The sequence below is a fragment of the Macaca fascicularis genome, chromosome 9 (assembly GCF_037993035.2).
Source record: "Macaca fascicularis isolate 582-1 chromosome 9, T2T-MFA8v1.1".
NCBI classification, from domain to species: Eukaryota; Metazoa; Chordata; class Mammalia; order Primates; family Cercopithecidae; genus Macaca; species Macaca fascicularis.
Window position 1 is genome coordinate 25,627,220 of NC_088383.1, and position 135,655 is coordinate 25,762,874.

The 135,655-nt window shown below is 41.8% G+C and overlaps 1 protein-coding gene and 1 long non-coding RNA gene across 7 annotated transcripts; one reads left to right on the forward strand and one right to left on the reverse strand.

The window, feature by feature from the left end:
- Positions 1–335: 335 nt before the first annotated feature.
- PRTFDC1 (phosphoribosyl transferase domain containing 1) lies at positions 336–109,271 on the reverse strand. 6 transcript variants are annotated; one of them, XM_005564804.4, is made up of 10 exons: positions 109,193–109,271; positions 108,259–108,315; positions 98,912–99,018; positions 94,059–94,242; positions 23,119–23,184; positions 10,126–10,143; positions 8,654–8,736; positions 7,087–7,133; positions 3,103–3,179; positions 336–1,612 (listed from the first exon to the last, which is right to left on the reverse strand). In XM_005564804.4, the coding sequence occupies exons 3-10, from the start codon at positions 99,013–99,015 to the stop codon at positions 1,565–1,567; spliced, it is 627 nt and encodes a 208-aa protein (XP_005564861.1). In that variant the 5' UTR covers positions 99,016–99,018; positions 108,259–108,315; positions 109,193–109,271; the 3' UTR covers positions 336–1,564. The 6 variants fall into 6 exon arrangements, 5 of the variants coding, with proteins under 5 accessions (XP_005564861.1, XP_005564862.1, XP_073857349.1 ...); XM_005564805.4 differs by lacking the exon at positions 108,259–108,315; XR_012417538.1 differs by lacking the exons at positions 7,087–7,133; positions 108,259–108,315.
- Positions 45,971–53,660, forward strand: LOC141407659 (uncharacterized). Its single transcript, XR_012417539.1, has 2 exons — positions 45,971–47,134; positions 51,581–53,660. It is a non-coding gene; the product is annotated as an uncharacterized lncRNA (long non-coding RNA).
- Positions 109,272–135,655: the final 26,384 nt, after the last annotated feature.

The window sequence follows — 135,655 nt, forward strand, 5'->3', positions numbered from 1 at the left end:
AGCTAGAAGAGATTCCTTTTGCTGACTTATCCCTTGGGATATTTGGGTGTGGCTTGTTTTCTTCTCTGAGCGAAACAAAGATATGCAGGAAAATCTTCTTTTACAACTAAAATTCCTTGTTCTTACAAACAAGCTTGAGGAAAAAAAAAGCAGATCTAGCCCAGCTTAATCATTTGCTTATACTAGTGCATATATTGGATTTAATCCAAGTTAACAAAAATAAAGCCGCAGGATAGGTACATGCAGTTGTATATTTAAGCTACTGACTCACATACATTTTAATGGCTGAAAGTATTTAAAAAATATGAAGGCAGAAGAAAAACAGTAAGCAGTGATAAAACATACAAGTTTTCTTATTCTTTATTAGTTTAAAGGAAGCTAGAACCTAATAACAATACGCCACATACGGTTCAGAACCAAACAAAAGCTGCTTAGTTATTTATTTTGCATTTGCATTTTCTAGGAAGTGAGAAAAAAACAGCTCTATTGAGACTCAAGTTTATTTTCAATTAAAATCCCCATAAATTAGGAAATGTCTCATAAAATGAAGAAATTGGAAAAAAATGTTATTCAGAAAAAAACTTTCTTAAGTGTGCTTGTTTCCTGTAGCACCTTGGATTTTGTGATCAGCCTTTTAAAGATATTTTTTAAAAAATTCAACCTCTGTCTTCACGTTTAGGACAGGGCATAACGGTGTCTTTTTCTTCCATGCAAATACGAGGAAAAATTTGTACTTGCTTAGTTTCGAGCATAGAAAGCACTCGCCCCTAATTCTGCCATTTGCTCATGTCCCACATGAATAAAAGGATACAGCTTAGAAACCAGGGCCTTGCTACTATTGTATTTTTTTCTAATTAAAATTCAGAGTATTAAACACAGTTGAGTACATCCATGCATACATGACATACCGTCATCACATACCGGAAGCTCCAATCAAGAGCCCCGAGCAAAGCTGGTTTCATAACATCATTAAGATTCATTGTACACTGTGTTTCAGAAAGGCTTTGTCAAAGCAGATAGTAATGGCCTGTCAGAAATGCACAAACAGAAATTTATATTAAATTGTCCCTTCCCTCCTTTTAAAATATGGGAATCTATTAATAGTTGCATTCCCGGTATAGGGGACGCAAGGCTTCAGTTACAAAAAGGTCCCCAGCTTCCTAATATTGTAAGCTTATTACCAAAATAAGGGTATAAAAAGTTAAGTGAAAAATATTTGAGTAACTAGGTGGGGGTATTCCTGGGAATAGTAATCAAATATAATGACTGTATCAAAACAAAAGAAGGCGGAGCTCAGGAGTGCGAAGGTAGATAGCATTGCTGAGTCACAAGGCGGAGTGTTTAATTTGGAACAAGTCAAATAAAAGCACTGCTTTCTTTCCCTTAAGAACCTTTGATACTCTTTATATTAACCTCAGAAAAGAAAGCTCTCTCATTTGAACATTTTTTTCTTTTATATCCTGCTGAGTGAAGATGCCTGGGGAGACAAACTTGACAGCTGGCTTCCCGAGAACAGGCGTAAGTATGATGTTATCTGGGACATTAGTGGTGAGAATTCTTGTCTTTAGACTCGATATTTTTCTTTACCGTGCTCATTGATGACGCATATGTGCTGAAACAATAAAGGATTTAAACGCATCAGTTTCTTACCAAAATCTGAGACACAGAAAGTGTGATGCAGTCATAACCGAATGCCATCCTGTAATTGGCTATTGATCATTTAAATATAAATGTGTGTATTTATATGTGTGGGTAAAATCCAAAGAGACCCATTGAAATGCTTGACAAAAGGTCCTTTGTGGTTTTAGTTTGGAGCCTTATACTGAATCTGGCTCCCCAGGTCCCTAAAACCCAGAAACGCTGAGGGAGCAGCATGTTTAGCCCTGCTAGAAACTGAAGTCTCCTACTGGTAAGATGACAACTGCTTGGGTGAATGGAGAAATAACAGTGGCAAGCACAACATGGGCTCTTATTCAACCCTTTTTGGGCAACAAGCAAAGGGTTAGGAATATTTTGATTGAAAGCAACAGAAATGGGGCCAGGCTAATGTAAGCAAAAAAGGAGGATTTGGCTGGGCTCAGTGGCCCCTGTCTGTAAACCTAGCACTTTGGGAGACTGAGGTGGGAGCATGATTTGAAGCCAGGAGTTCAAGAACAGCCTGGACAGCATAGCAAGACTCCATCTCTACAAAAAGTAAAAATATTAGGCAGGCATAGTGGTGTGTGCCTGTAGTCCCAGCTACTCAGGAGGCTGAGGCGGGAGGATCTCTTGAGCCTGGGAGTTCAAGGCTGCAGTGAGCTTTAATTGCGTCACTGCACTCTAGTCTAGGTGAGACCCTGGAGCGAGACCCTGTGTCTTTAAAAGGGGGGGAGGGGAAATTTATTGGTGGAATACTGGGGTAGCTCTCAGAATCCAAGGACGAACTGGGCAATGAAGCAACTAGAAGGCAGGAACAAGGGCAGCTCCAGAGGCTTTCACCCATAGTGCTATGGATACTGTCTGGGGCACTGCTGTCCTAGTAGCTGAAATCTGAACACACTCAGTCTCTGTGACTTTTGGTTTAAGTTTCTGATTCCCAGGAGAGAGAGACTGATTGGTCCACTTTGGGTAAGTTGTCTACCTCTAGATCGTGCAGTGTTGGTCAGGGTCACACAGCTGGGGTCCACACTGGGGGTCCACGTCTGTGTGGTGAGATCATTTCCCCCAAAGAGGGAAGAGTTATGAGCTGCATGCCCCTGTAATTGAAACCTGCTAGAGTTCAAGCACTGACACAAATCAGTGTATAGAATATTGGCTATTGTTATGGTTGGTTGAGCACAGTCAATGACTATGGAGAAGAATCAGTGTCAAACCATAGTTCTGCTTTTAGCTTCCTATTTCTTTAGTATGAAATAGAGATAATCATAATTTGCCTCCATCATCCTGATACCTACCCTGCAGAATAGTAGTGGGAGTTAATTGGGAGTATGGATGCAATGTGCTCACCATACTCCTGACATAGAAGATAATCAATAGAAGACATCACTAACACGTATTCAATACATTTCTAAATTGTTAAGTTCTTATAAAAAGGGGGGTTAGGAATTTGCATGCAAGACTTACATTCAGATCTCTGAAGTATTCATTGTAATCTAAGGCATATCCCACCACAAATAAGTTTGGAATCTCAAATCCAGCATCTTAGCAGAGAGAGAAAGAGGAAAAAAAAAAAGGAACAAAATTTAGATTATATAAATGCAAGTCGCCATATGCTGCTGTCGGCACTCAAACTCGAGGACCTTTCATTGAGGCAGGAGGGAGTGAGAAACGGTGAGCAATGCACAGGATAAGCCCAAGAGGGACCTGGACCAGAAGGACTACTCGGGAGGAAGGAGGCAAGGCAAACAAGCCAACCTACAATGAAGAATGACTGATCTAGCATGCAGAGTTGAGAAATGGCTCAGGAAGCCCGGTGCGTAACAAGAAATATGCATAATTGAGTCACGTGGCCCTGGTGTTCTAAAGCAAGCAATATGCAGTGATACGATGCCAAAGGAAACATTCTCAATAACACAAAGGAAAGTTCAAGCAGAAGGCGTTACGATGCTGCATTATGTGAACAGGTGTGTGGGCCACAGCAACTGGAAAGCAATTCTCCCGCTGTACTCAGTGTCTCGGCTGTTTAAAGGGCTGGAAAGCAAAAGCCAGGACACAAGATGAAAGGCAACAGGATTGTTCAACTTGAGGAAGAGAATGTGGAGGTTGCGTTAATGCTGGTCTTTGGGTTTGTGATGCAGAGGATATTAATGAGCTCTCTATTGAGGGCAGAATGAGAGGAAGTGGATTTAAGCACAGTGCAAGGTACTTATGATAAGCAAAAGAATAATTCATTGAAAAGATGATGATTTTTTATCAGAAAGGATTCTTTTTTTTTTTTTTGCCTGAGATCGAGTCTCGCTGTGTCACCTAGGCTGGAGTGCAGTGGTACGATCTTGGCTTACTGCAACCTCCACCTCCAGGGTTCACGCAATTCTCCTGGGTTCATTTTCCCGAGTAGCTGGGAAGACAGATGTGCGCCACTATGCCTGGCTAATTTTTGTAGTTTTAATAGAGATGGGGTTTCACCATGTTAGCCAGGCTGGTCTCGAACTCCTGACCTCAAGTGATCCATCCGCCTCAGTCTCCTAAAGTGCTGGGATTACAGGCATGGGCCATTGAACCTGGCTATTTTTTGAGAAAGGGTCTCACTTTGTCGTCCAGGAAGAGGTGCAGTGGTGTGATCACGGCTCACTGCAGCCTCTACCTCCACAGGCTCAGGTGATCCTCTCACCTCAGCCTCCTGAGTAGCTGGGACTACAGGCATGCACAACTACGCCTGGCTGATACTTATTGGAGAGAATTCTTAAGGAACAGACAATAGCTCTCCTTCTTCAGAGGTCTTGAAACAGAATAAAGGTGCACGGTCCAATGATTTTCAATTTTTTTTCAGTGTTTTGGAAACTTACAAGTTTGTTTATTACAGTAATATAGGTGAGAGATTTATTTGCTTACTTTTAATGAAACTGTACTTGGGTATAGCCAGTGGGCTTATGGCCCAGGCAAAGTTGTTTCCACAGTGACTGTGACCAACGATGCTTTCACAAAACTGGTTCCTGCTCACAGACAGGACTGGAGGTACTTATTTTCTAGGGGGTTACATTATGGAGTCCCTTGCTAGGAAAATAAGTACTGGAGGTGAGGGGCTTATTTACTAGGGGGGTGCATTATGCAGTCCCTTGCTAGGAAGCCTGCTTGATTCCTCCAAACTGCAGAGTTTCTTGAAAAAAAGAATCAGAGAGGAGAAGTGAGAGCAGAAGAGGTCAGCAGTTACACTGAGCATAAAAGAATCAATCAGGAGAAAGGAACACAAAGTACAAAGCCTCATAAATCCAGAGAGAAAGAAGGAACAGAGATTCTGAGCTAGCTAAAAGAATATGAAGGTGGGCGTGCGCCTGCAGTCCCAGCTATTCAGGAGGCTGAGGCAGGAAGATCACTTGAGGCCAGGAGTTCGAGACCAGCCTAGGCAACAAAGTGAGATCCCATCTCAAAAAGAAAAAAAAGGTGGGGTGCAGTGGCTCACGCCTGTAATCCCAGCACTTTGGGAGGCTTAGGTGGGTGGATCACCTGAGATCAGGAGTCCAAGACTGGCCTGGCCAACATGGTGAAACCCCGTCTCTACTAAAAATACAAAAATTAGCCAGGTGTGGTGGCATGTGCCTGTAGTCCCAGTTACTTGGGAGGCTGAGGCAGGAGAATCACTTGAACCTGGGAGGCAGAGGTTGCAGTGAGCCGAGATCGCGCCACTGCACTGGGTGACAGAGTCAGATTCTGTCTCAAAATAATAATAATAATAATAATAATAATAATAATAAGAGCAAATCCCAAGAAACCCTGTTTGTAACCAGTGCTGTAATAATGACTTGACAGGGAGCAATGCAATCCTTCCATCAGGCAGGGCAACTCACACTGAGAAAATGAGAGCCCAAAGCCTATTTAGAAGGCCAAACCTTGAGATGTCATAGAATAAAAGGATGATGGTTCAGCAGGACAGTCATGAATCAGAGTGACCTATCCTTAACTGGTAAATGAGGGCAGCTCCTACACTTACATTTGCCATAGCAGATGTTACTTGCAGATGTAGTGGAAGAGTCAGGGCACTGACTGAAACCAGATTGCCTGGGCTTAATACTGGTCTGACACTCACAGCTACATGACTTTGGCAAGCTATTTAAGCTTGCTGTGCTTGATTTCCTCATCTGTAAAATGGGTATAATAACAACTCCTACCTTTAGAGAGCTATTGTGAGGATGAAAGGAGCTAATCTCTGTATAGCTCTTAGAACAGTGCGTGGCACATCACAACCTCTTCCTAGTGTTAGCTGCTATTATTTTATTGCTGTTATTATAAGTGATATAAGAAATTTGTCATTAATCGGATATGTTTGAAGTGAATGTTTTTCAACTTCAGTTAAAATCTTATCTATACAGTGAGTATCCTGTACTATTTTGTTAGACAATTTCTGCTAAGTAACCTCAAGCAACCTTCACTACATCCAGATTATACCTTTGATACTAGTAATAGATGGGAACATGCAACTGGGTCTCTCTGCCCAGAACTGACATGGTCTAGAGTTAACACATCCAGCACAGGAATGAAACTTGTTTTTAGAATGTAGAGTCACTGGCTAAATGTCGCTGGCATGTCACCCATCCATACTGTGCTTGTCTTTCGCTAATGTTTGTTCAGCTTGCTGAAGAGAACTGTAGCCAAATTATCCCAGGGACTTTGGAGCAAATGTAAGTTATAAAAATCAAGCTGAAGGCTGCCTATGCAAGTGAAAAAAATTCGCCTCTAGTGTTAGAATAATAAATAATCAGGCTGCATGTTTATCCTTCCTGGAGTTAGAACTAGGCTTATTGTTAGGAGAAGCGAGGAGTGTACTCAACGAGGAAGCCCTACAGAACACACATCTGAGGTCACACGTGCAGATGGTATCTAGAGATACCTGCTCTGCTAATTCTCTGTGTTTCAGAGCTTTGGTTTGGAGGTGATGGGGAGCTGTCTTAGATTTCCCCGTCTGTGCATTACTATTCAGGCTTGCTAAAGGTCACCATTGTGCATTGTCTGGTAATAGTTCCGGATGATGGCATGAGACTCCCTTTAAACCTCCATAGCACCTCTCCTTGTCTGACTGGTGAGAACAGAGGCCAAGGCAGGGATCCTAAGTGTCTGAGTTAGTCCGGTGGGATCAGGTCTTCCTCTACTCCCTGAAACTTTTCAGCTGACTTCTCTGTAGTTAAGGTGCTGTGTGAAACATACAAATAAAAATACCCAATGCACGGAATAGAGTTCCTGTGAAAGACGCAAATTACAACATTGAAGACCCTCATTTTAAAGGGTTCTGTTTTCCCTATCAAGGTGGGGGAGACCATGAGGAATCTGTGGGACTATCAGCCCTACACAGTTTCAACTCCACTTGCAGTGCTGTCAAATAGGAAATCAAAGATTCTTAAACATAAAATGAAACACCACAAGCACAAAACAAACAAAAAACTAAAAATCACTTACAGTCAGGTCTAAAGCCGTCACTTCTGGGTGTTCTCTTCACCAACAAACTACCATTAAAAAAAGACATGCTTTAGTGAACCCAATCAAATCTCTATGAATTGTAAATAGAATCAAGCATCATTAAAAGATGTAGTTGAAATACATATTTTGCTACTATGGCACTATATAGACGGTTCTGGATAAAAAGAAGAGAGCAGGTCAGGCACAGTGCCTACATCTGTAATCCCAGTGCTTTGGGAGTACAAGGTGGGAGGATCACTTGAGCCCAGAGGTTCAAGACCAACCTGGGCAACATAGCGAGACCCCTGTCTCTACAAAAAAATAAAAAATTTAGCTGGGTGTGGTGGCACCTGCTTGTAGTCCCAGCTACTTGGGAGGCTGAGGTGGGAGGATTGTTTTAGCCCAGGAGTTGAAGGCTGCAGTGAGCCATGACTGCACTACTGCACTCCAGCCTAGGTGACAGAGTGAGACCCTGTCCCAAAAAATAGATAAAATATAAAAAACTTTTAAAAAAGGTAGCTGTCAGTCAGGCATGGTAGCTCATGCTTATAATTCCAGCACTTTAGGAGGCCAAGAAGGGCAGATCACTTGAGCTCATAAGTTTGAGACCAGCCTGGCCAACATGGTGAAACCGCATCTTTACTAAAAATACAAAAATTAGCTGGGCATGGTGGTATGCATCCGTAGTCTCAGCTTCATGGGAGTCTGAGGCAAGAGAATCACTTGAACCCAGGAGGTTGAGGTTGCAGTAAGCTGAGACTGCACCACTGCACTCCAGTCTGGGTGACAGAGCAAGACTCCATCTCAAACAAAAAAACAAACAAACAAAAAATAGGGGGTAGCTGTACCTAGCTACTCAGGAGGTTGAGGTGGGAGGATCACTTGAGCCCAGAAGTTTGAGGCTGCAGTGTGTTATGATCACACTACTGTGATCATAGAGCAAGACCCTGTCTCTTGCTCTAAAAAAGGTCTGGGTGCAGTGGCTCATGCCTGTAATCCTAGCACTTGGGGCGGCTGAGGCAGGCAGATCACTTGAGGTCAGGAGTTCAGACCATCCTGGCCAACATGGTGAAACCCTAGCTCATCTCTGCTAAAAATACAAAACATTAGCTAGGCACGGTGGCGGGCGCCTGTAGTCCCAGCTACTTGGGAAGCTGAGGCATGAGAATTGTTCGAACTCAGAGGGCAGAGGTTGCAGTGAGCTGAGATTGTGCCACTGCACTTCAGCCTGGGCGACAGAGAAAGGCTGTGTCTCAACACAAACAAACAAAAAAATGAAGGGAGAAGAGCAATTGCACGGGGGCTCATCCAGCTGCTCCTGGAAACAGCTAATGGAGGCTCAGTAAAGAGGAACTCAGAAACATGGCGAAGCACGTCTTCTTCCCTTTCTTCTCTCAGGCTAGCAGTCAAGGGCTGCTTTTCAGTGTGGTCAAACTGTAATACCCCAGGGGAAAAGGTCACTAGATTGGAATATATTATACTGTTTGGAAAGAGCATCCTGTGTTAGCATACCTTTTGGGCTTGCTTGGAAAACCAGAAATCACCATGCTATGAATGTCCAACTCACCTGGCTACCTTAACCATGTTGGGCTTGTATTTCTCTATATTGCTGAGTAGTGCTTTCATGGTCCTCCCAGTTCCGACGACATCCTTTGCAGAAAGGACAGATAAATTCAACAAAGTGCATCTGAGCAGCACAACAGACTTTTCATCCAGGGCGATACTCCTGATTAATAATGCATCGTAATTAAAAATGCCATCCAATTTGGAGCCAAAGGAGGAGGAGGAGTGGGTTATGTTTTATCTAGACAGGCACTTCCTTCTGGAAGCTGAGTTTTGGGGAATCTACCGGAGACTCTTTCCTCCTTGAATCCTTTAGCTGTGTTGAAGGGCCAAATTTAGCCTTTGGACAGCATGTGGGACTCCTCATTGAGTACATTTGGACTCGCGTATGCACATTCAAGGACTAAATTTGGCCCTGAGGTTATGTAACACAATACAAGGCACATGAATTTTCATGGATATGTACATCTGAATACACTGAATGGATAAATGCCTCCCCCTCATCCTCCCCCACTCAATAGGGCATTCTATGGCTGGGAAGTGAGAGGTGTCTGGACAGCAGCTGGTGACAGCCTGTGAATTCTGAGGGTCCACGGCTGCAGTGAGCTCGGGCTCATCTCCGCTGATGAGCTGCTGCACAATTAGAGGAGAATGGGCAGCCGCGATTTATTGTCCTAAGGACAGGAATCAGCTGTCACGAGCTGATTATCAAAACAACAGGTCTGAATGTAACCAGGCTTGGGCAATTCATTTGGTGAGAGGGTCTGCTCCATGGGTTATACTGAGCAAGAACTCCAGATACACATGGCGCACACAGGCAATTGTGTAGCAAAAGGTTGAAAATAGCTCCCCTGAATTTTTTGCTGTTTGATGAGACGAGCATGCTCCTGAAGGAAACGTGGCCATTTGCTGTATTAGTCCACTACTGCCATAGGGATCCCACGTTCTCTTTTTTAACAGAAAAACAAACGTAAAACAAAACAAAACAAAACCAAAAAAACCCAAAACCATAGCTTTCCCCATAGCTCACCATTTTTAATTGATTGTGTTTATGATTTTGATGCTGAAAGTATTTGAGAATTCTCAAAATCGTCAGAGGTCCTTAGCAAAAACACTGAATTCAGGGCAAACAGAGTTCTAACCTTGGTTTCATTGTGAAATGAATTTGGTTCGGTGAGCTAGTTTCCTCTTCTTTAAACTTGTCTGATTCACAAAGAACCATAAGAATCAACACAGAGATACGTGGAACTGGATACACAAAAAGGACAAAGTCGTCCACAAATATTGTTGCCAAGCTCTTATTCTACATTATTTGAAATCAGGGATGCTATTTGGCCCGTATTCATTAAATTTGGAGAGCATGCACCCAGTGGGAGCTCAAGAAATCCTTGGTCAATTTGATAACAAGGTGTGCAGTTTAAAACTCACCATTAGAGTCTTTCAACCTCCAAGTATGGAAAGGAAATGCCAGCTTACCTCAACAATGAGAACATTCTGAAATAAACAAAACCCGTATTTTAGAATGCGATGCCAATCTGACTCACAGGATACATACACATTTTTTTGCTTATAGTTAGAATTTCACAATTTGCTCAGACAGTCCTTCCCCATCCATCTAATTCAAAGGACTAGAGGTGATCTAGGTTTTCCAGATTCATTTTAACAGGTCCTCCGGCATTAGTTGGTGATGCAATGTTAGTATCTATATTTAGGTTAGAAACAAGCTTATGTTAGACCTGTCTGACGAGCTCTCCATAAAGTCATCCCTTCTCAGTAATTCTGCCAAGGGCCTCCCACCCCCACCTGGGAGGCAAAGCCTGTTAAGAGTTTCCCAGGAAAACAATGCAACATGAACCGCATCACTAACGGAGATTGTGCTTGGTAAATGCATCATGGGTTCAGCTGTGACAGCCTTCCTCTTGCACGACCACCAAAATCCCTGGGGACTCAGGATTTCCTCTTGGATTGCCAACCTAGATGAAGACAGTAGGCTAGAGAAAGGACTGGGAGGTGCCTGGTGTGTATTTTTAGTGAGATGGTTAGATTCCTTGCAACAAGGTCTCAAGGCATTCCTCTACCTCTTCCCTAAGCACACTGTGATATGGTTTGGATTTGTGTCCCTGCCCAAATATGCTGAAACGTAATCCTCAGCGCTAGAGGCGGGGCCTGGTGGGAGGTGACTGGATCAGGGGGGTGGGTCTCATGAATGGTTTAGCATCACGTCCCTTGGTGGTGGTGTCCTGATAGTGAGTTGCCCTGAAATCTGGTTGTTTAAAGGTGTAGGACACCTCCCCCTCTTTCTCTTGCTCCATGTCTGTCTCCAGACATGTGAAGTGCTGCTCTCCCTTTGCCTCTGCTATAATTTTTTTTTTTTTTTGAAACAGCATCCCACTCTGTCACCCAGGCTGCAGTGCAGTGGTGCGATCTCCGCTCACTGTAACCTCCGCTTCCCGGGTTCAAGCGATTCTCCCACCTCACCTTCCCACATGGCTGGGATTACAGGTGTGCACCACCACGCCTGGCTAATTTTTGTATTTTCAGTAGAGATGGAGTTTTACCATGTTGGCCAGGCTGGTCACAAACTTAGGAGCTCAAGTGATCTGCCCTTCTTGGCCTCCCAAAGTGCTGGGATTACAGGCACGAGCCGCCACACCCGGCTGCCTTCTGCCATAATTTTAAGTTTCCTGAAGCCTCCCCAGAAGCAGAACAGATGCCAGCGTCATGCTTCCTATACAGCCTGTGGAACTGAGAGCCACCTACACCTTTTCTCTTGATAAATTACCCAGTCTCAGGTATTTCTTTATATCAGTGTGAGGAAGGACTAATACACGATGATTGTACTACATTTTAATTTCTTGTTTGATATGTCTTCCCCACTATATTCTAATCGCCATGAGGTGGGGATCATGTTTGTCTCGATTCCTACCATATTGCCAGAAACTAGCATAATGCCTGCATATAAGTGCTCAATAATTATTTGTTGAATAAAGCAATAACAACTGATTAAACTTATTACTGAGTTAAAACTGACCGATTAATTGGATTAGGAGTGACATGTCAATGCTGCCCCACCAAATTAAAATATGACTGTGTTAATATGCCATCCCAATTTACTAAATGGTGAGACTATTCTTTCAATGTAATGGTGTTTTTCTTTCTTTAGATGACTTTACATTTATCTCTATGATTTATACAATACTTTAAGAATCATGACCCGGCACAGTGGCTCACGCCTGTAATCCCAGCACTTTGGGAGGCCGAGGTGGGTGGATCACCTGAGGTCAGGAGTTCGAGACCAGCCTGGCCAACTTGGTGAAACCCCGTCTCTACTAAAATATACAAAAATTAGCTGGGTGTGGTGGTAGGTGCCTGTAATCCTAGCTACTCAGGAGGCTGAGGCGGGAGAATCACTTGAACCTGGGAGGTGGAGGTTGCAGTGAACCAAGATTGCGCCACTGCACTCCAGCCTGGGTGACAGGTAAGACTCCATCTCAAAAGAAAAAAAAAATCAGATCAAATACTACACATTAGATAACTTACTTATGTTTAATGCAAGATTTAATTAATAAAAATGTTAACCACCCACCCACCAAACCAGCCAACCAACAACTCTGTTAACTTTGCACCATATGTCAAATGCATTCTTATGTGAAAATATCTTCTTGGAAGTGTTTTTCTGTCAGGTATGACATTTTTATTCATTAAATCCATTGAAAATCTTAATTTTATCATGGAAATACATAAGATTATTTTGTCTATTTTTGAAGCAAGGCACCATTCTTTCAATATATTTTAGTATATTGAAACCCCTTCTGTAACAAAAACTACAAGAGTCATGCTGCCAGGGGAGTCCCCTTGGTATTTTGAACACAAGTTGCTATAATCTTAATGGCCAATTTGCAGTAGTTGCTTGAGATGTGCATTTTTAGTTTGATTGAGGCTTACCAATCAGACCTATAAACCAACCAGAATACTTGGAGAATGTTGTGATTCATTTAATTTTCTGGCTCACAATCTCTTTTTGTTTCAACTTTATAAAGAAAAACCTTTCTAAAATGTGTTAGTCTGCATTCCTGCCTAATTAAGTAGAGTGCACGTATTGAATGTAATTAAACATTTTTTTGATAGTACAGAACCTTGCAATACAATAGAGTCATCTTTGAAAAGATTTGCTTCAATTCTAAGATATAGTGGTAGGTGGGAAGTAGGATTTGGATGAATAATGATATTGAGAGACACTGTCACAATTATTCAAATACATTTTCAAATCAATGTAATGCATACACATGTTTAAAATAGTTTGAGGCCAGGCGCTGTGGCTCACACCTGTAATCCCGGCACTCTGGGAGGCCAAGGCAGGCAAATCATCTGAGGTCAGGAGTTTGAGACCAGCCTGACCAGTATCTTGAAACCCCTTCTGTACCAAAAAATATAAAAATTAGCTGGGCATGGTGGCGCATGCCTGTAGTCCTAGCCACTTGGGAAGCTGAGGCAGGAGAATTGCCTGAACCTGGGAGGTAAAGGTTGCGGTGAGCTGAGATGGCACCACTGCACTCCAGCCTGGGCAACAGAGTAAGACTCCATCTCAAAAAAAAAAAAAAAAAAAAAATCAAGTAGATTGAAAGGTTTTTAAAAGAAAAACATCCCTCTATCATTTCACCTCTGTTCACTTCCAATTTTGTTTCCCAGAGACAGTCACTTTTAACTCTTTTAGCTGTTTTTCTGATTGTTACTTTTTTATTTCTAAAAAATAGATTTTGTCACGTTTCATATAGCTATTTCTGTACTTAAAAACATATTTAAATCATTTATTGACTTTCAGGTTGCTTGTTTCTTAAAAAGGGTTTAAGTATAAATGCATATTTTTAAATTTTCTTTTTCTTTTTTAGAGACAGGATCTCGATCACAGCTCCCTGTAACCTTGAACTCCCAGCCTCAAGTGATCCTCCCTTCTCAGCCTCCCAGAGTGCTAGGATTACAGGTGTGAGCCACTGTGTCCAGCCGTGTAGTCGTTCTTATCATAGAAAGTACATATATTTCCTTATGTATAAATATATACCTGTCAAAGAAAGTTTCTACTTTCTATAATATATAAATATAAAACATTATAGAATGCTTGAAAACCAGAAAAGTCTAAAGACTTCCTGAATTTTTGACACATGCTTAACTGTTTAAAGTATTTAAAAATATTTCTGTGCTTTAAAATAGATGAAAGCTATTATAGCATTCTTTATTATGTATAGCCAAAATATTATAACATCCAACAAAAATGATGGTAATTTGTTAACATCATATAAAGCCTACTATATATTCAAATTTCACCAGTTTTCCTAAAAATGGCCTTTGTAGCTGGTTTGTCCAACCTATACCATGGATTGGATCTTTCTCTTTTAATTTAGAACAGTCTCTTTTGCTGTATAGGCATACCTTGTTTTTTACACTTCTCTTTTTTTTTTTTGGTAATAAAGTCTTACTCTATTGCCCAGGCTGGAGTGCAATGGCACGATCTTGGCTCACTGCAACCTCTGCCTCCTGGGTTCAAGCGATTCTATTGCCTCAGCCTCCCGAGTAGCTGGGATTATAGGCATCCGCCTCCATGCCCTGGTATTTTTTTTGTGTTTTTAGTAGAGAAGGGGTTTCACCCTGTTGGCCAGGCTGGTCTTGAACTCCTGACCTCAGGTGATCCACCCGCTTGGCCTCCCAAAGTGCTGGGATTACAGGCGTGAGTCACCGTGCCCCACCTAGACTGACTCTTTTTAGGGACTAATGCAGTTGGTGACTTTAAGTTGAAGCCAATGCTCAATTACCATTCCAAAAATGCTAGGGTGCTTAAGAATAATGTGAAATTGACTTTGCCTGTGTTCTATAAATGGAGCAGCAAAGCCTGTTTATACAGGCACATCTGCTTACAGCATGGTTTATTGAAATGAATATTTTATGGCCACTCTTGAGACCTACTGTGCAGAAAACAAGATTCCTTTCAAAATACTATGCTCATTCACAATCTACCTGGTCACCCAAGAGCTCTGATGAAGATGTTTACAAGGAGATTATTTTCATGCCTGCTAACACAACATCCATTTTGCAGCCCATAGAGTCATTTAGACTTTCAAGTCTTATTATTTAAGAAATAGATTTTGTAAGGTGATAGCTGCCCATAGATAGTGATTCCTCTGATGGATCTGGGTAAAGTAAATTGAAAACCTGAAGATCCACCATTCTAGATGCTATTCAGAGCATTCATCAACCATGAGTGGAGATCAAAATATCAACATGAATAGGGGTTTGGAAGAAGTTGATTCCAACCCTCATGCCTGACTTTGAGGGGCTGAAGGTTTCAGTGGAGAGGCCGAGGGTGGTGGCTGCTGCAGGTAATCCTAGCACTTTGGGAGGCCGAGGTGGGCGGATTGCTTGAGCTTAGTAGTTTGAGACCAGCTTGGGCAACATGGCAAAACCCTGTCTCTACAAAAACTGAGGTGGGAGGATCACCTGAGCCCAGGGAGGTCGAGGCTGCGGTGAGCCATGTCTATGCCACTGCACACCAGCCTGGGCGGCAGAGCGACAACTTGTCTCAAAACAACAACAACAACAAAAAAGACTTTCATGGAGGAAGTACCTGCGGATGTGGTGGCAATAGCAAGAGAACCTAATTAGAAGTGGAGCCTGAAGATGTGACTGAATTGCTGTAATCTGATGATCAAACTTGAACAGATAAGGAGTTGCTTCTTATGGATGAGCAAAGAAAGTGGTTTCTTGAGATGGAATTTACTCCTGGCGAAGATGCCATGAACATTGTTGAAATGACAACAAAGGGCTTAAAATATTATATAGACTTAGTGATAAAGCAGTAGCACGGCTGGAGAGGATTAACTTCAATTTTGAAAGAAGTTCTACTGTGGGTAAAATGCTATCAAACAGCATCACCATCTGCAGAGAAATCTTTCATGAAAGGAAGAGTCAATCTAAGCAGCAAACTTCATTATTGTCTTGTTTTAAGAAATTGCAACAGCCACCCCAACCTTCTGAAGCACCCACCAGCCTGATGAGTCAGCAGCCATCAACATCGTGGCAAGATCTCTCCTCCAGCAAAAAGATGATGACTCACTGAAGGCTCGGATGATCATTAGCATTTTTTTTAGCAATGAAGTATTTTTTCATTAAGTTATGTGGCTTATTTTTTAGACATAATGTTATTGCACACTTAGTAGACTACCATGCAGTATAAACATAAGTTTTATACGCACTGAAAAAACAAAAAATTTGTGTGGCTCTCTTTGTAGTGGTGGTCTGAAACCAAATCCACAATAACTCTGAGATATGGCTGTGCCTAAGATTAGGTAAAAGAGCTAAGGAGCCAAAATTATTTATCTTTATATAATCAATATATAACATGGAGGCTGGGTGTGATGGCTCACATCTGTAATCCCAGCATTTTGGGAAGCCAAGGCGGGCAGATTGCTTGAGGCCAGGAGTTCGAGAACATCCTAGCCAAGATGGTGAAACTCTGTCTCTACTACAAATATAAAAGTTAGCCAGGCATGGTGGTGCATGCCTGTAGTCCCAGCTACTTGAGAGGCTGAGGCTCAAGAATTGCTTGAACCTGGGAGGTGGAGGTTGCAGTGAGCTGAGATTGTGCCACTGCACTCCAGCCTGGGTGTCAGAGTGAGACTCTGTCTCAACAAAACAAAACAGAACAACAAAAGAAATACTTGTGTAGTGAATCAACAATTTTGACTTCATTTCTTTCACTTTCTCTAGTTCATTGTATTTCTGATTCATCCCCTCCATTTTTCCTTAACAATCTGCAATTCCTCCTTAACCAAGCTGTCATCAATGTCTATTGCTTTTAATTTTGCACTAAGCAATTTCCTAAAACTCGCGTTTTTTGAGTGGGCAACTTCTTTTCTCAGTACACACTGTGCCTCCTACACACTTCCAATCTGATAACTCTGATCACTGCATCTGAGATGTTTGCCAGTTACTGTCTTAGTCATCTCATCACACCTAGCTCATTTCCTCCCAGAAAGCCAGTAAAATCTGCAGCCTAGGAGCTGCAGGCAAAAACTCTATGAGGAATCTCTGGAGTGTGCTTTCTTTGCTGTTGCATGATTCTGATCAAAACTAATCACAAGGGGTTTCCTAACAAAAAAGAAAAAGAAAGGAAGAAAGAAGAAAAGAAGGGAGGAAAGAATTGCACAAATCGACATGATGCTCTTAAGTAGGTTATTCCTACTTCTAGCATTTTAGAGCACACAGTGATTTGCACACCACACTGTCTCATCTGCAGCGGTGTAGTTTGGTGGCTGTGGTCACACTAATCAAGTGCAATGGCAGCAGTGACAATGAGCTGTAATGTGGATGTGGAGAATGAGCAGGAATGTGAATATAAACCCCATGGAAAAGGGAATGTAGTTTAGCATTTCGTTTTATGTGATAAATTCACAAAATTTCCAGAATCATCAGTCAGTGAGTCTTTCCATTATTGTTCTCAGCTTAGTCAGATGCAATAAAAAAAGAATGATTTAAACAGTTAAGGCAGCCAAGGGGGAACTTTTGGCAGGTTCTGATGCTTCATTCTGGCATTTAATTAGAATCTTAGGCTGGGTACAGTGGTTCACTCCTGTAATCCCAGCACTTTGGGAGGCTGAGGAGGGTGGATCACTTGAGGTCAGGAGTTCGAGACCAGCCTGACCAACATGGTGAAACCCCATCTCTTCTAAAACATACAAAAATTAGCTGGGTGTGGTGGTGCACTCCTGTAATCCCAGCCACTCAGGAGGCTGAGGCAGGAGAACTGCTTGAAACTGGGAGGTGGCGGTTGCAGTGAGCTGAGATCATACCACTGCACTCCAGCCTGGGAGACAGAGCAAGATTCTGCCTCAAAAAAAAAAAAAAGAAAAAAGAAAAACTTATTTGAGGGCAGATTTGAGGGGCATGTCTCCCAAAATCTTGGGCTTAACCTGCACATCTGTGTTTCCATGTTGCCAGATTTGTGTCTGTTTCCATGCATTTTGTTTTATTCCACCCTTTCAGAGGTTTCTCGTGAATATGAATAAAATCTTGCTTTAATAGATACACACATTTTATGAAGTGCCAGTATTAAATCAACTTTGGAAAAAAAAAATCAGTCAGAGAGTACATTGTGTAGACAGCTTAAACACACCAAATAAAATGCCTTTAACGTCATGAACTGAAGAGGCCATTTAACTTGATCATTGAGGGCTCACTTTATTCAACAGCAATGACCTATTTAGAACCATGACTCAGACAGCTTCCCGTGTGAGCTTCCTTTCCTTGGAAGAAAAGAAAGAGAGAGAGAGAGAGAAAGAGAGAAAGAAAAGGAGAGAAAGGAAGAGAGAGAAAGGAATTTAATAAAAAGCAAAAAAAAAAAAAAAAAAAAAAAGAAAAAAGGAAAAGAGAGAAAGAAAGATAGCAAAAAAAGAAAGAAAAAAAAGAAAGGTAGTTTCTTGGGGTTCAAAGCAAAACATTTTTTATTTAAAAAAAGGAAAGAAAGGGAGAAAGAAATGGAAGAAGGAAAGAAAAGAAAGCCAGAGATAGAGGGAGGGAGGGAGGGAGAGAGAGAGAGAGAGAGAGTGGGGTGGCTGTGTAGCGTCTCCTTTTCTTCTAAATATTTTAATCCCATGTCTTCAAGGGCTCCAGAAGTACTATACAGTTATGTTCATAATGCCTCTAACTCACATCATGACAAGATTATGTAGGTGAGCCATGTCCCCATGTTTTACAGAGTTCTTTCATACACAAATTTAATTTTAAAAAATCCTTTCTAGCCCTCCCTCCTTCATTTAACTCTGTCACGTCTCCTTTTGATGCCAGGATTCCTTCTCTTCCACCCTAACTTGGCTCCTGTAGTTCAAGTGCTCCTGCAGGCTCCGCCCACCCTGCCTCCAAACTGCTCTCTCCCCTCTTTCAGCCCTTCTTCCCTCTTGTCAGTTTCATTTTCCTGAAACACAGCTCCATGATGTCATCTCTGCTCAAATACTTTTGTGTCTCTTGTTTGCTTTGCTGAGCAAGTTCAACTCTTCATTGGGACTTTCAATGTATTCTACACACCAAACCCCGTGTTTTCGTTTTTTTTTTTTTTTTTTTTTTTTCTACTACTTTCCCGTTTTTGATTAATTTCCTTCAGTCATGCTGGTCCACTCCTGTCCAGTGATCTTACTCTTTTCCCACTTACCCCATTCCGTATTTTTATTTTTAGTAAGTATTATTCTTGTTGTAGGCTTTGTGGAATTTTCTTCGAAGCTGTCACCTATTTATGAAGGATTAGGGCTAATTATTAGTGGGGGATAGGTTGTGGTATTGTATTAAATTTTGGTGGGGTTTTTGTGGGTTTAATTTTTTTTTTTTTTTGAGACAGGGTCTTGCTCTGTTGCCCAGGCTAGAGTGTAGTGGCATAATCTTGGCTTACTGCAACCTGTGCCTCCCAGGTTAAAGTGAGTCTCCTGCCTCAGCTGGGATTAGAGGTGTGTGCCATCACATCTGGCTAATTTTTGTATTTTTAGTAGAGACCAGGGTCTTGCCATGTTGGCCAGGCTGATCTCAAACTCCTGACCTCAAGTGATCCACCCGCCTCAGTCTCCCAAACTGCTGGGATTATAGGCGTGAGCTACTGTGCCTGGCTGGCTTAATGGTTTTTGAAATTTATTTGGAGGGAATGATTGTTGGTTTTCGGTAGATGACAGTGATAGCTACGGAGGAGTACCCTGGGGCTTGGGGATCAAGTGTTGCCACGGGGGACCCTTCCCCTCTCTTTTGTGTTAGTCACAAACCCTTCTATTCCAGGCAAAAGCTCACCCTCCCCTCTCTAAGACTATCTGAATCCTAAGGAATCCTTCATTCTTTGGATTTCATTAAACCCAAGGAAAGAGTCTTGTGTGGAAAGATGTATGGGACTCTTCTTAGAGTGCCAAGCATTAAATAAGAGAAGGTGTATTCCTGGGAACAAACTCCTGGCAGAGTAATAACATGATGATAAACGTACTTTAAATGTAAGTTTACTGAATGACTGACAAATTCTATTACGACTACAGGAGAAAGGAGAAGTCACTGCAGCCTCAACCTCCTGAGCCCAAGTGATCCACTCGCCTTAGCCTCCTGAGTAGCTGGGCCTACAGGCATGCACGACCATGCCTGGCTAAATTTTAAATTTCTTTTGTAGAGACGCAGTCTCACTATGTTGCCCAGGCTGGTCTCAAACTCCTGGCCTCAACAATCCTTTCATCCAGTGGAGATATTTATTGCAGTTTCAGACTTTCTTCTACACCCATTAAAACAAGTACCCACTAATTGTTGGGTGCCTTTTCCTTTTACATTTTTTTCCAGCTAGTGTATATTCTGCATGATGGAAAGATTTTGGAGAGCCTCTAAAATATATTTATAAAATCTTGCCAATTCTTATTTTTTAAATTTTATTTTTTCTTTGATACACAATGTTTTATGTATTTATGGAGTTACATGCACAGAATATGTAATGAGCAGGTCAGGGTATTTGGGGGAGCCACTGCCTTGACCGTCTATCATTTCTATGTGTTGGGAACATTTCAAGTCTTCTAGCTACTTTGAAATATACAACACATTGCTGTTAACCATGGTCACTCTACATTGCCATTGAATAGCGTGTCTTATTTGTTCTATCTAACTTAATTGATAACCTTTCATGGAGAGGCTGAATGAAGAATGAATGAACAGGGTGGGTCATATGAAGGCCTTTATCTTTTTTTTTTTCGATCTTACTCACATATTGTATTTTATTTCTTATGAAAACGGCTACCCAAAGAAGTCATTGTAGCAGCCTACTATTCTAAGGCAGCAACTATAACTTAAATGCTAACAAACTCACTCCATAAGACCTAAAACCCTTCCCCAGGGCTGTAATGGGTATTTAAGTTTCCCAAGCCCAGTGACAACTAATGATTTTTATTACCTATCGAATAGGAACAAATGGATTTTAATAGTTCCCCTATAGCTGAAAAACTCCACAAACAATACGTTGCCTCTACCTACATGATCCATTGACTCATGCCAGAAATACTTTCTAAAATGCTTACGACTGTGATGTTCAAACTGGGCTCTGGCTACTTCTGGTGGTTATTTGGTGTTATGCCAAGGCATATTGGAAGGCCTTTATCTTTTTTAAGGAAAAGGAAATTTTAAAAGCTAAGTGAAATTTTTTTCACTGCTCCACCTCAGCTGTGTTGCATTCACTTCCTCAGTCCCCCTTGAGTCACCTGTGAGGAAGCCCTCCTGCCTCAACAAAGAGGGCGCTCTTCCCTCACTCAGCACCTTTCTCTCCACCTCTCAACTTAACCAGCTGGTGGGTGTGTCCTTGGGTGTGACCAGGTGGGTCCTCTGCCCTGTCCTCTCTTAATCGAAGACTTCTTTCTAATTTCCACATAAGAGGACCATCCACTTGTTCAGTCACCAAATATTTATTCCAATTTGTTATGGACCAGGTATGGTCTCTGCCCACTGCATGCTGACTTCCTGGTCGGGCAGACAGGCAAATAAAAAGCCGTAAGGTAAACATTGCAACTTGTGGAAAGGACTCTAGTGGAAACAAGGTATGGATATAGAGATTATTATTTTTTTTTTTTAAGGGACAGAGTCTTGTTCTGTTGCCCAGGCTGGAGTGCACTGGTGCGATCATAGCTCACTGCAGCCTTAACTCTTGGGCTTAAGTGATCCTCCTCCTCAGCCTCCCGAGTAGCTGGGATTACAGGTGTGCACCACCATACCTGGCTTATTTTCGTATTTTTAGGAGAGACAGGGTTTTGCTATTTCGGCCTGGCAGGTCTCGAACTCTTGACCTCAAATGAACTGCCCACCTCGGCCTCTGAAAGTGCTGGGATTACAGGCATGAGCCACCATGCCCCGCCGTCTACGTGCAAATTTCTTCTTGGCATTCATTTAGGAATCTTAGAGTTGTCACTTTGACAGACTCCACAGCAAAAGCACAAGGTAAACTATTTCTTTTGTGTAATAAACCTGTAAGGAAATGTCCTACAATAAAATCCTGAAATGACGTGCTAAAGACCACTCCAGGGTCGTTAAAACTTATGAATTTCTGGAAATTACTTTTAGTATTTTAGCTTTCTAGGATGTTGTTTCAGGTACCAATGTAACAGTAACATCAAATGGTGGCTTAGTGATGAATTAACATCAGCAGGTTAATTCCAATTTTTATGGAACACAATTTACTGCTGGATAGCCATTTAACACATGAATCTATTATGCTGTCTTCAGAGTAGAGAGAAGTATGCTGTTTTATAGTCAGAGTCCTTGTGGCTTCACTTTGGGTGGCCAAAGCAGGTGGATCACTTGAGGTCAGGAGTTTGAGACCAGCCTGTCCAATGTGGTGAAACCCCATCTCTACTAAAAATACAAAAATTACCCGGGCATGGTGGCAGGTGCCTGTAATCCCAGCTACTTGGGAGGCTGAGGCAGGGGAATCATTTGAAACCAGGAGGTGGAGGCTGCAGTGAGCTGAGATCATGCCACTGCACTCCAACCTAGGGACAGAGTGAGACTCTGTCTAAAAAAAAAAGTCCTTATGGCTCTATAGCGATCCTAAGATTATTACACATATTTTTATTAAATGTGGCTGCTATTTTTTTCCTACCCAGGCATTGCATAACAATAACAACCACAAGTATGAGAGATTAAGCTTGTGTAATAGACTAATCCATTTTACTTAGAAAGCCAAGCTGTTCAGGGATAAGGGATACAAGCTAGGTCAGTACTGCTGAACAAAAACAAATTCCGGATTGCTTTTATTCACAGCAAACTTGCATTTCAAGTAACATTCCACGAACATCATTTTCGTTAGGAAACAACCCTTCTTTCCAGTTTATGTATTTATGTCAGAATCTAAACAGTCTTTTCACTTCATTATTATTAAGCACTGGCAGATGTGGAACTCCAAGTTAAAACTGGAGGTGTTCTTCCTATTATTTAATAGCTTACATTCTTTTTAATAGAAAAAAAGGCAAAGTGCTGAAATGCGCTCTTAAGAGGTCCTTTTCTCTTCCCTCCCAAGATTTTGTACGTGTCATTGAACCTGTGTAAATGTCTTACTGAAGAGCCTAGGTGGGGAGGATGAATGAGAAAAAAAAGGCAGATGAATAAATAAAGGGAAAGCTTCCTTTTCAGAAGGTGCCTGGAAAGATGAGTAGAAAAGGATTAGAACAAGGTGGGCAAAGGGGTTTTGCTGTCTGAAATAAGATTGGAAGGAAGCTTGGAGAAGAAAGATTTGGTCTGCATGGTGTCTTGGAAGCATTCTAAAAAGAGTGTTTTAGAAAGGGGAGATCATTAAAAGGATTCACACAGCCATTTGTATGAATTGGAAAACCTGGGAGAGTGTCTGAAATGTCCTGTGAGTGCTGACCTGAAATGCAGGTCACCGATGCCCCCAGACATCAATGCAGTCTGAGCACAGCTACATTAACAAACCTTTCCAGCCAGTGTTGAAAGATCATCACCTCCGATTATCTGCATCTCACCCATGGACTGGTCATTCTGCAAAAAAGGAGAAAAAAAAGGGAGACAATTTTACCACGCAAGAAAACCTTTAAAGCACATTTTCCTGTTTACCCAGTTAGTGGCCGGAATGTGCCTTACAAATATAGCACAAATAGCTAATAGGGATTCATGGTTGCCTATGGTTACCAAGAGCCACGCTCCTGCTACTGCCCTTGAGACAAAGCTTTCTAATGGCTGGTGGGGAGAGGGTGGGTATGCAGGGGGAATGGGAGAGTGGAGAGAGGACAGACAAACCGAACATGAAGCAAAACACTCTGGAAGGTGCCTGAGCCTATCCTGGAGCAGAGGGAACTGGAGAAGACAGCCACACTCCTGTGCTTCGCCTACCTAGGGGTGGACCGAGTACGTGTCAGCTTTGCCACCAAGCCCTGATTAAAGATCTGCAGTGGAGAACAGTCAGGTTCTGGTTTCCTGAGAGACTGGAGGCCTCCTCTACTCCCCACCATCGGAGATCCGGCCCCTCATCTGACATCCAGAGCAATTCTAACAGGCCATGAATCAAGAAGTACTGTACTTAGACCTTCTGACATGAAGGATGAGGCCTCAGACAATTTCTGCAGGTCCTAAGAATGTGACACTCAGAACTACATGTGTGTGTGTATATGTATATACACAAAATATATATAATATACAAAATATATATACAAAATACATATATACAAAATATATATGCACGTGTGTGTATATATATGTGTGTGTGTATATGTATATGTGTGTGTGTATATATATACACATATACTTTTTTTTTTTTTTCTTTGAGACAGGGTCTCACTTTTGCCCAGGCTGGAGTGCAGTGGCATGATCACAGCTCATTGCAGCCTCAATCTCCCAGGCTCAAGCCATCCTCCCGTCTCGGCTTCCCAAGTAGCTGAGACTACAGGCAGGCACATACCACAGTGCCCTGGCTAATTTTTTTTCTTAATTTATTTTTATTTTTAGTAGAGAAAAGGTCTTGCTATGTTGTCCAGGCTGTTCTTGAACTCCTGAGCCCAAGTGATTCTCCTGTCTTGGCCTCCCAAAGTGCTGGGATTACAGAGAGGAGCCACCACGGCTGGCCTTAGAACCATATTTAGAAGACTTTTCATTGAAATCATGTTAGAGTTTATGATCATTTACTTTCATCATGTTTGTGTATGGTATATTATCCTGTCCTAATGAAACCTCACAAAACAAACAAACAAAAGGGATTGTTACATAGTGACCATCATAATAGAATGACACAGAGGCAAAACAAGAAACAGAACCAGCCACTTGTCTCCCAGCCTCATTACAGACCCACATTAAAGGAAGCAAAGCCAATATATTCAGGCAGTCTGTTTCATGACCAAGCAAGAATGCTGTGATGTTGCAATCCCTTGATTCTAACAATAACCTTGGGGAGAAAAAGACGATCTAGGCACCATATGTGCTACATGCTGAACCAGGAAACGTCTTTAGTTACTGCTGTGGACAGCTGTCACTTTTGCTAGCTCAGCATCTTCCTCCTTTATCCTAGCAAAGAGGCCCTCCCTCTTCCTGGGGGGAGTCCATTCTGCACGGTTCAGGTAGGGCCAGGCCTTCACAGTGCAGGCCAACCAACTGGGCCTGAAGCTATATCCAACCGCAGACTTTCCAGCTACTCAAGCCAATTCCTTTAGGAATTTTCTTGGGCTGGTTTGAAGACTCACTTGTAAGTGAGTCTCTATCTAGAGGTACAGTTACTTTGTTATGGAGTTGGTCATCTGGGAAGGGAAAAAGGAGCCAAACCACCAGTAGGACAGATTTGCCAATGAAACACATTTTGTCTTTTTACCTTGCTGCTCAAACGAAAAAAAAAAAGACCTTAAAATTTTTTACCTTTTTTTTTTTTTTTTTAAAGAGACAGGGTCTCACTCTGTCACTTAGGCTGGAGAGCAGTGTTGCAATCATAGTTCACTGCTGCCTGAAACTCCTGGGCTCAAGCGATCCTCCTGCCTTAGCCTCTCAAGTAGCTGGGACTACAGGTGTGCACCACCATGCCTGGCCAAATATCTTTTTACTTCTGCTTGGTAAAGCATTCACTCCTTACCATGGATGGTTGGAGGGAGCACAGGCAGACAAGGAGAGAGGCTTCACACACTAGCTCATCCTAAAAGTGGCCCACTAAGTTAGATAAACCCAGTTATTTTATTCTTACGGGAACTGATATATCAAAAGGAGAAATATCAAAGGATATTCAGAATTTACAGATGTTTCGTTGTTTTTGTACATTTATCATTAGATATTGACAAGTAGTCATGATAGTGGTCTTTTTGACTTGTCAAAAATGTCAAAGGAGAAAATTTTCTTGTCACTGCTAGAGGTGCTGAAATAGAGGAATTAACATAGGAAGAATTTCTGCACGTTAGACTTAAATATGTTAATAGCAGCAGGAAAAATAAAATGTCGGTACTTCCAGGGGACTGGGTTATACAGAATTGAATACAACTACTAAACCACAAAGTTTAATGTAACCAGTGAGATTTATAGTCTGTCAGATCAGAGTAAATTTCACAATAGTTCTACATTTTCATCTTCATTCTATTGATTAAAACCAAAAACCAAAAAAATCAGAGAACTAAATAATGTGCTAAAAGCCATAGAGTATGTTGCCAAGCAAGTGTTACTGAAGAAATTCTTCTTCCAAGTGTATAAACATGTTTTTTAAAAAAATTTTTAATTGACCAACAACTACTGTATATATTTGATATGATTAGGCTGTGTCCCCACCCAGATCTCATCTTGAACTATAGTTCTCATAATCCCCACGTGTCATAGGGAGGGACCCAGCGGGAGGTAAATGAATCATGGCGGCAGTTCCTTCATGCTGTTCTCATGACAATGAGTGAGTTCTCACGAGATCTGATGGTTTTATTAGGCGGCTTTTCCCCCCTGCTTCCTTCTGCACTTCTCCTTCCTGCCATCATGTGAAGAAGGGCATGTTTGCTTCTCCTTCCGCCATGATTGTAGGTTTTCTGAGGCTTTCCTAGCCCTGTGGAACTGTGAATCAATTAAGCCTCTTTCCTCTATAAATTAACCGGTCTCGGGTATGTGTTGTTATTAGCAGCATGAGAATGGACTAATACAATATTTATGAGGTACAATGTGATGTTACGATACATTTCTGCATTGTGGAATGATCAGATAAGGCTAATTACCATATCCATCACTTCAAATATTTATCATTTCTTGTGTTGAGAACATTTAAAATCCTCTTTTAGCTATTTTGAAATATATATTAATTATAGTCTCTGTGCTGTGCAACAGAACACCAGAACTTATTCCTCCTATCTACCTGTAACTTTGCATCCACTGACCAACCTCTCCCTTTTCCCTATTCTCCCCTGCTGCCCCCAGCCTCTGGTAAGCACCATTCTATTCTCTACTTCTGTGAGTTAAACTTTTTTATATTACATATAAATGCAATTATATGGTATTTATCACTCTGTGCCTGGCTTATTTCACTCAGCATAATGTTCTCAGTCCATTCATGTATATACATGTTTTTAATATTAGATTTGTCCTTAATTCATCTGGAATTTATATCTTCCAAGTGGGTATACTGTCAATTGTTCCAATATAATTTATTGAATTATTATTTTTCCCTACTGGTTTGAAACATTATTTTGATCATATCTATCATTCTCATATGTAAGGGTCAGTTTCTGTATTTTTCTAATCTAACACATCTACATAAACATTAATTAATCTAACATGTCCAATTAATTAATTAATCTAACTTATCTATTTCCAACACCCAAATCATATTGTTATAATTCTCGTGGTCGTTTCCTTTTTCTTTTCTTTTTTTTTTTTTTTCAGACACAGGGTCTTGTTCTGTCACCCAGGCTGGAGTGCACCCTCAAACCCCTGGCTGCCAGTGATCCTCCTGCCTTGGCCTCCCAAAGTGCTAGGATTATAGGTGTGAGCCACCACGCCTTGCCTTATCATAGCTTTTTAACATGTTTTAATATTTGGTAGGACTAGTCCACTTTTTAGTTCTTTTTAAAAATTGCCTTGAGGCGGAGGGTGGTGGCTCATGCCTGCAGAGGCAGGCACTTTTGGAGGCTGAGGCAGGAGGATTGCTTGAGCCCAGGAGTTTGAGACCAGCTTGGGCAACATAGTGAGATCAACATTTCTACCAAAACAAAACAAAAAACCCCACAAACCCAAAACTGTCTTGGTAACTTTTATACATTTTCTTTTTTCCTGTCTGGTGGGTTGTACAAAGATCAACTGAATTAATGTATATGGAACATTTAGAACAGAACCCGGCACATGGTTAGCATTCCGTAAATGCTAGACAGGATTAATTTCTTTTCTAAAAATTGTATGGCCAGGGGCTGTGGCTCACACCTATAATCCCAGCACTTTGGGAGGCTGAAGCAGGTGGATCACAAGGTCAGGAGTTCAAGATCAGCCTGACCAATATGGTGAAACCCCATCTCTACTAAAAATACAAAAATGAGCCAGGTATGGTGGTGCATACCTGTAGTCCCAGCTACTCGGGAGGCTGAGGCAGGAGAATCGCTTGAACCTGGAAGGTGGAGGTTGCAGTGAGCCAAGGTCACACCACTGCACTCTAGCTTGGGCGAAAGAACGAGACTCCGTCTCAAAAAAACATTGTATTATTATTAATTTAATTTAATTTAATTTTTTATAGAGATGAAGTCTCACTGTATTGCCCAGGCTGGTCTCGAACTCCTGGCCCCAAGCAATACTCCCACCTCAGTCTCCCAATTTTTTTCTTCCTTCCCCCAACCCCCGACCCTGACTCAGCCCCTGAGGAAATGGCTACTCCTCAGTCCTCCACTGGTACACTGGACTCTAGAGCTCCCCTGGTTTACACACTCCAGAAAAATAAGCCTTTTATTTCCCACTGGGATGGTGAAGGAAACTTAGAGGTTCAGCTTCTCCACTCAAAGGCTTTCAACAACCTTGTTCTTTTCATTCCATTCCTTCCTCACTCCACCTTCTAAAAACCTACTCCTGAGCCCTTCAGAAATTTGTGGCACGACCCCCCTACTTCTCACTGTTGGTGTCCTCCACAGGCATTTTGATGTTCATTTTCCCTATTTGGCCGAGTCAGTGCTCTTCCTTGATCAGGCACGTACCACCAAGCCGGGCTAATTTTTTTTTTTTTCAGTAGAGATTGGGTCTCACTATTTTGCTCAAGCTGGTCTCGAACGACTGGGCTACAGTGATCCTCCTGCCTCAGCCTCCCAATCACTGGGATTAGAGCCATGATATCCCCATCAGGCCTAACCATGATATTTTTCTAATGGCTCAAAATCATCCTATATCTCTTGGATTGATGTTTGTGTGTTTTTAATGAACGTCACTGGTTTGAAGAAAGATGAACAATCCCAAATAAAATATTACAAGTAAGACTAGTCTATTGTTTTATTTTCTTTCGCTACCTTTGTGTATTTTTAAAGCAAAGTAATGTGAGCTTCATATAATAAGTTGGTTTTTCTATGAGCTAGAAGATTCTGTATATAAATGGATTTAGCTGTTTTGCTAATGTTCAGTAGAGCTCAGAATAAGTTTTATTTTATTTTATTTTATTTTATTTTATTTTATGTTAGAGACAGAGTCTTGCTCTGTTGCACAGGCTGGAGTGCAGTGGTACAATCTCGGCTCACTGCAACCTCCACCTCCCCAGTTCAAGCAATTCTCCCACTTCGCCCTCCCGAGTAGCTGGGATTACAGGTGTGTGCCACCACGATGGGCTAATTTTTGTATTTTTAGTAGAGATGGGGTTTTGCCATGTTGGTCAGGCTGGTCTCGAACTCCTGGCCTCAAGCAATCTGCCTGCCTCAGCCTCCCAAAGTGCTGGGATTACACGTGTGAGCCACTGTGCCTGGCCAGAATAGATATTATTTAATCTCCAATTTGAAAATGAAGAAACAGAGATAATAAGAGTTTAAGAAACTTTCCCAAAGAGGGCTGGGCACAGTGGCTCACGCCTGTAATCCCAACACTTTGGGAGGCCGAGGCGGGTGGATCACTTGAGGTCAGGAGTTTAAGACCAGCCTGGCCAACATGGTGAAACCCCATCTCTACTAAAAATACAAAAAGTAGCCGGGTGTGGTAGCACGTGCCTGCAATTCCAGCTACTCAGGAGGCTGAGGTGGGAGAATCGCTTGAACCCGGGAGGTGGAGGTTGTAGTGAGCCAAGATTGCACCACTGCACTTCAGCCTGGGTGACAGAGCGAGACTCTGTCCAAAAAAAAAAAAAAAAAACTTTCCCAAAGAGGTGCTGCTAGTAAGTGAATGAGTCCAGTTCAATCCTAGATTCGCCTGACTCCACAACATTCTGGTGGAGCCCCTGGCTCTCCCCAGTATTCCTGGGGGAAAGAAGCACATCGTGGGTGCTCTCTGGAGAGAAACACCAAGGGGTACAGGGTCTGGCTGCATCAGTGAAGTCAGAGGCATAAGCTGAAATGGACAGGAGAAATCAACATCTCCGTAGGAATGCTGTTGGCAGAGGATGTGTGGATTTACTTAAATACAAAAGGAAACCTCTGACCTATAGTCACGCATCTTTGGAAAAACTATTTTGGAAATGTTAGGTGACCTGGTCTCTAGGTACTCCATACAGCATGTCAGATAGCACAGCAGGGGAGACGATTCCTCACCAAACAGACAATTTGGACTGCTTTGAGAACGTTCAGGAAAAAAACAAACTGAGGAAGAATAAATATCTTAAATATCCTGTCCTTCTGAGGAACCAGAAGAGGAAAAGTAAAGAAAATAAATAAACAAGAGAACCACTCTCTAAGCCATTCATTTCAAGAGTCAGAGCGCAACCTGCTTCAAAATCTCTACACAAAGGCTGTCTCAATATTCTCCGCCCCCACAGAGGCCTTAGCTTTGCTTTTCCCCTTCTTTCATCCTAATCCGTCCTCTCAGCTATTCTCCTGTGCTCAGGGAGGTCGCTGATACTCTATGAAATGGACAGAGATGCAAAACAGAGTCAGCAACATTTCATTGTAAGAAGATTTAATGATCAAGCTGGAGAGCTCCTAATTAAAATGTTGCAAATGGCTCGAATTGATTTTTTTCAAAACTCTGAGCATTTGATACCAGCTCAGATAATAAGGACAGGTGAATTGATTCTAGTATTCCTAGTTTTCCAGTCAGTGGTTGATGTGAGATGTGGCTTGCAATTGAGTCCCTCAGTCTTTTAAGCTACATGGAGCCAAAGTGGAAGCTGATGCAGAGCTAAGGTCAGTGAAGCTCTCACACCTGTCCCTTGCTTCCACCAGAGCTGTTCTGTCTCTGTTGTATTTACCGATTTTTTTTTTTTTTTTTTTTTTTTTCTTTTTGAGATGGGGTTTCGCTCTTGTTACCCGGGCTGCAGTGCAGTGTTGCAACTTTGGCTCACTGCAACCACCTCCCGGGATCAAGCGATTCTCCTGCCTCAGCCTCCCAAGTAACTGGGATTACAGGCACGTGCCACCATGCCCGACTGATTTTTGTATTTTTAGTAGAGACAGGGTTTCACTGATCTGGAACTCCTGACCTCAGAGGATCCGCCCGCCTCGGCCTCCCAAAGTGTTGGGATTACAGGAATGAGCCACCGTGCCCGGCTGTATTCACTGAATTCTAAAGAAGACACTGGGGAAGAAATGTTCTGCTATCAAAAAACCAAAAAAAACCCAGGATCGAGACCATCCTGGCTAACACGGTGAAACCCCGTCTCTACTAAAAAAAATACAAAAAACTAGCCGGACGAGGTGGTGGGCGCCTGTAGTCCCAGCTATTCGGGAGGCTGAGGCAGGAGAATGGCGTAAACCCGGGAGGCGGAGCTTGCAGTGAGCTGAGATCCGGCCACTGCACTCCAGCCCAGGCGACAGAGCGAGACTCCGTCTCAAAAAAAAAAAAAAAAAAAAAAACCCAAAAGTTTGAAAACTATTAGGTTGGTGCAAAAGTAACTGTAGTTTTTGCCTTTTTTCAAATGGCAAGGACTGCAATTACTTTTGCACCAACCTAATATCCTGTTAATGTTTTTATCTCTTGAAATCAACTTACCTTCTTTTCAGTTTCCTGTTCATTTAAATACCTATTTGGTGCTTAGATTGTTTTTGTGGAGAAATTCATGCTTTCAATCTCTGTGGGGTGAGTGGGGAGAAAGGAGAATGTGGAGACCAAGCGAACAGGCAGCTGGCGTCTCATGAATTCAGGCACCAGGCTGCCTGGGTTCCCGCCACAGCTCCACTTTTTGTGCACCAACCTTAAGGAAGTTATCTAACCTTTCAGCGCGTCAGTTTCCCTATGAATAAAGAGTATATTCAGAGTTCCCACTTCAGAGGAGCGTAGGGAGGATTAAATGAATCAGTACGCATTAAGCAGTTTGAAAAGTGCCTGGCATTTTATAATAAATAGTACATAAAGTATGCTCTGTCTTCTTGACATCTGCCTTTAGTATTTTTTTTCTTTTTTTTTTGAGACAGAGTCTTGCACTGTTGCCCAGGCTGGGGTGCAGTGGCATGAACTCAGCTCACTGCAACCTCCGCTTCCTGGGCTCAAGTGATTCTCCTGCCTCAGCCTCCCAAGTAGCTGGGATTACAGGCTACCAGGCCCGGCTAAATTTGTTGTTGTTGTATTTTTAGTAGAGATGGGGTTTCGCCATGTCTTTAGTCTTGCCTTTAATCTTAAGAAACATGCACATCTGTTTGAGTCTCCTGACATTGGTTTTGTGATTTATTCTTTGTTCATTCACACAGCAGATAATACATACATGTAAGCCATGTGCTCTGTGGTTAGGGTTTACTGAGGTGGACTGATGCCATGAGGCACATGGTTAAGAAGGACTGCTGTCCCTCTGGTGCCAATCTATTGATTGGCTACCACCTTGGAAACACACTCATCTGTGTGTTCCTTCGGGGTTTCTCAGTGAACTCCCAGCTCCCATGCTGCAGTGTCTGATGTTTACACTGAGCCATTGCATGGGCAAAATTTCCATCATTCCACTTTACTGCTTGCTTTTCTTTCTTTCTTTCTTATTTTTTTTTTTTTTTTTTTTTTTTTTGAGACGGAGTCTCGCTCTGTCGCCCAGGCTGGAGTGCAGTGGCGCGATCTCGGCTCACTGCAAGCTCCGCCTCCCGGGTTCACGCCATTCTCCTGCCTCAGCCTCCCGAGTAGCTGGGACTACAGGCGCCCACAACCGCGCCCGGCTAATTTTTTGTATTTTTAGTAGAGACGGGGTTTCACCGTGGTCTCGATCTCCTGACCTTGTGATCCGCCCGCCTCGGCCTCCCAAAGTGCTGGGATTACAGGCGTGAGCCACCGCGCCCGGCATCTTTCTTTCTTTCTTTTTCTTTCTTTCTTTCTTTCTTTCTTTCTTTCTTTCTTTCTTTCTTTCTTTCTTTCTTTCTTTCTTTCTTTCTTTCTTTCTTTCTTTCTTTCTTTCTCTCTCTTTCTTTCTTTCTTTTTCTTTCTTTCTTCTTTCTTTTTCTTTCTTTCCTTTCTTTCCTTTCTTCTTTTCTTTCTTTCCTTCCTCCCTCCCTCCTTCCTTCCTTCCCTCCTCCCTTCCTTCCTTCTTTCCTTCCTTCCTTCTTCCTTCCTTCTTTCTCTTCCTTCTTTCCTTCCTTCCTTCCTCCTTCCATCCTTTATCCCTCCCTCCCTCCTGCTTTCTTTCCTCTTTTTTCTTTCTTTCTTTCTTTTCCTTTCTTCCTTCCTCCCTCTCTCCCTCCCTCCTTCCTTCCTTCCTTCCTTCCTTCCTTCCCTGCCTTCCTTCTTCCTTCTTTCTCTTCCTTCTTTCCTTCCTTCCTTCCTTCCTCTTTCTGTCCTTCCTCCCTCCCTCCCTCCCGCTTTCTTTCCTCTTTTTTCTTTCTCTCTCTCTTTCTCTTTTCTTTCTTTCTTTCTCTTCCTTCCTTCTTCCTTCCTTCCTTTCTTCTTTCCCTTCCCTCCCTCCCTCCCCTCCCCTCTCCGCTCCTCTCCTCTCCTCTCCTCTCCTCTCCTCTCCTCTCCTCTCCTCTCCTCTCCTCTCCTCTCCTTTCCTTTGAGGCAGAGCCTCACTCTGTCATCCACGTCGGAAACGAGTGGTGCAATCATAGCTTACTGCAGCCTCGAACTCTTGGGCTCAAGCGATCTCCCACTTCAGCCCCGCAAGTAGCTGGGACTACAGATGTGCACCACCACACCCAGATACTTTTTTTATTTTTCTTTTTAGAGATGGGGTCTTACTATGTTGACCAGGCTGGTCTCAAATTCCTGGCCTCAAGTGATCCTCCTGCCTTGGCCTCCCAAAGCACCTGGCCTCACTTTGCTGTTTTCATCCTTTTTCTCGATGGACAGCGGCCACCTGGAGATCATGCTCTGATCCATGTTTGTACTTATTGGCTCTCCCTGGACCCATGTTGGTTTTTCTAGAGAGCTATTTACAGTCAGCAGGGCATGGAGTGATCCCGAAACTGCTTTGCAGGATGGAGGTAGAAGATCTGTGGTAGAACATGAGCATGGAGTTCCTGATATTTTTCCAGGTCTGGTTGCATTTTTATCTTGGGGATCAGGTCAACTCCTTTCTATAAATCCACAATTTTAGCTTGTGGGAATTTAAAAAAGAATTCACTACTTGTAAACAAAACAACCTCAACGATCACTCTAGTTTACAGGAAAAGTCAATATTCCACAAATTTCGATAAACATTGTTAATTACCAATTCCTTGTGACCTCTCTCATGATGGCCAATGAACACCGACCGCCGTTTTGCACTGAGGCCCCTGGAGTTCTGGGTACAGGACATGCAGTTTGGTTCTCGGTCTTGGCTGGGCATGGCTCACACCACACCTCTCCATCTCTCTTCAAGTGGGTAATTCTTATTCTTTCTTCAAGGCTCAGTTTGCGGGACACAGTGGCTCATGTCTGTAATCCCAGCACTTGGGGAGGCTGAGGCAGGCGGATCACCTGAGGTCAGGAGTTCAAGACCAGCCTGGCCAACACGGTAAAACCCTGTCTCTACTAAAAATACAAAAATTAGTCAGGTGTGGTGGCAGCTGCCTGTAATCCCAGCTATTAGGGAGGGTGAGGCAGGAGAATCGCTTGAACCCAGGAGGCAGAGGTTGCAGTGAGTCGAGATCTCACCATTGTACTCCAGCCTGGGTGACAGAGCGAGAATCTGCCTAAGGAAAAGAAAGGAAAAAGGAAAGGAAAGGAAAGGAAAGGACTCAGGCATCATCTCTTCTAGGAAGTTTTTTTTCCTGGACTCCCCCTGGCTTCCTCTGCATGGGTGCCCCAATAACACTATGCATATCTGGATGTCAACAAAGCACATTCGACTGAAATTTTCTGTGAATGTAGCAATTGCCGATGGAATGAAAACTTTTTCAGCATAGAAGCCGACTTTCATCCTAATTGTACCCCCAGTGGCTGGCATGTTGTAGCATTCAGCGTTCGTTGAGCCAGACTGAAATTTATAAGCACGCATGTTAGCTGTATTTTTAATACTTCTTCCCCGCCCACTTTAGCCACGAAATGTTGGCAAGCAACACTTCCTGTTATGTCTGAGTGATTCCCACCCAAACTACATTTCTTTATTCTCATTACTATTATTTTATTATCTCAGTTCCTGAAAAGCCTCCTTAATATATACTTTTTATTTTTATTTATTTACATTTTTTTAGAGATGGGGCTCTCACTATGTTGCCCAGGCTGGTCTCAGACTCCTGGGTTCAAGTGATCCTCCCACCTCAGCCTCCCAAGTAGCTGGGACTACAGGCGTGTGCCACCATGCCCCACAACCTCAAAATGTTAAAAAAATAAAATAAAATAAAAAACCCTAAATGCAAAAGGCCATGCGAATTCTGAACATTGAAAATACAAAAATACGAATTCTTGATATTTTAATACCAGTAGTTCATTGGATAATGAGTAAAGGATACATTTTTCAAGTGAAACTAGCAATTTTAGCCAGGAAAAAAATTATATCTATATATATGTAATTACATATATACAAATGTGTTTATATATAAACATATATACATAATTTATATATACAAATATTTATATATAAACATATAGAATATAAATATAATATCTATTATAATTATAAATAATAGAATATAAATATTGTATATCTATGTTCACCTGTACAATTTAGTTCATTTGAAAGTACATATCTATCTTGCATTTCCTGACTTTGGTGTGCCTGACTCTCCAAACGTGATGTGACTTTCTTCTAAGACAAAATGGCTTTCTGTTTAATGACAATGATTAATCACTGCATTGTGATTTGTATTCGACTCCACCCAGTTTCCAAGAGGGGTCCTGGTTAGCTAAGCGTAATCCCCACCACACAGAGAAAGGCGCTTTCCTTTATGAGAAAGAAAGGGAGGATGGGTCAGAAGGAGGGACACAACGATGGGAAGAATCCACAGGCTAATGGGAAGAAAGAAAGGCCACCACGCAAAAGGAAAAAGGGGAGGGGGGAAGGGAATGGATCTTTATTTCAATTTAGTTAGAGACGACCCCAGGAAAGAGGAAACTCAGTTTAAAAACAGAGTCAGCCGCATTGCTTTACATGAACTTTGTTTGAAACCTTGAAGCAGGATATCCTTCTGTTTTGAACCTTGGTATGGACTTCTTGTTTTGATTTAAATTATGTTTCTAAACCATGAGGCAGAAGGACAAACACACGGAGCCTCTTGACACATCTGAATGACCCCAAAGACTCCAGCAAAGTTTATGTTTTAAAATGTAGTTGATGATATCCTAGCGGTGATCATTTCTTAAGAGACCATTTTCTTTTTCGTTTTTCTTTCTTTTTCTTTTTTATTTGTTTAGACAGAATCTCGCTCTGTTGCCCAGGCTGGAGTGCAGTGGCGCAATCTTGGCTCACTGCAACCTCCGTCATCCGGGTTCAAGCGATCTCCTGCCTCAGCCTCCTGAGTAGCTGGGACTACAGGCACCTGCCACCATGTCTGGCCAACTTCTGTATATTTTTATATTTTAGTAGAGATGGGGTTTTGCCATATTGGCCAGGCTGGTTTAGAACTCCTGACCTCAAGTGATCCACCTGCCTCGGCCTCCCAAAGTGCTGGGATTACAGGTGTGAGCCATAGTGCCCAGCCAAGAGACCATTTCCTCCACACAATTATTATTATTTTTTTTTAAAAAGGGAAGATTTAGAATTATCACTTAAATAATTCAATGAAAATGATTGTTCAAAAGTAACAACATCTTAAACCAGCTCTCATGAAACTGTTTTAAGATTGCCAGGAGGATGACATGGTGTTGAGGAAGGGCCCAGGGAGAGAAGTGGCAGCAGATTCTGTGCCATGGAGCCATGGAAACTTCTAGAACACTCACCCACCTTCTGACATTTGACTGAATCTATCTTTATTTCCAAGCTACCGTATTTGGGCCCAAAAAGTTGAGCTCTGTGTGTCACTTCTCAGCTCAAAATATTTCTGAAGATTCCCATGCCTGCAAAAGTCTGGTTTTGTCATAACAATGGGCAGAGCCACCCGCAGAGCCAGGCAAGAGGAGCCCTGCATATCACAAATACCAAAACACAAAGACATTTATTGTTGCTGTTTTTCTTTTTGGTCTTATAAAGAAGATTTTTAGAAAGTTCTGTAACGGATTGAGCTAATGGAATTATTCAAGAGGACATGCAGGCTGAAGTAGGCCTCCTCTCCTCTTTGCAGGGTAGAGTTAGGGGCAGTGGTGGAGAAAAGAACAGCCTACCTGGGGAAATAGGCAAAGAGAAGGGGATATTGGCCACCCCAAATCACCCAGGGTAGGTGTCTCAGCAGGACGGCCTCCCCAGATGATGACGCTGCCTTCAACCCCTTGGCTCAGAAGGTGTAGTCTTGGAGGCATCTGAGTTGGAAAAGAGGGACATGGAGGAGAAGGACCTAGGTCCCCCAGTGCTCTGAAGAGCTTCCCGGGTCAGGTCCATCCAGGTTTCCGGAGGGTCCTGTCCCTACCTGGGGGCCCCGTCCTCAGCTCATGCCCAGCCTTGCCAGCAGATACCATGGTCTGCTCAGGCTTGCAGCCTGTAGGGATGAGCCTGGCTCCTTTAGTCAATCTCCAGGTCGAGTGAAAACCTGAGCTTGGCCATGAACAAAGCTATCAAGTTTCAAAACCTTAACTATCTGGGCAAAGGGTATGTGGATCGGCCTTTGTATTCTTGTCCTGGGACCCATAAATGTTAGGGGCAAGCCTGACTCTCAGAATCATTTACTGAGCATTTAAATTTACCAAGTGCCTGGCATATTAGTAAGCACATTACTTACATGAATCCTAACACGGTCCTATGAGGTACGATCGAGCAATCACACTCCTTAATATTTATCCAAATGAATTGAAAACTTGTCTGCAAAAAAATTACCAAATGTTTATAGCAGCTTTATTTATTTATTTATTTTGAGGCGGAGTCTCACTCTATTGCCCAGGCTGGAGTGCAGCGGCATGATCCTGGTTCACAGCAACATCGCCTCCCAGGTTCAAGTGATTCTCCTGCCTCAGCCTCCTGAGTAGGTGGGATTACAGGTGTGTGCCATCACACCAGGCTAATTTTTTAATTTTTAGTAGAGATGAGGTTTCACCACATTGGCCAGGCTGATCTAAACTCCTGACCTCAAGTGATCTGCCTGCCTTGGCTTCCCAAGTGCTGGGATTACAGGCATGAGCCACCGCACCTGGCCAGCAGCTTTATATGTAATTGCTAAACTATGGAGGCAACCCAGAGGTCCTTCAGTAGGTGAATGAATGAATGAATTGTGATGCATCCATGCAATGAATTATTATTCAGTGCAAATAAGAGTTATCAAGCCATAAAAAGACATGAAGAAAACTTAAATGCATATTACTAAGTGAAAGAAGTCAATCTGAAAGGCCACACACTGTAAGATTCCAACTAAATGACATTCTAGAAAAGGCAAAACTATGGAGACAGTAAAAAGATCATTGGTCGGCAGGGGTTAGGTGGGAGGCAGGGAGAAAGAGGCAAAACACAGGATTTTCAGGGCAGTAAAACTGTCTTGTATGATACTACTCCACTGGATTGATATCATCATACAGATCTAAACTCATAGAATGTACATCACCGAGAGTGAACCCTAATGCACACTAAGAACTTTGGGTGATAATGATGTGTTGATGTAGGTTTTCTTGTAACAAATGTTCAACTCTGGCAGGGGATGTTGATAAGCGGGGAGGCTATGGGGGGCTATATGAGAAATCCTGTACCTCCCAGACAGCTTTGCTGTAAAGCTAAAAGTACTCTGAAAAATAAAGTCGATTTTAAAAACAAATCTTATGAGGCAGGTAGTAGGTACTGTTCTCATCCCAATTTAAGTAACCTTGTTAAGTAATTTTGCCCAAGGTGCCACAGCTGGGAAGTCATGTTGCTGGAGCCAGGGTGGAGATTTAACACAAGACCCCATCTTGCTGCAAAGCCTCCACCTGACCAACAGGTTTGGCAGCTTCTCTATTGGCCTGATCACAATCTGCCTGTGAGTGTGACCTGCACTCCACTCCAGTGTGTTCCACTGTGCATGGATCACTTGTGCAGACTGTGATTCTGTATGTCTGGGGTGGGGCCTAGAATCTGTGTTTCCTTCTTTTTTTTCCCCCCTTACACTTGGGGTCTCATTATGTTGCCCAAGCTAGAGTGCAATGATGCCATCATAGCCCACTATAGCCTCGAACTCCTGGGCTCAAGAGATCCTCCTGCCTCAGTCTCCAGAGTAGCTGGGATTGCAGGTGTGTGCCACCATGCCCAGCTAATTTTTTACGCATTTCTAACCAGCTCCCAGGTGATGCGGGTGCTGCAGGTCCCCAGGCCACCCTTTGAGTAGCCCGGGTCTATGTTCCACCCACACCAACTTGTGGACTAAATCTAGTGCATACCCTGCATTTTACCATCTTTGTATTTTACATCTTTGTATCTTGTTAATACTCCCTCTGATAGGGTTTAGCTGTGTCCCCACCCAAATCTCATCTTAAACTGTAGTTTCCATAATCCCCACGTCATGAGAGGGACCTGGGGGAGAATCATGGTGATTCAATTATCGTGGAGAACAACCTCCATGTTGTTCTCATCACAGTGAGTTCTCACGAGATCTGAAGGTTTTATAAGGGGTTCCCCCTTCCCTTCGCTCTGCACTTCTCCGTGCTGCCACCATGTGAAGAAGGACGTATTTGCTTCCCCTTCTGCCATGACTGTAAGTTTCCTGAGGCCTTCCCAGCCCTGCAGAACTGTGAGTCAATTAAACCTCTTTGCTTTATAAATTACTCAGTCTCGGTATGTCCTTACAGCAGAATGAGAACGGACTAAAATACCCTCTATCCAGAATGTCTCTCTGCCACATCTCTGCCTGTCAAAATCATAATCATGCTTAGATATCCAAATTAAGTTCCACTTTCATTATAAAATATCACCCAAACCTCACCCCACCACAGCTGTTGGCCAGAAGTGATCTCTCCAGCCAACCCGCTTCCTTTGCGTGTAGCACCCATGCAGGCAGCACTGGTTACTTCCTTGTTATACTAGCTACCCCTTGCTCACTGCATATGCATCTGTTCACTTCTGCTGTTGTTTTTTAAATTTTAAATTTTTGTAGTTTTTGTAGAGATAGGGTCTCACTATATTGCCTAGACTGGTCTCAAACTCCTGGGCTCAAGCAATCCTCCTGCTTCAGCCTCCTGAGTTACTGGAACTGACTAATTTTTGTATCTCTGTGGAGACAGGGCCTTGCTGTGTCATCCAGGTTGGTCACAAACTCCTGGGCTCAAGTGGTCCTCATGCCTTGGCCTCCCAAAATGCTGGGAGTACAGGCGTGAGTCTCTGCACCAGACCCACTTCTGCTGTTTTGAAAGCAGCTTGAAGATGGGGACTTTACATCTATCTCCTTGAAGGTTCCTTAACACTGAACAGGGCCTTGGACATAGAAAGGAACATGGTGTGGGACTCGAAGAGTGGCCCAGATTCTGCCCTGCCCCTGTCTTAAGCTCCCTGATGCTTTCTCTTCTAGAAAATGAGTACAGTGACACCTACCTGTTTGGGTTGTTGTGAGGTTTAACTTTAATGTCATATGTAAAGTGCTTTACCCAATAGGCCCTTGATATATGTTTATTGGATTGAATTTGCTTCTTGTATTATCTGTAAAAGGGAAGGGAGTGGACATGGTAGTGAATTAAGGACAAAGCCAGACCTAGAACCGAGTGTCTTAGCTTTTATTCCAATACTTTTTCTACTCTCCCAAGCTCTGCTGCCTTTTAGTTCTATGAATAGCCCCCATGTAGCTAAAATTTGTTGGTGTTTACAGAAAAACACTAGAATATTATTTACTGGGTTCACATTTTCTATACAAATCACTGACCAAATTCAGATAGGGCTTAGAAAGAAAAGGCATAAATGTACCCTTAGGTCTTGGTATACCATAAAGTAACATAACATATAATATACATCAATAATGTGGTGCTATCTCTACTTAACTCAACACAACAAAACTTAAAAGCAGGCAATGGTTTCCAGATGCAATGTGGAAAAAGAAATTATTATGATCAGCTGGAATAATTGACTTAACCAGTTACTTTCTGGGGCGCTTTGGCAAACTCACTTGATTTCTCATTTAATTCATCTGGAAAATGGAGCTGCTGCTACCACTTGCCTGTTATGGTCTGAATGTTTGTGAACCCCCAACTCCCCAACCCTGCCCAATATTGAGATGTTGAAATTGAATCACCATGATACTAGGAGGTGGGGACTTTGAGGGGTGATTAAGTCATGAAAGCTGAGCCCTCGTGAATGGGATTAGTGTCTTTAGAAAAGAGATCCCAAAGAGCTTGCTTGCCCCTTTTGCCAAGTGAGGACACAGTGAGAAGGCACCATCTACGGACACAAAAGTGGGACCTCGTCTATGGCCATACCACCTAGAACGCACCCGATCTCGTCTGAAAGTGGGCCCTCACCACACACTGAATCTGCCAGCGCCTTGATCTGGGAATTCCAAGACTCCAGAACTGTGAGAAAGAAATATCCGTTGTTTATAAGCCACCCAATCTATGGCATTTTGTTACAGCAGCCTGTACAGACTAAGACACCACCTTACCTGCTTCTCGAAGTTACATAAGGTGCCAACAAATTACTGATATATGCAAATACTAGGAAAAATGTAACACACTGTATGCCAAAAATTATTAACAATATCATTAGGCATAATATAGAGCTAAGGGGAGAAGGCAATTGATGTGAAATAGAAAGTGGAAGACTTGAGGAAGAGCAAATACCAAGTGTTTCATGCATCGTTATTACTTTTTAGCTTACGGTCTTTGTTCAGACTTCTCCAGATCTCACATGAGACATGGACACTATGGAAGAAAGTCAGAGAGCAGAATGTTTCTAGAACCACTTTCCATTTTTCAGAATAAGAAAAGATGGTTTATTTGATGTAGGCATGTTGATTGGCAGTGCAGGCTTGCAAATTCCTTCAGTATTAAGTCATGTCTTCAAAACTGGGTGGGGCGCTGAGTTACCAAATTTTTTCTTTTCCTCTGGAGGCTAAGGGCTTGGAAAGCTGGAGGCTACATGTGAAATGAGTTGGGTGGTCTCGGACGAATTCTGTGTAAACAGTGTTGCTCATCTAAAAGTAGCCCAAAACACTGCACATCTGTCTGTCCATATTATCCAAGCAGAATCTGGACTCCATTAATGTGCCTGAGGAATAAATGTATCCTCTAATAAATGGTTTTATAACCACAGTGAAAAGGAAGTTCCGGGACCCCTAAGGAAATGAGACTTGGCTGTACCAATTTGTTGGCGGAAGCCTGGAAGAGGAGTGGGAGAAGGACGCCGACCACAGCTGTGTCTGACTTAGGTTGTGCCTCCTTTGAGCATGAGAAATGTGAGGTTCGATATCAGAAGCTACTATCTGAGTACCATAGTCTAGGCTGCCAATGAGCAACGCAAAACCACCTGGGTAAGGTGGCCTCTGCTCTTAGGTTTTTGCGGGAGAATCTAAGAACAGCTCCTCAATGAGACATTCCACGGAGGCTGCATACTGGGCAACCACTGAGCTCTGAATTTCAGGCACATCCACACTACGTGGCCTAGTAAGGGCCAGTGGCTAGGGAACAAGGTACATGGGTTGTCCAGTTTTTGCATTCAGATATTGCTAGCACATAAAACATTTACTCTTCTCTCCCTCTGTCCCCATCAAATATTTGTGGTCATTGGCTGATGAGCACAAGGGCTTTTGTTTTGTAAGGAAGGAAGGAGAAGAAGTTTGACTGAGTCAGGGTGGCAGGGAAGAGGGAACAAGAGGGTGATATGAACTCTGTTCCCTGTCTGACTCCTTTGGCCATAAACTGAACTGCTTTCCTCAGAGACTGTAAGATCTTGGGAGGAGTTAAAGGCCAGAAGCAGGTTATGTTCAGAACTGTTCAGGGTCCCCTGCCTCTGTGAGAAACCTAGCCCTGCCTGGCAGCTTTAGGCAGCCCTTAGCACTGATACGGGCACTCCTTCAACAGGCACCGTCAGCAAAGGCTTCACTACGGATCCTAGAAGAGGCTTCTCAGGGAGAACCAGGAAATGCAGCAGGGGCTGGCGGAGGAGGTGGCAGATGCTCTGTGGTAACTGCAGCTGACAGGCTGAATTGTGGACGCAAGGGAGGACTCATTTGGGAACGCTGAGAAATAACTAGAGATTAAATTCTCAGGAAGGTGGGAAGAGTTCAACCCATATCCAGTGTACTTCGGGTACAGTCATAAAAGGACCCAATTTTGTATTTACTGACCGGTTATGCCGAGGGTTAAAGCCACACAGAAAATGACATTGGAGGCTGTGGCGCGGTGGCTCACGACCGTAATGCCAGCACTTTGGGAGGCTGAGGCGGGCGGATCATGAGGTCAGGAGATCGAGACCATCCTGGCTAACAAGGTGAAACCCTGTCTCTACTAAACATACAAAAAATTAGCTGGGCACGGTGGCAGGTGTCTATAGTCCCAGCTACTCGGGCGGCTGAGGCAGGAGAATGGTGTGAACCCGGGAGGCGGAGCTTGCAGAGAGCCAAGATCAGCCACTGCACTCCAGCCTGGGCGACAGAGTGAGACTCCATCTCAAAAAAAAAAAAAAAAAAAAAAAAAAAAAAAAAAGAAAAAAAGAAAATGATGCTGGGTGTTAGAAATTTCAGTAATTTATTCAGAATCTATTTACTCTTCTTGTGATCATGTAAATTTCATTTGCTGTAAAACTCATGATATATCATGAAACTCCACTGAGTATGGGTATATATCCTTACATATACAGGATATATATACCCTTAACATAATGCAGTTTGCAAAAACTGTTTTCTAATGTAACAAAACTTTGTTTTTTAATTTTAAATGATTTGAAGGGAATGACTTTTATTGCTGTAGTTTAAAGATGTCATTATACTTTGGATAAGCCCCTGTGACTTCTGCTGCTTGCCTAGATGGAGTAACAAAGAGCAGATTTATCCTCTTTCCTTAAAAACAAAAAAGACAGGCTGGGTGCAGTGGCTCATGTCCGTAATCCCAACACTTTAGGGGGCTGAGGTGGGATGATGGCTTGAGCTCAGGACTTCAAGACATGAAACCCAGTTTCTTAAAATAGGTATATATTAGCTGTAGTCCCAGCTACTCGGGAGGCTGAGGTGTGAGGATTGCTTGAGCCCAGGAGGCTGCAGTGAGCTGTAATTGTGCCACTGCACTCCAGCATGGGCAACAGAGTGAGAACTTGTCTCATGAACAACAACAACAAAAAAGAAAAAAATACATGAAACAACAGTTTCAAGATACTAGACATCAAGCAATAAAGGACAGAAATCCTTGCAAGACAGAGAAATAAGATGGGCTCTACAATTGCCTCAGCTTACTGTCCTGCTAGAGTTCTCAGGCCACTTAACATAACCTCCTCCAGGTTTGTCTGTGTTGTCACAAATGACAAGATTTCATTCTTTTTAATGGCTGAGTGTATATCTACCACATCACCTTCATTCATCTGTTGACGCACACTTAGGTTGGCTATTATAGTGAGTCATGCTGCAGTAAACATGGGAGAGCAGGTATCCCTTTGACATACTGATTTTGTTTCCTTTGGATAAAGGCCCAGTAGTGGGATTGCTGGATCATATGGTAGGTAGTTCTATTTCTTTTGTTTTTTGTTTTTTTTTAAGAAACAGGATCTCATTATGTTGCCCAGCCTGGTCTTGAACTCCTGGGCTCAAGCAATCCACCCACTTTGGCCTCCCAAAGTGCTGGGATTACAGGCATGAGTCCTTGCAACTGACCTAGTAGTTCTATTTTTAATTTTTTGAGGAACCCCCATACTGTTTGCCATAGCAGCTATGCTACATTCCCAAAAACACTGTATAAGGGTTTCCCTTCTCTCCATCCTCATCAGCATTTGTGATTTTTTTTTTTTTGTCTTTTTCGTAATAGCCCTTCTAGTGGGTATGAAGTGGTATCCCATCTGGTTTTGACTTGCATTTCCCTGAAGACTGGTGACACTGGGCATTTTTTCATGTACCTATTGACCATTCGTATATGAGTGAAATTCTTCACAGAAACAAAAAATAATCTTTTCATTATTCTTTTTTTTTTTTTTTTTGAGATGGAGTCTTGCTCTGTGCCCCAGGCTGGAGTGCAGTGGCATGATCTCAGCTCACTGCAAGCTCCGCCTCCCGGGTTCACGCCATTCTCCTGCCTCAGCCTCCCCAGTAGCTGGGACTACAGGCGCCCGCCACCATGCCCAGCTAATTTTTTTTTTTTTTTGTATTTTTAGTAGAGATGGGGTTTCACCGTGTTAGCCAGGATGGTCTCGATCTCCTGACCTCATGATCCGCCTGCCTCGGTGTCCCAAAATGCTGGGATTACAGGCTTGAGCCACCGTGCCTGGCCCTTTTCATTATTCTTATGGAAAAATGACACTGAGGCCAAGTAGGTGACACAGTCCTGGTCTGTGGTCACATATTTCTCAAGCACTCCTAATTCAACAATTCAAATTTAGTAACAAATTGTGTGTATCATAAATCCACTGGTCCACAAGTAGAAAGAGACTGGGGTATTTCACAAGGCAAGTGGCAATGAAGTCAGTATTCTTCAGTAGAAAACTGGCATTTTAGATTCTTATTTCTGGGGCATTAAAGACCTAAAAGCCAATTTTGGTACCACTGGCAAGCATGGGTACATATTAAGGATGCATGAATGATTTTCAAACCTGCCACATAAAATGTTTGATTTTTATCACTCCAGTTTGTATTTGGCTGAGGAGTATGGGGAGGAGTTTCTAAGTTCTCTTAAAACCCTGGGATCTAGCTATCCATAGATAAGACAATCCACCCCAATTCTGATCATATAGTATCCGTCTTTGTAATAGCACACCTGACCGAAAGAAAAATAGAAGTAGCACATCCTATGTTACATAATGTTATATATTTGAGAATGAAAACTCACTCGAAATTCAAACACAATTTAAAAGGAAGGTATCCAAACTTAAAAAGTTTTCATGAGTCCATCTCTTAATAATTAGATAGGCATGTATAGTCATAAAGTTTTTGAAAACACTGATTCTTTTATCTTTTTCTTTTCTTCCTTTCTTTCCTTCCTTCCTTTCCTTCCTACCCTTCCTTTCCTTCCTTTTCTTTCCTTTCCTTTCTTTCCTTTTCTTTCCTTCTCTTCTTTCTCTTTCTTTGTTTCTCTTCTTTCTCTTTCCCTTCTTTCTTTCTTTCTCCTTTTCTCCCTCCCCCCCTCCCCTCCCCTCCCTCCCCTCCCCTCCCCTCCCCTTCCTTCAGGGTCTTGCTCTGTTGCCCGGGCAGGAGTGCGCCGATACAATCATAGCTCACTGCACCCTTCAGCTCCTGCTCTCAAGCAATCCTTCCATTTAGGCCTCCCAAGTAGCTGAGAGTACTGGCGAGTGCCACCACAACCAGTTAGTTTTTTTTTGTTTTTTTTTTTTTTTTTGTAGCGACAGTGTCTCAATAGGTTGCCCAGGCTGGTCTCAAACTCCTGGCCTCGAGTGATCCTCCTGCCTCAGCCTCCCAAAGTGCTAGAACTGCAGGCATGGGCCACTGTGTCCTGCTTCTTCATTTTCTTGTAACTAGAAGAATATGTTTCATTAGCTTATAAGAGTAATAATAATAGCTAGTCTAACCTTTATAGTGATGGATACTGTACAGGGTTGTACTTACTTGATCTCATTTTCTAGATGAGAAAATGGAATCTTAATTAGTTGATCCAAGCTCGCTCAGTAATTGGCAGAGCCTGAATGTGAACCTAGGCTTGCCCCATAGCAGAGCCCTCCTGTTTGACCATTATGTTGAACTTCAGGGAAATGACACAAATCGATACAAATGAACTTGGCAATGCTGGCGGTAGCAGTGCTTAACATGGGTGCCCACAGGTTGTCACCTTATCACTTCTATTGGAATGTGCTTGGGTCAAGGCAGAGGAGGTGCAGAAACTGCTTATCTCCTGATAACATTACTGTGGTCCTCAAAGGAAGTATGAAAATAGGACCGTGTTGGCCGGGCGCGGTGGCTCACGCTTGTAATCCCAGCACCTTGGGAAGCCGAGGTGGGGGGATCACCAGGTCAGCAGATGGAGACCAGCCTGGCCAACAAGGTGAAACCCTGTCTCTACTAAAAAACACAAAAATCAGCTGGGCGTGGTGGCGTGTGCCTGTAATCCCAGCTACTTGGGAGGCTGAGGCAGGAGAATCACTTGAACCTGGGAGCCGAAGGTTGCAGTGAGCCGAGATCGCGCCGCTGAACTCCAGACTGGCGACAGAGCTAGACTCCATCTCAAAAAAAAAAGAAAAAAGAAAAAAAAGAAGACCGTGCTGCTGGCGCTTTGGCCGTGGGAAGTGCTGCATGAGCTGTGAGTCATGCTTTTGGGCTTCGGCCTCTGTGGATGCTGACTGCTGACCATCACCAGGAGGCTCCGGACAGGCAAGGTGGGTTTTGTCTGTCACAGTCATGTGTAGTCAGGGGAGGAGAATGGTTTTTTTTTCCCACTTCATGCAGCTCAGAGTTCTGTGAAGGCACCTGGGAGCCAGTCTAGGTTTGTGGATGAGGCAAAGTGGCCCACAACCAGGATCCTGCCCTGCGATCCCCAGGGCAGCTCCATTTTTGAGGTTTTATGGAAGACATCACTTAAAATGTTTCAGTGCTGAGAAAAAGTTTGAAAACCACCCTCCTCCTGGGAGACAGCACAGGATAGTGGTTAAGATCGTGGCTTTGGAGTTTGACAATATGGGTTCAAATCCAGGCTCCGCTCCTGTGGATTGTGTATGCCTTGGGCAAATTAACCCTTTGGAGCCCCAATGCAGCCTGGCTCAGAGTGGGCATCAGGAAGTGGTGGTGACACACACCACTGTCTGGCCCCATCCGTGGGTGGTGAGATAGAGGGAAACCAGGTTAAGCTCAGAAACAGAGACAGAGATGCCTAGTGGTTCATGAAAGAAAGCCCTGGGCTTGGCTTCCCAGACAGGTTTGAAGCAGAGAGGGGTTTGCCTATGTCATACCAGTCAATGTCTCCTAAGATCACAAAACTGGATGCCACCTTAGAGAAAAGGCAATCCTTGTCTTGCTATAAACTGAAAACTGAGGTCTGGGGAAGTTGTGCTTTATACCAGGTTTAAATTAGAAAGCTATATCCTGCAAAACATCCTATTTCTATATCTGAGTAGGATTTTTCCTTCTTCTGGAAATCTCCACTTTCTTTTTTTTTTTTGCTTTGAGATGGAGTCGCTCTTGTTGCCCAGGCTGGAGTGCAATGGCATGATCTTGGCTCACCACAACCTCTGCCTCCTGGGTTCAAGAGATTCTCCTGCCTCAGCCTCCTAAGTAGTTGAGGTTACAGGCATGCACCACCATACCTGGATAATTTTGTATTTTTAGTAGAGACTGGGTTTCTCCATGTTGGTCAGGCTGGTCTCGAACTCGTGACCTCAGGTGATCCGCCCGCCCTGGCCTCCCAAAGTGCTGGGATTACAGGTGTGAGCCACCATGCCCAGCCTCCACTTTCTTATTAGTAATTTTTTACGCCTTAGTCAGAGAATGTGGGGGGTGGTGCATGAAGGGCCTGGTGTGAGCTTAGGGAAAAGGAACAGCGCTGGAATAGAAGTGAAAGAAAACCTAAAAAGCTAGGAGGGCAAGAGCTGGGGTGGATATATATATATACACACACACACACACACACACACACACACACACACACACACACACACCCCCCTCTGTAAATACATATACATGCATACACACATTCTCTATCCATATATATAGAGATGGAGACTGATTAAAAAATGGAAATCAGGGCTGGGCGTGTTGGCTCACGCCTGTAATCCCAGCACTTTGGGAGGCCGAGACGGGTGTATCACAGGGTCAGGAGATTGAGACCATCCTGACTAACACGATGAAACCCCATCTCTACTAAAAATACAAAAAATTAGCCGGGCGTGGTGGCGAGCACCTGTAGTCCCAGCTACTCGGGAGGCTGAGGTAGGAGAAGGGCGTGAGCCTGGGAGGCAGAGCTTTCAGTGAGTCGAGATGGCACCACTGCACTACAGCCTGGGTGACAGAGCAAGACTCCGTCTCAAAAAAAAAAAAAGATATCCCTTAATGCAACTTTTAAGCCATTACAACAATAATAAGGATATGAGTACAGACCTTTCTGTATAAAAATGTTTTCACATAATAATTTTCAGACACCTGGAAGTTATGTCAATGCATATTTAATCTAAAAATAAAACTAGTTCCTCCTCCTTCTTTCTTTCACTGCACTGACACAGTGAAACATCTCTGGCCTCAGCTAGCTCTGTAGCCACACGGTGCTCCCACCACACATGTACAGAGAGGGGCTTTTGGTCCTGGGAAACTGGGGCACAGAAGTCAACAGCAGGTGTTCTACAGCGGGGGTCCCCAAACCCCAGGCTGTGGATTGGTCCTGGTCTGTGGTTTTTGGGAACAGGGCCACACAGCAGGAGTTGAGTGGCAGGAGAGGGAGCATTACTGCCTGAGCTCCGCCTCCGGTCAGATCGGCGGCGGCATGAGAGTCTCATAGCATCACAAACCTATGACGAACTGCGCATGCGAGGGATCTAGGTTGCGCGCTCCTTATGCGAATCTAACTAATGCCCGATGATCTGAGGTGGAACAGTTTCATCTCGAAACCATCTCCCCGCTCTTCACCAGTCCATGCAAAACCTGTCTTACACAAAACTGGTCTCTGGTGACAAAATGGTTGGGGACTGCTCTTCTAGAGGATGCTTCCCCAAGTCTTTAATTAGGAAGAAAGGCCATTTCTTCACTGGGCCTCCTCATAAGAATCCCAGAGTTCACTAGCTCAACTGCTGACAGTGCGATGCTAGATTTAGTCTTTTCTTAATGGAAAGGGAGAAAAAGATGAACGCAAATGCATCTTATTTGGAGGCACTTCAGAGGAAAGACAGAAAGTATGTCATTCGGTCTGTTGTGAGGAGCACTGGGTGGTCAAGCACTAAACACTCTGGAAAAATCCTGAAATGTCCTCTGAAATTCAAGGTCTTTCCAATACCAAACAAAAGGGCATACTACTCAGCGCGTTCTTCTAAAACATTGAAAAGGCCGGAATGTACCTCACACCTGTAATCCTAGAACTTTGGGAGGCCAAGGAGGGAGGATCCCTTAAGGCCAGGAGTTTAAGACCAGCCTGGACAACATAGCAAGACCCTGTTTCTACAAACAATTTAAAAATTAAGTGTGGTGGTGCAAATCTGTGGTCCCAGCTACTCACAAGACTGAGGTGGGAGAATTGCTGAAGTCCAGGAGTTCAAGACTAGCCTGGGAAACATGGCAAAAAACCATCTCCACAAATAATACAAAAATTTGCTGGGCATGGTGGCATGTGCCTGTAGTCCCTGCCATTCAGGAGGCTGAGGTGGGAGGATCGCTTGAGCCCAGGAGTTTGAGGCTGCAGTGAGTAATGATGAAGCCACTACACTCCAGCCTGACAGAGCAAGACTCTGTTTCAAAAACAAACAAACAAATAAATAAATAAACAACCCCCAAATGGAGAGCATTCTGAACCAATAGAAGTCCCCTCCTTGGAGTCAGTTAAAAGGCATTCCTATCCCTTTTCTAGTTACCAAGTCTAAACTTAACAAACACCAAACAAACTAAAAAGGTACTCCTACTACCTGCTGTCCTCTTTTAGGGTGTTCACTGATGGCCTCTCTTCCCCTCCTCGCAGAATGAAGAAGGTTGTTGGTATTTAGGATAAAAAATGAGGCAATGTGATGTTTTGGCAAAACCCTTTGATGGCAGGAAGCCCTGTTAGCGTTTTGATAGAGTGAGTCAGCCATTGAGGCCTTCAGGGGGGTGATACAAGTGTCCTCAGGGTGACACTCCACAACTTGATGGAAATCCAGGGCTTCTTTGTAAGAATGACCATTTTTCCCAAGAAGCGCAAACTAAAAACACAATGAGGTAGCACTTTTGGCCTATAACATCGAGAAACATGTTAAAGAAATGTAGTGATAATATCTAATATGTGGTAACAACGTGAAGAAATAGAGACTTTCTTTCGTGAGTGACTGTGGGATATATACATTAAATGCAACTGTCTGGCAGGGAAATTTGGTTATAAGGTCTCAAAAGCTTTCAAAGTGCATGTGGTCTTAGGAGCAAGTCTAATGGAACAATCAGAGATGTGCACAATATTTTTTGAATAAGGATGTTTATCACAGCATTGATTATGGTGCAGGGAGTCTTTAAACAATCGAAGTGTCCTATAATAGAAGAATACTTGAAAAGTATGTAAAGATACGCGTATCACAGGATGCTTACCAGCCATTAACAGTGACCTTGTAAAGTACTTTTTTTTGATAAGTGTCCAATTCAGGATTTTCTCAACTACAAGTGACAGGAACTCCATTTGAACTAATTTAAACAGAAAGGTGATTGAAAAGAAGAGCCGAGGCTGTGCACAGTGGTTCACACCTGTAATCTCAGCACTCTGGGAGACTGAGGTAGGCAGTTCTCTTAAAACCAGAGTTTGAGACCAGCCTGGGCAACATGGGGAAATTCCGTCTCTACAAAAACAAAAATTAGCCGGGCCTGGTGGCATGCACCTGGAGTGTCAGCTACTTGGGACGCTGAGATGGGAGAATCAGCTGAGCCTGGGAGGTTGAGGCTGTAGAGAGCCATGATCATGCTACTGCACTCCAGCCTGGCTGACAGAACGAGACCCTGTCTCAAAAAAAAAAAGAAAGAAAAAAGAAAGGAATGAAGAGTTGGACCAGCAGGCTTAGGAAGGCAGTTCAAGTGACAGTGGCAATCTATAATAGTACCAGGAACCCAGATGACTTCGGGTCTCCCTCTCTTTTTCTCCTTCTTGTCTCTGCTTCTCCCTCCATCTTTAGGCTCACATTCTTGCCTCATCACCCAAGAGGAAAGGATTTTGCCCTCCAAACTCCAGTGTGAAAAATTCCAAGAAAGACTTGATTGGTCTGGCTTGGATGACACATCTACCCCTGGACCAGTCATTGTGGTCAAGTATACGTGAACCATAAGGATCAGCCTACCGTGTATGAGATATTGCTACGAACTGAATGTTTATGTCTCCCCCAAATTCACATGTTAAAATCCTAACCCCCAATGTGATGCTAGAAGGAGGGGGGCCTCGGGTAGGTAATTAAGTCATGGGATTAATTTCCTTATAAAAGAGTTCCCAGAATGTTCATCTTTCTGGATACAAGATGCCGGCCACATGCAAACTGGAACCCCTCACCAGAGCCCAGCCACGCCAGCACCTTAACCCTGGACTTCCAGCCTCCAGAACTGTGAGAAATAAATTTTTATTGTTTATAAGTCAACCAGTCTATGGCACTTTGTTACAGCAGCCCAAACGGACTAAAATACCTACCCTTCCATCAAGTGCTGTGACCAAGGGGCCGTGTGGATCCCCTGTAAGAGCAGTGGAGTGAATAGAATACTGCAGTTGGGGCGACTGAGGAAATTGCTGGAACCAGGGAGCCACCCCCCAGTTTGTGTCTCCCACAACTTCAGCTGATAATATTATTGGTCAATGCTTGCTTTCTACTACAGTTGGACCTCTTCTTCTTGTGAGGTTAAAGCACAACTTTGTCTTATTTTACTGCATGTGAAGGCATTCCTTTGTGATTGTGTGGTTGGGAAATGCTCTGAGATCAACTGGATTGAGGTTATATGCTTGGAGCTGTGTATGGCTATTCCCGGCTATACTGTTTGAGTGGGACCAAGCAGAACGACCTGCCACCACTGACCAACAACCGCATCCTCCACAAAACTTAGGGGGTAGGAATTGATTTGGGGAAACAACAATTCACCCATTATATGGAAATCAAGCAGAGCATTTCTAGAACGTACTGATTTTTAACCAGAAAATGGACTCTACCATGCTATCATCAGAGATGCCACATCTGACATCTGAACCATATACTTTAGAGACAAAGAAAAAATACAACATTGCTCTTTAAAAATCCAAGTTTTCAGGATAATTGAGACAGATGACGATGATGAATGATGGTCATTTTAAACATGTTCCCACAACAATGAAATGCTCTAATTCAGTTAGAGAACAGCCAACAATGTTGCGGGAAGTATTCCGAGTTGAACAATAATGCTGCTTTTGTGGATTTCTTTATTTCACAGACATGGGTATCTGTGGACTCCCATCTACTGGTATTGGGGGATTTAGGGTATGGGTGGAAAATGGATTGGAAAAGAACTCACAAATTTTATAGAACTCACAAATTTTATTTATGAAGAAAGTGGTAGATATGTGGAGACTGCTAGCTGGTGACAGTTTAAAAATCAATTTTAAAAAAAAGTATTGCATCAATGGGCAGAATTCCACAGTTCTCCTAATTTATTGATGTAACCTCTCCCTTTTGAAAAGTGGCCTACTTATTTATTTGATACTATTTCCCACACTGTTGGATTAGGAGAACTTAAGTAACTTCGCCCCTACAGAATTTCCTCCCGAATATAAATTCTTGAGAAAACCTAAGCCAATACTGAGCAGATGTGAGAAACAGAACATTGCCTTGGTCTTGATTCCCAGTGGCTTAGCTCTGGGTGTGTAGTTTACACACTGTTCCATGTCTAGGCTCAAAGAGGCAGAGAAACTAACAAGCCAGAAACTCGGAAGCTCTGTGGCTGATATTTTAGCCTTATGTAACTTAGAACTTTTGCATCTGAATTTTTCCCATCAACTTTTGCAGCTTCATAGAGTTATCCTCTTACTCTGACTTATTAACAGGAAGACAACACCTCAGATCCTTCTAGAATCTTGAGTGGAAACAGAGGGAGAAGAAATGTGTGGAATAATTTTGTGAAAGAATAACTTGCTAAAAAATGTGATCTTTTTGATACACAATTCTTCATTCTTTTAAATATTCTCATCAAAGTGATTCACTGAATGAAAAAATTCGTTGAATAAAAAACATTCTACAAACCAAATCAACAAATCTATATAATATTGTTTGCAAGCCAGTTAGTTTGGAAATTTTAGTTCCTAAATTTTATACATGTTTATATTTAGAATTTAAAAATAAATAACCTGGGTAAGTACTGTTTACAAAGACTCGGGCCGAACATTTTATATAAATAAAAATCTATGCATAAAGCTTGTACTTAAAAAGGAAGAGTTCTGTTTCCCAGGCATGTCCCTAAGAAAGGAGATTGTTTTGTGGTAACTTGTCACTAACAGGTGTTTGCAGTTAGATTTTGAAATTTGTGGTCTGAATATGGAACCTGAAACTATCAAAGTACAAAGTAAGTACAACCCAGAAGTCATATTCTAGCACTGGAAATGTGCCTAGTTTTCTCGAATTTTTCAGAATCATATGCTTCAGCCATCATTACAAATCTAACAGAAAATTGTGTCTTGGTTCCTGTATGTATGTGTAGCACAAGGTCACAATTATAATTCCTCTGTTTCTCACCTGGCCAGATCATGCTCTTATTTCTTGTTTTTTGAATGGCTGAGCAGGGTAACATCAAGTCAGTAAGAAAAAAGGAACCTGCAACTATGTAAGAAAGAAACTAAGTGGATGTTTCTTTGTTGGCAGAATGTCAGCAATTAAGGGTGAAGGAACCCAGCAGGCCTGAGAGAGTGTAATAAAAATAGAAGTTATAGATGGAAAGTCTCATTTAAAGAGAAATGACCACCACCGCCTCACTTACTAACACACCCTAAAATATTTTTTTATTTTAAAGGCTGAAACAGGACTCTAATCCCAGCACTTTGGGAGGCCAAGGTGAGAGAATTGCGAGTCCAGCAGTGTGAGACCAGCCTGGGCAACATAGCAAGACTCTGTCTCTACAGAAAGTTAAAAAAAAAAAAGAAAATTGGCCAGGCATAGCAGTACATGCCTGTAGTCCCAGCTACTCAGGAGGCTGAGGTGAGAGGATCTCTTGAGCTTGGGAGAAGGAGGCTGCAGTGAGCTGTGATTTCGTTACTGCACTCCATCCTGGGTGACAAAGAGAGACCCAGTCTCAAATAAGTAGGAAAGTAAGTAAGTAAATAAATAAATAGAGGCTGAAACAAGGCGACTTCATTTCTTATCTTTCACATGTTTTTATATTAGTCACACAGAGAATCTCTTATCATTGTATTGGCTCACTCTGCATTTGTGATGAATTTTTCTTCCAGAACACGCACGAACAGCCAACTCCAAAAACACAGATGTTCTAAAGGCACGGTGACTGACGCAGGTATCCACCCACAAGGGCCAAAGCCCCTTGCTGCAATTCCTGCACCCTTTATCTAAGGCATGGTTGGTTGTTAGGAGGTGGCGGGGAGCAGAGTGGAGGGGTGTGTCCTGGTGACAATCCCTGCACAGCTGTAGTGGTTACTGGCAGTGAAAACTGCTGCAGCAAAGGGAGGGAAAGAGGGAAGCTGATGGCTCATAGCAATCAATGGATTACTCATCAAAGCTGCCATCATAGCTGGATGGAGGAAGGACGTGATTGCCCAGGAATTCTTCTTTTCTCCTTCTTAATCTTTAAACTGTTCTTTTGCAAAGCAGCAATCCACATTCTAGTTAGGCATTAATCTCTGCCTGGTTAGTTTGACTGGCCAACTCATAGAGCTGTGGATGGATGCCAATGACTCACTATTACGGGGCCCTAGTTTATTTTTATCTGCTCCAGGGTCACAGACTGCACCCTTCAGTACAGCCGGTCATCTTGAAAAAGTGCATGTCATTGGAACCTTGAGCAGGAATGAATTCTAGGAAATATCTAGTTCACGCCTTTTACAAAGGAAAGACCCAGTCAACTTCCGTCCAACACCTGGTGGTTTGGTGGGTCACATCAGAACCAAGACTTGAATCTCCTCCTCATAAATTCCATTGCAATGCAAACTATCTTAGGAAAGGCGAATTTTCTAGGTACTCCAGAGAAAATTGACTTTTCTATTTTTCTTCAAACTTAGAGCAAAGAGAATGACAAATTCAGAGAACTGTCTTTTCTCGCCACCCAGTGACAAGGTAACAAGAAGGAAAGTAAACAAAATGGCGTCTAACAAGATTACAGTTAGATTTCCTTCTTCCTCATTGCCTTGGTACTCTGACATAATTATTGGTTTGGATATTTATTCATTTATTCTTTTGTCAAATATCTGCTGATTTTAAGAAGGTCGTGAAAGACTGAGTTAGATTATTTGGCTCACGTTTTCTCCCGTGAATTTACTAAGAAAATATAGGGGCCAGGTGCGGTGGCTCATGCCTGTAATCTCAGCACTTTGGGAGGCCAAGGCAGGTAGATCACCTGAGGTCAGGAGTTCGAGACTAGCCTGGCCAACATAGTGAAACACCATCTCTACTAAAGATACAAAAAAGTAGCTGGATGTGCTGCCAGGTACCTGTAATCCCAGCTACTCAAGAGGCTACTCAGGAGAATCGCTTGAACCTGGGAGGCGGAGGTTGCAGTGAGCTGAGATCGTGGCATTGCACTCTAGCCTGGGTGACAAGAGTGAAACTGCGTCTCAAAAAAAAAAAGTAAAGAAAAAAGAAAATATAGGGATTGTTGTGAGAAAACATGTTTGCACCTTTTACTAAGGTGCATTTACTAAGTAAATTATTTATTGGGCATCTCCTATAAAGTGAAGACAAATAAAGCCAACGATTGGTAATGTTCTATTTGCTGTTAACTGGTAATGATTATACACAAGGTGGTTCACCTGGTGGAAAATTCATTAAGCTGAACACTCATGATGTGGGCACTTTTCTGAATGTATGTTGCACTTCAATTCAAAGTTTTTAAAAGGTGCCAAGTATAGGAAGAAATGAGTAGGCACAGCCCTAGTTCCTAAGAAGCTTCTATTTTAATATAATCATCCTACACTATTTATGGAAAAAGAAGTCCTAGGAGAGTACTGAAGTCTAGAGAGGTCTCACAGCTGCCTTGGGCAGAGCCAGGAGTAGGAGCTGGTCTTCCTGGTTTGATATTCTCTTCATTCTGTGCTTCCACTCCTTCTCAGGATGAAGTTGTATTTTTTTTTTTTTTTGAGACAGGGTCTTGCTCTGTCATCTAGGCTGGAGTGCAGTGGTGCGATCTCAGCTCACTGCTGCCTTGACCTCCTGGGCTCCAGCGATCTTCTCTTCAGCCTCCCAAGTAGCTGGGACTACAAGCGAACACAACCACACACCTGGCTAATTTATTACTTTTATTATTATTATTGTTATTATTACTTATAGGGCTGGGTCTTGCTGACTCTCCCAGGCTGGTCTCAAACTCCTGGGCTCAAGTGATTCTCCTGCCTCAGCCTCGCAAAGGGCTGTGGTTACAGCTGTGAGCCACTGCATCTAGCTGGAGTTCTAAGAACTGTATTTGAAGAGGGTCACTGAGGAAACAAAGTATCACTTTATTCCTTCTTGGCCTTGTTCTATTCTTTCTATGTTTTAAACTGAAAATTTTAGTCTTTCTTTGGGCTAACTAAACTGTAAAGCACTAAAATTTAACAGAGGTAGCACGTGTGGATGAAGTTTATCTGATGGGAACAAAAGGAGTTGTTTCAGTACCTGCCCTCAGTGGGCTGCACATTTATACCACTAAGATTCTCTTTCACCTAAAATGTTATGCACGCACACACACACACACAGAATCTCAGACTTGCAAATATTATCATTATGAAGCTATCAAAAGCTAGCCTGTGGGAATGACCCACTTGTGAGGAACAGGTCACATTAACATATATCTTTATTGAGCTGTCCCCCCTCAAAGACATTCTGGGCAATCATGCATTTCCATCAGTAACAAAGGGCTCCTGCAAGTCTTCGAGGTAGGTGTGCTGGTCTTTGGGACAGCATGTCAGGGAGGCAGGCAAGTCAGCTACATGGAAGGCTGGGGACACTTCAGCCCTGTGAACTTGTCACCTTCTATGACACCTCTTGAATCCCCCTACTCCCTGACTTAAGGTTCCAGAGCCTTCTCTTCTAGAAACACCTTAAGAATACATCTGAACTTCTAGGGATCTCTAACAATCCTGGAGAAAAGACTAAGCCACGGTTTAGAAAGACCACTCTTACGTGTTCCTTTAACTATGCTACTGATCCTGTCCATGTGCCCCTCTTCATCAGCCTGCCACCTCCTGTGATTTCATCCCAAATCCTATCCTCCACCTTCAACCCCATTTCATATTCCCTAGTCAATCCCTTCCATAGTGTCAATTTCCACCTTACGCCAATGACTCCTTGTTTTACTTTTATCTCTTATCGAGACATCTGTACAGTACCAAGGTTCATCTTCCTAATGGTCTGCTGGAAGTCTCACATGGGTGTGCCACGGCTCCTTCGAAGTCGTTATGTACAAAAGTCTATGCTAGCCAGGTGTGGTGTCACATGCCTGTAATCCCAGCACTTTGGGAGGCTGAGGCGGGCGGATCACTTGAGCGCAGGAGTTTAAACCAGCCTGGGCAATGTGAAGACCTTTTGTGTCTACAAGCAAAAAAAAAAAAAAAGAAAAAAATTAGCCAGGCACAGTGGCGTGTACCTGTAGTCCCAGCTACTTAGGAGTCAGAGGTGGGAGGACTGACCATTCCACTGCCCTCCAGCCTGGGCAACATAGTGAAACCCTGTCTCAAGAATTTTTTTTTTTAGACAGAGTCTTACTCTGTTGCCAGGCTGGAGTGCAGTGACGTGATCTTGGCTCACTGCAACCTCCGACTCCCTGGTTCAAGCAATTCCCCTGCCTCAGCCTCTCAAGTAGCTGGGATTACAGGCACACGCCTCCACACCCAACTAATTTTTGTATTTTTAGTAGAGACAGGGTTTCGCCATGTTGGCCAGGATGGTCTCAATCTCCTGATCTTGTGATCCACCTGCCTCGGCCTCCCAAAGTGTTGGGATTACAGGGGTGAGCCAACGTGCCTGGTCAAGAAATATTTTAAAAAGTGTCTTGTCTGTCATCTTTATCTTTCCTGCTGGATGGTTTCTTTCTCTTCTGTTCCTTATCTCCGTGATGGCACGTTATCCATCAAATGCCCAAGCTGGAAACCACAAGTCTCTTCTTCCTTTTATCAACTGTATTCCATCAGTTGTCTATTTAATCACCTAGAGGAATTAGTAGTTATTGGTTACTTATTAAATAATATTCTGAGGCTTCATTCTTTCTAATTATTTTTTTGTACCAATTTGCAATCCCCACTCCCTCCTCTCACCCCTCCCTTTTCCAGCCTTTGGTATCCATCCTTCTACTCTCTATCTCCATGAGTTCAATTGCTTTAATTTTTAGCTCCCACCAATAAGTGAGAACATGCACAGCTTGTCTTTCTGTGCCTGGCCTGTTTCACTTCACAGAGTGTCCTCCAGTGCCATCCATGTTGTAAATGACAGGATGTCCAGGCTCATCTTTGTAGATCTGCTCCTGTCACCTCCCATGCATGGCGTGCTCCATCCATCCGAGATCAGGCTTCTTCCTGTAATCTCGGGCAATTATAGACATTGCTTTCTCAACGCTTTCTCATTGCTTTCTCTGACTCCCCATCTCCTCTTGGCTGCATAGAAAGCCCCACTCCACGTTCCTAACTCAGCTAAAAAAGCCTCTGCCTCTGCCCCCATGCTTTGTGCTTGTGCTTCACTACGGTTCTGATCATACTGCAAGTGCCAGCTACTCCCTGAGGTAAAGACACACCTGGACCACCCAGCTTATGAGGACTCTGATATATTGAATATGAATAAATAGTAAGAATTACAAAAACATGGTGTCGCTTGAATGCTTACATCATACACACATGCATACACACACACAGTCCCAGACACAGAGGGAGTATGCTGATACATGAACAAATGACTTGTATGAATGAACGAATGGATGTGTCTTACCGTGTGGAACAAAGAGCTCTCCCTTGAAACATGGACAGAATGTAGATCACACAAAAAACTCTTTAATTGTTTGATATCTATGGCATTTCTGCTAAGGGGCCAGTTAACTAGAACGTTTTTACTTATCAAGGAAATAAAAAGGAGATTGCTACGAGACCTCATTTCACGGGAGCAACTGTAGCCACCAAGCCCATGTGTAGGTTTTCCTCAGCTGCTCTTGAGAGCTGGCTTGAGGGCTCTGAGCTACCTGCTCCCATTTGAGCATCACAATCTTTGGTTCTAAAAGGCACAGGGCCAAAGAGGAGAGAAACGGACAAGCTGTCAGGAGGCTGTGGCACTGTTCTTGGTTTTACTATTAGTTCATCTTTCCTTATATGTTTGGAATATAGGCATATCATTATATACATTTAGCATATAAAGCAACTTACGTTTTACTTTCCTGACTATAAAAGTCATATGAATATGTTACAGAAAAATGGAATAGCATAGATAAGTAGAAAAATGGGGCCAGGTGCGGCGGCTTACACCTGTAATCGTAGCACTTTAGGAAGCTGTGGCTAGAGATTCGCTTGAGCCCAGGAGTCAGACACTGCACTCTAACCTGGGCAACAGAGCTAGACCCTGTCTCTAAAAAAAAAAATGAAATAAAGATGGAAAATTACTCAGGAAATGAGGACTAACAGTGACTTGTATGAGTTAGAATTTCTGTAGAATAAAAGTATTCACCTTAGGCTGGGTGTGGTGGCTCATGCCTGTAATCCCAGCACTTTGGGAGGCTGAGGCGGGTGGATCACTTGAGGTCAAGAGTTTGAGACCAGCATGGTCAACATGGTGAAACCCCGTCTCTACTAAAAAATATAAAAATTAGCTGGGTGTGGTGGTGCACGCCTCTAGTCCCCGTTACTCGGGAGGCTGAGGTGGGAGAATCGCTTGAACCCGGGAGATGGAGGTTGCAGTAAGCTGAGATCACACCACTGCATTCCGACCTGGGCGACAGAGCGAGATTCTGTCTCAAAAAAATAAATAATCGTTTTTGGCATTTTTACACTTCATTTGAGTTCTGAATATCCTGGGTAGCTTCACTAACACTATTGAAGTTATATTCTTTCAGATGTAATGTGTTAGACATTTATTGTTAGAATAAAAAAATTGGAATAATTGTTTTCTTTCTTTTACTTTCTGTCCCTTTTTATTTTAAAACTACAATCAAGTTCATTTCAAAGTGAAGTATTCTAACTCATATAAATAGAGAACACAGAATAAAAGACTATTTCATTCTAGGGCTAGGCAACAAAATGGCATGACCTTTGTTCTAAGAGTTTGATTTTCAGTAAAATTTCTTTATAGAGTTTTCTAGCAACCAAGTGTTTGGAACATTAAAATGTGGGAAAATTTTACTTGAGGGCAACACTGCTTTCTAGGATATGGTCCAAGACATTTAAAATGAATGTTGAATAGGGCCTTTTATAGTAAGTTTCACTGAGTACTGCGAGATCCACACCATACTCCCCCAGGGCCTGGGGCTACATCATACTCTCGTATCCCCACCATTGCAGCGGATACATTTTTGTTGTGTTGCATTGAATTGAGCATGCTGTGCCCTCTGTCTTTAACAGAACAAAGAACTAGAAGACTACCATATTGAATTTCAAGGCAATATTTTTATCCAGCAATGTTCCTTTACATATTTTGACATTTTTCACAACCTCAAGCAAGAAGAAATATATCATCCAGCAGACAAAGGGTCCAGTTTCTTCCTGAAGACTGTGGGCACAGCCAGGGCCTGAAGACAGCCCTAGAACGGTCCAGGTGCTACTATACATCTCACTGGATCTCAGACCCAATTCTGCTCTGATCCTGGTAACTGAAACCGGGTGTGGAAACAGGGAATGAGCACTTGGAGGTAACCCCTTTTGCTTGAGAGCGTATTTGGAGATTCTTGCAGGGGAGCATAGCTACTTGTATACCTTTGACCGAAGGCCAGTCCTCATTTATCCTGGATGGTTGTCCTCTTCAACTGCGCACACAGCTTTGGGAGGGACACACATGGAGCAGTGAGGGAGGAAGGGGACACCCGCGTATCTAGTCAGATCAACCAGATCAACCCTAGCGATCAATGGGGTGACTGATGTCACAGCCAGATAGCCCTCACATCCCCCTTTTCCAAATAGCCCTTTTGATTCCAGCCACCTCAAGAAAACCAGAAGACCTCTGGCTGGGTGAGAATGCAGGATGGAGGTCAGTCGTTCTAAATGTAAAGTCTCATCCTTAGGAAGATCAGCTCTAAACAAGGCATCCAACCTTTCTGAGCCTCCGTTACCTTCTATATTAAGTAGAGATAAGAATAACTACCTCAGGCCAGGTGCAGTGGCTCACACCAGCAATCCTAGCACTTTGGGAGATTGATGGAGGCCAGGAGCTCAAAACCTTGCTGGGCAACACAGTAAGGCTCCCACCTCAACAAAAAGCCAAAAAACACCCAGGCATGGTGGTGTGTGCATATAGTCCCAGTTACTTGGGAGGCTGAGGTAGGAGTATTGCCTGAGTATAGCAATTCGACGATGCAGTGAGTCATGATAGTGTCATTGCACTCCAGCCTGGGTGCCACAGTGAGACTTTCATCTCAAAAAAAAGGGGACTATCTACCTCAAAGATAAGAAAGAGAGATTGTAGAACTTTTAATACATATGTGGCTATAAGCTATCTTTTTATTATAAAAATATCCATTACCCCTTATCTCATGGTCCAGCTTTCATTTAGTTGTTTGCAAGTCAGCTTCCTTTACTAGGCTATGGATCTTTTTAAGGATGAGAATTGTATATAGCTTTTTTTGTCCCCCTAATTCACAGGATCTAGCAGAATCACTGATGCAGAGAATATCAGCAAATGCTAGCTGAATGGATGAATTTTAAAATATTGCATATATATTTTTAATTTGTATAGCTTTGTATAGAAAAATAAATCCCCTTCTTCCAATAGGTAAAGGCGAATATGCTATACCTGGCAATAAGTTTAGATTTCAAATGTTCTCATTCCAGATTTTATCCTCCACATTGAGAAATGCCATTTAGCTTTATCTCACCTCTGACTGAAATTTCATGATGCCCTTAGCACCTCAGTAATTAGGTGGGGGTCTAATCTAGAGGCATGGGGTCTTTCTCAATGCCCATAACCTGACCTTACACATTCCAACAAAATACATAAATTTTGGCCAGGCACGTTGGCTCATGCCTGTAATCCCAGCACTTTGGGAGGCCAAGGCGGGTGGATCGCTTGAGGTTGGGAGTTCCAGACAAGCCTGGCCAACATAAGGAAACCCTGTCTCTATTAAAAATACACACACACACAAATAGCCAGGCATGGTGGTACATGCCTGTAACCCCGGCTTCTCGGGAGGCTGAGGCAGGAGAATCGCTTGCACCCAGGAGGCAGAAGTTGCAGTGAGCCGTGATCGTGCCACCGCACTCCAGCCTGGGTGACAGAGTGAGCCTCCATCTCAAAAAAATAAAAATAAAAATAAATAAATTTTTCCAATAATCTGAACAATGGTGGAAGCTGAAGATTCAGCAAATGAAGGACAATCAGAATCTTGACAGCTTACACATGTTTTAAGAACTAGGGGAAGAAGGCAGCTTTGGTTGAGGAAAGAATATTGCATTGAAAATCAAGAAACCTAAGATTGAATTCTCGTTGTAAAAGCTGGCTGACCACAAGTAAGTCATCTAACAACTGATAGATTTTTGTCTCATTTCATGTATAATGGAGGTAAGGAGACTTACTTCAAATTGCTGCTGGTCAATTAAGATAATGAACACGAAAATACAGCATATGATCTTAGTAAAAATCATAATCAATGTTGAGTGTGAGTGAATCACTAAAAACCTAGAATTTTAGGCTGTCAGTATAAGAGCAAGCATTCGTCTCCCTTCAGGAATATGTAATTATAGATCCATCTAGCTTTAATAAAATCTAGTATACAAAAATACAAGCCTACAAAATAATGCAAGTCCATTTATTACACTATAAAAGATACTTAATAAAATGAACCACCATTGGATTTCATTAAATAAAAGCTGAACTTGAGGCAATTAAAATTCAATACAATTTACAAAAATAGTTACTATACATGGCTTTTCAGATTAAAACAAATCAAAAAGGAAATTAAAAAAAAAAATCACTGAATCAGGCACCCTGATCTTCATCTTCCTGCTAAGGAGACAGATGCCTAGAGAGTTAGGTAATTTTTTTTTTTTTGGCAACCTCTACTTCCCAGGCTCAAGCGATCTTCCTACCTTAGCATCCCCAGCAGCTAAGTAATTTTTTTCAAGACCACTTAAGCACTGTACATCTATTTCTTTATCGAATCCCAATTAAAATGTGCTGCCCTCAAAAATAAAACATAGTGATATTTAGAGTTACTTGTTTAAAAAAATCAGCTCTTTTGAGGTATAATTTACATATGCCACTTTTGAGTATATCATTCAATGAGTTATGATGAATGCACAGTCACCTATCTATCATTACAATCATGATGTAGAATAATTCCATCACCCCTAAAAGCTCCCCTGAGCCCCTTTTTAATTGCTTCCTTCCTCTCCATTTGTAGCCTCTGGCAAACACTGTTCTGCTTTCTGTTATGAAAGTTTTTGAACTGTTATGAAGTTCATTTAAATGGAATCACAGCCGGGCGCTGTGGCTCACGCCTATAATCCCAGCACTTTGGGAGGGCGAGTGGGGGTGGATAATGAGGTCAGGAGTTTGAGACTCACCAACATAGTGAAACCCCGTCTCTACTAAAGATACAAAAAATTAGCCAGGTGTGGTGGTGGGCGCCTGTAATCCCAGCTATTCGGGAGGTTGAGGCAGGAGAATCGCTTGAACCTGGGAGGTAGAGGCTGCAGGGAGCCGAGATTGCACCATTGCACTCCAGCCTTGGTGACAGAGTGAGACTCCATCTCAAAAAAACCAAAAAACCAAAAAATTAGCTGAGGGTGGTGGCGCACACCTGTAATCCCAGCTACTCGGGAGGTTGAGGCAGGAGAATGGCGTGAACCTGGGAGGTGGAGATTGCAGTGAGCCGAGATGGTGCCACTGCACTCCAGCCTGGCGACAGAGCAAGACTCCATCTCAAAAAAAAAAAAAAAAAAAGAAAAAAGGAATCATACAGCACGTAGCCTTTCAAGTCTGGCTCTTTTACTGAGCACAGTGCACTTGAGATTCTCCTGTGTTGCTGCTGGCATTCCTTGCATGCAGTGCATTGCTTTGTCTTGCTGAGTAGTACACCATTCACGGATGTACCACAGTTTTTTCATTTCGTCATCAGTTTGTGGACATTTGAACTGTTTTTAGTTTGAGTTATTACAAATAAAGTTGCTATGAATATTTGCATACCGGCCTTTGTGTAAAAAGTATTTTCATGGGCCAGGTGTCGTGGCTCACACCTGTAATCCCAGCACTTTGGGAGGCCCAGGCGGGTGGATCACAAGGTCAGGAGATCGAGACTATCCTGGCTAATACAGTGAAACCCCATCTCTACTAAAAATACAAAAAATTAGCTGGGTGTGGTGGCACATGCCTGTAGTCCCAGCTATTTGGGAGGCTGAGGTAGGAGAATCACTTGAACCCAGGAGGCGGAGGTTGCCGTGAGCCAAGATCACGTCACTGCACTCCAGCCTGGGAGACAGAGCAAGACTCTGTCTCAAAAAAAAAAATTTTTTTTTCATTTCATTTGGATAAATATGTAGGAGAGTATGATTGTAGATCACATTGATAAGTGTGGGTTTACTTTATAATAAATTGCCTGCTAGGTGCTGTGGCTCATGCCTGTAATCCCAGCACTTTTGGAGGCCGAGGCGGGTGGATCACTTGAGGTCAGGAGTTCAAGACTGGCTTGGCCAACAAAGCAAAACCCTGTCTCTACTAAAAATACAAAAATTGGCCAGATATGGTGGTGCATGCTTGTAATCCCAGCTACTGAGGAGGCTGAGGCAGGAGAATCATTTGAACCCAGGAGGTGGAGGTTGTAGTGAGCAGAGATCAGGGCACTGCACTCCAGCCTGGGCAACAGAGCAAGACTTCATCTCAAAAAAAAAAAAAAAAAAAAAAGAAAAAGAAAAAAGAAGAAATTGCTGAAGAGTTTTTCAGAGTGGCTGCAGCGTCTTCCATTCCTATCAGCAGTGTAGGAGAGTTCCAACTTTACTTCCTCAACCAACAACTGTTCCTATCTGACTTCCTGGTTATAGGCATCCTCTGGGTGTGAGGCGGTATCTCTTTATGGTTTGATTTGTATTTCCCTGATGACGAATGATACTGAAAATCTTCCATGTTCTCATAGGCCATTCATATGTCATTTTTGGTAGAGTGTCATTCAAATCCTTTGCCTGTTTTAAAAATATTGGGTTGTGTTCTTATAGGTGTACTGTAAGAACTCTATATATCTGGATGTAAGATCTTTATCAGACATAGGTTTTACAAATATTTTCTCCCAGTCTCCCAAACTTTGAAGTCATCCTTAACACCTCTCACTCTCTTTTACCTCATATCCAGTCCTCCTGACTGTAGCTTAAAATGTATCCAGAATCTGACATTTCTCACCATCTCCACTCACCCACCCTGATCCATCAGCTCTCACCTGGATTACTATGGTCACCTCTGAACTGGCCTTGCTTCTCCCTCCTATCCTAAACGTGGCATCCTGAGTGAGTCTTTTAACCCATAAATCAGATCATGTCACTTTTCCACTCAAAAACTTCCAAAACCGTCCCTTTACTAAGTCAAAAACTACAGACACTTATAGAAATAGAGAAAATTCCACTTATAATTTTTTGAAATCAGATTTGACAATCCAGTTTAATAAAATCTTTTCACTAAATAAAATACAATGGATTCAAGTATGGCAACTAAAAGTTTTAAGCCCATTGGCCATTGAAATGTCAGCCAGTTTATGGAGAAAACACGAACTTCCCTAGGGCTGCTCAGCTTTCACAGCAAAGCCACTGAGTAGAATAATTCAATGTCGAAGCTGAGATAACCTTGTAATTAGCTTCCCCATGTTGGTTCACTTAGGTTAGCTATCATTTTGGAGGTATAATATTGTCAAGGAATAATGTCAGGAAGTCTTGAGGTTCTTACTGTTCTTTTAGCTGACCCGTTGGATAACTGCATGTGTGTTTATTAGCTTTATAAGATGATTCATCGTGCAGCTTTAAATTGTAATAAAGTTCTCTATTGGGTATTAGTGACATGCTTCTTACTGTAATTCCTAACATTGTGACCTATTTCAGGCCCAAAGTGACAATTCTTTGTCCCAGAGAATTGGTTAAGTAAATTTCCACCATGATCATGACAACAAAGAGGGGAGAATCAAGTTAAGCTTAATATCTCTTATCCGAGTATTTAGAAATTGTCATCTCTGCCAGAAATAATCCTTTCAAGTTAATCTCAATGATTTTCAATGCCCCTATTAGAATGTATTCTCACCCAGATTATATAGTCAGAAGCTAATAAAGATAAGGCCACTTTGGCAATGATTTTAAAGCAAATTTTAGAATCTATTTACCTCTAATGGGGACTAGAACTTACATAAGTAAAGGTCAGGAAACACACAAAGCAGTTGTAGATTCAAGATGCACAAACGAATCTTTGAGTCTTATGTGAAGAAACAGGATCTCTATGGTTATTTTTAAATGGGGTTAGGAGATTTTTAAATTCAAGGACTGACGAAATTTTATTTTCCCTCTGGGGAAATTGCTTGACTTCTGGGAAATATCCACTTTGTCTAAATTTTTGTACATTGATAAACTGAATGACCATGAACTCTAATAGGAAAGCTGAAATCCAAAACTAACACTGCCCTGTGAATTTCTTGGCCAAAGTGCTTTCACGCCATCAAGTTTCACAGTCAAATCAGATAGAAAAAAAAAAATAAATCATAGAACCAAGACTCAAAATCATATATTTAAATAAGAAAATGTAGTTAATCACAGCCACAAGTAAACATTGTTTTAGGACACAGAATTCATTTGCTAAATTTCTAAATATTTTATTCAAGAGTCAGGAATGTGACTATTTCTACTAGAAGTATTCCAATTTGGTCTGAGTTACTATGAAAATAAAAAGAGAGTCATAGTGTACTCTCAAAAAATTATTTCTTAGGCATTTGCTATCTGCTTTCTATTTTGTGAACTAGGGAGAATACAGCCAACACCCATGTGTACCGAGAGCTCTAAAGTAAAAATACATAAGGGTGAGAAGAAAAACACAGAAGAAAGGTGAGCTTAAGGCCATTTTGTGCCTCACAAAAATGTACTTCTTGGCATCTGGCAACACTCTCATGCAGCAAGGTGAACTTTTTTGCCCTTAGCATCCCATGGGTGTGATATTATCTTAACCTTATACATGCTATGATCTGGTTTGAAGAGCAGAGTTTAAGAGAAGTCAGTGAGATTTATTTTGGAATATATCAAGAAAATATGGCCTTGAGACCTCTGCTGATTCTTCCAAGGTCTAGGCCACAATAAATGCCTTTTAAAGAACTTTATTAAAACTACAGCTCTAGCCAACTCCTTCTCTGACTAGGTTCATGTCAACAAATGCTTCATCCTTCTCACATTAAAACAAGTAGCTTCTACCTCAGGCCTAGCTAAGATGTAAGAATAATCAAAGTTGTTACTTGGTGATCACCTGTTTGTTTGATACAGTACTAGGGGGCTTCCATATGCCATCCAATTATTACTCATAAAAAAATCTTCTCATAGGGGTCAAGGGTTGAAAAACTACCTACTGGATACTATGCTCACTACCTGGGTGATGGGTGCAATCGAACCCTAAACCTCAGCATCATGCAATATATCCATGTAACAAACCTACACATGTACCCCTTGCATTTAATATGAAAATTGAAAAAAAAATCTCATGAGATACACATGGCTAGTCTTATTTTATAGAAGAGAACACTAAGGCTCAGAAAGGTTCAGTAACTTGGTTTCAGAAATTAGCATGTGATATTGGAATTTGCACCAGATGCGTCTTTATTCTAAAGTTTGTGCTTATGGTTTCCATATTCTCTTCATTATGCTTGCCTTTTCAAAGACTCCTGACATTTGGACAGGGAAATGGGTCCTCTAGCTTCCTTTAACGTGCTTCCAAATAAATAACAGCTTCAAAAGGCGTACCTGCTCAACTTAAATGGTACAATCAGAGCTTCTTATTCTCCTTTTCATGACCATTTCTCACATTTGGCTTCCATATCCCTAGAGGCAATGTTGGAATTGTGCCCACTCCCTAGGCAAGGGGTCATTTCACCATTTCACTCGACTTCCCATAACTGGTGTACAGATAGGCTGCTACTGCTGACACATCATCCTTGGCTGAACCTCATTGGTTCTTTGTTCTTAAAGACACTTGTGCCTTATCAAGGTTACCAGCAGTATCCATCTTGCTAACTATGGTGGTCAATATTCAGTCTTCTTACTTGTTCTATTAATTGCATTCGATGGCTGATCAGCCCTTGCTTCACTCGGCTTCCAGGACATGATTCCCTGGTTGCTCCTCCTCAGACTCCTTTACTAGTTTCTTCTTGTCCTCCCAGCTTCTAAATAGTGGGAAGCTCCAGGTATCAATCCTTAGAGCTCTTCTCTATCCACCTTCACTCCCTGGATGACCCATTCTTTAGCATAGCTTTAAATCCCTTCTACACATTGACCACCTTTAAACAAATACCTTCATCCTGTGCCTCTCTTTCTTGAACTCCAGACTGGTATATCCAACTGCCTGCTTATCTTGGATGTTTAGGAGGAAAAATATTCCAAAACCATATCCCTGGTTTCCTTTCCAAAGCTCTTCTTTTCACAATCTTCCCCATTTTAGTAAATGGCAACTCAGTTTATACTCTTGCTCAGTCCAGAAACCTTACGGCCATGTCAATGTCCACCAACGTAAAATTCATCAGCACATATGGGTGATGGCTTTGTCTTTACCTATAAGATATATACAGAATCCAAATACTGCTCACCAGCTCCTCTGTGACCATTCAGGTTCAAACAATCATTATCTGTCACTGCAATTACTGCAATATATTTTCAGCCATCTCCCTGGTCCACCTTTACCCCTTTCATTCTATTCTCAGCACCACACACAGACTTACTCTTTAAAATATAAGTCAGATCATGACATTCTGCTCAAAACCCAGTGAAATCTTCCCACTTACTCAGAGCAAGAGGCTAACTCCATACAATGGCCTGAAAGAATATACAAGATTTCACCTCTCATTATTTCTCTAAGTCACCTCTGACTAATTTCTTCTCACTCTTCTCTGGCCTCCTTTGCTTTGCTTCAAACGTGTCAAGCACATTCCCACATAAGGGCCATTGCACTTGCTACTTCCTCTTCCTGGAACTGACTTCCGCCATCTATATGGGGAGCCTTTGTTTCTTTCAAGTCTCTGCTTCAGTGGCGCTACTTACACCTTCTCTGACCACTCCCCACAACCCTTCCAGCCCACTCTGTCTCTTTTTCTCCATAGCATTTTCCACTTTTTGGTATATTTCATGTTTTGTTTTATTTTCAATTTCCTGTCTGTTTTACCTAGAATGTAAACTCCTGACATATGAGTGTAACTACCTATTTAGTGAGTGAATGGGCTATGCAATTTAAGGCTTGTTGGAACCCTCGATAGCATCATCTCTTTCCCGACAAGGCTGTCTCTTCCACCTAAACTCTAGATTTTCCCTTACAGTCCAATTACCATATATGTATATCTTCTCATTGCCCTGTATGTAGATGCTCAGCTTAATGGTGTACTCGAGGATCCAGGCTCTGTCCCTTCCCCCTTTGCCATCCTTAGTAATTAGCTGCATTCATATACTTGTCTTCTCATTGACCCAAGGAGATTGCCATAGTTCCAGGAGTCACTTAAAGACAAAATAACGTTTTGCTAAAAAGAGCAATATTTCCTCCGATAATCTACTTTTCAGCAGGGAAGTAAACCATTCCCTCTGGGAGGACTCTCAGCAGGCTTCCCTTTACTGTGTCAAATGCCCCATTTTTTAAGTGCAAGGGAGGCTGGGAAAGCAAGCTGCTGGTGTGAGCAGCCTCTGCAGTGGGATGCAGAAAGTGTGGTGGGGGTAGGGATGGTTGTTGGATAGAAAAAGCAAGTGTGTCTGTTGCAGTCCACATATTTTTAACTCCCGAGAAATTTTTCTTCTCCTCTTATTTGTCTTCTCTTATTGTGTTACAGACTCTTGTTCTTACTTTAGAGATACCAAGATTTTATTTTGTCTCCATGGGAATGTTAAACATAATATTTTGATGTTTTCTTCTGTTCTCTGGTTTTGCTCTATTTTCTTGGGGATCCTTTTTTAGGGTTTTTTAGTTTTATTTTGTTCTGTTTCGTCTGGTGTTTCATGCTAGACAGTGTCCTCCCTGTTTCTAAGTGAGGCACCAAAAGAGCTAATGGGAAAGAGTTGTGTCCATCAAGGGGCAGAGATTGATGACAGATGGATTTACTAGTGGATTCCCATGGAGACAAATGTCCTTTTCAGTGGGGGAGTCCCAAATGCAATAGATGGAGGTCTTTTCTTTACAACCATTCAGTTTCCTCAAAGAACATTCACTGTCAAACCTCAGTGCCTTATTGGTGGGGGCTATGAGTGGTCACATGCCTGGCTGCTAAGGATCTCAGAATCTCATAAAAAGTTTAGCTGGATCTCCCCAGGCCTCTGTTTTACCTGGTGTCCATGTTTTTGGTACTTTTTTTGGCACTTTTTTTTCTGAAAAATTAATCTTCAGTTTCTTGCAATAGTGGTAGAAAGGGATGAGGCTGGTGGGAGGGGAGGAGAGCTGTCACCTGACTTCCAACGATGGAAGTGGAGTGGAGGACCAGGGAGTCCCAATGATCTTTACAATGACATCATCTCATTGCCTGCTATCCCTGACATCGCTGGAGCACTGAGTCTCTCAAGGCCTCATTTAACTGGGTTCTTCTTTGGTGTCATTCACTGCAGGCACTTGGGTCCAACTTACCTCCATGCCATTAGGTTCATTATCTCTGGATCTGTTGTCTTCTCTCTTGTCCAGTTTGTCATTTGAGGTCACTTTTAATTATATCATATATCATATCATATCATATCATATCATATCATATCTCCATGTTATTTTAGTAGAGAATGCAAATCAAACATGTGTGGTCAATATCTTTTTACAATTTTTATTTTAAGAAATGGGGTTTCACATTGTTGCCCAGGCTACAGTGCAGTAGGGATTATAGTTCACTGCAGTCTTGAACTCCTGAGATCATGGGATCCTCCTGCCTCAGCCTCCCAAGGGCTGTGACTGTAGATGCATACCACCATGCCTTGCTAATTTTTAGATTTTTGTAGAGACAGGGTCTCACTATGTTGCCCAGGCTGGTCTTGAACTCCCGGGCTCAAGCAATCCTCCCCACTCAGCCTCCCAAAGCTCTAGGATTACAGGTGTGAGCTACTATGCCTGGTCCAATCTGTCCTTTTAAAATAGACATTCCAAGACGTTAAAGATTAAATAACTTCAAATCTGTCAGTGATCTTACAGATCTTGAAATCCAACCTCATCATTTTACAAATGAACAAAGGAAAACCCAGAAAAATGAGTTCCTTGCAAAAGTGAATGGTGGTGATGGGGCCCTCCTTTGGGAAGCAGTGTGGAAAGACTGTGGCCTCCATGCTCTTGAATCAGCCTGTCTAGTTTTGCATCTAAGCCCCATTCTCAGCCAGCTCTGTCTTAAACTGTCTGTGAATCACTTTCCTTACATGTAAAAGGGGGATAATAAGTTACTTAACTTATCAGGTTGTGGTGGGCACTAATGAAATAATATTTATAAGGCACTTAAAATAGTACTTTCAATAGTAATCAATCAATATATTATTATTAGTTTAAGTAAATCAAATTCAACTTTTAAAATCCTATACCTTGTACTATTAAACTAGAAAGATATCTTAGGATATATAAGAAATAAATCATTTTCTTAAAAATATACTATAAGGCTATAGTAACCAAAACAGCATGGTACAAGTACAAAAACAGACACATAGACCAATGGAACAGAATAGAGATCTCAGAAATAAGATCACACATCTACAACCATCTGATCTTTGATAAACCAGAGAAAAACAAGCAATGGGGAAAGGACTCCCTGTTTAATAAATGGTGCTGGGAGAACTGGCTAGCCACGTGCAGAAAATTCAAACTGTACCCCTTCCTTATATTTTATACAAAAATTAACTCAAGATGGATTAAAGATTTAATGGAAAACCCAAAACTATAAAAACCTAGGAGAAAATCTAGGCAATACCAGTCACGACATAGGCATGGGCCAAGATTTCATGACAAAAATGTCAAAAGCAATTGCAACAAAAGCACAATTTGACAAATGGAATCTAATTAAACTAAAGAGCTTCCACACAGCAAAAGAAACTATCATCAGAGTGAACAGACAACTTACAGATGGGAGAAAATTTTTGCAATCTATCCATCTGACGAAAGGCTAATATCCAGAATCTATAGGGAACTTAAACAAATTTATGTAAAAAACAACCCCATTAAAAAGTGGGCAAAAGACATGAACAGACACTTCTCAAAAGAAGACATTTAAGTGGCCAAAAAACATGAAAAAAAGCTCAACATCACAAATCATTAGAGAAATGCAAATCAAGACCACAATGAGACACCATCTCACGCCAGACAGAATGGTGATTATCAAAAAGTCAAGAAACAACAGATGCTGGTAAGGCTATGGAGAAATAGGAACGCTTTTACACTGTTGGTGGGAATGTAAATTAGTTCAACCATTATGGAAGACAGCGTAGCAATTCCTCAGAGACTTAGAGCCAGAAATACCATTTGACCCAGTAATCCCATTGCTGGGTATATACTCAAAGGAATATAATAAATCATTCTATTATAAAGATACATGCACACTTATGTTCATTGCAGCACTGTTCACAATAGCAAAGACATGGAATCGATTCAAATGCCCATCAATGATAGACTGGATAAATAAAATATGGTATATATACACCATAGAATACTATACAGCCATAAAAAGGAAGGAGATCATGTCTTTTTCAGGAACATACGTGGAGCTTGAAGCCATCATTGTCAGCAAACTAATGCAGGAACAGAAAACCAAACACCACATGTTCTCACTTACAAGTAGGAGGTGAATAATGAGAACACATGGACACAAGGAGGGGAACAACACACACTATGGCCTGTTGGGGATAGAGGTTGTGGTGAAGGACAGCATCAGGATAAATAGCTAACACATGTGGGGCTTAATACCTAGGTGATGGGTTGATAGATGCTACAAACCACCATGGCACATGTTTACCTATGTAACAAACTTGCACGTCCTGCATATGTATCCTGGAACTTAAAATAAAATTCAATTTTTTTTTTTCAAAAAAGGAAATAAGTCATTCTAGTAGATGTATTCTGCATAGAGTAGTTAACAATATTGCTGATGGAAAAATAACTATCCCTGAAAAAGTCTACAATAATCTATCCATTTGATACATGTTTAAATTTATCCATTAAAAGAAACAAACATGGAATTCCATAATGGTTTTCAAAATAAAATATTTCGCTAATCTTCTAAAATTACTAACAGTTCTAACTGTTACAGGAACACTACCTCAAAGCATCTAAAATGGTATTCTATTTGCAGATCTAAATTGACCTACACTGAAAGTAAGTCGCTTTTGCTTTAAGTATAGGAATAAAACAAGAATATGTCAGTTTCACAGTTAAGTATTTCCCTGCCTACAACACAGCGGTTACAAGTGATTAAAAAAAAAAAAAAAAAAAAAAAAAAAACCAAGAAAACAAAGGTGTCATTATCACTTCCTGAGTGATCAGAGCTCAGATATTGATGGAGTAAGGGATATGTTTAAAAAACTATTTTTGTCCTAAGAAATTATCTTAATATGAAGATGAGGGAGAATATTACACATTTTCATTTCTTAGATCTCTTAGACATAGGCCAATGTGAATTTTGGAAGTGCGAGTTGGGGCAGCCCTCTGAGCCTGCCTTCCAGCTATCTTTCCTAATTAGAGGAGGATCCACACCCCAAAACAACACACAGAGGTCTATAGGGCACCAAAGCCCATCCTGGTCCTTCAGCACGGAATCCTGAGAGCTGCAGAGAGGAAGGAGTCATTCCCGGCCTCAATGATCACATGCTCACCAACACTTCCCACTGCTGTATTAGATTAGCATTTTTAGCAAAAGTACTGCTGACTCATCACCAACTGCTGGCCTTTTCCTTTCCACTCCTGCCTAGTCATTCCTCTCTGTGGCGTGGGCTGCAGGGGCCCTTGACGTACTGTTGTGCCCTTTTCCTCACCAAGAGTCATCCTGTTTTTTATGACATTATTCTCCTATTTGTCAATGTCTGTTTGAAATCATTTCTGTTCTCTAGGAAAAAAAAAAAAGCTAGGCAAACAAAACAAAAAAAAATTTAGAAACTATCCTCCTCCAAATGAATCCCAAATTAATAAGTAGAAAATTAAATAATTCTTGTCCTTGAAAGATACAGATTGTAAGCATGTTGAATTACCTAAGTGGTTAACAATAATACTGTGTTTAATAATGGTGAACTCATGCAAGAAAGGAATATACACTATGAGCTAAAACAACAATAAAACCGTTAAACTCAAACTTTATTATAGTACAATGAACATCATAAACAATTGTCAAAGGCATTATTTTTCCATAAATATTTTCCCCAATCCATTTTATTATATATCCAACTGTGTCTCTTTACCCCTCCAAATCCAAATTATTTCCTGGTAACTTTTCTAGCCTTTAAAGTGCATGTGTTTTATAAAATACATACAGAACGTGTAATTTCAAAAAGATTTTCATGGTCTTGATGCTAAATTTTACATTCTACATCAGTTACAAAATGTTGATAAAAATAACCTAACATAAAATAAGGATAATTATTAATATTTTGCTGCCTGCAATTATTTTCCTGCAGAAAATGAGAAATTATCTGGGCATAATTAATAAAATACATCATTAGATCCTTTTTGGAAAAGATCAGGTATATATCAGTTAAATTGATTACAGCATTGATATGGTTTGGCTCCGTGTGCTCACCCAAATCTTACCTTGAATTGTAATAATCTCCAGGTGTCAAGGGAGGGACCCTGTGGGAAGTAACTGAATCACAGGGGTGGGGTTTTCCCATGTTGTTCTCATGATAGTGAATAAGTCTCATGAGATCTGATGGTTTTATAAAGGAGAGTTCCCCTACACATGCCCTCTTGCCTGCTGCCATGTAAGACATGATTTTGCCCCTAATTTGCCTTCCGCCATGATTGTGAGGCCTCCCCAGCCATATGGAACTGTGAGTCCAATAAACCTCTTTCCTGGGTCACTTCCAAGATGGCTGAACAGGAAGAGCTCCAGTCTGCAGCTCCCAGTGTGACTGACGCAGAAGATGGGAGATTTCTGTATTTCCAACTGAGGTGCCTGGTTCATCTCATTGGGACTGATTGGACAGTGGGTGCAGCCCATAGGGGACAAGTCAAAGCAGGGAGGGGCACTGCCTCACCCAGAAGCACAAGGAGTCAGGGGATTTCCCTTTCCTAGCCAAGGGAAGCTGTGACAGACTGTACCTGGAGGAACTGTATACTTTCGTCCAAATACTGCACTTTTCCCACAGTTTTAGCAACTGGCAGAAAAGAAGATTCCCTCCCATGCCTGGCTCAGCAGTCCCACGCCCATGGAACCTTGCTCACTGCTAGCACAGCAGTCTGAAATCGACCTGTGACGCTGCAGCTGGGCAGAGGGAGGGGCATCCACCATTGCTGAGGCTTCAGTAGGTAAACAAAGTGGCTGGGAAGCTCAAACTGGGCAGAGCCCACCACAGCTCAGCAAGGCCTACTGCCTCTCTAGACTCCACCTCTGTGGGCAGGGTATAGCTGAACAAAAGGCAGCAGTCAACTTCTGCAGACTTAAACGTCCCCATCTGACAGCTCTGAAGAGAGCAGTGGTTCTCCCAGCACAGAGTTCGAGCTCTGAAAATGGACAGACTGACTGGGAGACACCTCCCAGTAGGGGCTGACAGACACCTCATACAGGTGGGTGCCCTTCTGGGACGAAACTTCCAGAGGAAGGATCAGGCAGCAATATTTACTGTTCTGCAATATTTGCTGTTCTGCAGCCTCTGCTGGTGATACCCAGGCAAACAGGGTTTGGAGTGGACCTCCAGCAAACTCCAACAGACCCACAGCTGAGGAGCCTGTTAGAAGGAAAACTAACAAACAGAAAGGAATAGCATCAACATCAACAAAAAGGATACCCACACCAAAACCCCATCTGTAGGTCACCAACATCAAAGACCAAAGGTAGATAAAACCACAAAGATGGGGAGAAACCAGAGCAGAAAAGCTGAAAATTCCAAAAACCAGAGCGCTTCTTCTCCTCCAAAGGATTGCAGCTCCTTACCAGCAATGGAACAAAACTGGACAGAGAATGAGTTTGAGGAGTTGACAGAAGTAGGCTTCAGAAGGTCAGTAATAACAAACTTCTCTAAGCTAAAGAAGCATGTTCTAACTCATCACAAGGAAGCTAAAAACCTTGAAAAAAGGTTAGACAAATGGCTAACTAGAATAAACAGTGTAGAGAAGAACTTAAATGACCTGATGGAGCTGAAAACCACAGTATAAGAACTTCATGATGCATGCACAAGCTTCAATAGCTGATTCAATCAAGTAGAAGAAAGGATATCAGTGATTGAAGATTAAATTAATGAAATAAAGTGAGAAGACAAGATTAGACAAAAAAAAAAGTAAAGAACAAAATCTCCAAGAAATATAGGACTATGTGAAAAGACCAAATCTACATTTGACTGGTGTCCTAAAAGTGATGGGGAGAATGGAACCAAGTTAGAAAACACTCTTCAGGATATTACCCAGGAGAACTTCCCCAGTGTAGCAAGGCAGGCCAACATTCAAATTCAGGAAATACAGAGAAAACCACAAAGATACTCCCTGAGAAGAGCAACCCCAAGACACATAATTGTCAGATTCACCAAGTTTGAAATGAAGGAAAAAATGTTAAGGGCAGCCAGAGAGAAAGGTTGGGTTACCCACAAAGGGAAGCCCATCAGACTAACAGCGGATCTCTCAGCAGAAACCCTACAATTCAGAAGAGAGTGGGGGCCAATATTCAACATTCTTCAAGTAAAGAATTTTCAACCCAGAATTTCACATCCAGCCAAATTAAGCTTCATAAGTGAAGGAGAAATAAAATCCTTTACAGACAAGCAAATGCTGAGAGATTTTGTCACCACAAGGCCTGCCTTACAAGAGCTCATGAAGGAACCTCTAAACATCTAAAGGAACAACCAGTACCAACCACTGCAAAAACATGCCAAATTGTAAAGACCATCAATGCTATGAAGAAACTGCATCAATAAACAGGCAAAATAACCAGTTAACATCATAATGACAGGATCAAATTAACACATAACAATATTAACCTTAAATGTAAATGGGCTAAATGCCCCAATTAAAAGACACAGACAGGCGAATTGGGTAAAGAGTCAAGACCCATCAGTGTGCTGTATTCAGGAGACCCATCTCACATGCAGAGACACACTAGGCTCAAAATAAAGGGATGGAGGAAGATCTACCAAGCAAAGGGAAAACAAAAAAAGCAGGGTTGCAATCCTGGTCTCTGATAAAGCAGACTTTTAACCAACAAAGACCAAAAGAGACAAGGCCATTATGAATGGTAAAGGGATAAATTCAACAAGAAGAGCTAACTATCCTAAATATATACGCACCCAATATAGGAGCACCCAGATTCATAAAGCAGGTCCTTAGAGACCTACAAAGAGACTTAGACTCCCACACAATAATAATGGGAGACTTTAACACCCTACTGTCAATATTAGACAGACCAACGAGACAGAAGGTTAACAAGGATATCCAGGACTTGAGCTCAGCTTTGCACCAAGCAGACCTAATAGACATTTACAGAACTCTCCACCCCAAATCAACAGAATATACATTCTTCTCAGCACCACATCACAGTTATTCTAAAATTGACCACATAATTGAAAGTAAAACATTCCTCAGCAAATGTAAAAGAACAGAAATCACAACAAACTGTATCTCAGACCACAGTGCAATCAAATTAGAACTCAGGATTAAGAAACTCACTCAAAACTACACAACTACATGCAAACTGAACAACCTGCTCCTGAATGACTACTGAGTACATAACGAAATGAAGACAGAAATAAAGATGTTCTTTGAAACCAATGAGAACAAAGACACAACATACCAGAATCTCTGGGACACATTTAAAGCAGTGTGTAGAGGGAAATTTATAGCACTAAATGCCCACAAGAGAAAGCAGGAAAGATCAAAAATCAACACCCTAACATCACAATTAAAAGAGCTAGAAAAGCAAGAACAAACACATTCAAAAGCTAGCAGAAAGCAAGAAATAACTAACATCAGAGCAGAACTGAAGGAGACAGAGACATAAAACACCCTTCAAAAAATCAATGAATCCAGGAGCTGGTTTTTTGAAAAGATCAACAACATAGATAGACCACTAGCAAGACTAATAAAGAAGAAAAGAGAGAAGAATCAAATAGATGCAATAAAAAAAGATAAAGCGGATATCACCACTGATACCACAGAAATACAAACTATAGTATTCAGAAATACAGTATTCATTATATTCAGAAATATAGTATTCAGAAATACAAACTATAGTATTCAGAGAATACTATAAACACCTCTATGCAAGTAAACTAGAAAATCTAGAAGAAATGGATAAATTCTGGATACATACACCCTCCCAAGACTAAACCAGTTAGAAGTTGAATCTCTGAAAAGACCAATAACAGGTTCTGAAATTGAGGCAATAATTAATAGCCTACCAACCAAAATAAGTCCAGAACCAGACGGATTCACAGCCAAATTCTACCAGAGGTACAAGGAGGAGCTGGTACCATTCCTTCTGAAACGATTCCAATTAATAGAAAAACAGGGAATCCTTCCTAAATCATTTTATGAGGCCAGCATCATCCTGATACCAAAGCCTGGCAAAGACACAGCAAAAAAAGAAAAATTTAGACCAATATCCCTAATGTGAAAATCCTTAAAAAAATTCTGGCAAACTGAATCCAGCAGCACATCAAAAAGCTTATCCACCACGATTAAGTTGGGTTTATCCCTGGGATGCAAGGCTGGTTCAACATACGTAAATCAATAAACATAATCCATCGCATAAATAGAATGAATGACAAAAACCACATGATTATCTCAATAGATGCAGAAAAGGCCTTCAACAAAATTCAACAGCCTTCATGCGAAAAACTCTCAATAAATTCGGTATTGATGGAATGTATCTCAAAATAATAAGGGCTATTTACAACAAACCCACAGCCAATATCATACTGAATGGGCAAAAACTGGAAGCATTCCCTTTGAAAACTGGCACAAGACAGGGATGCCCTCTCTCACCACTCCTATTCAAAATAGTGTTGGAAGTTCTGGCTAGGGCAATCAGGCAAGAGAAAGAAATAAAGGGTATTCAATTAGGAAAAGAGGAAGTCAATTGTCCCTGTTTGCAGATGACATGATTGTATATTTAGAAAACCCCATCATCTCAGCCCAAAATCTCCTTAAGCTGATAAGCAACCTCAGCAAAGTCTCAGGATACAAAAATCAATGTGCAAAAATCACAAGCATTCCTATACACCAATAACAGACAAACAGAGAGCCAAATCATGAGTGAACTCCCATTCACAATTGCTACAAAGAGAATAAAATACCTAGGAATCCAACTTACAAGGGATGTGAAGGACCTCTTCAAGGAGAACTACAAACCACTGCTCAACAAAATAAAAGAGGACACAAACAAATGGAAGAACATTCCATGCTCATGGATAGGAAGACTCAATATCGTGAAAATGTCCATACTGCCCAAGGTAATTTATAGATTCAATGCCATGCCCATCAAGCTACCAATGACTTTCTTCACAGAATTGGAAAAAACTACTTTAAAGTTCATATGGAACCAAAAAAGAGCCCGCATAGCCAAGACAATCCCAAGCAAAAATATCAACGCTGGAGGCATCATGCTACCTGACTTCAAACTATACTATAAGGCTACAGTAACCAAAACAGCATGGTACTGGTACCAAACAGATATATAGACCAATAGAACAGAACAGAAGCCTCAGAAATAAGACCACACATCTACAACCATCTGATCTTTGACAAACCTGACAAAAACAAGCAATGGGGAAAGGATTCCCTTTTTAATAAACGGTGCTGGGAAAATTAGCTAGCCATATGTAGAAAGCTGAAACTGGGTCCCTTCCTTACACCTTATACAAAATTTAACTCAAGATGGATTAAAGACTTAAATGTAAGACCTTAAACTGCAAAAACCCTAGAAGAAAACCTAGGCAATACCATTCAGGACATAGGCATGGGCAAAGACTTCGTGACTAAAACACCAAAGCAATGGCAACAAAAGCCAAAATAGACAAATGGGATCTAATTAAACTAAAGAGCTTCTGCGCAGCAAAAGAAACTATCATCAGAGTGAACAGGCAACCTACAGAGTGGGAGAAAATTTTTGCAATTTACCCATCTGACAAAAGGCTAATATCCAGAATCTAAGTTAAACAAATTTACAAGAAAAAACAAACAACCCCATCAAAAAGTGGGCAAAAGACATGAACAGACACTTCTCAAAAGAAGACATTTATGCAGCCAACAGACACATGAAAAAAATGTTCATCATCACTGGTCATCAAAGAAATGCAAATCAAAACCACAATGAGATACCATTTCACTCCAGTTAGAATGGCTATCATTAAAAAGTCAGGAAACAACAGATGCTGGAGAGGATATGGAGAAATAGGAACACTTTTACATTGTTGGTGGGAGTGTAAATTAGTTCAACTACTGTGGAAGACAATGTGGCAATTCCTCAAGGATCTAGAACTAGAAATACCATTTGACCCAGCCATCCCATTACTGGGTATATGCCCAAAGGATTATAAATCATGCTGCTATAAAGACACATGCACACATGTGTTTACTGCAGCACTATTCACAATAGCAAAGAGTTGGAACCAATCCAAATGTCCATCAATGATAGACTAGATTAAGAAAATGTGGCACATATACACTGTGGAATACTATTGCAGCATAAAAACAGATGAGTTCATGTCCTTTGCAGGGACATGGATGAAGCTGGAAATCATCATTTTCAGCAAACTATCACAAGGACAGAAAACCAAACACTGCATGTTCTCACTCATAGGTGGGAGTTAAACAATGAGAACACATGGACACAGGGTGGGGAACATCACACCGAGGCCTATGGGGGAGTCGAGGACTGCGGGAAGGATAGCATTAGGAGAAATAACGAATGTAAATGTCGAGTTGATGGGTGCAGCAAACCAACATGGCACATGTATACCTATGTAACAAACCTGCACATTGTGCACAGAAACCCTAGAACTTAAAGTAAATAAAAATAAATAAATAAACCTCTTTCTTTTATAAATTACCCAGTTTCAGTTATGTATTTATTAGCAGCATGAGAACAGATTAATACAAGCATACTTTTTGTATATATATATAGCATGCTTAAGTTTCATGGGACCAGCAAGCTCTCAAATGATAAATGGAGGAAATGCAGAGAACATGAAATACAACCGAAATCTTCAGGCATCTGTTGTGATTAATGCTAATAACACGTACACTTTCTTGTGGGCCTGACCCTTCCTAGTTTCCAGCTTCTTCCCTCCTAACTGTTAAGTCACTTGCTCCCTATCCTATCCCCACCTCACCTACTGGCTCGACCTCATCAAATCGCTAGGAAGAAATTCGACCTTAGCTGGGGCTGGAACTCTCTGGAACTGCTAGGCAGCCAACTGGAGTCTGATGCCCAGCCACTGAATGTTATGCCTCTCACCATGGTTTTGGTCTTTCTGCTCTGTTCCCAAGTTGCAGTATCCACTGTGTGCTCTGGATTTGTCCCTTGTCCTGTGCCCACGTCCCTTCCTGGGAGCTTGCCCAGCATTCCCGCAGAACTGGGGGGCCTTTTTCTCCTGCCAGTCCACCTCCTAGAGACTGGAGTCCTTTTCCTCTTCCACAGATCCAGGAGACAGACGTGGTGTTAAAGGACCTGGTTTGGACGTCATACAGACTGCCACTTCCTAGCCGTGTGTCCTTGGGAACTCAGCTAACCCCTCTGGCCTCTATGTCCTCACCTGTGAAACTTTATAAGGATCTTGCAAGGGCTTAATGAGCTAATAGATATAAAACATTTAGAACAATAGTTGGCCCTAAGTAGTCAGTGAATGTTATTTTTTATTAGGAGTGGTACCAACATACATAGGTGGGCTGATACCTGATACTGGCTTGGAGTTCTGAAGGTTGTGATCTTTCATCCATCTTTTTTTGAGATGGAGTCTCGTTCTGTCAACCAGGTTGGAGTGCAGTGGCGCAATTTCAGCTCACTGCAACCTTCCCAGTCTCCTGAGTAGCTGGGACTACAGGCGCCTGCCACCACAACTGGCTAATTTTTGTATTTTTAGTAGAGCTGGCATTTCACCATGTTGCTCAGGCTGGTCTTGAACTCCGGAGCTGAAGTGATCTGCCCATCTCAGCCTCCTAAAGTGCTGGGATTACAGGCATGAGCCACTGCGCCTGGCCATTTCATCCATCTTTCAACTACTTATGACCCCTGCTGCACTGGACTTCAACTTGCATCTGTAGCAGTGAGTCCCTTCCCTGATATGTCCGCTCCAGGGCTGGGTCATGTTCCCGGTCCTGGATTCAACCCCAGCCTGTTGCAGTCAGCTGAGTTAAGCACAGCTCTGTCCCCAGAGTGATCTCTCAACACTGGATTGATGCTATAATCTAATAATTACTTCTGCATCATTCTCTTATTTTCCCTCTCAGTGTCTGCTTTTCATAAGGAAAAAAACTCTAACGAGAATCTCTATAGAGAACTAAATTTGAATATAAAGAATGTATATTAAGAATATGCATGGCTATTTATAAAATAAAAAGGCTGTAAGGAGTGATAACAAAAAATATTGAGATTAACCATATTACATAAATGGGCTTTGGTTTCACTTTAAAAAAAATATTTCACTTCATAGAATTAACTATCTCAAAGTAAACTTGCTTAGAGCAATGCTAGATGATCTCTTTTTAAGGCCAAACTAGGTATTTGTTTCATGCCAGTGTTCTTCATCCATGCCCTGCTGAAAGCCCATAGTAAATATCTCTTAAAACCCAAAAGTCAAAGAGAAAACGGGTCCATCAACACTCTTTGCTTCAGTACACACAGGAATAAGACAGATGTTTCAGCGCTTCTATCCAGAGGGCACATAGAAATTGTGTTCTGGTTTTCGTAAATACCTCTCATTAATTTTTAATGATTTACGTGAACTGATTCAAACTACCCAGGCCTGTTCCTGACTTACTCTTTAGTTAATAACTCCCCCTTTGAAGTTTGCAAAAATATTTTGAGGACGTTAAAAAATATTTTAGACACTAACATGGAAAAAATCTGTAGCTTCAAAGGAAATATCCAACTGTTTGCAAAAGAGTATTGAAGTGACATTGCAGGACCCAAGATTTTTTTTTTTTTTTTTTGAGACAGAGTCTCACTCTGTCCCCAGACTATAGTGCAGTGGTGCCATCTTGGCTCACTGCAAGCTCCACCTCCCGGGTTCAAGGGATTCTCCTGCCTCAGCCTCCCAAGTAGCTGTGACTACAGGCGCACGCCACCACACCCAGCTAATTTTTGTATATTTAGTAGAGGTGAGGTTTCACCATGTTGGCCAGGATGGTCTCGATCTCTTGACCCTGTGATCTGCCTGCCTCGGCCTCCCAAAGTGCTGGGATTACAGGCATGAGCCACCGCGCCTGGCACAGGACTCAAGATTTTTAAATGGCCAAAGAGTAAAGACAATGTTTTCTGTTATATTTCAGCTATTCGAACACTTGCAAATAAGATTACTGAAAAAGAGGAGGAGCTACCAATTTTCACTAACTCCAAGTTGCACATTTTTTGTTATATTATAATATCTCCCAAATCAAGATGCATCTTACATACAATCCAAGTCAAGTCATGGCTTAATTTAGAGCATTTTTTATTTCATAGTGGTACATAAAGTAACAATCTATGATGTCTTTAGATTTAAAGAAATATGGTAAGTTTTAGAATTTTTTTGGTCTCTCATCTTCCTCCTTCTATTCCTTTATTTTCTTCTACTTTCCTATTTCTTTATTTTTCTTCTCCATTTTTACTTAAAAACATATATGTGTGTGTGCATGTGTACCTATAAACCTGCTTTGGACCCATCTAACACCCCCAAAAACTGAGGAACTCTTCTCCTATCTTCAAAGAATTGGAGTCTTTTTTCCTCACCCAAAGCCCAAGGTGAGACTCTGCTAAAAACAGATTTCCTGTCTCAAAAAGAAAAGGAGGCTTTCTTTTTCTTTTTTCTCTTAAGATGGTGTCTTGCTCTGTCACCCAGGCTGGAGTGCAGTGGTGTGAACTCAGCTCACTGCAACCTCCACCTCCCGGGTTCAAGTGATTTTATTGCCTCAGCCTCCCGAGTAGCTGGGATTACACGTGCCCACCACCACACCCAGCTAATTTTTGTATTTTTAGTAGAGATGGGGTTTCAACATGTTGGCCAGGCTGGCCTCGAACTCCTGACCTCAGATAATCAGCCCACCTCGGCCTCCCAAAGTGCTGGGATTACAGGTGTGAGTCACTGTGCCCAGCCAAGAAAAGGAGGCTTTCGGCTGAGCGTGGTGGCTCACACCTGTAATCCTAGCACTTTGGGAGGCCGAGACAGGCAGATCACGAGGTCAGGAGATCGAGACCATCCTGGCTACCATGGTGAAACGCTGTCTCTACTAAAAATACAAAAAATTAGCCGGGCGTGGTGGTGGGCGCCTATAGTCCCAGCTACTCAGGAGGCTGAGGCAGGAGAATGGTGTGAACCCAGGAGGCGGAGCTTGCCGTGAGTCAAGATCGCACCACTGTACTCCAGCCTGGGTGACAGAGCGAGACTCTGCCTCAAGAAAAAAAAAAAAAGAAGAAAAAGAGGCTTTCAATTCCAGACACCCTTGCTACTTGGAAACAGTTCAGCAAAAGTTCACCTTGGTATAGGGTGAAGACTACTCACTAAAACTGAAGACACTGGACCTGGCTTATCCATTCTGTTCCCGTTCCTCACTAGCACAGATAACAAGAGCTGACTGATTTAAACCCTTTGTTCTGAACTGTGGGAATGAGAGAGAAAAAATGTATTTAGCGTTTCTCTTCCCTCAAGGGAGCAGGTTTGTGGCTAACCCTTAGCTCTAATGAGCTTCTTTAATACGAACGCCAGCTTCCCCAGGGGCCCACATCCCCTGCGTGGCAAATCTCTCAGCCCTACTGTGGTTACGCTGTGAGTTGTATTTGAGCTCCAAAAAATCTCTTGGTGTTGCCAACATGCAGGGATTATTCATACAAAGCAGGGCACATTCAAACAACATGGGGCGGGATCTAGGGCAACTGTGGCCTGCCTAAAATAAAATTCATCCTCAATTTTTAAAGCCTTGAAGTTGTAGTTTGAAGACTACTTTGTGCAGAGGTTAGCTAACCAAATTGGTGGAAAACAATGAGATCAGAATGTTGCACCTCTGAATTACACTTTATCCTCACATTGGATTGCATATAAATTAATGAGCTTTTAAACCAGGGCAACATTTGAGAGGGAATAAAGGGGAGAAACTTGGCAAATAATGCATCCACATACAAAAAAGCTGTCTAAAAAGTCACTTGCTGGCACCTAACAATACTTCCCTCAAATTCTCCTGTTTCTTCACTCAAAGTCCCTTAGAATAGATATCCCAAAAGGCCTCCCACTTCTACCCTGATAGAGCTTTCTCAAAACACACTAAATCTGATTGCAGTCCTAGCTATTTGGGAAGTTGAGGCAGGAGGATCATTTGATCCCAGGGAGGTTGAAGGTGTAGTGAGCTATGACCACACAGCCTGCGTGATGGAGCGAGACCCTGCCTCTAAACACCCACCCACCCCCCCACACACACACGCAATCGGGTATCTCAAGGGGCTGCTGAATTATGCCTGTTTCTCTTTAATTCGAGTCTCTATAAGCTCAGGAGTGGGTATGAAGCCTGAAGCTCAAGGTTCTTTCTGACTTTTTCTGGATTTGGCCTCCCAAAAGCAGCAAGCAACCTTTAAGTGAATCCAGAGAACAAGCAGGTAGAGTGAAAATTCATGTCTTGTGTAATATCTCCATGGTGCAGGGCAGAAAGAGGAAAAGAAAAGCATAGTGTTCCATAATTTACAGAAAAACCCAGTGTTAATATTAATATTCATTTTCTTAGAAGGTACTTCTTCATAGCTTATTAATTCAACATATAAAACATTTCAGAAAAAAAAGCAGGCAATTGTCTATTTATGGATATTGTCATTCTTCCAGCAATTATAAAAGCTGGCTTAGCCGGGTTAGGTAAATGTCAAAATAAAGCTCAAGAAAAAATAATGCTGATTCATTTGGTCAAATGTTCTTCCTTTTAGCCTAATTTATCTTAACACATCTCTAGGGAGACTGTACGCTCCAGTGGTCACAATCTTGGGCTCTGGCATCGAACTGAGATTTAAATACTAGATCCACCACTTACATGCTGCTTGACCTTGAGCATGTTACTGAACATCTCAGGTCTCCGTTTCATTATCTGTCATACAAATATAATAAGGCTACCTGTTTCTTATTTTGTGTCTACTATTGAATTAATCAAGTTTGGAGTTTCCTTTATTCCTTTTCGTCCTCTTTACTGGCTGAAAAGTTACAAATAACATTCCTATTTTTTCAGTGGTCACCCTTAAGAGGTGCTGTTCAGAGAAATACACAAGGAAAAAGCATGAGAAATTAGAAAGAAATAGTGGTATTTAATTTGACATGGATTACAATGGTGATAGTTTCAGCAATATCAAATATATTCTGGGCCATAGAACAAGTCTCAAAAAATTTAAAAGAATTGGAATCATACAAAATATAGTTTCTGCAACAGAATTCACCTGGAAACAATGCAGGAATTATCTAAAGAAAATCCCCCAAATACTTGAAAATCAAACCACATGAGACAACCAATGAGTGAAAGAGAAAATTAGAAAATAGTTTGAATTGAATGAAAATGAACACAATATATCAAAATGTATAGAGGTAGCTAAAGAAGTACTTAAAGGAAAACTTACAGCATTATATGTTTGTATTAGAAAATAAGAAAATCTCAAACCTATGACTCAACTTTCATTTTATGAAACTAGGAAAATAAAAGAAAATTAACCCCAAAACAAACAGAAGGAAGGAAATGACATAAAAGCATAAATCAATAAAACGGAAAACATTAACACAAAAGAGACAATCAAGGAAGCAACAAATTGGTTCTTTGAAAGAATTAAAAAAACTGAAAAACCTTTAGGCATACTGGTGAAGAAAAGGAAAGAGACAGATGATACAATTTAATAATATCAGGAATAAAAGAGAGGCATTAAAGGTAATAAGGGAATATTATAAACAACTTTATGTTCAGAAATGTAAAAACTTAGATAAAATAGCAAATGCCTTGAAAGACACAAACTATTAAAGTTCACTCAAGAAAACTATTAGCCTGAATACTCCTGTATCTACTAAATCAATTTAATTCCAATTAAAAAAATCTTCTGACAAAGAAAACTCCATGTCAAGATGGTTTTACTGGTGAATTCTACCAAATACCACAGATGAATTAGTACTAATTCTACACAAACTCTTCTGAAAAAAAGATAAGGAGAAAATACTTCCCAATTTATTTTATGAGACAAATATAAGCCTGATACCAGAACCAGAAAAAGGCATTACGAGAAAAAAACAAACAAACAAAAACAAAAAGCCATGGTTTAATATCCTCCAAGCACTTAAATGTAAAATTCCTCAAAAAAATTAGCAAGCTGAATCCAGCAATATATGAAAAGGATAATATGTCATTATACTATATTAATGGAAAGATAGTCCAACGTAAGAAAACCAATCAATGTATTTTGCCATATCAACATATCTAGAAAAAACACTGATGATATTCATTCATAATTTTTTAAGAAAATACCAAAAAACCACTTGGAAAACTAGGAATAGAAGGAACTTCCTTAACCTGATAAAGAACATCTTGTAAAAACCACCAGTCAGTATTATGCTGATTGAAAACAAGGCAAGGATGTTTTCTTCCACCATTCTTATTCAGGAGTGTACAGGAGGTCCTAACTGGCACGATCATGCAATAAAAAGAAATACAAGGTCTATAAGTATAAAGGAATAAGCAAAATCATCTCTATTTAAAGAAGAAATTATTATCTTCATAGAAAACCCACAAGAATGTATGAAAAAGCTATTAGAACTCATAAGTGAGTTTCATAAGTCATAGGATTCAATATGCAAAATTAATAGTATTTCTAAATATTATCCATAAATAATTGGAACTTGAAATTCAAAGAAAAACTTACTGAATATAATAGGATCAAAATCATTAAATATGTAAGTATATATCTAACCAAATATGTCTAAGATCTGACACTTGAAAACTAGAAAACACTGAAATAAGATCTAAATAAATTAGGAGATACACGTGTTCGTGGAATGGAAGACTAAATAGTGTTACAATGTCAATCCCCCCAAATTGACCTATAGATTCAAAGCAATCTTGATGAAATTTGAACGTGTTATTTTGTAGAAATCAGCTACATGATCTTAAAATTTATAAGGAAAGACAAAGAACAAGAATAGCCAAGAACAAAGTTGGAGGACACATACTACTTAATTTACAGAGTTATTATAAAGTTACAGTAATCAAAGCAGTGACAACGTAGATGAACAGACCTGATAGTGTCCAGAAATAGACCCACATACACATGTAAAGTAGGCTGATTTTCATGAAAAGATCAAAAGCAATTCCATGGAAAAGGATCGTCTTTTTGGCAAATAATCCTGGAATAATCAAACACTTCATGCAAAAATGAAAGGAAAAGGAATTGCAATCCATACCTTATATCATAGTAAAAAATTAACATGACATGTCTCATAGACCTAAATTTAAATCTAAAACTATGAAACTTTTTTTTTTTTTTTAAAGAGAAAATCTTTGTGATCTTGAGTTAGGCAGTTTTCTTAGGTACACCAAAAGCATGATCCACAAAAGGAAACACTAGATTAACTGGACTTTTAAAAAAATTTTAATTATGCTTTTTGAAAAACAAAATGAAAAAATCTCACTGACTGGAAAATGTATCAAAACATATATCTAATAAAAAATTCATGGCCAATATAAAACTCTCAAACACAATAATAAGAAATCAACCCAATTTTTTAAATGGGTAAGATAGTTGAAAAAACACTTCATCAGAAAATTTATATGAATAGCAAACCAGCAAATGTAACTATGTTCAAATCATTATTTATTAGGGAAATGCAAATTAAAACCACAATGTGATATCATCACCTATTAGAACAGGTAAAATCAAGAAAAAAATAAGGAAAAACTGATAATACTAAGTGCTATTGAAAATATGGAGTAACAGGAACTGTCACATATTGCTGGCAGGAATTCAAAATGATTCAATCCTTTGGGAAAAGTTTGGCAATTTTTTTTTTTTTTTGAGATGGAGTCTCATTCTGTTGCCCAGGCTGGAGTACAGTGGCACGATCTCGGCTCACTGCAACCTCTGCCTCCCAGGTTCAAGTGATTCTCCTGCCTTAGCCTCTTGAGTAGCTGGGATTACAGGTGCGCGCCACCACGCCTGGCTAATTTTTGTATTTTTAGTAGAGATGGGGGTTTCACCATGTTGACCAAGCTGGTCTTGAACTCCTGACCTCAGGTGATCCACCCACCTCGGCCTGCCAAAGTGCTAGGATTACAGGCATGAGCCACTGCACCTGGCCAGGTAATTTCTTATATACATTCATCATATGACCTCCCATCTTGCCTCCAAATATTTACTTAAGGGAAGTGAAGTCATAAGTACACAAATACCTGCACGTGAATATCTATAGCAGCTTTACTTCTAATTGCTCCAAAATAGAAACAACCCAAATATCCTTCAGCTGATGAATGGACTAACAAACTGCACTCTATCTATATAATCAAATTCTACTGGACACATACACACACAAAAGAAAAAAGAAGAAGAAAAGAAGAAGAAGGGAGGAGGAGGAGGAGGAGGAGGAGAACTACTGATACTATAAACCAAAAATAAAATTCTAAGTCCCCCAACCATGGGGAATGAACCCCTCCTCTCAGCAAGGGCATTCCAAAGTTAACCTGAAAAACTTGTTCAGGCCATGATGGGAAGAAGCAGCCAGACATGCCTCATGTTGCCCTCCTCCCTTTAGGAATTGCTGATAGAATAGACCCCTCAGGTCTGATAAGAAACATTTACAATCTATTCTCTCTGAAGCCTGTTACCTGAAGGCTTCATCTGCATGATTAAACCTTGGCCTCCTCCACAACCCCTTATCATAATCCAGACATTCCTTTCTATTGATGACGACCCTTGCAACCAATTGCCAATCAGAAAATCTTTTAATCTACCCATGATCTGGAAGCCGCCACTTCCAGTTGTCCCAGATATCCAGACCAAACCAATGTACACCGAACATGTATTCATTGATAACTTCTGTCTCCCTAAAATGTGTAAAACCAAGTTGTGCACTGATCACCTTGGACGCATGTTCTCAGGATCTCCTGAGGGCTGTGTCACAGGCTACTTGTCACTCATATTTGGCTCAGAGTAAACCTGTTGAAATATTTTACAGAGTTTGACTCTTTTCATTGACAACACACACAATATGGATGAATGCACTATGTTATGATTTATTGATTTACTAAAGCTACATGATATATGATTACATTTATAAGACATTCTGGAAACGGCAAAACTTTAGGTAAAGAAAACGTATCTGGGGTTTCCAGGGCTTGGGAGTTGAGGAGGTTGACTATGAAGGACACAAGGGCATTCTTTGTGTTGTTAAGGAAACTGTTCTATATCTTGACTGTGGTGATTTACATGATTATATACATTTGTTGAACTTCACTGAGCTCTAAAAAGGATGGATGTTACTGCATGTAAATGATGGCTCAATAAACCTAACTTTAATTTTTAAGAAAATGTTAACAGGTTTTTAAAATGCTGTTAACCAGGGACAAATATAATAAGGGCCAGGGCCAAGTGAGTAAGAAAAATCTGGTAAGAAGGAAGCACAGGGATTTAACCCAGAATGAAGAGAATCTAAAGAGAGAAAAAATTCTCAGGAGAAGATAAAACCAAGAAATTAGAGCTAAGATGTCTTCAAAAACCAGCTTCACTCTGGCCTGAGAGGTCATCAGGAAAACACAGAGTATCTTAAGAAATCAGAACTAATTTCCCACTGCTCTAGAACTGAGCCAACTGAGAGTCACATGAGGAATGTGGAAGACAGATTGGTGGCCCTGAAGACCATGGTCCCCTGGTGTACACACCCTGCATAATCCTCTCCACTTGAGTGTGGGTAAGACTCATAAAGGTGGCAGGAATTCGCATCAAAGATTAGATGACTAGTCAGGAGATTTTGAGTTCATCAAAAGGCAGGTTGCCTGGGTGAACATGATCTAATCAGGTGAGCTTTAAAAGAAGGGCTAAGATTATTCCATCAGACTTGAAGAAGCCAACAACTAATGGTATTGTGAACGATCTGTGTGTAACTGAAGCAAACACCTGAGGACAACCCCTAGGAGTGGAGAGTCTACCAACTCCAGCCTATAGTCAACAAGGAAATGGGAACTGAGCTTGCCAACAGTCAGTGACCTTGAAAGCCTCAGATGATGTCAAAATCCCAACTAACACATTGATTTCGTCCCTGTAAGGTTCTGAGCAGAAAACCTAGCTACACCATGCCCAGATTTCTGACCTACAGAAACTTTAAGATAATACATGTGTCTGTTGGTTTAAGCCACTACACTTGTGGTGAGTTTGCCACACAGCAATAGAAGGCCAATTCAAAGAGTGATTCATGAATTAAAATGCATCAAGTTAGTTTAGTCAATGAGAATATTTTCATGGTTTGACTCCAAGGGCTCTTCACCCAATAGTAAGTTATTTTTAATGTTTTACTATGCATTAAATCAGAAAGCATCACAGAAGTTAACATCATAGAGGGAGGAGGAGGGAGACTAAGGAAACGACAGCTTTTTTTTTTTTTTTTTGGCAAGGGTTTCATTGTCATCCAGGCTAGAGTGCAATGGTGCCATCAGAGCTCACTGCAGCCTCTGTCTCCTGGGTTCAAGTGATCCTCCCACTTCAACCTCTTGAGTACCTGGGACCATAGGCACATGCCACCACACTCAGCTAATTTTAAAAATTTTCTTTTTGTATAGACAGGGTCTCACTATGTTGCCCAGGCTGGTCTCGAACTCCTGGCCTCAGGGGATCCTTCTGCCCTTGGCCTCCCAAAGTGTTGGGATTATACACATGAGCCACTGCATCTGGTTAGGAAACATCTTTGGAGAATAATTTCATTAATTCTGCCCAGTGGTGGCCACAGAAAGCCAGGATTAATGGAGTAAACTGGTGGAGAGGCCTTCCGCTAGAGCTCCCTGGCCTTGTTTCCTCACACTTGGCAATGTGCTGTCCCTACAGCCTTTTCTTCTTTAGTTCCAGGCCACAACTGCAGCCACCCAGGTACTAAGACTCCTCTCTGGGCTGGACACCCTCCCACAGGTCCCCAGGACCCACAGTGACATCCAGAGTAGAAACAACAAATCAGTGTTCACACTGACCACACTCAGTTGTGGGGCTGGGCACCAGGATATAACCACTCACTTTATCACCATAAAAGAAAGAACAAATCATTACTGCAGAATCCTCCCATATATGTGAAAATACAGAGACAGTCCCCACCCCACACCCTAAATAATATCGTTCGAATTCTTATGTTAGGTTGCAGTATTCTTGCAAATTAAAAAAAAATTACCCTGGCTGGGCGCAGTGGCTCACACCTGTAATCCCAGCACTTTGGGAGGCTGAGGCTGGTGGATCACGAGGTCAGGAGATTCAGACCTTCCTGGTTAACATGGTGAAACCCCTGTCTCTACTAAAAATACAAAAAATCAGCCGGGCACGGTGGCGGATGCCTGTAGTCCCAGCTACTCAGGAGGCTGAGGCAGGAGAATGGCATGAACCCAGGAGGCGGAGCTTGCAGTGAGTCGAGATCGTGCCACTGTACTCCAGCCTAGGCGACAGAGCGAGACTCTGTCTCAAAAAAAAAAAAAAAACCACCCTTCATTTTCATCTCCATTTTTTAAAATTGCACTCTTCATTTTCATAACATTATTGATTCTTTTATCCTAAAGCATTGTTAAATCGAAATATCATAAAACGGAACTTGCAATAACTTACCCTGTAACTTTTTAGTCTGATGAAATCAACCTTCATAGAGACAAATCGATCTGAATTTCGGCTGATGTTCTTAAGGTGTTCTACGAGATCAGCACAGAATTTGTAACCTCCTTTAAGCACACACAGGACCATGATGTCACTATATCCTATGTCTTTCATAATATCCTTGGCCAGCCGCTCAATTCTGAAAGAAGGATAAAACATATATTAAGGCACAACTAATTCTGAGTATTTATGTTGCTTTAATACAAATGCATGATGTATTATTGTACATATTCGATTACTCAGGGGAATGTGGAGAAAAGCTTGGGACACAGAAACCCGCAGATAGAAAAGCTTTGTTAAGGTTGAACATAAGGTGTTCAAAATATACTTCTTCTTTTTTTTTTTTTTTTAAGATGGAGTCTCACTGTGTTGCCCAGGCTGTAGTGCAGTGGCACGATCTTGACTCACTGCAACCTCCACCTACTGGGTTCAAGCGATTCTCCTGCCTCACCCTCCCAAGTGGCTGGGATTACAGGCGCCCACCACCATACCCAGCTAATTTTTGTATTTTTAGTAGAGACGGGGTTTTGCCATGTTGGCCAGGCTGGTCTCTAACTCCTGACCTCAGGTGACCTGGCCACCTCGGCTTCCCAAAGTGCTGGGATTACAGGCATGAGCCACTGCGCCTGGCAGTATTTAGTGAATTCTAAAGAAGACATGTGATCATAAAAAATGTACATCAGAATATCTGGCATGCTCCTTAAGAAGGAACATTTGGCCACGAGTGGTGGCTCACACCTGTAATCCCAGCACTTTGGGAAGCCAAGACGGGCGGATCACTTAAGCACAGGAGTTTGAGACCAGCCTGGCCAGCATGGTGAAACCCCGTCTCTACTAAAAATACAAAAATTAGCTGGACATGGTGGCGGGTGCCTGTAATCCCAGCTACTCAGGAAGCTGAGACAGGGGAATTGCTTAAATCGAGTAGGCAGAGGTTGCAGTGAGCTGAAATTGCACCACTGCACTCCAGCCTGCATGATGGAGCAAGGCTCCATCTCAAAAAAAAGAAAAAAAAAAAAAAAAGGAACATTTGTTTCCAACATGATGAAGTAAGGAGGTGAACACATCCTCTCCAGAAAAGCAACTAGAAAACTGGGCAAAACTGCCAACAACAACCATCTCATCATGTTGGAAATCAACCAAAGGCACACAACAAACTGAGAAGCATTTGATTTTGAAAACACTGAACACTGGGTGGAAACAGCATGAGTCTGGGGCATTCTTGTGTGGGGATGCTTTTATCACCCGCCCCTGCCCCCATCCCCAGCTCTGTTGTTCAAACAGGTAGTTCCATCCAGGTGGTGCATGGCCAGAGGGAGCTCACCTGATTGGGAACACTGTAAGCTAAAATGGTCACCTTGGTGGCAGGGCTCCATTATCGTGAGGTGCAGTCCCCGCTGAGCAGTGCACTGACAGGCTGACTGGGGATTTGATAGAAAGTTCCAGGGAGGAGGTTAGACAGTCATAGAACAGGGGCACACAATAAGTTCTTCATGCATCTCGATTGACCAGAGGCTGTACATAAGCACAGCAAAGCGAGTTCAAGCCACCCACACATCCCTGGACAATGGAGGCTGTGTACATGTGCGGAGAAGGCACAAGAAAGCTCCGGGGAAAGTAAAAGTCAGAAAGATTTGAAAATGGTTGGAAATCTGAATCTACTTTCAAGCCCCCACGCACCCCCATCAGCAGAGACTGGCAGACTTACTGGCTTGACGTATTTGAGCACAACTTCTAACCAATTGAAGGCCAAACACTACTATTCAGACACAGGGCGATCCCTAGTAAGTGAGGCTTAAAAATAAAAACCGGAGAAAAATAAACCTCACAGACAACAGAAGTCACACAGTGAGGTGGGCGGATCTCTTGAGGTCAGGAGTTCGAGATCAGCCTGGCCAACATGGTGAAACCCCATCTCTACTAAAAATACAAAAATTAGCTGGGTGTGGTGGTGTGCACCTGTAATCCCAGCTACTCGGGAGGCTGAGGCAGGAGAATCACTCGAACCCAGGAGGTGGAGGTTGCAGTGAGCGAGTCTGTGCTATTGCACTCCAGTCTGGGCGACAAGAGTGAAACTCTGTCTCAAAAAAAAAAAAAAAAAAAAAGTAGAATTTCACAGAGTGGAAGACAAAAAAAGGAAACAATAACAGCAATGAATAGAAAATAGGGTACTAAACTGATTATATCAATACTCATTTTAAATATGAATGGTCTAAATATAGCAATTAAAAGACAGACTGTCAGGGTGGATTCAAAAAAGATCTAACTCTATATTGCCTACAAAAAACTCACTTTATGGCTTACACTTGTAATCCCAGCACTTTGGGAGGCCGGGGCAGGCAGATCCCTTCAGGTCAGGAGATCAAGACCATCCTGACCAACATCATGAAACCCCATCTCTACTAAAAATACAAAACATTAACCAGGTGTGGTGGTGCATGCTTGTAATCCCAGCTACTTGGGAGACTGAGGCAGGAGGATCACTTGAACCCAGGAGTTGGAAGTTACAGTGAGCCAAGATTGCGCCACTGCACTCCAGCCGGGGTGACAGAGTGAGACTCTATCTCAAAAAAAAAAAAAAAAAAAAAAAGAAACTCACTTTAAATATAAATATAAAAACACAGATAGATTAAAAGTAAAGGGATGGAGAAAGACATGCTATGCTAACAATAATCAAAAGAAAGTTGGAATAGCTATTTTAATTTCAGACAGAGCAGACTTCTGAGTAAGGAATATGCAGGGATAAAGAGCATCATTACACAATAATAAGGAGATCAATTCTGAAAAGAGACATAATTCCCAATATGTATGCTCCTAACAACAAAGTGTCAAAAACCTAATAGAACTGCAAGGAGAAACAGGCAAATCCACTATTTGGAGACTTTAACATCCCCTCTATCAGTAATTGACAGATCCAATAGTCAGAGAATCAGTAAGCATATAGCTGAACTGAGAAGCGCCATCAACTGACTGGATCTAATTAATCTAATTAACACATATACAAAACTTCACCCCACAACAGCAGGATATACATCCTTCTTAAAAGATACCAGTAAGAAAATAATAAGACAAGCCATAGGTTGGGAGTAAATATTTGCAAATCATATATCTGATAAAGGACTATTATCCAAAATATATAAAGAACTCTTACAGTTCAATAAGAAGACAGTTGAATTTAAAAATTGGCAAAAGACTCGAAAAGACCTCTCTCCAAAGAAGACATATGAATAGCTAACAAGTATACTAATGATTAGGAAAACACAAATTAAAACCATGGTGAGATACCATTAGACAGCCACAAGAATGGCTGTAATGAAAAAGACAGACAATATTAAATGTTGGCAAGTATGTGGAAAAACTGAAACCTTCATATGCTGCTGGTGGCAATGTAACAATGCAATGCAGCCACTTTGGAAAATAACTGGCAGTTTCTTACACTTACCAGAAAACCCAGAATTCCACGTTGAGAAGTCCATCCAAGAGAAATGAAAAGATATGTCCACACAAAACTTGTATGTGAATTTTTTTTTTTTTTTTTTTTTTTTTTTGAGATGGAGTCTGGCTCTGTCACCCAGGCTAGAGAGCAGTGGTGCGATCTGGGTTCAATGCAAGCTCCGCCTCCCAGATTCACGCCATTCTCCTGCCTCAGCCTCCCGAGTAGCTGCGACTACAGGCCTGTGCTACTATGCCTGACTAATGTTTTTTATTTTTTTGTAGAGATGGGTTCTCACTACGTTGCCCAGACTGGTCTCAAACTCCTGGCTCAAACAATCCTCTTGCCTCGGCCTCCCAAAGTGCTGGGATTACAGGAACAAGCCACTGCACCCAGCCCTATAAATTACATCTTAATTTTTTTTTTTTTGAGACAAGATCTCACTATTTGAGACTACCCCAGGTTAGTCTCAAATTTTTGGGCTCAAGTGATCCCCCCATTTCAGCCTCCGGAGTAGCCTGGATTACAGGTGCATGCCATAGCCCCTGGCTTATAAATTTATTTTAAAGGTGAAGACGGACACTCTTGGGCCCCACTCTAGAATATCGATTTGAAATTTCTAGACATAACGCTTAAGAATATGCATTTTAACAAGTTCACTGGAGGATTCTCTTGTACAAAGAAAAGGCTTGGGGTAACCCTACCCAGGAGTCAATCATGTTCTGACTGATTTTAAATTAATTTAAAATTAGAAAATTCAGGTAAGAAATGCAAGAAGTTGTTTAAATTAGGAGCTTCCCAAACTGGTGTTAAGGGAAATCTCTTCTGAGCTTTATAAATAGGTAAACTGAGTACAGAGTCTCCCTTTACACAGAAATGGTTGGTTTAATTGTTAAAGTCAAGCAGGTTTCTTTTCTTTCTTCTTCTTTACTTTTGGCTGGAATTTCCATATTTTTAATATGCCAATGTTTGTTTTGATTTGTCAACTGGGAGACAAAAATATGGGAGATACAAAAACAAAATTTCCAAAGTTTATTTGATCACGGAACTGTCCCCCCTCTGTGAGGGTGGTTGGGACTTCTATGCCACGGAAAAGCCATCTTAGGACATTGTTATTTTGAGGCTGTTACTTATAATAGCTTATGTATGTATATCCTTCTTACCATATTACCATACCGCCTGAACAAATGTCCAGGTAAACCGTTCAGTTTGAGCATACATTCATTTTATTTCAAATTCACTGCCCTATATAAAAGTTTTCTCTACCATTATAAAAAGGAGCTCAGGAATAGGGTCCTAAAGTATAAAGTGGGATTCACACAAGTGTGGGCCAGCCCAATGCAGGACCCAGATTGACACAGGAAATCACACTCACCTGTCCACAATGATGCCATGAGGGATGAGGACATATTCCAAGTCTCCGTAATAGTGCTGTGGGTACGTGAATAAATTCAAGTCATACCCTGGCCAATCGTCCATAATCTGCAAATCAAATTATTTAGGTTATGTATTTTTTCATCAGAAATTTCTGTTTAAAACATAACAAAAGAGTATCATTTGAAAGCAGAATTCCCTCAACTTATGAAAAGTTGAGTGGAACAAGGTTGTTTCCACAACTTGATACAAGGCTTAGTACTAAAGAGAATGGAGCACTCCATTCCCAACTATTGGCATCATAAAATATTCGTTTTGTTTTGTTTTGTTTTCTTTGAGACTTTGAGACAAGAGTCTTTCTCTGTCACCCAGACTGGAGTGCAGTGGGGTGATCTCAGCTCACTGCAACCTCTGTCTCCCAGGTTCAAGCAATTCTCCTGCCTCAGCCTCCTGAGGAGCTGGGACTACAGACATGTGCCACTATGCCCAGCTAATTTTTGTATTTTCAGTGGAGATGGGGTTTTGCCATATTGGCAAAAGACCAATGGTCTTGAACTTCTGATCTCAAGTGATCTGCCTGCCTCGGCTTCCTAAAGTGCTAGTTTACAGGCATGAGCCACCACGCCTGGCCTATCATACAATAAAAATATGAAGTCAGTGTTTTATAGCTAACCCAACAGTATTATTTATGAGTGCATATGTGTAATATATAATTTGTCTCCAAATTATATAATTATCATACATATATTATAATAAATAACATATTTATAATTCTAAAATACACACAGTATCATTATTATATTATTATACATACTACTACATTTCTATTTATTGTACGTGCCTCATCTGCCTGGAAAAGATTTCTTATTAAAAGTATGTATCTCCTGGGATCAGAGCAGACCCAAACTTTTGAGTGTCTAGTCATTACAGTAAAGACTTTAAAACGACGTACTATGTTGGACACTTAAACTGTCCTATTAGAAACTGATGGTCCAGAAAATTGGCCTATTCACATAGTGGATGGACTGATTGTAAGTCTCCCTCTTGCTTAGGACTTGATGTACTAGTTTTATGGTCAGAATAGTAAAGAGGTGGGGGAGAAAGGGAAGGGGAAGGTGGAGTTACTTTTACTCTCGGAACATCAAGAAAAGATGTAACAATGAAATGTTATGCACTCAAATCATACTCTAGCTGTATACCAGTTTCCCATTCTTTTTTTTTTTTCTTTTTCTTTCTGGGACAGGGTCCCGCACTGTCACCCAGGCTGGAGTGCAGTGGTGTGATCTCTGCTCACTGCAACCCTGCCTCCCAGGTTCAACTGATCCTCCAGCCTCAGTCCCCTGAGTAGCTGGTGTGTGCCACCATGCCCAGCTAATTTTTATGTGTTTTTTGTAGAGATGGGATTTTGCCAGGTTGCCCAGGCTGGTCTTGAGCTCCTGCACTCAAGCCATCTGCCTGCCTTAGCCTCCCAAAGTGCTGGGATTACAGGTGTTGTCCAGCACACCTGGCCTCAGTTTCCCATTCTTTACTCAGTCCTGCACACTTTTGACTCCTCTGTCCAGCTTTGAGCTTCTGAGGCCTTTCACAGTGCAGACCCACCCTAATTTCCCGGCTCAACTCCCTACATCTTTGCTTCCTGCCTTCAGAATGGTTTGCAGTCAAGTCAGGATCCTTCCCAGCTCTGGGTTTCAGTCACTCATTTGCCGTGCACCCCTTCATTCTCTCTCCCCCTTTCCTCCTCTACCTCTGTATTCCGAACTCAGAAGCCCAGGTCACACCCCACTTCTTCATGGAGGGCTTGCTGACTGCCCCCAGCCTCTGATCTGCTTTCCCAAATTCCTGGTGCCCCTTGTAGCTCTCTGTCCTACCCAAGGCTCCCATGCAGGATCCTTGAGAAGGCTCCTGTCCCTTGGAATTGTCACTGACTCCTTTCTTTCATCCCCCTCAGGCAACACAGTAGAAAACTATATCTTCAATTCCCTCAAAATTTATCCAGGACCACCTCTCAGCACCTCCACTGCTATTCCCCCACCCCCAGGCCAGTCCACTGCCACCATCATTTCTCCCAGGACTGTCCTAGGAGCCACTACAATTGTCTCCCTGCTTCCACTTTGCAGCCCCTCCACATGGAAGCAGACATGCTCCTTTAAAAATGCACATCATAGCCAGGTATGACCACATATACTATCTACCCCACTTTCTGCAGCCCCTCCACCAGTGGCACTATTAACAGGTGGTCTTCTGAATCCATTCCTCCAACCACATCAATCCTTTACTGCCCCCTGCTCTGGTTGAATCTCGGAGAATACTCTCCACTCCACGTTCATGCCTGTAATCCCAGCACTTGAGAGCCGGGGTGGGAAGACCCCTTGAGGCCAGGAGTTAGAAATCAGCATGGGCAACACAGCAAGATCCTGTCTCTGCAAAAAATTAAAAAATTACCCTGGCACGGTGGCGTGTGCCTGTAGTCCGAGCTACTCCGGAGGCTAAGGTAGGAGGATCACTTGAGCCCAGGAGTTAGAGGCTGCAGTGAGCTATGAGTGCCACTGCACTCCAGCGTGGGTGACAGAGCAAGACCTTGTCTCTCAAAAAATAAAAATAGACAAACAAAGGACATCCTATCATGGCAGCCTTCTGCTTAGATTTTTTTCAAGGGCTTATCATTTTACTCTGAGTAAAGGCCAGAGTCCTCACTGTGGCTCACCAGGGGTTACCTGTCTGACTCATTCCTGGCACTCTTCCTCTTCCCTCTGCTTCAGCCGCTGTTCTCTTGCAAGTCCTCTGATCTGCCAATCACGCCCCTGCCTCCTGAGTTTTGCACTGGCACCTCCTCTTGCCTGCAACACTCTTCCTCCAGATTTCCACATGGCTGTCCTCTATTTCTTTCAAGTCTCCATTCAATGTCACCTCTGCAGAGAGGCCTTCCCTGACCTTCATAGCCTGTTTTACCACTGAATGACGTGTGTGTGCATGGCTGTGTTCTGTCGGAACATGAGCTCCTTCTGGCGGAGACTTTTTCTGATTCATTGTTCAATCCCTCAGTGCCCAGAATGCTGATCTGGAATACAGTAAGTGCTCAAAAATGTTAAATGAATGAATGGATGACATAGTCTCCATCCTCCGGCTACCTGAAAACCTGAACTCCAGCCTGAACTCTCAGTTTGTCTCCTTGTGATAAAGAGCACCACTGTTCAAGGTTCTGGAGATTCCAGTGTCTCATATCCATTGGCTGACTGGTGGCCAAATGATGTATATCACCTATGTTACTTTTTAAGAGACAGACCCTCCCTCTGTTGCCTACACTGGAGTGGAGGGTCACAATCATAGCTCACTGCAGGCTCGAATTCTTAGGCTCAAGCGATCCTCCCACCTCAGCCTCCCAAGTAGCTAGAGATAAGGAGTGCACAATGACGCTCAGCTTATTTTCTTTGATTTTTTTGTAGGGATGAGGTCTTGCTATGTTGCTCAGGCTGGTCTTAAACTCCTGGCCTGAAGGGATCCTCCCACCTTGGCATCCCAAAACACTAGGATTATAAGTGTGAGCCACCATGCCCAGTCAATCTGCATATTTGAAAAGTGTCTCATTTGCTCTTCCTCTACCGTCAAACTGGCTGGTGGGACTGCTGGATTTGCACCAAGCTCCTCCGGCTGCCACCCTGAGAACTCCTTGTACCTGCTATAACCTCTAACACCACAGCAGCTGGCCAGAGTCTAGACTACCAGCTCTACATGAGGAGACTCCAGGAGAGCCTCTGGCAGGCCACAGCAAAGACCAGACCAGGAGAACCCTGACTGGTCCCAGGCCCCAGGGGGATCACCCAGGTGTACAGCACTTTCTGGATCCCCTTTCAGACCACATATACTATCTACCCCACTTTCTGCAGCCCCTCCACCAGTGGCACTATTAACAGGTGGTCTTCTGAATCCATTCCTCCAACCACATCAATCCTTTACTGCCCCCTGCTCTAGTTGAATCTCGGAGAATACTCTCCACTCCACGTTCAAGAGTTTGGCTCTGACACTTATTACTGTGATGTTAGGGAAATGACTTACCCTCTCTGCAATCCAGTTTTCCCTTGTTTTAAATAAGACACAATAAAACCTATGGATAGGGTTATTGTAAGGATAATATACTTAGAATACCTGGAGCACTGCATGGTGTATAACACATGATGTTTGACACGTGATGCCAAAAAAAGGAAAGAGACTAAAAGTGCCAAAAATGAATGTCAAAAATAGGAAAAGATGATAAGAAAATGACAAATGAAACAAACCTATAGATTAAAACTGTAACATGGATCCACAGCCCAGAGGCAGCACAGAGTACTGTGTTAAGAGCATGGACGTGGAAGTCTCACACACCTGGGACAAGTCTGCCAGCCATAAGGCCTTGGGCATATTACATACTCTAAGTCTTAGTGTATTCATCTATGAAATGGAGTTAGTGCCTGCCTCATATGGCCATGGTGAGCATTAAATAAGATAATGAATGTAAGACTCATATCAGTATCTGGTCTACAGTACTTATGCAATAAATGCTGATCATTTAGATGAACTGAAACATCAAACATTTAACAACAAATTATATGTGTTAATTCATCTAAAGAAGTGCCTCAAACCTACATACCGGTCTTAGCATCTTAGTTAAAACTATACATTTGAGGCCTGGCACACTGGCTCATGCCTGTAATCCCAACACTTTGGGAGGCTGAAGTGGGAGGATCACTTGCCCAGGAGTGCGAGACCAGCCTGGGCAATATACCCCATCTTTACAAAAAAGAAAAAGAAATTGGTCTGGCGTGATGGCATGTGCCTGTAGTTTCAGTTACTTGGGAAGCTGAGGCAGGAGGATTGCTTGAGCCTAGGAGGTCAAGGCTGTAGTGAACCATGATCGCATCACTGCACTCCAGCCTGGGCAGCAAAGTGAGACTGTCTCAAGAAAACAAAACAAAAAGTATAAAAGTAAAAAATATATTTCTCTAAAACTGTTCTATAATCCAAATTGGCCATTATTTTCAATTAATCTGAAATAGTGAGTTTTCATTGTTGAGATGAAAGTCAATTCAAGATGATGGAAATACTGGTTTATGCTTTGTTAATTTCAATGGTGCATGCAAATTCTGTTGTAAATAAATTGAAACCTGTAGGAATGGAGGTTGCTATGAACTGTAGATAATTGTTATTCACGTGTTTTTTAAAAAATCAAAACCAGAGTCTGTAGATAGTTTCAGTATCACAGATAATATGCTCTAAGTGTATTCAGCACAATGCTTTCTCTGTTCAAAACAGCAAAACATAGCCAAGCTGGGGGAAGTGACAAACCCATGAACTGAGTCATTTTATGCAACATCCAAATCCCAGAACTCATTCTGATTCTCTTTTTCACACTGAAGATGCACTGAAAACTTTGTAAGTCATTAAGAATATTTTTTTTTGTGCTTAGACTATTTTTTGCATTATTTTTCTCCCTGAGGGAGAAAACACATATAAGAAGCTAATCTCTACTCTTCTCCCCTGCTGAGCTCCACAGATTGACCCCGCTCTCTCCTTCAGGCCATAGCTCTCATCTGTCCTCCACCAGCAAGAGAAAGGGGGTCTCGTCCCTTCATTGTAATTCAAAGAATCCCAGACAGGAGTTCTGGGATTCCTGTCCCAGCCCCAGAGCCAGGGAGGGAGGTACCCTGGGAAGGGCCTCACCTCAAAACCACACATCTTGAAAAGTGGGGACAAGTGGTTTGCTAAAAGATTCCCAGGTTCTGCTCACAGAGGAACAAAGGAAGTTCGACAGGCCAACCACCTGGTATCCACATGCCTTCCTCTTCTGTGGTGGGTTTGCCCTTCCGAAGGCAAACTCATTACCACCTAGTAGAGCTGTGCTTTCGATGGAGCTATACCTGATTACTTATCTCTGCTACTGCCATATTTTCACTGGGGGTGATGGGAAGCCAGCCATAACAGAAACACAACAATCATTTCAGCTTTTTCTCTTCTCCTGATTCCTACCAAACTCACTTAGGTAAGTACTAATGATGGCTCCCTTGATAATCCTTTGGCGAAAACCAAACCAGACAAAAACAAACAAACAAACAAACAAACAAACAAAAACACGTCTAATAACCCAATCCCCAAAAGCCAGGTGGATAGAGAAGATCTTTCTCTCTCCCTGAGAAGTAACAAAGAGGTATCAACCAGGAATCTGGTGACTTTATTAGCTCCAGATCAAATGGCAAGCCAACTCCGAGCAAAATTTCTCACCTTAGGATCTACCTCTCTTGTGTGGCAATTAGCATTTGCTACCATTTATTGTTAATGGTATAAATGTCCCACCTCCCCAGTTCAACTGAAAGCCATTGATAGGCAAGAGCCATCTTAAATCTCTTAATATTCCCTTCTCTTGCACAAACTTTACTTCTCGTTTCATGCTTATAACATCTGACTCTACATCCCTTGCCGTCTTTATCAACAAATTTCTACCAACTCAGAATTTTCTTCTCTACCTCATTCCTGGACAATTCCTTGGGTGATTTACTCCAATACCTACCTCGACAATCCTTCCAACAACTTCATCTTGTAGCTCCTCCACCAGCTCAAACTACATACCTAGCTCAAACCACATCTTTATTCCCCATTTAGCAATATATTCACATAGCCACACCAGTCCTACAGACAGCCCCAACCCCGAAGTTCCATCCTGGAATCACAGCTTCCTATATAGCATAGTGATTGAAAGCTGGTTCAAATCCTGCTACTGCCATTTGCTACTTATATGACCTGGGTGATTTACTTAATCTCTCAGTGCCTCAGTTTCCTCCTCTGTAAAATGGGGAGTACGCTAGACCTCCCTTACAGATTTGTGCTCAAGAAATGCTTGCTATTATTCCCTGCCCTCTGCCCCTTTTTTGAGACAGGGTCTCACTCTGATGCCCAGGCTGGAAGGCAGTGGCGCGACCATGGCTCATTGCAGCCTTGATTTCCTGGGCTCAGGTGCTTCTCCCACCTCAGCCTCCACAGTAGCTGGGACTACAGGCATGCACCACCACGCCCAGCTAATTTTTGTATTTTTTGTAGAGAGAGGGTTGGCTGCCCAGGCTGGTCTCGAACTCCTGGGCTAAAGTGATTCACCCACCTCGGCCTCCCAAAGTGCTAGGATTACAGGTGTGAGCCACCACTCCCAGCCACCTGCCCCTTTTGAAAACTGGTACTAATTTGATATTTTGTATCCCATCCATGAGAGCATTCTATTCTCCCAGTAAACTCATCCTCTCCAGATTTCCCTTCCCTCCTGCCTTACCTGCCATGAGTTGCCTTCTACCAGCAGCTTCGATTGACTCTGAAATTGCCTGCTTATATCCAACTCGAGGTTAATCTAATTATTCCAAGTTCTACTGGAGAAAAGGATGTAAATGCAGGGACTATCTCCATTATACATGGACTATTTCCCACCTTGGTGGGCTCTCATACAAGCACCAAGCCCCATGGCAGCTGGTCCAGTTTATACTCATTTTTTTGTTTTTATTTTTACTTTATTTTATTTTATTTTTTTGAGAAGGAGTTTCACTCTTGTTGCCCAGGCTGGAGTGCAATGGTACAGTCTCAGCTTGCTGCAACCTCCACCTCCCGGATTCAGGCAATTCTCCTGCTTCAGCCTCCCGAGTAGCTGTGGTTACAGGCATGTACTACCATGCCCAGCTAATTTTGTATTTTTAGTAGCAGCTAGGTTTCACAATGTTGGTCAGGATTTTATTGAACTCCTGACCTCAGGTGATCTACCCACCTCGGCCTTCCAAAGTGCTGGGATTACAGGTATGAGCCACCTCACCTGGCCCTCTATTCTCTTTATACCCCTCTCACTACCTCTTTGCATTTTTCAAAAAATTACCTTGCTTCCAGGAGGACCTCTGTTGACACCAATAGACTGGGCTATTTACAATGTTCTCTCACTTGTTTCTTAGACTTCAACAATTTACCTACTCTATCAGTGCATCTAGATCCACCTTATTCTTTTCTAAAAGTATCTAGTATGTTATGGTAGTACAAGTTGAGTACGCCTCACCCAAAATGCTTGGGACCAGATGTGTTTCTAATTACTGATGTTTTTTTTTTTTCTTTGGATTTTGGAATATTTGCATTTACTTCCTGGTTGAGCATCCCTAATCTGAAAATCCGAAATCCAAAATGCTCCAGCCAGTATTTCCTTTCAGCATCATGTTGGCGCACAGAAAGTGTCAGATTTGGGGGCATTTTGGATTTTGGATTTTTGGATTAGGGATGCTCAACTTGTACTATATTTTAACTGTTCTACCAATGGAGTGGTTGTTTAAAAGATTCTCCCTACTAATGACTTTGTAATTGTTAAATACAGTGGCTGTTTTCCATCTTGGTATCCAACTTGCTGTCCCTGTAGCATCTGACACTTCTGATGACCTCTTGACACCGCCCCTCCCGCTCAACAATGCTCTGTTCCCAAGGCACCCACCACCCTGCCTGCCCTCCCACCCTTCAGCGTTCTTTCTCGGTTCCTTCAACCGGCTTCTCCCCCACAGGCAGCCTCCTACATTTGGGACTTTCCAGGCTTCCATCCTTAACAGTTGCTTTAATTGTTTTTTCCACATTCACTGAGCATTCCTGAACATTAAATATTATTCTTTCTGCTGATTTCCAAATCTCTCCAATCGCTCTCCTGAATTCCAAATGTGAATTTCACAAATTGCCTACAGTGCAGCCCGATCTGTGGGCCTTACAGGCACTGCAGACTCAATTTGTCCACAATGAACTTAGTGATTGCCCTTTTTGCGTTTTAGTCTCCCTCCCATCCATCACACCGCTAGGCTTGCCCCTCCTCCTGGGGCAACTGGAATGGTTTTTGTAAAAGCATAAATCGGATACAATGATTCTTTTGCATTTGATATGCGGGTCTCCGCCTGCAGTCCACATGTCTACTCCTGTGTACCCTTCAGATCTTAGCTCAAAGGTCACCGCGGAGAGGCTGCCCTGACCACCTGAGCAAAAGCATCACTCCCCGCTTCTCCTCCAATTACCCTCTATCCTGTTACCCTCCTCCTATTGCACATCTCTACTGGAAATTTTCTCTATTTGTTTACACACTGCTTGCCTGTGTCTTCTCTAGAACGCAAGCTCATGAAGACAAGGCCTTTGTCTTTTGCACCCCAGCGCCTACAACACCTTCTGCAACCCAGCAGGACAATCAACTTGTGGAATGAATAAATAAATCAACTCCTCATCCTTTAAGAAGGAAAGGGCCTGCTGTTAAATTAAGCACTGAGCCCCACATTTCAACCTGACTGGTTCTGTCTGAGTGTGTCACGTTTCCCTCCCCAGCCCACTTACTTTAGTTCAGGCCATTCATATTCATAAACAGATTATCTGTGAACGACAAGCTGATCCCTGGAAAGAGATGGCAAGTTAGCTCCACCCACCATCCTCACCACCATTGAGTTTCACATTGAACTTGACACAAGTTATAACCACCACCTTCTAGGAAAACCACTTCTCAGGGAGCAGGGAGGACGCGGCCACAAGGTCAAGAACGGATTAGATCCTAGCACACTGACCCTCTGGCTGACACCGCCAGGAGGCTCAGTTCTGGGAAACCAGCATCCCACACCCTCCCATCCGGACACACTGCTAGATATTTTACATGCATCCTCCCAATTCGCTCCGGAGCCCAGCCTGCTGTTGCTCCCTTTTACAGACAAACCATAGGTCCCGCAGGAGCGTGTCCCAGAGCTCCTGCAGAGGCCTCCACTGCCAGAGAGCCCCCCAACCTGGGTACCAAAGGCTTCAGAGCTCAAGCTCTGTCAACTTGAGCTACTTTATTTCCTGGCTGCCTTCAAAACCCCTCAGTGTCCTTTTTAAAAACAAAACTTGAAGCCCGCTCTGGAAGAGGAGGCCCAGGAAGAAGGAGGCCTACAGAGCAGCACGCGGGTGTCTCGGCCCGGCCGGCTCCCAGAAGCTGCTCCCCGTGGCTCGCTGGGATGGGGACGGCTGGGCGCCGGCGGGACGCTGCAGGAGCGGGCTACCGGCCGGAGGACGCGGGGGGACGCTGGGAACTCGGGGTGAAGGGACGGGACTCGGCGTTTCCTCAGATTGGGGGCGGGGAGAGGAGGCCAGGGTCTGAGGATGGAAGCGATCCCCGCCAGGAGGGAGAACAAAGCGGTGGCCCGCTTTCTCTCCCGACGCACGGCAGGCATTTAATCTACAAGCAGGGTGCCAGGGAGGGAGGGGAGCGGGGCGAGCCCCAAAATCGGGAGTTTGCATTTACCACGACGCCTCGCCCGTAGTCTGGCGCCTCCTCGCTGCTCCCGGCCATGTTTCTCCCGGGGAACGCGGGAAGGGAAGACGGCGCGGGAAGGAGCTGGGAGGGCGAAGGTTGCGTGGGGGAAGGGACTTGGGGATGGGGACCCGGCCGCCCCGCCCCGCCCCGGGCCCGCCGGCTGGAAGCAGCGGCCTGGCGCGGATCCAGGGCCCCGGCGCGGCGCCCCCTCCCCTGGCGAGGCCGCGGGGGCGCGGGGAGCAGCTGCCAAGCCGCGACCGCTCCCCGTGAGCGCGGGCCCCGGGCGCGTCCCTCGCGGCCACCGCTGTCGCCGCCGCCGCCTGCCGGATGGTCGCCTGCAGCCCCCGGCCTCGCCGCCAGGCCCCGCGGGGACTCGGGAGCACGAGGCAGCCCGCGGCAGGAAGAGAACGTGTCCCCCAGGCCCCTGCTTCCCAGATCCACCGTCCTAGCCCTCGGGCTAACAATCTCCTTGGCTCTTCCCTGCCAGATTTCATGCACGCGATTGTCCCAAGCAGAAGCGTGAAAGAGCCTGCGAGCCGGCGTGCTCTTGGAGGATGGGCAAGTGTCCTGGATGTGTTTTCAAACCCTGGAGCCGCCACCCACCTCTCTCCACCTCCCCTCACCTCCCTCCACTTCCCCTCACTTCCCTCCACCTCCTCTCACCTCCCTCCACCTTCCTCCGCCTTTCTCTGCCTTCCCCCCATCTCCCTCATCCCAGGGCCTGGAGCTGGAAAGATTACACCCGATTGCTTTTAGGGTGGCCCAGATCTGCAGGGATCAGATCTGGGCTTTCAGGATCCGGCCTTTCAGCCTTTGGTCAACTGCATTCAGGGGAGGAGGGGGAGAGATTTTTTCACATTCTCTGCTTTACCAGTTTTGCAAGAACATCTGGTCAGATTGTAATTGTTCCAGGTTGCAGCTTTATTAAAGCAGTCACTCTCTTCTGATTAGAAATCCTTCTCGTATGAGTCTGTTGTTCATTTCAACCCCTCTCACATCCCTGTGCTCCAGTTCTTTGTCCACTCCTGCAGGGTCCTGCTTTTTCTGGGTGTGTCTTCAGTCCCCAGGTCCCTGACATCTCATCAGCATCTTCATTCACTCAACCCAATTCGGGTTGAAGGCCTGAATCCAAGAGAACTGAACACAGTTTTCCTGATGCAGGCCTCTTTTGTTCATCTTCGGATTCTGGCACACAGAGGGGAGAGGAATGCTGATTTTGCCTAGTTTAAAGGGAAAATAGTTATCAATCGGTTAATGACGTTCTAGATTGGAAAAATATTAGTCATTCAGACTTGGCGCCCTGGTCCTGCTCAGCAGGGCTGGCTCTTCGTGTCGTTTCTAAGCGCCACTGCCTTGGAGGGTGCAGCTCCAGAGATCCTGAAATCAGGCATCTGCTTGGGAACTGCCTTACAAAAATGAGGGGTGTTGTTTCCCAGCGCACAGGTAAACATTTTCTCTTAGTAATTGTCAGAGGGTGTTGTTTTGAGCCATTTTTGTAGTCTGCCTCTCACTTCTTTTCCCCAAAGTCAAGCACCATCTTCCCTTTTCATTTTCAAAGACCAGGCCCAGGAACCATATTCACCAGCAACTTCATTAAAATTTCCAGGAGCTGAAAAGTGCTATCATTAGGGTGGTAATCAAACTTGAGAGTTCAGGACTCTCTTGGGGAGCTGTTTAATGCAGCTTCACTGGGTGGGGAAGATCTGTGGAAGCACCTAGAATCCTGCACCTGCTGAGAGACACCAGATGGGTGTGATGTGGATGGCTCATGACCTGTGCTTTAGGGGATTCTACTAGACCATCTTACTGCTTGGATATCAAACTTAGCCATGAGGCTCAGTGTGGATACAGGGCCAGATTAGGGTGTACAAGGAACTTCAAAATATGTCACAGGAGTAGTTGCCATGCAGAAGTCAAAAAGCGACAACTTTGGTTCCAGCCTAGACACTATGGAACATGTAAGGGAAATGGTAGATAAACCATCTTCCCTTAGAAAGGCTATTAGTTTAAACGTAAAATCCAACAAGTTCACAGTGAAAAATGAAACTTGCTTGAAAGGCAACAATTATGAATGTGTGCTCAAGAACATCCTACATAGACTTATACAGGTCATCCTATAAAGGGCACAGAATGATGAGTAAATAGTTTTTTAAAATCTAATTCATTTTCTTTATTATCTTTGTATATTTTGATAATATTTTGTGCAGTCTGATTATACTTTGATACTTTGGAGAGCATTAACATAATACAAGATAATACTTGATAACCCAAACAGTATTTGCAAAGACCGGTATCCAGAAATAACAGCTCATCTGTCCAGGCTTTATTCTTAATCTTGCATTATGAGGATTTAGAGGCAAAAATTCTTTTTAAACCTCAAATTTCTGTCATGTGTTGTGTTAGTCTGTTCTCATATTGCTATAAAGAACTACCTGAGACCTGGATAATTTATGAAGAAAGAGGTTTAATTGACTCACAGTTCTGCAGGCTGTACAGAAAGCAAGGCTGGGAGGCCTCAGGAAATTTACAATCATGGCAGAAGGCAAAGGGGAAGCAAGCATGTCTTACCATGGCAGAGCAGGAGAGAGAGAGAGAGCAAGGATGTAGTGCCACACACTTTTAAACCATCAGACCTCGTGAGAACTCACTCACTATAACGAGAACAGTATGGGAGAAATCCACCCCCATAAGCCAATCGCCTCCCACCGGGTCCCTCCCCCAACATTGGTAATTACAATTCAACATGAGATTTGGGTGGGGACACAGAGCCAAACCATATCACATGTCTAGTAGAATAGCTTTGGACTAGGACCTCTTTTTCTGTAACAATCCATGTTACTTTAGCCAATGAGTCTAAGCCAATTATATCAGTGTAATATACATCAATTTTCTCATCTGTAAAATGGAGCAACACTTTTATTCTCTACTGCATATGATGATGAGATGAACATGAGATAACATACAAGAGAATTCTTTGCAAAATGCTATGAAACTGTAATATATTATTAACCTGAGATGCTGTAAAAATGTATGACCAAATGTTTGTGAAATTATTCCATGTGAAAATGACAAGGAATTGTCTTTTAAGGTTGATGGGGCTAGGCACTATGACTTACACCTGCAATACCAGCACTTTGGGAGGCCAAAGCAGGAGGCTCACTTGAGGCCAGGAATTCAAGACCAAAGCTGGGTAACATAGTGGGACCACATCACTATAAAAAATTAAAAACTTAGCCAGCTGTGGTAGCATGGCACCTGTAGACCTAGCTACTGGGGAGGCTGAGCTGGAAAGATTGCTTGAGGCCAGAAGTTTAAGGCTACATTGAGTCATAATTGCACCACTGCACTCCAGCCTGGGTGACACAGCAAGACCCTGTCCCTACAAATACATAATAATAATAATAATAATAATAAAAGATCGATGTAAGGTGAACAATCAGGGATAGTTATAGTCTAGGAATAATCTAGAGCTGGTATGAGAATAAATACAGAAAAATGATAACATTATTAAAATAATGAGATTTTCCATAAAAAGGGATATTTTAGCTCAGACTGTCCATTTCCTTTTCTTTTTTTTTCCTTTCCAACTTTTATTTTAAGTTCAGGGGTACACACGCAGGTTTGTTTGGGAAAATTGCATGTCACAGGGATTAGGTGTACAGATTATTTTGTCACCCAGGTAATAAGCATAGTACCTGATACATAGTTTTTTAATCCTCACCCTTCTCCCACCCTCCACCCTCAAGTAGGCCCTGGTCAGACTGTCCATTTTCTAATATGCCTTTGAAGGAGCTATAAGATTAAAGATGCGCATCTTTGCAAAGTTAATAACCAGCCAATATACTTGCATTTTTCTGTCATTCTCTTTATTACCTTTTAGCAGTAGGTCCCCTGCATTTTATTTTATTTTTTTTTTTTAGTGTTTATATTGTGTTCACTTACATTTCTTTTTTGTTTTTTTTAGTTTTATTTTTAATTGACACATCATAGTTGTACATATTATCTATGGGGTACAGTGTGATATTCCACTACCTGTGTACATTGCATAATGGTCAACTCAGGCTAATTAGCACACCCATTATCTCAAGCATTTTTCATTTCTTTGTGGTGAGAATATTCAAAATCGTCTCTTCTAGCTGATTTGAAATACGCAACACATTATTGTTAAATATATCACTCTACTGTGCCATAGAGCAGGCGTCCCCAACTACGGGGTTCCAAACTGTGGTCTCTTAGGAATTGGGCTGCACAGTAGGAGGTGAGCGTTGGGCAAAGCATTCCCACCTGAGCTCTGCCTCCTGTCAGATCAGCAGCTGCATTAGATTCTCATAGGAGCACAAACCCTATGGCGAACTGCACACAGGAGGGCTCTAGGTTGTGTGCCCCTTCTGAGAGCCTAACTAATGCTGGACGATCTGAGATGGAACAGTGTCATCCTGAAACCATCCCCCTCAAAAATCTGTGGAAAAATTGTCTTGCACAAAACCGGTCCTTGGTGCCAAAAAGGTTGAGACCTCTGCAGTAGAGTACCGGAACTTATTCTTCTCATCTGACTATAACCTAATGCCTACTAGCCAACCTCTCCTACTCCCGCCACTCCTCCCCACTTTTCACCTGACTCTGATAACCGGTATTCTACCAGAACTTACTCCTCTCATCTAACTATAACCTAGTACCTACTAACCAACCTCTCCTACTCCCACCACTCCTCCCTACCTTTCAGCTGACTTTGCTAACCAGTATTCTACTCTCTACTTCTATGTGATCAACTTTTTAAAATTCCGCATATAAGTGAGATCATGTAGTATATGCCTTTTGTGTCTGGCTTTTCTTACTTAACATAATGTCCTCTAGGTTCATCCATGTTGTTGCAAATGACAGGATTTCATTCTTTTTATTGAGGTCTTATCCAAAAAATCCTTGCCTGGACCAATGTCATGAAGTGTTTCTGCTATGTTTTCTTTCTAGTAGTTTCATCGCCTCAGGCTTTACATTTCAGTCTTTATTTTGAGTTGTTTTTTTTTTTTTTTTTTTGAGATGGAGTCTTGCTCTGTTGCCCAAGCTGGAGTGCAGTGGTTTGATCTCGGCTCATTGCAACCTCTGAATCTCAGATTCAGGTGATTCTCCTGCCTCAGCCTCCCAAGTAGCTGGGATGACAGGCGCCCATGACCACGCCCAGCTAATTTTTGTGCTTTTAGTAGAGACGGGGTTTCACCACGTCAGACAGGCTGGTCTCGAACTCCTGACCTCAAGTGATCTGCCTGCTTTGTCCTGCCAAAGTTCTGGGATTACAGGCATGAGCCACTGCATCCAGCCTTGAGTTGATTTTTGTATATGGTGAGAAAAAGGGGTCTAGTTTCATTCTTCCATGTGTGGATATTCAGTTTTCCCAGCACCGTGATTCTCTGCATTTTAAATTCTGTAATTATCCTGTGCTACTACCATGGTGAAAACACAAATATTTATAATTCACTGAATTCTCTGCCAGCCTGGAGACTTTTGTCCTGGAAGTATACACTAATTTTTTTTGACATTTTGGTAATTAACTTTTGTCAATACAAATCTATAATTGAAGGAACAGTTCAATCTATTCACTGAATTGTTCCAACCCTGTCACTCAGTGACACTAGATTGGAAATACGGAAAGGCATTTCTTTCTTTCTTCACTAGACTGGAAATACAGAAAGGCATTTAATTCCTTCTGAGTCTTGAAACATGAAAATAAATTTAAAAAAAAAACTTTCAGTCTGGGAATTGTGTTGAAATCCATAAACATCTGAAACTTAGTGACTCAGATTGTTAGTCACAGAGTCACTGGTTAGAATCTGGATAGAATCCACTGTGGACAAAGGCCAGTAATAATGATGATGATATTTTGCTTTTCCATAGTGCTGAACAAAACTCTTTACAAATGTTACAAGCACAAAAGAAAGAGTAGCAAGACATTTTTTTCTGCAAATGCTCAGGCTAAGTAAGACTCTTGCTACCTTTGAAGTACTTTATTTTGCCCTCTACATAAATACAAAAGAAATGTAGTGGCAAATGCTTGCAACAAAACCCAACTTAAGCAAAGGCTTCATTAGTATTCAATTAGCATAGTAACCCGTCTTTCCCGGTCTCTTGTTTGAAGCAGACTGGATCCAATATGTAGTCTTGGAGTAAAGAAAATAATGTCTCCAGAGTAGGTCTTATAAATAAAGCCAAGGCTACACTCAATTGTGTTTTGTATTATCACACTTTCGTTAGTAATTCACCTTCCACTGAAGAACACACAGAGGGTAGATCTAAGTCTCTTCTCTTGCAATAATGTCAGACATGAGGAATATCAGCAGTAAGTGCTGGGCAATTTCAGAGATATCCTCCCACTATCTCCCCATCTGACCGGAACAGGAATTGGATAGCTTCAGAGCAAAAGAATAATGTGTCCATGTGTTCCTCCAGATCTCAGAGTCCTGGCAGTCGACCTCAACTCTCTTGGCCACCATAAAGCAGTCACTGAAAGGACACAGCTGCAGGAACTAGGGACTAAGCAGTAAATAAATCCACAGGGCTGGAGGCAGAAGTTACGTACATGACCCTAAAACAATATTCTGTGGTTATGAACAAACGAATTAGCATCTGTTGGTGCGTGGCAGCTTATGCAAAATTAATTGGTGCCTCAGCCCGTGCTGAGTTTCTAAGGGAAAGATGTTCACTTCAAAAACAAAAACAAAAACACAAAAAAACAAGGGGGCCTCCTTAGTCAGCAGCAATTTTGGCTGGTGTCCTGGGGAGACGACCAACTAGAATGGGAATGGAACTGTTTATTCTCTTAGCTGTACGTGGATTCTCTTCAGATCAGAGCTGATGTATAACAACCACTGGCAATATCCCAAGACATGATCCAGTTATTGCCAGGTTATGGGTTGTGTCTTAGAGTTAAGGTGAGAGGAGCTTGGGAAAGGGTTGAGAGATGTGGCTTGAGAGTGGGAGAAATGGAGAAAGTAAAAGAAATTGAACACTGATCTACATAAAGCAACACTTCCCTAATTGCGTGTTTGATCCACTTTATGTTTGATGAAGATGGCGTTTTGATTCATTAGGTTTGAGAAACAATTAAATAAGCAAAGTTAAGCCAACGTCTATGTTGTAGGAGTATTTAATATGCCAATATGCACTGCCAATATTCAAGAAAACTGTTGCAAAATGCAATATTTCCCAAGCTTTTCTTTTTTATTTTCTGTCTGTGCAAACCTTTCTGGAAGGTGTTTTATAAAGGTTTTAAAAATATTATAGTATTATGAAATGCTTAAATTTATGGTTTTAATGTTATCTCCAAGTAAGAGGTTTTATATATTCTTAAAGATACACTAAAAGGACTAAATATTTTATATATAATACTGTTTTCAAACTGTGCATAGATATTTTTTCTTTGTAAAAACATATAATAGCAATTTGAATGAAAATGGCTAAGGCCTTTCTCATCTTGTGAAATAGCCTGGATTTGCAATTTGGGTACCCTTCAGGTTGGTATGCAACTTGGTATTTTCCTAGAAGATGAGGAACTTATTTCCACCTCCCTACCTCCACCTCCATCCCCCACCCCCACTCCCATTTTTGCCATTTTTCTCTCCCTCATGTGTGAACAAAATCAGCCTTCTGAACAGCAAGAGAGATGAAAGTCACCTCATTGTGGCAATTCCCTTTTGTCTCTCTCAGTGACCATGTGGTAGCTTGCACAGCTAATTGTTTGTTTTTAGACATTGCCAACATGTAGAATATCCCAGTGAACCAAGAAGCAGAGCTGGGATGTGGTATTAAAAGTCATACAAAGGTATGGGCATACTGGGCTCATGGTTCCTTTCAAGGAACTCTCCCAGTGGAAATCTACTGCAGCTCTCACATTAATAGTCCTATGGGTTGCACTTGAAGGAACTGGGTTCTTTGTGTTTTATTTATTTTATTGTTATTATTATTTTTTATTTTTATTTTTGGAGATGGAGTCTCGCTCTGTAGCTCAGGCTACAATCTCAGCTCACTGCAACCTCTGCCTCCTGGGTTCAAGTGATACTCCTGCCTCAGCCGCCCGAGAAGCTGGGATTACAGGCATGCTCCATGACACCCTGCTAATTTTTGTATTTTTAGTAGGCACAGGGTTTCACCATATTGGCCAGGCTGGTCATGAACTCCTGACCTCAAGTGATCCGCCTGCCTCGGCCTCCTAAAGTGCTCCTTCATCATGCCTAATCCTCCCAAAGGATTACAGGCATGAGGCACCGCATCCAGCCTTTATTTTTTTATTTTTTATTTTTTATTTTTAAATAGAGACAGGGTCTCACTCTGTTGCCCAGGCTGGTTTCAAACTCCTGGGCTCAAGTCATCCTCCCGCCTTGGCCTCCCAAAGTGCTGGGATTATAGACGTGAGCCACGACACCTTGCCATTCCTTGTGTTTTCTAACTAGGCATCTCTGAACTACATTCACTTCCTCAGTTGGAACTGTAGGATCCATGGCAAGTTGAACCTGACTCATAGAAGGTCAGATCTGCTATGTTTCAGCCGTTCTGTTTATAACTTTTTAAAAGAAAGTTCAGATATATTTTTCCGTTTTAAATTAGCATGTACAAATTGTTATAAACTGGAAAATACAGAAAAACATAAGTAAAATATAAAAGCATGTTAAACATATTTTGGTGCCTTCTTCCAGTTTTGTGATTCTGGGAAGTTTATCTTAACTAGTTCTGACTAAGTGTGCAGGCTGTAGTTCTGTTCCCTTCTTCTCTGCTTTACATTCTAAGTAAAACAAACATATAACACAAGTGTTTTTCCATAGTATAATAAACTTCTTATAAACATCATTTGAAATAGCAATGCCATCACTTATTTAACCGTTCCCCAGTATAAATATATTACTTCCAAATTTTGATTTTATAAATATATAAATAAATGTGTTTGTGATAAAACATTTATATGCATTTTAACTATTTCTAGAGGATAAACTCTCCAGAAATGGAATTTCTAAGTTAGAGAGTATAAGTATTTTAAGGCTCTTGATATATGTATTGCTAAATTTAGCTTAAAATATTAGTGTCTTTTTTTTCCCAACGGAAGAATACAGTAAATCTTATAAGATTTTTCGCTGAAAGTGAATTAAATTTTACTGTGAAAACACTTTGAGGTTCGAGGGAAAAGAATATTAGCTAACATATGTTAAAAGCGTAGTAATTGGAACTAATAAGAAAAGTCAGTTTGAATTTGTGATTCATTCTTTACTATACACTATTTTAAAACAATGTGGTTTTATCGTTGTAGTCCATAAAGTAATATCTAGACTAATGAAAAGTTTACGGTGCTGTGTTTCAGGGTTTTGGCTCCAACTCAGGCAGACTCAGCTTTAAAACCAGACTCCACTACCTACCACCTGATTTTGACTGTGGGCAAGTTTCTTACTTTCTTTGCCTTATTTTCCTATCTGTACAATGGAGATCATGCCAGTTCCTGCTTCTTAGGGTTACTGTGAGGATTAAGGAAAATAATGTATTCAGAGTGCTGAGTACGTAAGGAGTGCTCAAAACATTTTACCCAATATTAAAATAGAGTTACTGTGGTGGAATTCCTGGTCAGTTAGAAGTTCTGTGTTATTAATGATAAACAGGTCAGTTAGCAGTTTAAAAAAATAAACCTGCAATCTGTAAAAGCTTCATCATGTAGATGAGCTAACATTCTCCTATGAAATTATATTTATGTCTTGTGTTATCAATTCATTCTATACATGTTATATCATATATTTATATGTGAGCATGTAAAACAAAAGTAAATTACAAGAAAATCTCTGTCTAGTTAGTATAAATAGTGATGGATTCTCAATTATTTTTAAACTATTTTTAAAATTATTGCTTTATTATTTTTATCTTACATTAGGAAGAAGATATTAGTCTGATTTGATGCTCTTAATGTTTGGAATATAAAGGACAGCAATACACATTAACTTCAAAATCTATGAATATACTTAAAATAAGCTCTACAGCAAACATAACTACATCACTAAATCTCAATATTTGTAGTTTATTTCTAAGGAACAAATGTAAATGGATCAAATTTTTAAAATCATTTAAACATTTTTCTAAGTGTCTGTAAAAAGGATTAGAAGAAGTGTAACATACATATTGAAAGACTGTCCCTCGATGCAGAAGTGAGCATTGAATTTGGTATTTGGGTTGAAGCAGTTTTCACTTTCCATAGCCATTTTATATGCTGTTCTGTTACTGTGGTCAGCGGTTTTCTTTCCTTAGAACTCACTTTACCTTAGATTCTCCTCTGCGTCTTAGCTCAGCAAAATGATCATGATCTTTCTGAACCTAAAGCTCAGGACAACACTGTCATTTTCTCAATTTGTCTCTTGGCTTGAGAAAGAACTTTCAGATTCTCTTCAGTTCATACCAAACCCACAAAGCAAATAACCCCAAAAGTCACACACACAGGTGAGAACTTTTCAACACACTTTAAGGCAATTCAAAGAATAGGAGACTAGAAAAATCTAGTTTGCATGGTAAGGCCAGATACTGAACCCAGAAATAATAATTTCTTTCTAACTCCAAGATTGATGTCACTGGCTTTCCATCCTCAGATTTCTCAGCAGGTTCATTACAATCAGCCACAGAGTACAGCTGACACCTAGGTCACTTTTTCCAGAGAATAAAGAGATGAGAGATGGGTGACTCAGACTTTTCTGTGGGTCTGGGGATTTTGCCAAAGCTTCAGCGATATAGACAGAATACCTTAGCAATTGTAAAAGTCATACCTGGACTCCGTACTCATTACCTTTCACCTTGTTAGTCAAGTCATATTACCTTTTATATTCTGTTTTTGTGTGTGCAGTGTTACTTGTGACCTTTCTGTATTCTTTTTCAACATTTATTTTCTAAGTCTTAAAACTAGTCTGTGTTTCTGAGCTCTTGCTTTAGGCATAGTTCTCAGGTTCAGTCCAATTGTCTAATCAACTGGGTTGATTTTTAAAATAGCAGACTTTTGAAAATGGCAAACATGAAGTATGGTTATTGAGGTTGTGATTATTCAGAAACCTCTTTCAGTTGCTTTGGAAAACCTGGAACGTACAGCTCTGATGATTTTTCTTGTTCTTAGAGACACTACACAGGTTTTAAAAGTTTTTTCCAAATCTCCTTCCATATTTTCTTTTTCTTCTTGTAAAAGACAAATAAAAAGAAAAACCCTGATATTAAAAGCAAATCCTGAAAAATGATGTAAAACGTCAGGCAACCAGAAATTCCCAAAAGCCAGTTTGCTTTTTCCTAGAGAAAAATAAAAATGGTGGAAAGAAAGATCTAAGAAACATTGCCTATTTCACACAGCACACTCTAGGAACTTCTGAAGATTAGTGGCGAGTGCAGGAAAGGCTTCTCTACCCATTGTTAAAAGCTGTGGACAGCTCTGTCATGTTGTCATTTTCTAGGTTTGGGAGCTTAGAAGATTTTGCCAAAGGAAGTACCTAGGTTTGTAAAACGCCATGCATTTTACCTGGTTTTATAAAGATTGGGGTTTCTCAATATTAGCAATATAGACCCTCGGAGCTCTGTGAGTCTTTGTATGGAACTGTACTGTGTATTGTAAGCTGTTTAGCAACATTTCTGGCTTCTTTTGCCCCTTAGGACCCAGTAGCACCCCCAGTTGTAACCATCAACAATGTCTTCAGAAAGTGCCAAATATCCCTGGTGGTTGGGGGTAGAGGGTGATAGCCCAAACTCATCCCTTGCTATTCTTAACCATCACTGCCCTAGAGTAACACCCCTTATACTGGCCTCAGCTGTTTCCTACTCTCTTTTTAGGAGGTAAATGAAAGTGTTAGGCTCATAGCTGCTAGACCCATAGACAGTAGGTCTGTAGCTCTCTTGAATATGGGGAATAACGAGAGAACAGTTTGTGGTGGGAGTAGGGAGTTTCTTTCTTTCATGCTTCCTGGAATAAAAAACATAAACACGAAGAAAATATAAATTGTTTCAAACATAGATAAATATAAGTTAAATGAAGCTCATGTCAAAATGCAAAGCCAAAATCAGAGACCTGCACTTTTAAAAAAAAAAATATAAAATCAATCATTTCCATTTTCTCCTAGTCTTTCAGAATTAGAATTCGGAGTTTATAATATTAATAGACGTCCAAGATTCATTGATATTACTTCCATTTCATATAAAGGAAGATGACTCTCAGGAGACTAAGCAACGTACTTATGACTATCCACAGTAATGATATTTTAAATTCATGAGGCTTACAGCAGGATCCAGAAGTGAGCTCCCCTTCTTAGACCTGTCTTTAACATAGAACTGTCCAGGCTGAGCAGTGTGGCTCACGTCTGTAATCCTAGCACTTTTGGAGTCCCAGGTGGGCAGATGGTTTGAGCCTAGGAGTTCAAGACCAGCCTGGGCAACATGGCAGAACCCCTTCTCTACTAAAAATACAATAAGTTAGCTGGTCATGGTGGTGCACACCTGTAGTTCCAGCAACTCAGGAAGCTTAAGTGGGAGGATCACTTGACTAGGAGGTTGAGGATACAGTGAGCCATGACTGTGTCACTGCACTCCAGCCTGCATAACAGAGTGAAATCCTATCTCAAAAATAAATAAATAAATAACATAAATAAATAAATAAATAAATAGAATCCAGGCTAAGATGAACAAGCCATTGTCCTGCTATTATGCGAAAACGTGGAATCAGGAATCCCAACCCTGAAATCTACCATGTCCTGCCTCTATCACTTACTGTGTGATCTTGGGACTCACAACCCTAACGTTCAATTCCTTTGTGTGAAAAATGAGAACAACTGCAATTGATTGATGAAACCATTGTGATGATTATGTTAGTATCACTATCACCTCCACTCACCTTATTCTTCCTCGTTTCCTCCTTTTCCTTCTTTCCTCTCCACTTGTGTCTGGTCCACTGGCCTCCAGGGGCCACAGCCCTCATTGACTTGCCCAGCCCTGATTCTGAGCCCCAGCCCTAAAGAGAGATCATGCAAACCTCTGCAGAGTTTTCAGAAAAAGAAGTTTACATGCTTCATCAAGTTATCTCTGTCAATTTCTTACTACTTGAAATGATTTCTTTAAATTTCCAAGTGCTTAGATGTCTATGACTATGGAAAATTAAGTTCTCTGAGAAATATAATCAGAAATGCCTTCGGGTTGAGTAGGAGGAATATTGGCAAGGATTCCTTTGTAGATGGATACTCAGTCCTTTGCAGGGCACTCCATTTCATTTTTCAGCAGTTCTAATTATTGAAAAGTATATACTTTCTTCTTGATTTTTCTTCTGGAACAACACTGGTTGCATCTCTTTCCTTGTTCACTAATGAGCTACAGAAATCAGCAGCTCATGGGCCTATAAACTTGCTGCATTTAAAGATTTTATATGAGAATACATCAAATACAAAATAATGAAACGAATTCTACAGCCACACTATCACCTGAAACCTGGTCTTGTTTCTTGCATTTAGTAGAGGTTGTGTAACTTGGGAGGTTGACCTGATCCTTTAGTTAAACGATTCATGAAGTGTGAACATTAAAATTTCAGAATAAGAGATAAAACTGGCAGAGAAAATAAGTTACACTTAGCTTTGCCTGCAATAGTGTTTGGATATTGACTCAATAGAGGATGCCCATAAGAATACTTTGCCAAGAACACATCCAGATTCATCACCTCCCTCCTGAAGAATAAGTGCGAAGCACAGTGCAAGGAGAGTAGAAACCGGAACCTGGAACCTGTCTGCTGCATCCAGAAAATAGAAAATCAAATATGTCACTTACACAATTTGCCATTTTGGCATCAATGCCACCTTTATATTTAAAGAAGAAAAATGAAATGTGTGCAAAGAAAGGCCTTAAAAATAAAGTGGCTAATAAAGGAGAGACCCCAATGTGTCATACGTGCAACCTTCTCATTAACTTTGAAAGCAGCACTGACTTTCGCTGAGACCACAATACCCTCTGGCTTTCTTCAGTCCTTTCTCCCAGTGCTGTGGGCCTTTTTTTGGACATCAGAAACACAGTTTCTCTGAGATAATTTCCAGCGTTAACTGAGCAGCCTGGGCTGCAAGCCCGGTCCCCTAACACCGTTTTCATTATTCTCTTAATGGAATCGCTCTCTGTTAGAAGGTGTCACTCCACATGTGTAAGGATTAAAATGGATGGAATATGGCACAAGAAAGATGCTGGAGATTAAGTGAAATCTTAGTGAAGAGTACTTCCTGTACCTTTTAGGTGTCTGAGTATATTCCTTTATTTATGGGCATCCACACTCCCACCCAAATCAACACCTCTAATATGAATTATTGATGGCGAGATCTTGGACAACTACCTAACCTCTCCATGCTTCAATTTCCCTATCAGTAAAAGAGGATGATAATCATATCTACATCATAAGGTTATTATGAGGACTGAGTGAGTTAATTTAGATTAGGCACTTAGAATAACACAGGCCCTAGTAAGAGTTATATACGTTTGCTATTGTTACTACAACAGAGAAGAAAATGTGGCAGTGTCTCTGTTTTTCACTTTATTGGCTATTCATGGCTTTGAAAAGTCATAACAATTTATTTATTTTTTTTACCTAACTAAATAAGCAGATTTACTGCCAGTTATTAACAAGAACTGCTGCTTTGCACATCATAACAGGCCAGAAAGATTCCAGATTCCATGGGTACCAGGTTCAATTTCTGGCTTCCACGAATTCAGAGCTCCTGAGTCTTCTTTTTCTGGTGTGTGTGTATGTGTGTGTGTGAACGTGTGTGTGTGTATGTGCATGTGCGTGTGTGTGCGTGTGTGCACTAAAGAGTGGCAGAGACAGATCCAGCTGGTCCAAACTGCTCGTTCTTCTGTCATTACTCTACATAATGAAACCGTGTGATTTCTTTCATCAGGTGCAGCTGGTACCACCTGGTCTGCCTTTGATGGATGTTCTGCCCAGAAATGATGAAAGGCTTTGGCTCTAACAAATGAGAATAAACCCCCAAATGAGCTGAATACGCACCATAGAGGTAGAGCGGGAAGGATGGGGAATTTTAGTTCTTCTCTTTCTTTCAGTGAAGCTTTATAGTTCTCATTGTGTTACTCTTTGCTTAGTTCAATGTTTAGATCCTCGAACAAATTTTACAAGAGACTTTTCATCAGACTCGCCGTAATCCTGACCCTCCTTTATGCCTTTGATGACCTTGATTGGATACTAATGACTCCTATGTGCATGCGTGTGTGTACGTGTGTGTATGATGTGTGTGTATGATATGTGTCTATATGTATGTATGATGTGTGTATACTTGTGTGGTATGTGTGTATGTATGATGTATGTATGTGCATGATGTGCATATATGTGTGTGAGTATGTGTGTATGATGTAAATGATGTGTGTGTATATGTGTGTGTATGTGTGTGTATATGTGGGTATGATGTGTGTATGTACATGTGTATATGTGAGACTGATGTGTGTATGATGTATGTGTATGAAATGTGTGTATGTGTGTATGTATGTACGTCTGTATATGTGAGAATGACATGTGTGTATGAAATGTGCATATGTGTGTAAGATGTGTGTATATATGTGTGTATATGTGTATATGATGTATGTGTATATGTGTGTATGATGTGCGTGTATATACAAATGTATATGATGTGTGTATGATGTGCATGTATGATGTATATGATGTGTGTGTATTGTGTGTGTAAATGTGTGTGTATGTGTATGATGTGTGTATATATGTATGTATATGTGTGCATGATGCGTGTGTATGATGTATGTGTATGACGTGTGTGTATGTATGATGTGTGTGTATGTGTGTATATGTGTGCATGATGTATGTGTATGATGTGTGTGTGTACTATGTGTGCATATATGTGTGTTTATGTGTGTATGGTGTGTGTGTATGATGTATGTGTATATGTGTGTGCGTGATGTGTGTATATAAGTGAGTATATGTGTGTATGATGTATGTGTGTGTATTTATGATGTGTGTATACATGTGTGTATATGTGTCTATGTTGTGTGTGTATGATTTATGTGTATGTGTGTATGTATGATGTGTGTATACATGTGTGTATGACGTGTGTGTATATGATGTATGTGTATATGTGTGTATGATGTGTGTATGATGTGTGTATACGTGTGTATGATGTGTGTATATGTGTGTATGTGTGTCTATGATGTATGTGTATATGTGTGTATGATGTGTGTGTATATGTGCATACGATATGTGTGTATGATGTGTGTGTGTATATGTGTGTGATGTATGTGTGTGTATGATGCGTGCATATGATGTGTGTATACATGTGTATATATGTGTGTGGGATGTGTGTATACATGTATGTATATATGTGTGTATGATGTGTGTATATTCATGTGTATACATGTGTGTATGATGTGTGTATGAGTGTATGTGTGTATACAAGTGTATATGTGTGTGTATGATGTGCGTGTATGATGTGTACATACATGTGTGTATATATGTGTGTATGATGCGTGTATACATGTGTGTATACATGTGTATGATGAGTGTGTGTATGTGTGTGCACATGTGCGCATATATGTGTATACATTGTATATGTGTGTATATGCGTGTTATGATGTGTGTGTATATATGTGTGTATGATGTGTGTATACGTGTGTGTATATATGTGTATGATGTGTCTGTATATACGTGTGTGTATATGTGTGTATGATGTGTGTGTATACATGTGTGTATTATGTGTGTGTATACATGTGTGTATATGTGTGTATGATGTGTGTATGTGTGTATGATGTGTATACATGTGTATATGTGTGTATGATGTGTGTGTATACGTGTGTATGATGTGTGTGTACATGTGTGTATATGTGTGTATGATGTGTGTATACATGTGTATATGTGTGTGTGATGTGTGTATATGCGTGTGTATATATGTGTGTGTGTATGATGTGTGTGTGTGTGTGTACAGGCTGCTGATAGTCCTGGCCACCAGTTACATCATCACTGGGAAGCTGCAAAGAGTGCAAAATATTAGTGGGAAATGTCGTTACCTGATAGATTTTTAAAAACCTATCTGCGAGTAAGAGCTTGGGCTATATCATTCCTTCTTACTTTTGATTCTGATATAGGGAGCAAGGTTTTCCCAGGCCCAGAGGAAAGAACTCTCTCTCTCTCTGTTGCCTTTTTCCTTTGTCTCTGACACAAGTCCTTTCCCAGGGCTGACGCACAAGGAAAACAAAGCATAAGCCTAGCCGTTCTGAGGTGCTCCTGCCTGTGAAGTCTGAGAAGGCACAAATTCGATGTCTTGCTGAGCCAACGAGGCAGACTTAAACAATAGGAATCTACCAATCTACAGTCAATCTCTACCTCACAGGTGCCAACATTCCCTTGCTCATCCAGAAGCTAACATCCTCCTTGGGTGTTAGACAGCATACTTTGTTGTCTAAGATCCTTCCAGTGGTGCTGTACCTAGACCTGCCTTGCACAGTATTGCTGCACACCCACGACTTTTCTCAGCCCCTACACTGCCTCTTCTGCTCCTTTATATGCCTCTGACTCCTTCGGCTGCGGCCTTTCTATCCTTAGCGTATTTGGATAAGTGAATTCAGTACTGCCTGAAAAGATTTGATGGCGGGATTTCAGACACTGTAGCAAGTCGACAAAAGCAGACCAATTGTTTGAAAACCCATAATTTCACCTAGATATTCTGTATCTTACTCAAGGCTCTGTTGTACACAGAGCTTGCTACCTTTGGAGAGGCAGAAGTCGAATCACATATGATCACTCACTCTGTCTCTATTTTCCCAACTATTGCATTTGACTTCTTTGTTGTTGTTGTTGTTTTCTTGAGATGGAGTCTCGCTCTGTCACCCAGGCCGAAGTGCACTGGTGAGACCTCTGATCCCTGCAACCTCTGCCTCCCAGGTTCAAATGGTTCTTCTGTCTCAGCCTCCAGAGTAGCTGGGATTACAAGTGTGTGTCACCAGGCCCGACTAAGTCTTGTATTTTTAGTAAAGACAAGGTTTCACCATGTTGGCCAGGCTGGTCTGGAACTCCTGACCTCAAGTGATCCACCCGCCTCGGCCTATGGAAGTGCTGGGATTACAGGAATGAGCCACCGCGCCCGGCCACATTTGACTTCTTTATAAGTAGCAAGATGAATGTTTTCAGTCCTTAAGTTAGCCCATGCTACTCCTTTGGCTGTGAAGACTCACAGTTTTAGAGTCTGTAAGTCATGTTTGCTCAGGATGAGTGTTATGTACTTAAGATATTATGAACGTTTCATAACTCTTTTTCTGTATGTCCATCACAGAACTACAGAATCAATAGGTCTCTTTTTACAAGTGAGCTCTGAAGAAAAAAAATCATATAACATGGAAAAAAAGAAAAAGGAGACCATGATGCTGAGTTTTCTAACAAACACTACAAGCTGTAGTTTGGTGTATTTATTTCTCTGCTTTGATAAGATGGTAGCATATAGTTTTTAAAGGAAAAATATTCATAGAGAGCAGCGAATTTGAAGAAAAACGTTGGAGGGGACGCTTTGTTTGCAGAAATACAAATAAGGGCAGTTTCAAAGCGGCTACTTAAGTGCTGTCCACAGTTACAAAGCCCCTGTAGCTGATGAATTTTATCATGCGGAACGACATTTTAGGCCTTCATCAATATTTATCCTCTCTTATCATGAATATTTCTTATAATATTCCCTAAGGAAGTGTAAAACATTTCTAAGAAACTTTTGCATCATCTTGAACTTGCATCTGCTAAGCTTGATTGCCTTAGAAAAAACCCACTCTTTTATATCATTTTGCATAGCAACATCCCAAACAGAGCAAACATGATGATGCATGGAAAAGAAAAAGAGTCTGGGAGAAATACAGCTATGAAGGGACAAGCATGTGTTTCCAGAAACCACTTGAGGACGGTGTTGTTACTCTCCCATGAGAGCTGCAAGGGGCTAGCCCCATTCATGGTTCTCATTTCCTGAAGCTCTTCTTTAGCCATTCTTCCAAAGTTTTATTTTATTCTTAAATCACATGAAGAGGGGGAAAGAATCAATGTTTATTGAAGGAGGGAAAATCCTTTCAAGATGATCTGTACTCCCATAGGAGTGGGATGCATATTTTAGAAGTATAGTAAGTATGCACGGTTCTGAAACAGTTACCATAGGAACAAAATTTTTTCCCGTTAAATGGAAGGGTAATCACTGTCGTAAATTTCCACACAAATGTCTAAGCTACAAAAATTAAGCGTTGGTTGGTAGTCAAATCCAACTGACTGCATATTTACACACTCTTTCAAATAGGCAGATGATAGAGAGGAATTATAGACAGAATTCTTCCTTTAAGATATTTGCATATCCAGGGAAGGGTGTGGTGGCTCATACCTGTAATCTCAGCACTTTGGGAGGCAGAGGCAGGAGGATCACTTGGGGCCAGGAGTTGGAGACTAGCCTGGGCAACATAGCAAGACACTGTCTCTATAAAGAAAAAAAAAATCAAAATTAGCTAGGTGTGGTAGTGTACACCTGTAGTTCCAGCTACTTGGGAGGCTGAGGCAGGAGGATCACTTGAGCCCAGGAATTCAAGGCTGCAGTAAACTATATTTGTGCCACTGCACTCCAGCCTAGGTGACAGCATGAGATCCTGTCTCTATTAAAAAAAAAAAAAAAGTTTGGGGCTGTGCATAGTGGCTCACACCTGTAATCCCAGCACTTTGGGAGGCCTAGGCAGGCAGATCCCCTGAGGTCAGGAGTTCGAGACCAGCCCGGCCAACATGGTAAAACCCCATCTCTACTGGAAATATAAAAATTAGCCAGGCATGGTGGCACCCGCCTGTAATCCCAGCTACTCAGGAGGCTGAGGCAGAAGAATCACTTGAACCCAGAAGGCAGAAGCTGCAATGAGCCGAGATCGTGCCACTGCACTCCAGCCTGGGCGACAGAGTGAGACTCTGTCTCCAAAAAACGTTTGCACATCCAACAGCCAAACTATATATTTATTAAACAAATCATCAAAGAGGGCACTTTGACACTCACTGCTCTTTTTTGAGACAGGGTCTTGCTCTGTCACCAAGGCTAAAGTGCAGTGGCACAATCATAGCTCACCGTAGCCTCAAACCCTGGGCTCAAGCAATTCTTTCACCTCAGCCACCTGAATAGATGGGACTACAGGCGCAAGCCATTACACTTGGCTAATTTTTTTAAAATTATTTTTTTGTAGAGCCTATGTTGCATAGGCTGGTCTTGAACTCCTGGACTTAAGCAATCCTTCCAGCTAGGCTTCCCAAAGTGTTGGGATTACAGGTGTGAACCACAGCATCTGGTCACCCATTGCTTTTTAGTTCAGCTGTAACTTCCTAGGAGGGCATCATCCCAGCTCCTATCTGGAAAGCCTCCCAAGCAATATCAAAGAGGATTATTATAGCCTGGCTTATGAGGATTTATTGCGAAGAAGGGAGCAAATGTAACATACCACTGTGTAGTGGATACATAGAGTTCTGTAAGCAATACCAAGTGTCAAGTGAGGTTTTAATTATGGAAGGCTTGCACAGTGAGCTGAATTTGAGCCAGATTTTTAAAAAGGTAACATCTAGGAAGCAGTGGGATGTTTTGGTAGAAGAGTATATTCCATTTATCTTACAATGTGCTGTTTTCATGTTTGAACATCTCTAAAATCAATGGTGTTTCACATCACCATCAACCAGGGGGCAGTTGTGATGTATGCGACGTTATGTACCCAGGAGCAAACTTGGTTATTGTCATTTCAACTGAGTTTTGTCTACTGTTGGTTCTGTGCATGTTAGGTTTAACTGACATTTAAAATGTCTTGGCCAGGCTCAGGGGCTCACACCTGTAATCTCAGTACTTTGGGAGGCCTAGGCGGGTGGATCGCCTGAGGTCACGAGTTCAAGACCAGTCTGGCCAACATACTGAAACCTTGTCTCTACTAAAAACACAAAAAAATTAGCCGGGCGTGGTAGCAGGCACCTGTAATCCCAGCTACTCAGGAGGCTGAGGCATGAGAATCGCTTAAACCCGGAAGGCGGAGGCTGCAGTGAGCCAAGATGGCGCCATTGCACTCCACATCTTGGGTAACAGAGCAAGACTGTCTCAAAAAAAAAAAGCTTTACAAAAGATTACACTAGGCCGGGCGTAGTGGCTCACGCCTATAATCCCAGCACTTTGGGAGGCTGAGGCGGGTGGATCACCTGAGGTCAGGAGTTGGAGACCAGCCTGGCCAACATGGTGAAACCCCGTCTCTACTAAAAATACAAAAATTAGCCGAGTGTGGTGGCGAGTGCCTGTAATCCCAGCTACTCGGGAGGCTGAGGCAGGAGAATCGTTTGAACCCAGAGGGCGGAGGTTGTGGTGAGCCAAGACTGTGCCACTGCACTCCAGTCTGGGTGACAGAGCGAGAGTGTCTCAAAAAGAAAAAAAAAAAATTGCACTACTATTTGTCCTGGGAAAAGAAATGTTTTTTGTATACAGAAAAATGCCAGAACTGAGCAGAGTGGCAGAATTTGATATTAGTTGAAGGAAGTGGTTGTCTTAGGAGGAAAGACCAATATCAAATGCAGATGAGGAGTTGGTAGCTTGGAATAAAATCCCAGAGATGATGCTGGAGTCCTCTTGTGTGAAAAGTTGGAACATTCCTGACAGTGCAGAAAATATGGTAAAATATGGACACTGACAACTGTGAGTGGGATAGTAATCAAGATAAATCCAGCTATGAAAGTAAGGATATTTTAGGATTACAGCAGTCCCCCTTATCAGCGGGGAATACATTCGAAGTCCCCCAGTGAATGCCTGAAACTGCAGATAGTACTCAATCCTGTATATACTATATATTTTTTTCTGTACATATCTAAATTAAGCTTTAATTTATAAATTAGGCACATAAGAGATCAGCAGCCACTAATAATAAAATAGAACAATTAAAACAACAAGCTGTTCACAATTTCACAGACAGAGCATTCATTCTTAGCATAGATCTTAGCAACCTCTGCATACAATTTCTTTTTCTTTCCTTATTAAGTCCGTAACTTTCACCATTTCACTTAAAGGAAGCATTTTATGGCTTTGCTTTGGCATATCCGAGTTGCTAGCAGCACTACTCTTGCACTTTGGAGACATTATGAAGTAAAATGAAGGTGAACTGAGAGCTGAACCCAAGCAGTATGATACCGTAACAGTCGATCCGACAGCCTGGTAGACTAAGTGAGACCACTAAGTGCTACTAGATGGGCAGGGAGTGTCGACAGCGTGGATCTGCTGAACAAAGGGACAATTCAGGTCCAGATGGGATGGAGCAGGACGGTGCAAGATTTCATCACACTACTCAAAACAGCATGCAGTTGAAAACATATGGATTGCTATTTCTGGAATTTTCCATTTAATATTTTCTTTTTTTTTTTTTTTTTTTTTTGAGACGGAGTCTGGCTCTGTCGCCCAGGCTGGAGTGCAGTGGCCGGATCTCAGCTCACTGCAAGCCCCGCCCCCCGGGTTCATGCCATTCTCCTGCCTCAGCCTCCCGAGTAGCTGGGAGTACAGGCGCCCGCCACCTCGCCCGGCTAATTTTTTTTTTTGTATTTTAGTAGAGACGGGGTTTCACCGTGTTAGCCAGGATGGTCTCGACTCGATCTCCTGACCTCGTGATCCGCCCGTCTCGGCCTCCCAAAGTGCTGGGATTACAGGCTTGAGCCACCGCGCCCGGCCCCATTTAATATTTTCTAACCATGTTGATCACAGGTAACTAAAACTGCAGATACTGAAACCACAGATACAGGAGGACTATTGTACCACTGTACCTTATCCTTAATCTTTTTATGAGAATACATGAAAAAATTATAAGAATACATGAAAAAAATTGTATCTTAAGTCTAAAAGGGCTCTTTCCGCAAGTATAAAATTTGAAGAGAGAAGGAAACATTAAGACAATTAATTGTTAGAGGTTTTTTTTCCTTTGATATAAGATAATGAGAACTTTTTTTTTTTTTTTTTTTTTGAGACAGAGTCTCACTCTTTCGCCCAGGCTGAAGTGAAGTGGTGTGATCTCAGCTCACTGCAACCTCCACTCCCCAGGTTCATGCAGTTCTCCTGCCTCAGCCTCCCGAGTAGCTGTGATTACAGATACCCGCCACCACGTCCGGCTAATTTTGGTATTTTTAGTAGAGACAGAGTTTCACTATTTTGGCCAGGCTGGACTCAAACTCCTGACCTCAGGTGATCCACCCACCTCGGCCTCCCAAGGTGCTACGATTACAGGCTGTAATCGTACCATGACATTTTAGGTTTAATGACATACAGACATGTAAAAAAATTGAATAAGCACAGTATGATATTAGAACATGTTATAGGAGAGCAGAAGTTCAATGAGATGAGAATGGGGCAGAAATCACACTCCATAAGATCCTCAGAAAAATATTAGTAAATAATTTTATAGTTTGTTTTCTTTTAAACATTTGAATAAATTGTCTAGAATGCTTGAATTCTGATGTGATTTAAAAAAAAAAAACTAACAAGTGCAATATAGTTTAAAAATCTATTGTAAGAAAATTAGCCCAAATATGTGTATTAAGGGGATTGTAATAATAAAATATCAGTCGGAAATAATAAAATATCAGTCTGAAAACTCACTTTCTGTACTTTAATTGTATTTACATGGAAAATACAATAGTTCTTAAAGAAAAGCAGACGTCTTATGAAGAATCAATGCCAGATACTATTTAAATGTCCTTATATCTTATGAGATAATGCTGGGAACATAAGACTAAATGACAATATAATAATGCAGATTTTACAAAGTGGATTATTCTGATTAAGGCATTTGGCTTATATTTTTGCTTTTTGAAAACTTTTTTTTTACTTTATAAAAAGTATAATGATCAGTTGTCATCAGCTTGCTTGGTTAATACTGAAATAACTAGAAATTTTGAAGGTTTAGAATCTTGGCACATTCTTTATTTTAATTTTTATGTTATAAAATATACTTAGAAAAAACACAGGATGTACAACTGTATTTTAATTCCATAAAGGGTGTGCCAAAGCTATCTTTAATAATGTTTTGGGTACATTACAAAAGAATTACAGCAATTTAATGGTACAGTGAGATGGTGATCCAAATTCTAAGATAATGTTAAAATTTGCAGACTAACTCATCCATCTCACTGTTTTTACCATCTATAACTTTAAAGCATTCTTGCTAGTTAGTGCTGGACATCATCTTACTAAGTGGGTGGCAGCTGCCCGTCATCTCAATAATTCTGAAAAAAAGCCAGGGAATTTGTTTTAAAGCATTTGTCCAGATTAAACCACATGTGGCCTCCAGGGTGCTCTGGGCCTAAAGCCTAAGCCTGCTGGCTGTGTTGAGCCATCGAGCTTATTCAGAAAAAAAAAAAAAAAAAAAAAAAAGAACTGCATTCTCAAAGCCAATAAAGATAAAAGAAACCTACATTAGTCCAAAACAGCACAGCTCATGGGTGGGAATTGCACAAGATTAAGATTTGTCCTCAGTATTGGCCTCAGAAAAGTCAGGGGATAGAAAGGAAAGTAGACAGCTGCTGGGTCCTTCTGTTTTTTGTTTTGCTTGCTTGAAAGAAACTTGAATTGGACAGTTAACTTTCTCTTGATTAACTCTAGCGGTGAATAGTGGCCTTGAGAACACAATAGCAAACCATGGTTATGATGTTGATGTGGTTAGGCTTTGTGTCCCCACCCAAATCTCATCTTGAATTGTAATCTCCAGATGTTGAGGGAGAGACTGATGGGAGGTAATTAAATCATGGGGGTGGTTTCCCTTATGCTGTTTCATGATAATGGTTTTTCATGAGATCTCATGGTTTTAAAAGGGGCTCTTCTCCCTTTGTTTCCTACACAGCTCTTCCATCTGCCGCCATGTAAGATGTTCCTGCTTTCCCTTCCACCATGATTGTAAGTTGCCTGAGGCCTCCCCAGCCATGCAGAACTGTGAGTCAATTAAATCTCTTTGCTTTATGAATTAGCCAATCTTGGTTAGTATCTTTATAGCAGTGCGAAAACGGACTAATACAGATGTCTACTTAGGTAATACAGTAGCTACATTGAATCTTTGGCACAGAATCCTATGAGAGATAAGACTTGATAGAATTTCAGCATCTTAGAAAGGATCATAATTTGATTCTTCATGATAGTCATTGAATAAAGGGACATCTAAGTGATGGGAAAGATTGTTAGGCAGGCTGTAAAGCTGTTGACCTTATTATTCCATGACAAAACATTTGGTAAAATTGTCACATGCACTGTCAGAGAAGGGAAGCCACATGCCTTTCTACCCCTTCCTGGGAGCCTGATTGGAAAAACTCAGAATATTGTGGTGGGTTAGAACGACTGCTCCTAAGTCCTGTTAGCAAGATCATATGGAAGAGAAGGACTCAGGCAAGAAGTGTACAGTTTGCATGGAGAGATGTAAGTGTATAGTGGAGATTTTATTGTGTGTGCAGGGAGGGTCTCTCTGCATGCAGCCTGCAATCTAGAGTTAATAAACAAGTAGACTCTCGGCACTGGAAAAATACAATCAAGAAAGAGAAAAACACAAAACACAGGAAGCAGCTGACCCAATGCAGACCCCACCACTGGGATAATGAAAGCAGAACTCAGATGGTTGCAGTGTTAAAATTTGCAGCCTAACTCGTCCATCTCACTGTTTATATCATCTATATCTATAAAGCATTCTTTTATTTTTTTTTTTTTTTTGAAACTGAGTTTTGTTCTTGTTGTCCAGGTTGGAGTGCAATGACGTGGTCTTGGCTCACTGCAACCTCCACCTCCTGGGTTCAAGTGATTCTCCTGCCTCAGTCTCCCAAGTAGCTGGGATTACAGGCACCCACCACCATGCCTAGCTAATTTTTTGTGTGTTTTTAGTAGAGACAGGGATTTCACCATGTTGGCCAGGCTGGTCTTGAACTCCTGACCTCGGGTGATCCACCTGCCTTGGCATCCCAAAGTGCTGGGATTACAGGAGTGAGCCACCGTGCCCGGCTATAAAGCATTCTTACTAGTTAGTACTGAACATCATCTTACTAAGTGGGTGGCAGCTGCCTGTCATCTCAATAATTCTGCAAAAAGCCAGGGAATTTGTTTTAAAGCATTTGTCCAGATGAAACCAACGAATTTACCAATGAATCCAAATTGGAAAATTCAACACAGTGTGGCCAAGGACAGGGCAGGGAGCGTCCCATATCCATAGCCCCTCTTCCATCCAGAATAAAAACATAGGCATTGAAAATCAAGGAAAGCATTGCTTTCTTAATGAGATCCACAATATTGATGGTGTGTGGTTAATAAAGAATGAAACAATAAAAAAGCTATTCCTAACATAAAGGCTTACACTCATACATGATGCCTTTTATGACAAGAGTCTTCTGATCTCTGTAGGCTATGACAGAAGAAAACCAAGTATCTGTCAAATAGGTGTAATTCTTCTATAGATACA

Bases quoted from the DNA above. Each gene is read 5' to 3' on its own strand.
- PRTFDC1 (XM_005564805.4), bottom strand. From the start codon at position 109,240: ATGGCCGGGAGCAGCGAGGAGGCGCCAGACTACGGGCGAGGCGTCGTG. The intron at 99,019-109,192 runs GTAAATGCAAAC...TTTGATTTGCAG, and splicing joins ACTACGGGCGAGGCGTCGTG to ATTATGGACGATTGGCCAGG. The intron at 3,180-7,086 runs GTAAGTGATTTT...CTCTCTGCTAAG, and splicing joins TGACGGCTTTAGACCTGACT to ATGCTGGATTTGAGATTCCA.